The 132,639-nt window shown below is 44.8% G+C and overlaps 3 protein-coding genes across 8 annotated transcripts; 2 read left to right on the top strand and 1 right to left on the bottom strand.

Annotated features, from left to right (window-relative positions):
• Positions 1 to 31,924: 31,924 nt before the first annotated feature.
• On the bottom strand, positions 31,925 to 41,560 carry CHCHD7 (coiled-coil-helix-coiled-coil-helix domain containing 7). Its single transcript, XM_007667283.3, has 4 exons — positions 41,472 to 41,560; positions 35,091 to 35,166; positions 33,527 to 33,625; positions 31,925 to 32,361 (listed from the first exon to the last, which is right to left on the bottom strand). The coding sequence occupies exons 2-4, from the start codon at positions 35,142 to 35,144 to the stop codon at positions 32,257 to 32,259; spliced, it is 258 nt and encodes an 85-aa protein (XP_007665473.1). The 5' UTR covers positions 35,145 to 35,166; positions 41,472 to 41,560; the 3' UTR covers positions 31,925 to 32,256.
• A 364-nt stretch (positions 41,561 to 41,924) lies between these two features.
• On the top strand, positions 41,925 to 88,399 carry PLAG1 (PLAG1 zinc finger). Of its 6 annotated transcripts, none has more exons than XM_029069189.2 (4): positions 41,925 to 42,116; positions 75,773 to 75,871; positions 81,411 to 81,769; positions 82,295 to 88,399. In XM_029069189.2, exons 3-4 carry the CDS (start codon positions 81,528 to 81,530, stop codon positions 83,556 to 83,558), a joined length of 1,506 nt encoding a protein of 501 aa, XP_028925022.1. In that variant the 5' UTR covers positions 41,925 to 42,116; positions 75,773 to 75,871; positions 81,411 to 81,527; the 3' UTR covers positions 83,559 to 88,399. The 6 variants fall into 6 exon arrangements, with proteins under 6 accessions (XP_028925022.1, XP_028925013.1, XP_007665464.1 ...); XM_029069180.2 differs by lacking the exon at positions 41,925 to 42,116 and adding an exon at positions 60,117 to 60,261; XM_007667274.4 differs by lacking the exon at positions 41,925 to 42,116 and adding an exon at positions 60,117 to 60,261 and having other exon boundaries at positions 81,411 to 81,560.
• A 20,919-nt stretch (positions 88,400 to 109,318) lies between these two features.
• MOS (MOS proto-oncogene, serine/threonine kinase) lies at positions 109,319 to 110,722 on the top strand. The gene has a single exon (XM_007667258.3). It carries the CDS (start codon positions 109,504 to 109,506, stop codon positions 110,554 to 110,556), a length of 1,053 nt encoding a protein of 350 aa, XP_007665448.3. The 5' UTR covers positions 109,319 to 109,503; the 3' UTR covers positions 110,557 to 110,722.
• Positions 110,723 to 132,639: the final 21,917 nt, after the last annotated feature.

Here is a 132,639-nt window from a genome sequence, read left to right on the forward strand (position 1 = left end):
GTGGAGGCAACTGGCCTGCTCTAATGGGTGGAGTCGTCCTTCCCACCAGCTCTAATAATTGGAAATAAGTCCCTTACCACGGTTGAGCAAGCTCAATAACATCTCTTGTTAAATAGCCTCGGTTTCCTGCTGTTTAAATGGTGTTTACGGCTTGCAGAGTGTGGGAGCTTGTGCAGAAACGAACAGCAACTCTGCCCGTTCCCAAAAAGCAATTCTACTAGAAGCAAAAAGCTTGTGGGCTAATAAAGTGGGGGAGGGGGAGAGAAGAAAGGGCTGCATCTGGAGCCCAGCTTGAAAGACTTGTTGCCAGAGCCCGGGGACTCTGAGTCCCAAGGAGCACCCAAGAAATGCTCGACAAGGGTGATCTGGTTGCCATGAAGGGAGATTTGGGGCCCTTGTGTCAGCCTCCACCCCCAATCTAAGGAGCCCAGTGCCCAGAACAGGAATTAGCCCCAGTCAGAGACTTCCGCATCAATAGGAAGGGAGTCCTGCATCCTAAGGGCATCCCCCAGTCTCCTGACAGGGAGACTCACTTGAGCTACAGCCTCTTGGGACGAAGAAGGGGGTCAAGTGTCATGGCTACCCTGTGCTTGGGCACACTCAGCCTAGTGTGCCGCTGCTCCTGTGTAGTCCCGCTTGGCTGGAGGACCAGGGCTGCCTTTGACGTGGGGCCTGGGACCCTCACAATCCCATGAGGAGGGGCGGCGGGGCAGCAGTGCCAGTCAGGGAGGTGGAGAGCGGGGAGCCAAGGGGAGATATTTAAGAGCAGAGCTTCCACTTAGAACTCAGGCGCCCCTGATCCCCCCGCAGGAGGTCTCTCACTGCCTACCCATCCCGCTCGCCTAGGGGCACAGGGGGGGTCAGAGGGATTCATTCATTCAATAGTATTTATTGAGCGCTTACTATGTGCAGAGCACTGTACTAAGCGCTTGGGATGAACAAGTCGGCAACAGATAGAGACGGTCCCTGCCGTTTGACGGGCTTACGGTCTAATCCGGGTCCGGGAGGCGAGGGTGGACATTGAAACGCAAGCCATCTGCTCTGTAATCTTGAAAATTTCACTCTACCCTTCCCTATTCATTCAATAGTATTTACTGAGCGCTTACTATGTGCAGAGCACTGTACCAAGCGCTTGGAATGGACAAATCGGCAACAGAGACAGTCCCTGCCCTTTGACGGGCTTACGGTCTAATCGGGGGAGACGGGCAGAGGAGAACAATGGCAATAAATAGAGTCAAGTAGAGTAGAGTTCCCTACTCCAACCCACTAACCACTTAACCTGAATATTTTCAGGAAGAGGCTTTCTTAGGGACGGTCAGTTTCCAGTTTTTAATTCTAATTTACCGTACAAGCAGTTTAAAGGCGGTGTCGGAAGGTAACGCAAAGACCCCCGATGAAGATGTACGAGGAGGTTAAAAGGCTTTGAACGAACGGAGTTCTGCCGGCAGCCGAAACCAGATCTAGCATCTGCTTAATGCAGCTTTGCAGTCTGGTTTTATTTCAAAAATTTTAACTCGTTACAAATATGAGTTTGTGCAAAAAAATTCTGACTTGTAACTTCATTTCTATTTCATGTCTTTCCCTGGAAGAATCGCTAAAAATGTAATACAGCCATCCGATTATTATGTATCCATTGCGGCTCTTCCGTTTCTTCCCAGTCTCATCCAGACCAGGACACAGTGTACCTCTGAGTTTTCCAGTTCTCACCTTCATTCGCTGCTAAATGGACCTTCCGATGAAAAGCCGCAAACTTTTTTTTACCCCAGAGAGGATCAACTGATGCAGGAAATAGCCAAGGGTGTGTCTGAGCAAGGAAGCAGAATGACCCAGTGAAACGAGTCGGAGGACCTGTGTTCTAAACCCACCTCTGCTACTTTGCTGGATGATCTTGGGTAAGTCGCAACTTCTCTGGGCCTCAGTTTCCTCCTCTATAAAATGGGGATTCAATATCCATTCTCCTTCTCCCTTAGACTATGACCCCTGTGTGATATCTGATCTGCCTTCTGATCTGCCTCTCTTGCATCGACCCCTGCACTTAGAACAATGCCTGGCACGTAGAAAGTGCTTAACAAGTTATTAAAATTGGTTTTGTTATGATTATTATGAATAACAATGATAATAATAATAATGGGATTAAATACCCGATTCCCCACCCCCCTTGGACTTTGAGCACCGTGTAGGGAGGGACTGTGTCCGATATGATTATCTTTTCTCTACTTCAGTGCGTGACACAGCCAGGTCTTAGCAAATACCACATTTTTTTTTAATGGTGCCTGTTAACCATTTACTATCTGTCAGCCACTATACTAAGCACTAGAGTAGATCAAAGATAAGCGGGTTAGACGTAGTCACTGTCCTAGATGGGTCTCACAGTATAAGTAGGAGGATTAATTTAATCCCCGTTTTACAGATGAAATAACAGAGACTCAGAGAAGTTAAGTGTTTTGCCCAAGGTCACGCAGCAGACAAGTGGCGGAGCCGGAATTGGTACCCAGGTCTTCCGACTCTCGGGCCCAAGCTCTTTCCTCTAGGCCACGCAGCTTCTCTATTATTCACAATTAACCATTGGATGTGTGGATGAACTGGGCCGTGGGGAGGGGAGTGTATTACTTCTCTGATCCCGAAGGATCTTCTTGACTCCCCACGAACAACTTCTGGTTTCCTTTGCTACCTGAATTGATCAAGGCGACCATTGTAACCCTAATGAGATGAGAAAACAACAAATTAACTTGCTCTGCTTATGAAAGATCTCTGTCTGGGCTTAACATTATAGTTTAGCAGAGAAGTATGGCTGAGATGACCTACCCACTCTGCTGGGATAATTTTATTTCGTAGTAAACATCTGTAACCCACTCTTCAATAAATGAAATCCACATTCCTCTATCCACTGAAAAAGCTAAAATTGTTCATAATTTCCCCTTGTTTGCTTCTCTCTATGACCTCTTCAATGATTATACCGCTGTTGAAGTGCAGTGAAATTTCCCAGTTCACGTTCATAAGCTCGAGAGTGTTCTTCAACACAGTTGCTTGGCTGGAAGAACGTAGTTTTAAGCACTGCTCCAAAGTTTGTTCGAATACTCGTGCGGCATCCTGAGCTGTTATAACCAGTATTGCATCAGTGTACTTTATTTAAAGCAGGAAAGATGCCGACTGGACAGCGGAAACTTCCAGGCGCCCAGCGGGAGTTCCTGACCAATCAGCATCTTCATCAGGGGTTAATACAATAATAGTAATGGCGTTGGTTAAGCGCTTACTCTGTGCAAAGCACTGTTCTAAGCACTGGGGAGGATACGAGGTGCTCAGGTTGTCCCCCTGTGGGGCTCACAGTCTTAATGCCCATTTTACAGATGAGGGAACCGAGGCCCAGAGAAGTGAAGTGACTTACCCAAAGTCACACAGCTGACATGCGGCCGAGCGGGGATTTGAACCCACGACCTCTGCCTCCCCAGCCCGTGCTCTTTCCACTGAGCCACACTGGCCAATCAACCTCAAACGAGGATTTTCACGACCAGCAGGCGGACACCTGACCCTAACCAGACTACTCCAATCTGTCCCATTGCCATTTTATTAGGAGGAAATGAAGGCTGGTAGACCGTAAGCTCCCTTTAGACTGAAAGCTCACTGTGGGCAGGGGACGTGCCTACTCTCCCAAGCGCTTAGTACAGTGGTCTGCACGCAGTACGTGTTCAATAAATACGACTGACTGACGGAAGGAACTCTCTTTCCCTTTCCCCCCACACTCTGATTAGTTGCCACGTCCTTCCAATCACCTCTCCCTCTCTTCTTTCAGCGAATCAATCAGTGGTATTTATTGAGCCCTTTCCGTGCGCAGAGCACTGTTCTAAGGGCTTGGGGAAGTACAGTGAAATAGAGTTGGTAGATGTGAATTCTGTCCAGAAGGAGTTTACAATCTCTCCCCTTTTTTCATTTCTGAGGTTTATTTACAGCCCTATTAGATGAATCCCTGAAGTGTTTCTCCCACTGGAAGGATTTATCTTTTTCTCTCTGCTGAGATCCTTATTCTCTAGCCTTAGACTTTTCTTCTAGGATACATTTTTTATGGTATTTGTTAAACATTTACTACGTTCCAGGCACCGTTCTAAGCACTTGGGTAGATAGAAGCTAAGCGGGTTGCCACAGTCCGTGTCTCACATGGGGCTCACAGTCTAAATCCTCAATTTACGACGAAGCAGCATGGCGAAATGGGTAGAGCGGGGGTCTCGGAGGCAGAAGATCAGGGGTTCTAATTCTGCTTTGCCACTTGTCTGCCATGTGACCTGGGGCAAGTCACTTAACTTCTCTGTACCTGTTACCTCATCTGTAAAATGGGGAGCAAAACTGTGAGCCCCCCGTGGGACAAGGACTGTGTCCCACCCAATTTGCTTGTATCCACCCCAGCCCAGAGTAAGCACTTAACAAATCCGTATTTTTTTATTATTATTATTAGATAAGGTAGCTGAGGCACAGAGAAATTAAGTGGCTTGCCTCGGGTCACACAGCAGACACGTGGCAGAGGCGGGATTAGTACCCAAGACCTTTGACTCCCAGGTCTGTGCTCTACCCACTAGGGCACACTGCTTCTCATCTGTCTCACCTGTCCTTCCAAGAGTCTTTCCAAGGGTGGTCATTTACCCCGTTTCACACCCGACAGTCCAGCTCCTCGATCCCTTGCCTGATATGGACTACTTTGTTTCCGATATTTTTATTTTAAGCTCCCCATCTGTATCCACCTGAGTTCCTATCTCAGAGTCCTGCCGCTCAGCAGCAGTGCCTGGGGTCGTAAGGGCCCGAGACAGATAGGAAAAGGTTCTGGAGTGACGAGATGGGGGGGTAGGGAGTCCCTGGAGAAAATGCTCTAGGTTCAGGCAGGCTCTCCGCAGAGCGTTCCTTAAGACGTCATTACATTTTGCTGCATGCCCAGGGTAATACACGTAATGTCTCCGGCGTCTGCGTGTGTGAGATCAGCCGATGCCGTCATTGGCTAATCTAAGTTAAGTGACTTGCCCAAGGTCACACCGCAGGCATCCCTGGGAACCTCAACTTTTCTTCCCCGGCCTTCTCCACCTGTTTTCTCCCCTTGACTGTCACCAGGTTCTTCTTCTGTTTCCCATTTTTGTTTCTCTCCCTCGGCTTCCTTCTACGCTGTCGGGCCTGTCCTGCCTCATTTTATCTCCCCTTTGTATGTCCCGCCTCGGACTCTCTCCTCCTCAAGGGAGTATCTTCCTTACCTGCCGCTTCTGTTTCCTTTCTTCCTTGGGTGTCGATCTCTCCCCACCTACCCACACAGTCTGTTCCTTTACCCCAGGTTCTGCTTTTGGGTTTCAGGTCTGATGTTGCTTGCTTCGACTCTGGTGCATCCTACCGTCCCCGTCACCTCTTGCCCTTTTCCTGCGGCCTCTGTCTCCACCCCGCATCTTCCTTCTCCGGGGCTCTTGGTGATCCACGCCTGCGCAGAGCATGCGGGACAGGCTCCCGGCCGCCATTAGCATTATACTGGACACATTCCATTCTTTTAGAACCAAGAATCTTAGAAGCGGAAGGACCAGCTCATCTAGTCTGACCTCGTAATTGGGGCTTGAAAATCATGCCCAGGTTGCCGCTTGCCCACACGCCAAGGGAGAAACCAAGCAGAAGCGGCAGAGCGGGTTCGAGGGGAATGATGGATTGGAGTGATGGCACCGAGGTTTTCAATCTTCGGTCCCTCCAGCCCCAGAGGTGGCAGAGCCAAAGCGAGCGGCGCACCAGGAGCTCCTCCTCTTCGGGAAACAGCGTGGTCTGGTGGATAGAGCACGGGCCTGGGAGTCAGAGGACTTGGGTTCTAATCCCGGCTCTGATCTTTACCTGCCACGTGACCCTGGGCAAGTCACTTCACTTCTCTGTGCCTCGGTTACTTCATCTGTAAAATGAGGATTGAGCCTGCGAGCCCCATGTGGGACATGGACTGTGTCCAACCTGACTAGCTTGTATCTACCCCAGCGTTTAGAACGGTGCTTGGCACGTAGTAAGCGCTTAACAAATACCACAATTATTATTATTGTTCCACTCAAGAAGCTGCTAAATGTGCCTCTGGGATTGAGACCCCCTCAGCCAGCCCCTGCTAGATTAATCATCTAGTCTATCCCCAGGCCCACAGTATCTAACCCTAACCCATCCCATACAAGTGGGTGTCTAATCTATCCTGTTATTAAGATCCCCGGGAAGGAAACCCCACACCCTTCTTGCAAACCTGTTCCATTTAGCTCTTCTGTTCTGAGGAGGACATTTTAAATTGAGTTCTCAAGGGCAGGGTGGGTGTACGCGTATTAAATCACTCCATTTCGTAGGAGGTGCCGGACGGCTAACCGAGCGCCTTCCCCGGTGACACGCAATGTAAATATTTCCTGATGATCGTGACATCGACGATGGCAAATTCATTCATCTTCTCCGAAAAGCCTGGATCTCCCTGACAGAACCTTCCCCCCCTATATAAACACAAGAGCGAGTTTGTAGAGGCATGTAGAGTGTGGGTGAGTATTTTGGGTGTGTGCTCTCTCCTGCCAAGACTACTGTTGTTTAATATTGTGAAACCCGCTTTGGAGAAGAGGTATTCCGACCTCCCCAGGCAATCATTTAAATACAGATTTAAGCCAATCGGCCCCCTGGTTTTAAAGAGAACAAAGACTCCTCTTTAAGTAATGGAGCCCGGAACAGAAAACCTTTGTTTCAGACTTAGGCACCAAAAAGCAACTCGAAGAACGTAAAAGACACACTGGTTTCTAATGGGGGTGGAGAACGTGGTAGTGTGGGGGAGAGAAGGCGGTGGGTGGTGAGGGGACAGAGCTAGGACGTTTAAACTTTGATGCCCGAATGATAGCTGATATTTATCATTTAAAAGTTTCTCAAGCAAAGCTGTAAAAGAGGGGAACTAAATAGGGAGAAAATGTGATTATTTTTTTTTCTTCACATTGGGCCAGAAGCAGAATTGTTTTAACCGTTGCTCATGGGTCTCGTGAGGGTTGTTAGAGAGGTGACACCTTGGGTATCTTTAACCTGGAGGACAGGATTGTCCTACTGTGTATTTCAATCAGTGGTATCCAGCGAGCACTTACTATCTGCAGAGCACTGTTCTAAGCATTCGTGAGAATACATACTGCGTGACTGCCTTGGGCCCTAGTGTATAGAACAGAAGCCTGGAAGTCAGAAAGACCTGGGTTCTAATTCCGGCTGAGCCACTTGTCTGCTGTGTGACCTCGGGCAAATCAAGTGCCTCAGTTACCTCATCTGTAAAATGGGGATTAAGACTGCGAGGCCCATGTGGGACAGGGACTGTGTCCAACCTAATTCTCTTGTAGCTACCCCAGCGCGCTTAGAACAGTGCTTGACAAATGGTGGGCGCTTAGCGCAAACCATCATTATTCCGGGGAACTGCTCAGAGAGGGGTGATCCCCAGCAAGTCCCAGGGCCGGGGAGAGTGATTTTTCTCTTCAGCGGCTACCGTGTCGAGTGCCTTCTCTGAGGGGAAAAGCCTTGCTCCTATTCAAATGAAAATCACCCTTCCGCAACCACTCCAACCACAGAAAGAGTTCCAGGCTCCAGAAGATGGGTTCCCCGGGATTCTGGCTGGAGTGGGGGATGCTTGGGAAGGGCACAGGTTGTCCCGCCTCCCTTCAGCAATTTTGTCCCGTGAAAGAGCGAAGGAGGCCCAGTGAAAGTCACTGGATATGTCAGACATATCCAGAATTAACGTGTTCAAATTCTAAGTTGGACAGGTGAGTCAGATCTACAGTGGGGAAAAGCAGACATGGCCTGGAGAAAGGCCAAGCTTACTCCTAGTCGATCCCTAACTTCAAAAAGGAGGCTTGTCAAGAGATATTTGGCTGCCGTGAGGCAAGGAAAAAAATGCCACCTACCCCCCGGGGCCCCAGTATTTGGGAGGTGTGCACTGTGCTAGGCCCAGCGCACGGACCTAGGAATGGAAGCCCACCCAAATCCCTGCACTTAAAGCACTCGTCCAAGGGAAAGGGGGCGGAGAAGGGAGTCAAACCCCTCCCGTGCTACAGAGCAGAGGTGCCCCCTTCCAATCGTGGGGATGGAGGCTGAGCCTTTTCGAATTTTCAACCACCTCCATCGGCTCATTTTGGGCAGGCAACGTGCCTGCTGATTCTGTTGTACTGTGCTCTCCCAAGCACTTAGTAGAGTGCTCTGCACATAGTAAGTACTCAATAAATACAATCGATTGATTGATCGATCATCTCTAATGGCATGTTGACCCGGAAACTTGCTCCAGCTATTCCCAGGCCAGTGTACTTTGGTGAAGTCATTACTCTCTGTGCATCCCTTAACCGGGAAGATAGAAGGAACAATAATAGTAATAATGGTAATAATAATAATAATAATACTGAGCTCACTTCTATTTGGAAAGATGCTAAAATTCAAATTCAGTGAGTTGTATGGAGCAAGGGGTGTCTAGACCAAAATATCTACTTAGATTACTTTTGCTCCATGAAGTGTCACCAAGTTGAATTTACCTTCCAAAATGGAGGATGATTTCACTCATTATTCCTTACATTTTAAAATCACCTTTCTCTAAAGTGCTCAAAACATGTTGCAGAAACAATGCTGGCATTAGCCCAACTGCCCTTACTCACCTCCCCCCGCACCCAAATCTGGATTAACTGAACACTTTTTATTGACATATTTCACATCTTCTTTTCACATGCTAAAGACCGGATCACAAATCTAATGAACAACCAGGTCAAGAAAATGACTCCAAGAGCCCTGAAGTGAATTTTGGTCTTGTGTAAATTCACCACTATAAGTGTTTTTCGAATGAGTAGTCAAAAGAGCTCTGTGAGGAGGGATTATCCTTGTTTTCTAACTGGGAAGTTGAGGCATGGGAGTTACCTAAAGTTAAAGTATCCCATGACTTGGATTGAGGCCATCTTCATTGAGTAGATCAAAGAAATTGGAAGCAAATGAAACAGAGAGGTAGAATGTCTTGCCCAAGGTCACACAGGAAGGGAATGGCACAGCCTTGCTTAAAATGAATTAGTTTCCGATCATTGAGCTTTCTGGCAAACATTTTTCCCTCGGTCCTTTGGGTTCCATGCCAATTTAAAAGGGATGTGCAATTTACTTTTTGCTCAATTGATTTGAATCAACAAGATGTTAAATATTTAAGTGAGTTTTAGTGCCTTGATTTTTTTCCCCTAAGAAGTCACAATACCACTAATGAATGAACTGCCACCGTGGGGCTCACATTTTCAGGTATTTGAAACCATTTTGACATTTTTTGTGTCTGACATTCAGCTTTTAGACTCGGAGCAAGAGAAAGGTCTCCCCTTTTGTTCCGGCCCTTCCACAGTTCACAACTGGCGATCCAAACCCATTGGGCTAACTGAGAAGCAGTGCGGTCTAGTGGATAGATCACAGGCCTGGGACTCAGAAGGACCTGGGTTCTAATTCGGTTCTGGCACTTGTCTGCTGTGTGACCTTGGGCAAGTCACTTCTCAGTGCCTCAGTTACCTCATCTGTAAAATGGGGATTAAGATTGGGAAGCCCCGTGTGGGACGGGGACTGTGCCCAAGCTGATTATCTTGCATCTACTCCAGTGCTTAGTACAGTGCCTGACACGTAGAGCTTAACAAATACCATAATTATTATTATGATTAGTATTATTAATTGTTAGGGGTCTGACACTGGCTGTTTGGGGATTCCACCATGATCTCCAAGACTGATCTAATTCCACCAAAGACAGCCCCAGGGGAGGGTCAGCAGGCAAGATGGCCCAGGGTTGAAGGCAGCAAGGATGGACTCACTGGTGGGGACCCTCTGGAGGTGAAGAGTCGGCACAAGAAAGGGCAAAGGGGTTACCCCCGCCCCCGACAAGTATCTCACCTGCCCAACTGCCCTCTTTCCTACCCAATTTCTCCACTTCAGGCACAAGTTGAAGGAAGAAAAAAAAGGATTTACTTCAAGAATATGTTGGGAATTAGGAGGGAAGACTTGAAACTAACCATACCTTCATTCCTCTTCCGGGAATCTGGAGTTTATCGATTAAAGCTCACCCGCCTACTCATAAGCGCTTCTGTGCTACCAGAGCTCCCACCCTCATAACCATTTCTGGTGCCGCCGCTGATTGAAGGGAAGTGAGGTGTGGGGATTCTGAGGCGGGGAAGGTGAACGACAGGAAGGAGCATGCCTGGGATGGGTTTGGAGTGAAATGCTACTTCACCACAATCCTGAGTCTAGGATAACGGTGCTCACCAAGTGATGAAATGCAAATTAGTTCCTCCAGGAACTCAACTTCCTGGAAGACAGCTACGTCCTCTGAGTCCCGACGGACGGATTATATACCTGTGGGGCCAGGGAGGTTCGGAACTGCAGGTTCGTGCATGGTCTCCTCACTCTGTGACCACCCGCCTCGTTGCCACCCGAATGTGGTTCACTGGGAATGTAGAGAAATTTCCAATCCCAGTTAGAAAAAAACTGGCTGGCAAAACAACAGCTATAAAGGCTAGAACTGATCTGGATGATTTACTTCAGGTCTGTCTCCTCTCTAGATTGTAAGCTTGCTGTGGGCAGGGAACGTGTCTGCCGACCCTGTTGTATTCTCCAAGGGCTTCGTACAGTGCTCTGCAAACAGTGAGTGCTCAATAAATACCACTGCTTGATTGGAAGGGGTGGGGGTGTTGTCCTACTACAGCGTCACTGCAGCCATTGATCCCAGACCCACTACTTCTCTCACTTCTCTCCTCCAACCCAGCCCTCACACTTCGCTCCTCTAGTCCTAACCTTCTCACTGTGCCTCCATCTCGCCTGTCTCATCACCGACCCCTAACTCTCATCCTGCCTCTAACCTGGAACGCCCTCCCTCCTCTAATCCGACAGACTCTCCCCTTCCATTCATTCATTCATTCAATAGTATTTATTGAGTGCTTACTATGTGCAGAGCACTGTACTAAGCGCTTGGAATATACAATTCAGCAGCAGATAGAGACAATCCCTGCCCAATGATGGGCTTTTTGAAGGCACAGCTCCTCCAAGAGGCCTTCCCGGACTAAGCCCCATTTTTCCTCATCTCCCACTCCCTTCTGCGTCGCCCTGACTTGCTCCCTTTCCTCTTCCCCCCCTCCCGGCCCCAGGGCACTTATGTACATATCTGTCATTTTATTTATTTGAATTGATATCTGTCTGTCTCACTTTAGACTGTAAACCCATTGCGGGCAGGGAATGTGACTGTTTATTGTTGTGGTGTACTCTCCCAAGTGCTTAGTAGAGTGTTCTGCACACAGTAAGCGCTCAATAAATACGATTGAATGAATGAATACTAAATTTCAGCGGCAAGTTTTACAGCAAAGAATAAATGGGCAACTTGCAGTGTCCCTTTCTGTGGTGCTGGTCTACCTCAATGTCGAAGGCAGGGAGAGAGGAGCTACCTAGGAATTCTCCCTCCGCCCCTCCAGCAAAACTGGCAGCCAAAGTCTCATTCTTCTGCAGGAAAAAGGTTCTCCTCATCTTGAAGGAACATGGCTTTTCCCCTCTGAGAAAAAAAAAGGTCATAAACTAATACTGTCCCAAGATTTGTCCAGTGAGAATCAGGCGTCTATTCAACCGCAAAAGCTAAAATGGCACCATTGGTAATTTCCCGCCTGTGACTCAAGAGACAGACACACCAGGATCTAGAATGTATTCACACTGTTAAAGAACATTTCTTCAAGGAGCCTCATGCTCTTTACAAACATTAATTGATCATCTGAACAAACTAGCCCTTTTCCTTTGAAGTTCCTAATAAGAACAACATTGATGCAATCTGTCATGGATTTAAAAACTCTGGTTTCGTCGCCCTGAATCCATTCATTGTTTAATGGGCCAAGAGAGGGCGGGTGAGGGAGAGCACAAATCTACATAATGTCCCCAAATGCTATATTTTAAGTTTGGCTCTAGCATCTAGCCAGCAGATGTGAAAAGCCCACTCATTCAAACATCTCCCTGGAGATGATACATATGTAGACTCCGAAAACAACAAGTTATTCCAGCTATGGCCGGTATTAATTTTGCTCCAAATTTTCCCTCCCGATCTGCATTTTTATGATGATATGACATGGCATGGTATCATAGTTTTGATCACACCCTCTTTTTTGGAGGCTTATCCTATCCTAATACGGATGACACGTGAATCAGATTTAATTGAAAACAAGCACGTCCAGAAGGGACTGTTTTTTTTAGTAATTACACAATTACTTTTTAGTTGAAGGAAATTCACAGTGGAAAAAACACCCATAGGTGCTCAGGGGATGCTTGATGACTGATTGATCTAAGCAGCAGGAGTGTGGCCTTGTCCTTTTTTTTATTTTCTTAGTGGTATTTGTTAAGCACTTACTATGTATCAGGCACTGTATTAATAATGTTGGTATTTGTTAAGCGCTTACTATGTGCAGAGCACTGTTCTAAGCGCTGGGGGAGACATGGGGGAATCAGGTTGTCCCACATGGGGCTCACAATCTTAATCCCCATTTTACAGATGAGGTAACTGAGGCCCAGAGAAGTTAAGTGACTTGCCCACAGTCACACAGCTGACAAGTGGCAGAGCTGGGATTCGAACTCATGACCTCTGACTCCAAAGCCCATGCTCTTTCCACTGAGCCACGTGTAGATGAGCACTATCAGCACTATATGAGAAACAGTGTGGTGTAGTGGATAGAGCACGGGCCTGGGAGTCAAAAGGTGGTGGGGCCTAATTCCAGCTCTGCCACTTTTCTGCTGTGTGACTTTGAGCAAGTCACTTCACCCCTCTGTGCCTCAGTTACCTCATCTGTAAAATGGGGATTGAGACTGAGGGCCCCACGCGGGACAGGGACTGAGTCCAACCCGATTTGCTCGTATCCACCCCGATGCTTAGTACAGTGCCTGGCACATAATAAGCACTTAACGGATACCATAATTTTTACTATCAACCAATCAATCAATAAAAGTTATTGAGCACTCACTGTTGGCAGAGCTTACTAAGCACTTGGCAGATTACAATAAAGCGGAGTTGGGAGACACGTTCCCTGTCCACAACAAGCAGGGGAAGACAGTAATATAAATACTATTACTGTGATTCTTAATGATAATAATCTTAATCATAATAATACAAGATGATCCGGTTTGTCTCTGTCCCACATAGGGCTCACAGTCTTAATCTTCATTTTACAGATGAGATGACTGAGGTATAGAGAAGAAAAGTGACTTACCCACAGTCACACAGCAGACAAGCGGCAGAGCTGGGATGAGAACGCAGGTCCTCCGACTCCCAGGCCCGTGCTCTTTCCACTAGGCCACGCTGCTTCCCTTGGTCAAATCTCCCTCCCGCCCTCCCTCCCTCAGTGACCAGTGGGAGAAAATATACACATTGGAAGAATTCCATCCCACATCCCTAGCCTGATGCCCAGTGCTTTTTAATAATAATAACACTAATTGTGGTATTTGCTAAGCACTTACTATGTGCCAAGCAGTGTTCTAAGCCCTGGGGTAGATACAAGGTAATCGGGTTGTCCCATGTGGGGCTCACAGTCTTAATCGCCATTTTACAGATGAGGCAACTGAGGCACAAAGAAGTTAAGTGGCTTGCCCGAGGTCACACGGCGGACAAGTGGGGGAGCTGGGATTAGAACCCACATCCTCTGACTCCCAAGCCCGGGCTCTTTCCACTAAGCCACACTGCTTCTCTCATGCTTCTGCTCACAGTAAACATTCATTCCATCATATTTCTTGAGCGCTTTCTGTGAGCAAAGCACTGTACTAAACGCTTGGGAGAGTACAATATAACAATAAACGGACACATCCCCTGCCCACAACAAGCTTGCATTTTAACAAATCTCACCGTGATTATTACCATCAGGGGTATTGATTGAGTGCTTACTGTGGGCAGAACATTGAATCAAGGGCTTGGGCGGGTACAATACAACAGAGTCGGTAGGTATGTTCCCTGCCCCCCGTCAGCTTAAGCCTCCAGGAGTATTAGTTGTGCAGAGAACAGCTGTATTTTTTTGTGGTTGCCGTTCTCTGTCGATTCTTTGCCAAAAAGTGCAAAAGAATCCCCCAACCTTTGCTCGACCACCGTATCACACTCAGCAGTGGCTTAAGGAACGGATAGAGTGCCGCCGTCTGTGGTCAATCAGTCAGTGGTATTTATTGAGTGCTTACTGTGTGCAGAGCAGTGCTCCGAACACTGTACTAAGCGCTTGGGGGAGCACCATACCTCAGAGATCATCTGTTTTGTGACCACAGGCTGCCCCGGGTGTTTTAAGCAGCGTGGCTCAGTGGAAAAGGGTCCGGGCTTGGGAGTCAGAGGTCATGGGTTCGAAGGCCGGCTCTGCCACTTGTCAGCTGTGGGACCGTGGGCAAGTCACTTAACTTCTCTGTGCCTCAGTTACCTCATCTGTAAAATGGGGATTAACCGTGAGCCTCACGTGGGACAACCTGATTACCCTGTATCTACCCCAGCGCTTAGAACAGTGCTCTGCACATAGTAAGCGCTTAACAAATACCAACGTTATTATTAACTCGCCATCTCTCACGGAATGCTACTGGGCAGAGGAGGACTGGGCAAGAATGCAGATGGTTCAGAGCCAACCATCACAGTTCCTGCACAAGCAACTCAAATGCACGTCCTCCTGGCTCTGGGACCCACCTTCCCTCTCTTAACCCGAAAAGAGAAGCAGCGCGGCTCAGTGGCAAGAACGCTGGCCTGGGAGTCAGAGGACGTGGGTTCTAATCCCGGCTCCACCACTTGTCAGCTGTGTGACTTTAGGCAAGTCCCTTCACTTCTCTGTGCCTCAGTTCTCTCATCTTTAAAAGGGGGATTAAGACAGTGAGCCCCACGTGGGACAACCTGATTACCTTGTATTTACCCCAGCGCTTAGAACGGTGCTTGGCGCATAGTAAGCACTGAACAAATACCATAATTATTATTAACCAGAGTGAGCAATGCTCGGTAAGAAGCCAGAAAAGGTCGCCTAGTGTATTTTCATAGATGCAGCCGTGTGCAAGTGAGCAAGATATTCTTAATGTGACAGTCACTCCTTAGGCCATAATCTCACCATCCATATCTAGGACCGGGGCACTGTCAACTAAAGTATAGGATGTGTTCCCTGCCTACCAGAAGCTCACCCTCTATTGGAGAATAGAGACATAAGAATACTTGCAAATAGTGAACTCCGAAAAAACAAAGTAGATATAATTGACTGCACATTTATACACCAGGGCAGAGGAGGAATATAAAAAAAATACATAAGTGCTAGAGGTTCGGGTATTGCTGCTACCAAAAAAACAAGTCGAATGAGCAGAAACGGCCTTATTCTCATAGGATAGCAAACACCTTTGGGGAAGGAATGTGTCTCAGGCTCTAACCTCCTTGTTCGGGGCTAATAATAATGTTGGTATTTGTTAAGCGCTTACTATGTGCCGAGCACTGTTCTAAGCGCTGGGGTAGACATAGGGGAATCAGGTTGTCCCACATGGGGGCTCACAGTCTTAATCCCCATTTTACAGATGAGGTAACTGAGGCCCAGAGAAGTTAAGTGACTTGCCCACAGTCACACAGCTGACAAGTGGCCGAGCCGGGATTTGAACTCATGACCTCTGACTCCAAAGCCCGCGCTCTTTCCACTGAGCCACGCTAATAATGATGATGGTATTTGTTAAGCACTTACTATGGGCCGGGTATTACGCTAAGCACCGCAGCAGATAATCTACAGTCGGATCAGCCACAGTCCCTGTTCCATGTGGGCTCAGAGTCTAAGGTAGAGCGAAAACAGGGCTGTAATCCCCATTTTTTAAAGATGAAGAAATTGAGATACAGAGAAGTTCAGTGACTTGTCCAAGGTCACACAGCAGGCAAGTGGCTGCGGCAGGACCTGAACTCAGATCTCCAGACTCCCAGTCCTACGCTCTGGCCACGAGGCCATACTAGTACTTGTAGGAAACGTATGCAGTATTTGTTGACTGTCTGACTTTTCCCCATCACCAATTCCGTGCTAATTTACTCTGTTATTCTCCCAACAGCTCCTAGAACAATAGTCCAAGTATACTGAACATTACCTATGCAACCTCAAATTGTATTTTTTTTTTTAAATCCCTCCTTAGCCTTTTTTTCCACCAGTAAGAGCCTGCCTACAGTATACTGGGAAAATTGTTTTGGTTTAAAATCTAGCACTACAAGTGTACTTCTAAAATAATTGATTTTCAAAATGTCAACACACCTACTTTACGTTGGTCATGTTTGTACAAACGTACAAGCAGAGAGGGATGTGGTTGGCTGCATTTCCACCTTCGGTGTAGAAAATTTGCCAAGATATTCATCTTGGGGAGGTGGGGAAGGGCTCAACCGGAAGCAGTACATTAAAAAAGTCATTGGAAATGGCACATATTTATCCTTTTAAAACACAGTGCCTATGCATTTGCAGCTGGAGCTTTTCAAAGACTCCTGTAAGGAATTTTACCAGGCGCACATAGTATTGGAAGGGGGCCAAAATACATATTAACATGATAAACCACAATGGATTTAAGTGTTTAAGGGCAGAAATACACGTTTTAAAATAAGTACTTAACTTGGCCAATTGAGCAAATAATACCTGGATCCCGAATCAGATGTGTTCAGCTTAGGCCACAGAGTAAACTCCATTTTTAAAGATATTTTGCTCTGAAGCAGAGAACAGCAGGAGGGAAGAAAGCATAACTCCATCATCCTTTCCCTCACAATAAGGAGCGACTGCCACTGGAAGCCTACTTAGATGACTCTAAAAATGCAAAGATCTGAATCTGAAATAAGTCCTCGGATCTTGGATCCTACATTTGAATAGATGACCTTTGAGCATTTGATATCCACCCCATCCTTAACCCCACAGCACTTGTGTCCTGTAAGCACTCCATCACCTTGCCCCCTCCTACCTCACCTCTCTGACTGCCTACCAAACCAAGCCCGCACATTTTGCTCCTCTAATGCCAATCTACTCTCTGTACCTCAATCTCGTCTATCTCGCCCCCCGACCTCTCTCCCACGTCCTGCCTCTGGCGTGGAAGGCCCTCCTTCTTCATATCCAAAAGACGATGATTCTCCCCATCTTCAAAGCCTTATTAAAAGCACATCTCCTCCAAGAGGCCTTCCCTGACTAAGCCCTCATTTCCTCTTCTTCCAATCCCTTCTGTATCGTCTTTGCTCTTGGATTTGCACCCTTTGTTCTCTCCTCCTTCGTCCCCACGACACTTACGTACGTATCTGTAATTTATTTATATTCATATCTGCCTCCCCCTCTAGACTATAAGTTTGTTATGGGCAGGGAACATGTCTATCAACTCTGTAATACTGTACTCTCCCAAGTGCTTCATTCAGTGCTCTGCACATAGTAAATGCTCCGTAAATACGTTTAGACTGTGAGCCCGTCATTGGGCAGAGATTGTCTCTATCTGTTGCCGAATTGTACATTGCAAGCGCTTAGTACAATGCTCCGCACATAGTAATCTCTCAATAAATACCTCTGAATGGATTGATGGATCGATTGACCATTCTCCCTCCCTCTTAACTGTGAACTCAGTATGGGGCAGGGGTTGTGTCTAATCTGATCATTTGGTACCTAACTCAGTGCTTAGAACAGTGCTTGGAAGTGATAAGCACTTAATCCTAATAATAATAATAATAATTGAGAGTGGCCTACAGATTTTTCCTCACTTGCGCTCTCTTGCTCACCATTCCTGGCTTCGGTTTCCTCCCTAATCTAACCTCTCTAATTTTCCTTTTTCTTTAGTTTCCCCTCTTTCTTTTTCCCCCATGGTCCATTCTTCCCTAATTTGCTATTTTACTGTTGCAAGAAATACAATCAGCTGGAGAAGCAGTGTGGCCTACTTGAAAGAATACAAACCTCGAAGTCAGAGGACCTGGGTTCTAATCCTGAGTCTACCACTTCTCAGCTGTGTGCTAAACTCTTGGGAAAGCACAATGCAACAGCGAACAGTGGCATTCCCTGCCCATAACGAGTTTACCTTCTTGGGGTCGGGGGGGAGAGGAGACAGACATCAATACCAATTCAATTATACATCAATACCAATTCAATTATCGATCGATCGCTACCCCGGATGGGTCTCTCAGTAAACAGGTCTCTTGGCTTGTGTGGTGTATCTTCACTGAGACCCAACAAGTCATGCAGACTGATCAAAAGAAATAATTCGAAGGATTAAACTTCTATCGGCTATGATATAACCGGATTCATTACCTGAGGATGAGATGGCAGAATTGGAGATCACAATTACCACGGCGCTGCCGTGAATGGTTGTAATTTGATAGAGCTCAGCCAGGAATGCCTTTTCAAAGCAGTTCCAGGGCTGTGTGGAAATCCTGTTATCGGTCCTCCTTTAGCATTGCAAAGAGAACCAACTGCAAACATTTAAGATGCTTTGTTTACTAGAAACGAATGTTAAGCGGTGCAAATAATAGCCACTGATAAATTGAAGTTAAGTGTCAGAGAAGCAAGGGAAGTTAAATATTTCACTTCAAGTTGAAACAAGCATCGATAAGTCTCATAAGCCTTTTTCATCTTCTACAACCTTTTTGATTTTCACCAAGTGTGATTGAAGCCATGGATCATTTCAGTTGTTAAAGCTAACGTTCTCCTGACGCCTGATTTCCCTCTAAAATAATGGTTCAGGTAATATGATTTTGAGTTAACCCAGGGCTTTGCAGGAATGCAACTACTGTGTTGCAGGAGAAATGCTTCTGCGAATGAATGAATCCATGCCCAGCTCTGCTCTTCTACCTCTGTCGTTTTTTTAAGGTATTTGTTACTCTGTGCCCCGCACTGTTCTGAGCGTGGGGTAAATACAAGGTAATCAGGTTGGACCCAATCCCTGTCCCACATACGGGGCTCACGGTCTTAATTCTCATTTTACAAATGAGTAACTGAGGCCCAGAGAAATGAAGTGACTTGCCCAAGGTCACACAGCAGACAGGTGGCAGACTCCCAGCCTTCTGCTCAGGTCATGTTCAAGTCCTTCCTGATTCCCCTAGACCATTCCTCTCCTGAGCGTATTCTATTCCCACATACGATATGCTTGTAAATAGATATGGGATTTACCATGCCACACAATTTCCTAAAACCAACCTAGGCTTCCAGAAGGGAGAGTCCATACTTCTTCCTTCACAGAAATGGTTACTCTTCCCTGTCTGGATAGTCAAATGGTCTGTCCTAGCTGTTACTACATCAAAGTAAGCATAAGAGGAATAAATAATAATAATAATAATGTTGGTATTTGTTAAGCGCTTACTAGGTGCAGAGCACTGTTCTAAGCGCTGGGGGAGATACAGGGTCATCAGGTTGTCCCATGTGAGGCTCACAGTTAACCCCCATTTTACAGATGAGGTAACTGAGGCACAGAGAAGTTGTGACTTGCCCACAGTCCCACAGCTGACAAGTGGCAGAGCCAGAATTTGAACCCATGACCTCTGATTCCCAAGCCCGGGCTCTTTCCACTGAGCCACGCTGCTTCTCAGCGTGTGTTCAGTTAGCTGGGTGTTTGCTGAGTGAACACAGAGCACGGCACCAATCAGTGGTATTTATTGAGTGCTTTATGTGTGCAGAGCACTGTACTAAGCACTAGGAAGAGTCCAATTCAATAGAGTTGCAAGACAAGAACACTGCTCTTTAAGGAGCTGTGTGACTGTGGGCGAGTCACTTCACTTCTCTGTGCCTCAGTTCCCTCATCTGTAAAATGGGGATTAACTGTGAGCCTCACGGGGGACAACCTGATTACCCTGAATCTCCCCCGCCCAGTGCTTAGAACAGTGCTCTGCACATAGTAAGCACTTAACAAATACCAACATTACCAGTTGGGGATAACGTGGGACAGAAACTGTGTTAAATCTGGTTTGCTCGTATCCACGTGGTACAGTGCCTGGCGCACAGTAAGAGCTTAAGAAATACCACAGTTATTAGAATAAATTATGGATAGAGGAAGCAGAAGAGTATAAAAATATGTACATAAGTGCTGTGGGGATGGGGTATCATTGTGCACCCAGGGTACAGATTCAAGTATGTAAGCGATGCAGAGGAAGGGAGAGGAACGTGGGTAGATGAGAGGTTAGTCAGGGAGGACTATCTAAAGAAGACTTAATTTTAGTAGGATGTTGAAGATGAGGAGAGTGGTGGCCTGCCATTCTTGAATGTTATGATTTGCAGGGCTCAGACCAGCAAACCCAATCCGTCCCTTACGAGTGACACACAAATCCAGAAGGTGAGCGAGCGACCGTAACACTTTCATCTTTTCCAAGTTCTCCACGTCAAGGAAAGGTCATAGTCATTGGTTGCGGAGAAGAGGTGCCCTAACTAACTGGGCATTTATGAAGAAATGATGATGTGCTTGGCACTCTGCAAAACACTAGGGTAAGTGCAAAATAATCAGATCAGGCATCAGCCCAATTCCACGAGGGGCTCCTAACCCAAGATGGAGGCCAGAGAGGTATTTTATTCTCATTTTAAAGCTGAGGAAACTGAGGCACAGAGAAGTTAAATGACTTGCCCAAGGTCAAACACCCGGCAAGTAAAGAGTCGGGTCTAGAACCCAGGCCTCCAGACACCCAGTTCCATGCTCTTTTCACTAGGTCACATGATACTTCTTGCTTAATGAGCTTACTTCTGCTCCATGGAAGAAGCAGGCTTCGCAGGGAAATTCTTAGGTGTGAGGGGTGCAGCCTGTCACACAGACATAAGAAGTCAATATTGGGGAAGGGCTGGAGGCCGACCGAGAAGGAGCGAAAGTCCTCGGAGGGTGAGCAACTTAGCCTGACGGTAAAGGAACTAACCGTTGCTCTTTTTTTTCCTGTTCGGTTTTGTTTTGCCAAAAGGTAGAGCACAGGGGTTTATTAGGAGTGTTAAAGACATCCGTCCAAAGTAGAAATCAAACCCAGAAGCTGTCAAAGGATTGGAATGACGTTCTGCAAGGTGACGGATAAGTTTGAAATGCCAGTGGCATGGAGACGGGACAAAGCTCAGGCTGTGAAGAATGCACTGAAAATGAAAAGCAATTCAATCTGGCAGAAGAGCCAGGCAGTCCTCCAGATCACAAAGAGGATTCAGTCAACTCAATTATCCACCGGCAAGTGATCCATTTGGGGGAATGTCAGGTCCTTAGCTTCCCCCCGGCCTGTAACCCAGCACTGACCAATTTCATTACTCACAACCATCCCGTCTGCCCTCGTTTCCCCTACTCTCTCTCCCTCCGCCATCACCTACGCACTTCATTCATTCAGTCCTATCTACTGAGCCTTGATTGTGTGCAGAGCACGGTACTAAGCACTTAGGAGAGTACAATACCAATGAGGATTAAGACTGTGAGCCCCGCGTGGGACAACCTGATTCCCCTGTGTCTACCCCAGCGCTTAGAACAGTGCTCGGCACAAAGTAAGCTCTTAACAAATACCAACATTATTATTATTATTATTAAACAGATGCATTCCCTCTTTCTCCCAAGTGCTTAGTTTAGTGCTCTGCACACAGTAAGCACTCAATATCAAGGAGTGCTGGATTGACTACGGGTTGAGGAGGAGAAATTCAAATCGGCTAATCGGTTTTATATAGCATTCACAGCACCTAGTTAATTAGGCGAGGGAGGAGATCGACACTAACTCATCAGTCCAGAATTCTTATGAAATACTTGAGGGCAGATAGAGATTGCTTCAGGAAGAAATGATACAGTCGCAGCCCTTGGGCAGTAAACAATCTCATGAGAGAATCGGGATTTGCACAATTATTTTACACTCACTAAAAACGAAGGAAAGAAGCAAAGAAATAACTTCAGCCATTTCCCTACTGGGTGATTCTGGGCAGGTCTCTTAACTTCTCTATGCCTAAATGTCCCCATCTGTAAAAGGGGGATAAAATATCTGTTCTCCCTCCCCTCAGCCCGTGAGCCCCGTGCGGGACAGGGACAGTGTCTGTTCTGCTTAGCCTTTCTCTACCCCAGGGTTTAGCCGAGTGCTAGGCATTTTGTAAGCACTCAACAAACATCATGGTTACTGTTGTTATGGTCACACTGAGAGGTCACCTCCTCCAGGAGGCCTTCCCAGACTGAGCCCCCCCTTTCCCTCTGTTCCTCCTCCCCTCCCCATTCCTCCCTCTCCCACCCTCTGCTCTTCTCCCTTCCCCTCAGAACTGGGCATATTTGTATATATTATTTATTACCCTATTTATTTTGATAATGATGTGTAGATCTCCGTGATTCTATTTATCTTGATGATGTCTGCGCTAGACTGCTTGTTTCGTTTTGTTCTGGTTTGCTTTGCTGTCTCCCCCGTTTAGACTGTGAGCCCATCCTTGGGCAGGGATTGTCTCTATCTGTGGCCCAATTGTACACTCCAAGCGCTTAGTACAGTGCTCTGCACATAGTAAGCGCTCAACAGAGAAGCAGCGTGGCTCAGTGGAAAGAGCCCGGGCTTGGGAGTCAGAGTTCATGGGTTCGAATCCCGGCTCTGCCACTTGTCAGCTGTGTGACTATGGGTAAGTCACTTCACTTCTCTGTGCCTCAGTTCCCTCATCTGTAAAATGGGGGTCAACTTTGAGTCTCACCTGATTACCCTGTATCTACCCCAGGCCTTAGAACAGTGCTCTGCACATAGTAAGCGTTTAACAAATACCAACATTATTATTATCATTAATAAATACTACTGAATGAATGAATATATAAGCTAAGTAATGTGGGGAATGGGAAGGGTGCAGATTAAGGGGAGACAGGTAAGTGAGGAGAAGTGGAGCTCAGTGGAGCGCGCATGGAAAAATTTCTGGATAACTGAATCTTGAGCAGAGGTCTTAGTGGGATGGGGAGCTTTGGGAAAATGGTAGCAGACGTGAAAACGAGAACGGCGCCCGTTCTCCATTCAGACCAGCACTCTGCCTGCGACAGTAGCCATTGGCTGTATGGAGGAACTTTGTGCTGGTTGCCCTTTTGGACAGCCATCTTCACATTCAGATACAGAAGAGCTAACTTCTCTACTCTTTCTTTCTGCAGCCCTAACTTCACTATTTCTCGAAGTGAAGTGAAGCTCACCCATGAGTTTATCCAAATCCTTCTTGAACCTACTGATCTTCCTGCCTAATCAACTTCTCGCAGGGCTGAATTCCATAGGGTTCGCACCTGCAGTACAAGAGCAGAGGAAAGGAGGTGAAATTCAAAATCGACCAGTTTTACTTCTTTTGAGAACCTTGGGTAGAGATGAGGTGTTTAGATAATCTGCAGGGGAAGCTGCAGGGCCTAGTGGATAGAGCCCGGGCCTGGGTTCTCATCACTTGTCTGCTTGGGTGACCTTGGGCCAGTCACTTCGCTTCTCTGGGCCTCAGTGACCTCATCTGTAAAATGGGGATTAAGACTGTGAGCCCTTGTGGGACAGGAACTGTGTCCAACCTGCTTAGCTTGTACTTACCCCAACGCTTAGTACAGCGCCTGGCACAAAGTAAGCATTTTACAATTACCACAACTATTATTATTACTAATTACAGTTACTAGTATTAATTATTATTATTCCCAGATCCAGGGGACGGGGCATCTTGTGATCCTCCCTCTTTTACTAATAGGTGATGAGGAGGTTAGGGAATCTGTTTTGAGGACACAAGCCAAGGAGACACACGTGGAGCTAGGTAGCTTTAATTTTCCGGTGTTGCTTCTGCATCCGCCCTGTCACAACTGAATGCCAGATGGACAATTACTGAGATACTTGTGTTACTCTCTATTATATCCTTGTAGAACATAAACTCCTGGAGGGCAGGGATGGTGTCTACCGACTCTGTTGTACACAACAGTGACCTGTACACAGTAAACACAGGGAAATAGACATTGAAATATTGACAAACAGAGAAACCGGAGGGAGTAATTGAATGTATAATCGAATAGGAGCTGTACAGAAGTGTTCAGTATGGGTATAAATTACTGCCTAAATGCTGGAGATGGCTGGTGAGTTTGTGTGACTGGGGGTACTTTTAGCTCAACCATTACCTGAGAAAGAGAAAGGGAGAAGAACAATACTCACAATTTTTTTTTACTGGCCTGGCCTGATACATCTTTCACCGTTTTTCTTGTTTCCATTCTCTTGCTACAGTCCCTCCTTTGATCCACGTTCAGATCATTTTAAAGTCTTGTTATTCTTTTTTCAGGATTTCCAAAATCACATCTCTTCCAGGTGGCCTTCCTTGATTAACCTCTCATCTCCCCACCCTATTTCCTCCCTCCTCCATACCACTCCAGCACTTCCGTGTCACTTAAGCACTTGGGGTTCTCACTCACTTCTCAACACCCCTGGCAGCGCTTATGCCCATATATCTTTAAACTCTGTTGTTTTCCCTTACTTTGAATCTGTTTTAGTATCTGTCCCTTCTGTTAGATTGTAAGCTCCTTGTGGGCAATCTTCTATCCTACTCCCCAAAGTGCTTAGTACAGTGCTCTGCAGGGCACAAGGGTAAGCACTCAAATATCACTGATCGACTGATCAAAGTCTGTAGCTGAGCCTAAGTGAGGAGTCCTACAAGAATTTGGCTGCAGACCCGTGCTTCTGCCCGCTTACCCTAGTGCACAGGGAAGCAATAGAAGGGAGAGGGTTGGAGTAGAAAGGATTAGATGGGGCTGATGAAAATATCTGCAGGCTGGTGGATTTGGGGGGAATTCATCTCCAAGATTACTCTAGAGCACTACAGGTATACTAGGCAGACTGTAACATTCAGCTGCTGTGCAATAGCACCATCCAGTTGTCAAACCCAAAAGTGTAAACCGCACAGAAAGAGACGTAACTGGGCTCTGAAAACTCCGAGGGAAAAGCTTGCCTTGCTTGAGCCGTAAATTGACGGCCACTGGATATTTCTGAACAGCCATGAAGAGCAGTTTCAAAAACGGATTTGGTCTTAATGGAAATAGAGTATTTGCATTTTTTAAAAAGTAGCAAATGGCTAACAACCCTCTCTTTCTCAGACCACAACGTTAGAAATGAATGAAAAAGCAGCCATTTCCTCCTCTTTCCCCTCCAGGATAAGACAAAATGCATAGAGGAAATGAAATAGTCTTCCTTCAGAAATAGCTTACTTAAAGGTTTTTCAGATTCCCCCATAACAAAAAAAAAATATCCCAAACTGTATTTCAGCAGATGAAAACCTTGGAAGCTGAAAAACAATACTTGGGAAGGATAGAGTGAACTTAAAACCCAAATATAGCTTCAAAATTTTGGTTGATTGCTCATAAGTCATTACGGGCAGGGAACGTGTCTGCTAATTCTGTTGCACCGTACTTTGCCAAGCGCTCAGTACAGTGCTCTGCACATAATAAGTGCTCAATAAATATGAATGATTGATAACTGTGTTTCAGAGTAAATCAATCCATCCTTTCAGAAAAATAGCTAATAGGTCTATGGAATAAATCACTAGAGTCCCCCCGCTCACACAAATTAGGTTAGAACTCCTCCCCTCCCCCATTAGATTGTAAGGAACTTGTGGGCAGGGACAGTGTCCAACTCTTGTTCTCGCCCCAGCGCTTAGCACGGGGCTCTGCAGGCAGTAGGCTTTGACTGAATCAGACAGCATCTCCAATCTCTGACTACAGCCTGAAAGCAAACTGTAGTTTGACCATATTCAAATTGAGGCGAGAAGTTCTCAGACACTAAAAATACGTTGACAAAATGCTAGGTATAGTATTTATTAGCTGTTTACTATGAGCAGAGCACTAAGCCAACTCCTGGGGGTAAATGCCAAAAAGCAGATTGGGTATAGTCCCTGCCTACAAGGAGCTCACAGTCAAAGAGGTAGAGAGAAACAATCTTAACCCCTTTGAAAAAATGAGGACACTGAGGCCCAGAGCGGTGAACTGATTGATCAAGGTCACCCAACAGGCCAGAGGCGGGGCTGGGATTAGAACTCGGGTCTCTGACTGGGCCATGCGGTCTTTCAGCAGTGACTTTTTTTTTGGTGGTTTAACAAAAGGAACATTTCTGATCAAGTCCCAAACCATTCATCTTCATTTTTCCCAAGGGCTCAGCGCACAGTAAGCGCTCGATAAATACCTTAGTTGATTTTGCAGTGTACGTCCAGATACCTTATTTCAGAAACCATCTACGCTCGCTGTTTGAAAAAGAGTTGGCAGCCCGAATTATTTAGATCTTAACAGCGGAATTGAAACACGAATACCTGTACAATTAATATTATATTAACCCACTCGGGTGGATCAGACGATTCCCTTCGGTTGAGATGGTCAGAATTTTCAAGGAGCTCATTCTCACAGGAAAGCACTATTTTATGTAAAAAAGCATTTATAACTTCTGAGGAAAGTAACTGCGAGGGGCAAATATGCACATATGGAAGAAATAAGGGAAACAACCATACAGTTCAGTTCCATGTGGATTTTTTTCCTTCCTTTTCACTCACTATGGCAGGGTCGGTAAGAAAAGCCAAATAAAATAAAACCTTGGAGCTGCTGGTGCGCAAACAGCCAATTTACTCCCCGCCTGCACGTGGCATGTGACGTCATTATGTCATACTGCATATTATGCATCTGATGATGTCATCGTGCCTCGCGGCTGTTTCATAGCAACGGCTGTTGCCGCCAACAGGCTTAGGCGGGGGAGAGGATGGGATAAGGAGAAGAGGAATGGAAAAGAGGAAGTGAAAGGGAGGAAGAAGCAGAGAGTCGGTGTCAAGAAGTCCACTGGGGGACCTCTGCCAAGGGAGGGTGGGCACTGCCCCCCAAAGAAGCCACGAGCCACCCCCTCTGGCTCTGGAGCTTCTCAGCCAACTCCGGTCCCCCGCCCTCTGCCCCACTCCTCCCGTCCACAGCCCCCCTAGCCCTTCCATCCCCCCCAACTCCGAAGAGCTGCAGCACCAGGAGGGAAGGAGGCAGGCTAGGGGCTGGGGAGAGGGGGTAGGGAAGGGGCATGTTCCCCCACACCTCCTCCAGTCCAGCCCATGGACCCAATTTGGGAAAACCTCCGTTTGCCTTAGCGCCAGCAGGGGAAGCTGGGTGAGATGAGAAGCAGCGTGACCTAGTGGATAGAGCACGGGCCTGTGAGTTAGGAGGATCTTTTCTTTTTTGGTATCTGTTAAGTGCTTCTTATGTGCCAGGCACTGTACTGAGCGCTGGGGTAGATGCAAGCTATTCGGGTAGGACACATTCCGTGTCCCACATAAATCAGTCAATCAATGGTATTTATTGAGTGCTTACTATGTGCAGAGCACTGTACTAAGCATTTGGGAGAATGCTATACAATAGAATTAGCAGACGCATTCCCTGACCATGATGAACTTACAGGCCAGAAGGGAAATTATGGGGCTCACACTCTTAATCCCCCTTTTACAGATGAGGTAGTTGAGATTCAGAGAGGTTAAGTGACGTGTCCAAGGTCACACAGCAGAAAAAAGGTGGAGCCAGGATTAGAACCCATGTCCTTCTGACTCCCAGGCCCAGGCTCTATCCACTAGGCCACGCTGCCATTCTCTGCTGTGTGACCTTAGGCAAGGCATTTCTCTGTACCTCGGTTATCTCATCTGTAAAAAGGGGAGTAAGACTTTGAGTCCTATGTGGGACAGGGACTGTGTTCAACCTGATTATCTTGAATCTACCCCAGCACCTAGTACAGTGCTTGACACATAATAAAGTGCTTATTACCATAAAATATTTGGTAAGGCCGCTTTTGTCTTACACGGCTAACTAGAGGAGAGAATGGGTGAGAAGGGGAGCAAAGGAGAGACAATAGAGAACTGAATCTGGGAGGAACTTGGTGTCAGAAGAGAGGAGACAGATTAGCAGGTGAAGGAGAGAACCGATGAAGTGCCTTAAAAGCCAACGATTAAAAGTTCTCGATGGATGCGAAGATGAATGGGTGAAACCACTGGAGTTTTTGAAAAGTGTTGAGCACCTCTACAACATTAAATGTGGGTCTACAACGGACTGATAAATCACTCCAGCAATGCTGTGATCTCTAGTCCAGTAGGGGAGAACCTAGAGCTTCTTGTGCCTGTGTAAAAGCCTCCTCATTCAGCCGCTCATCCGACTCTTAACTTCTCTCCTCTCCTCTAAAATGCAGTGCTTTTTCAAAAAGAGAAGGGCCAGAGAGGATGAGGAAAAGGGAAGGAGGGAAAAAAGAATCAAGTAATCGATGGTAATTATCGAGCACTTACAGTGTGCAGAGCACTGTACTAAGTATTTGGGAGAGTGCAATAGAGTCGGTAGACATGTTCCCTGTCCACGAGAAGCTTACAGTTTAGAGGAAAAGGGGAGAGGAAGAGAAAAAAGGAGTCTGATAGTTCCAAGGTCACTCACTGCCTCTCGCTCTCATTATAACCCCCAACTGCCTTATCCTTCCTTTCTTCCCTGGAGTTACAGCTAAAGGGACAGTGCTTGGCACATAGTAAGCACTTAACAGATACCATAATTATTATTATTAGATAGTAAGGATAACACCAAGACTGGACCCGCCCCCCCCCCCCCAAAAGGGCATGCATCCATATAACTATAACCACATAGCACACTTTCCACATTTCTGGGGAAGCTCTGTCTATAAAAACCTCTTCCTAAGCATTAATAGGCTATTTAAAGCACTGACAGGAAACACCCAAACAATAATAAAGAGTCTACCTCGATGCTGACCCCTTGCCCAAGTCCTCCTTCTGGCCTGGAACTCCCTCCCCCCTCCACAAACGACAGACCACCACTCTTCCCCCGGCTCAGTGGAAAGAGCACGGGCTTGGGAGTCAGAGGACGTGGGTTCTAATCCTAGCTCTGTTACTTGTCCGTGATCTTGGGCAAGCCACTTCACTTCTCTGTGCCTCAGTTACCTTATCTGAAAAATGGGGAATAAGACTATGAGCCCCACATGGGACAACCCGATTATTCTGTGTCTATCCCCTGTGCTTAGAACAGTGCTAGGCACAAAGTAAGGGCTTAACAAACACCATAATAATTAATATTATCGAAGTCTTCTTAAAATCACATCTCTTCAAAGCCCTTCCCCTACTTAATCTCTCTTTTCTTATTCCTTAACCCCGTGCATCACCGATGCACTTGGATCTGTAACACAAGCACCTGATATTCACTCCGACCTTGACCCCACAGAATTCACGTACATATCTGTAATTTATTTCTATTAATATCTGTCTCTCCCTTTAGACTGTATGTTCCTTGTGAGTAGGGAATGTCAACCAACTCTTTTGTATTGTACTCTCCCAAAAATAGTGTTCTGCCCACAGTTAGTGCTCAAAAGACCACTGATTGATATTAAACTAATCCGAGCACTTGGGGGAAGTTGGTTTGTAATTTTACCTTGATTTTCTAACCCGGTCTAAAGACCAGGGCATGTTCTTCAAAAAAGAACAGCAATAAAGCAACAGGGATGCACAGTGTTGCGTGTTCAGGACAGCTTCCCTCTAGTTACTTAAAGGTAATTCAGAAACCTACCCAAAATCCAGTTCACTGAGATTAAAACTCTGGTGGGGAGGGGAAGGGGAGGTGGGACGGAGGAACCATCAGATTCACTTTGACTACGAAGTGAGAAATAGCAAATTATCTGGGAGGAAATACAAAGGTCAGGTGAGGTGCTTGGAGGTAAGAGCTACCAAGAGGAATTCCTGCTTTTGCTCTCTTCTCACTGAGTGCTGCAAGGAAACAATGGGGGAGAGTGGGTGGTTGTTGACTGGGGGAAACCAAAATCTTAATTATTGCTCGAGGCCAATGTCCCAGGCCTGAGGAAAACCATCGGCAGTGATTTTGGGGTGCATAACCCGTAACACATTAACCCATGAATTATATTTTATTAGGTTCTTACTCTGTGCCAAACACTGTAATAATATTCCTAATAATAATTATGGTATTTGTTAAGCCAAGCACTGTTCTAAGCACTGGACCTCCAGGGGAGGTATAAAATAACCAGATTAAACGCAGTCCCTGAATCATAAAGGCCTCACAGTGTAAGAGGTAGGAAGAGCAGCTACCTTAATCTCCATTTTACAGATGAGGAAACTGAGGCCCAGAGAGGCTACGTGACTTGCCCAAGGTCACACGGCAGGCCAGTGGCGGAGTTGGGATTAGAACCTGGGTCCGAATCCTGGCCCCACACCGTCCATGAGGCTCCCCTGCTGGTTTCTAAGTCATTAGAGGAGTCACTAAAATGGTATAAAATTTTATTTCCAGGTATTTCACTTCCCATCGCCTTTAAAATTTACCGACCACCCTGATGACACACAGAATCTGTTGCTGGAAAGGAGGCTATGATTAAAAGTCTCTAGATTTTCTTTCACAGAGAAAGAAAATACCCCCATTCTTGCACGATAGAATGGGGGATAGAAAATGTTAGATCTCTTAACCCCGTACAGACATTAAACTTACCAGCTCACTACCCTTACAGCCTCAAATGTCTAAATCAAACCTGTGGCCTAGATTTTAGTTTTTAGCCTTCAGACGGTTGAAACGGGCTTTTCCCCTGCTAGTCAGTTAAGGACCCTTTGAGTTAACTTCAAACAAGTCTCCCTTTTAAAAGCCTAGACTTCGGCAGACTGGATATCCTGAGGGCAAGGACATATCTAGCCCAACACTCATTATTACATTGTCTGAGTTTGAGTAATCAGCTGGGATTAGATTGCTAAAATTTCTCTCTCCCCACTTCAACTCATTAGGGGTATCAGAGCCTAATCTCTATTATCTGTTGCTGAGCTAATTGGCCAGGAGGCAGCAATCTACGTTTTCCCTAAATACCACATCACTACGTTCAAGTTGAAATTGCACCCTCCCTACTCTGAGGCTCTAACCCCTTTGGGAATCTTCTCACATCCAGGACATCACCTTTAACTGCTATTCACCAAGTGAGTTTGGGTTGTTTTTTTTTCTTAAATGGTATTTGTTAAGCAATCTGTGCCAGGCACTGTTCTAAGAGTTGGGGTAGATATGACGCAGTCCCTGTCCTACATGGTGTTCAGTCTTGACTTTCCATTTTACAGATGAGGTCACTGAGGCCCGAAGCATCAAGTAGCTTGCCCAGTCACGCAGCAGATTAGTGGCAGAGCTGGAACTAAAACCCAGGTTCTTCTGACTCCTGGGCACGTGCTCTACCCATTAGGGCACACTGCTTCACCTCTACTAGCAGTAGTTCCTTCCATTTAAATGCTGTTAATCTCTTTTGTGACATCTGCTCAGTGTTCAGCCTATTTCAATACTAGATAGGCTCACTAAATCATACTTTTCACATAATATCTTCCCTTAAACACATCTCCCCAAAAGTTAAGAATCCCAACCCCTTGTTTCCCTTAGTTATTGTTAGGAAGGGAGCAGGTATTTCCAGTGTCTGGCTGTCTTCCTCCTCCAGTCAAACTTTAACTTTAAATAGGTTGCCACATTTCCCCTTCCCTCTCATTTTCATATTTATCAAGCATTTACTAGGCGCCTGGCCCACCGTAGCAAGCACTGTGACAGATACAAGCTAATCAGGTTGGACACAGTCCAAGTCCCACATGGGGCTTAATCTCAACCCCCATTCTACAGATGAGGTAGCTGATGCACAGAGAAGTTGTGACTTGTCCCCCTGTTCCTAAGAACCCAATGTGTTGTTCACAATCATTGTGAAGTTTCACGGTTATCTCCATTCTGTAGTAATTGGGAGCCTACACTGAGACATCTGCTGTGATTTTGGCAAAAAGTCACTTAGAGGAAATATGTTCTTGCTAATAACTCCACTACTGAAAAGCTTACTTCAGATGAACATGAATTCCTGACATCCTTCTCAGAACCCATTTGGAATTTAGAGAAGGAGAGATGTACCTGCTTTCCTCTATGGGATGGTTTCACCCAAGTTTGGGTAGGCAAGTTCTGTTGTACTTCAGTATCACCTTGAGAGAAGAAAGTCACTCTTCAAAAAGGGAATATGAGCTGTGGCTATAATCAAAAAAGGCACTAGATATTCTCATTGGCAAATTAAAGTTGGTGAAGTATTTTATTCATTTGCTTTGCTAGATCAAGGTTTGGTCACACGGGGAAGAAAGCCCCTTAATAGAAAAGTTATTAGAGGTAAGAACCGGCTTTCTGAATGTACATGCGTCCTATGCCTATTTTTAAGCCTCTTAGGATGTGTGTTTGAATTCATTTAAACAAAGGTCACGCCAAATAAAAATCAGTGTTTACAGGAACTTGGAAATGAAAATAACTAATAGTTTTAGAATTTGTCTAAGATGTTCACGCAATTCCTCAGTTTAAAAGTCCTCATGTTATACATAGAAACAGTTTAAGTGAAGTCAGTCCTCAATAGGGTCTCTCTCCCATAGCTCTCAACATTTCTTCTCTTTCTGCTGCGGTGGGCAGAGGAGGATGAACTCCGTTTCGTCGTCTTTGTGCCATAACAGAATTCTGGATATTGGTGTATTGACATGGAAGCAAAATGAGAACGGTCAGCAAACACAGTCTTGCACGTCTCTTAATCTACCCTTGTTGATGGAAGTTTTTGACCCTTAGCAGTCATTTTGGTAGACCAAATGATGACAGCTCTAAAGTTCCCCAAAGATACGGTAACCTTTTTTTTGGGGGGGGGAGGGAATCTTAAGTTAAAATTAAAAAAACCCTCAAATCTTAAGACTCCGGATCACTTTAAGTACAATATGAGAGCAAGATTTAACTATGGTAATTTAATCCTGAGTCTTAACTGGACAAGAGCCAGAATCCACTCCCCCATACATACACCCACCAAAAAAGGAGGCTGCTGAATCCACTCAGTCTTTCCTCCGGTGATTGATAACCCAAACAAGACTAAGACACTGGAGAAAACCCTCTCTGCACTCAGGGACCCTGAAATTGGAGGCGTGGGCAGGGGAGGCCTCCATCCACAGCTTGTACATTGTTTAGCAACAGGGGAGAGGCAACTGGGGGTGGGGAGTAGGGACTTATTTATTTTGAGGCCGTAAACGAATGAAGACAGGGCTGATGAAAACAGCGTAAACTGAAATGGGGGAAAAGGTATTCAGCGGAAGTCTCTTAAATCTCCTTCACGGTCATCTCACCAGTGAATAAAATTTTCCTGTGAAGTAAACAAAGTGATCTACAGGGGGTGAGGGGGTTAACCGTTGAAGAGATGATTACAAGTGGGCAGCACGCAGATAGTGGAGACTGGAGAGTTGGGGGTGGGAAGGGGCAAGGGAAGGCATGACCCAACTAAACCCCAGATGACAATTCCACTGTTTCTCCTGGAGCATCCAAGGACCTAAATATAGTACTTAAAGGGAGTGGAATTGCCTGAATAGGTAGAACACTTATCCTGGGCATTTAAGTTTCCCTCCCTCCTCCATGGTTAGGGGGTCATTCGTGCTTGATACCACAAATATAGGACTACTCCAATTCAGAGCAGAAATAAAACCCACATCTACACAGGCTTCCCAGCTACCTGGCTATCTGGGCGAGAAGTGAGGTTGGGACACCTGAAAACAGCACCACCAGCAGCAGGCTGCTGTCTCCCACCTCCCACCCACCCCCCATTACCAGACTAGACGCGGTCTTAAAGCTCCTGCTCGATTCTACTTACCCAAAACCGCTTGCAATTTTTGTACTTCAGAAAGTGGACGACGCACCTGTCCCTGTCATAGTTATGGTCATTCATGCATCTGTTAGAGGCATCCGATTCCTTTAACATGAAAGACAGGCGACACTTAGATGTTCAAAGGGCAACCAGATCCTTCAAAAAGCAAGGGCAGATTTAAACGTGTTACGACAACCTTTATTTCGTTCTGTTTCCGGGATGAAAATAAATCATCTGATTTCCCTCCAAACTGTTCAGTCTTGGCTCCCTAGCTCAGAGGAAAGCAGGGTGATGGGGGAACACAGAAAGTCTCACGAGTACGAAGTCCGAAAGGGCAGTGACTTCATTAAGGCCAACGGAACGCTCCACAGGGACCGCGTCTACCAAACTCGATTGAATCTGTGTTCTTTCCAAGCGCTTAGTACAGCGCTCTGCACATAGTAAGTACCACTGATTGATTCCCCTAGAGGTCCGGATCTGTGGGCCCAGAAGCTGCAGGCCTGGTACCACCAAGCAGACCAAGAACCGATTTAGGGGATTTGCTCCAGGTAGTCTTCCTTATCAGAGGGGAAAGATGGGCAATTTTGCATGAGAAATCGTTATGGGTACACCTCAAAATCCCAGTGACAAACAAGTGTGAATTCAAGGGGAGGCAGCTGACAAATTAAGCTGCCAATTGTCTAAACAGGATGTAGATTTAGCTCATTCTAGGCATCAAAGTGAGACTATGTGGTTAAGGCAGTTATCTAAATCCAACCTTCAACTAGTTAGTAACCACCTACTTTCATAAGTCTAAGAACGCTGATCCTTCCAAAGACAGCCTTGCAGAATTAGAGCGAGACGATTAAAGATTCTTTTAAGTGTACGAAATGAATTTACTGTTTACCGGCCAAGAAACTTTTAACGAACGTACATTGAGAGAATGCAGACAGATGATCTGAGTGATAGAGTTTTCATTGGCATGAGTTTCGGATGACCACATTACTCACGGGTGGCAGAGTCGGGAGTTTAAATGTCCGACCAAACCAATGCCAATAAAAACCCTGTACTACAGCATCACATTTTGTTTATGCCGTACCTTTAAAAAAATCCTTAAAGCTTTAAAAACACCTATTAGCTACGTTACAGCGAGCCCACCGCTGATACAGCAGGAAGCTAGAAAAACCCTTAACTAATGTCGGGGTTTAAGGATCATGCTTTCCAACTTTCCATGGTTAGAAATTCTTAACAAAAACCAACACATTTAAAGTCAAGATTTTATTGATGCTTATGTATGCAAGTATGAATGACATTGACTGATCATAAAGTGGTGGGATGCATAAGGGTAGAAAAATTGCACGGGGGAGTTTTACCAGTCCTGGGAGGTATTCTAGAAAAGTGGGGCAGAGAATAATAAATTGGAGGGCATTTCTCCAAATGGTAGTATTATTCAAAACAGATCGATAGCTATAATATAGAAACTCAGACCACAAGATGAGTGAAAGAAGTATTCTCTCTCATCCCTTCTGAACTCCTCTCATTTGGCATTTGTGCAAGCAGTGTACGGAGTTACTGTAACGAACAATCCTACCGCCAAACAAGGATTTACATCGGGATCTTTAAGTTTCCGTACAACTACAGGCATCCTAGTCGACTTCTTCCTGTAGCTAAAAGACAGAAAAAAACGTTAGTCATTAACTAAAATTTCAACCTGTGGTATTTACGGAGCACTTGCTGTCTGCAGGGCATTGTATTAAGTTGCTTGGGAGGGGAGGATACTAAAAAGTAGGAAGAGGGGACCCCTGTCTACAAGTTTACAGGCTAGAAATTTACATTTAAATGTAAAATGAGTGTAAATTGTCTTCTCAAATCAGTTTACTGGTAAAGAGCAGATTCTTGGTTAATTGTTCTTAGTGATATGACTTTAGATCTAAAAATACTAGGCCAGGGAATTGATTAGTTATGGATGAGAAATGCTACATGAGTTCAAGCAAATTTATTAAAAATGGAGTACGGACACTTAAACCGCAGTGTGTTAAAAGTTGGATAACCCAACACTAATTTGGATTCATGTCAAAGCTTTCCTGGGCCAGGTATCTCTGAGCAAGCGAATGCTACTTTGTATACACGACGGGCTTTATTATTCGCCTTTCAAGAAATGCATCCCTTAGCCATTATCCGTTTTCTCCACACAACTTGTGCTTCACTCAGCAGAAGCGGTAAGATGGTATTATTTTATGTTAAAAAAAAAATACCCCGGGCAATAAAACCTTCCGATCAGTTGCAGAATCAAGCAGAAGCCACAGCACTACTCCAGTTAACTGCAACATCTTCTGCCCCTCTCTAACTCCCACTGTTTGCCAGAGTTTTGTTTTACCGTTTACCGTACCTATAAACTGTAGACATAAGAAATACCAATACTCATCAGTCCTGCTCTGTATTCTCTCAAACGGTATCAGGATGCGTGGATGCGGTGACGACTGCTGCCTTTGACTGTCCCCTCCATTAGGTAAGCACTAAGTCTCTAAGGACCCCATCCTTAAAAGGACACGTTTATCTTTCGATGCTGGATTTGCTTCAGATGTTGAACTAAAATCATCGTCAAAAGTTTAAAAGATAGCAAATGTTCCTCTGAACCAGGGAATCGGCCCATGAGTTTAACATCCTCCAGGAATACTCGTATTTAGGAAAGGCCAGCCGATCTCTGCAAACTGGAGATTCCCGAGGTACCTGCAGGCCATCATCTGGAGTAAGTCTTGCTGGTTTTCTTAACTGGCAATACTCATTTGACTGTGAGCCTGTTATTGGGCAGGGATTGTCTCTATCTGTTGCAGAGCTGTACATTCCAAGCGCTTAGTAAAGTGCTCTGCATATAGTAAGCGCTCAATTAATACTATTGAATGAATTGAATGAACGGTAAATCTAGCACTAAAGGAAACTCAAGTTTGAATGGGTCCCAGCTCTGCCACTTGTCGGCTGTGTGACTGTGGGCGAGTCACTTAACTTCTCTGTGCCTCAGTTCCCTCATCTGTAAAATGGGGATTAAGACTGTGAGCCCCGCGTGGGACAACCCGATTCCCCTGTGTCTACCCCAGCGCTTAGAACAGTGCTCGGCACATAGTAAGCGCTTAACAAATACTAACATTATTATTAGAGCACGGGCCTGGGAGTCAGAAGGTCATGGGTTCTGACCCGGGCTCCACTCCTTCTTTGCTGTGTGACCTTGGGCAAGTCACTTCACTTCTCTGTGCCTCAGTTGGCTCATCTGCAAAATGGGGACCGAGACTGTGAACCCCACATGGGACAGGGACTGTGTCCAACCCCATTTACTTGTTATCCACCTCAGCACCTTAGTACAGTGCCTGGCCCAAGTAAACACTCAACCAATATCACTATTATGTATATGAATCATCACTGCTGTTTAGAAAGTGAAGGAAGGGCACGGAGACTTTGGCATGTTATATAAATGTATTTTAGGGAAATCGTTAGCTCCCTGAAACTTATCCCAGAACCCTGAGATGGTTTACAACCCTTTCTGAAGTTGTTACAGTATCCTGAGACTCATACATGAGAAACGGTGACTGCCAAATAACCCAGTTGCAAAGGATTAGAGCTGGCACTCCAAATCCTATCTGTGGATATTTGTTAGTTATGTTAACACCTCTACACCCTAGGCCTTCACTGGACCTTGTGTGGATCTGGACACATGGATGCCAAGTTTTCTGTGGACAGGTAGCAAAGTTGGGAAGGTGCTAAAATGAACAGCCCTCTCTGGTTTAGTCTGGTGCAGGTTGGATTAGGGATACCCCTACCTGTGGCATCTGTCATCTGAACACCTAGACGACCTGAATTCTAGACCCACATCTGAGCTGTTGGCTTAAGCACGAATCCTAGATTCCCAAGGCTTAGGTTTTGTGTTTTTTTGGGGGGGTGGGGAGAACTGTGGTGTTTGCTAGCAATGTTTTCTTTGCTTTTCGATCACAAGGATCCTGTGGTAAATTAAATCCAGGAGTGTACGCTTGGAGCATCTTGAGAATTTGAATCGGTTACAATACTCTTGTCATCCTTTTGCAGGTGGTGTAGTCTCAATGTTTTGAGATGCTCACAGACCTGCTGCACTAAAAATCATTTGCAAATAGACTTTAGATTTTTAGAGAATCTCATCCTGGGGCTGTGGGGTGGTGGGAGGCGAAGGCTGTGTTTGGGGAGGAGTATTTATGGCAGAGAATGAGCAGAAGCTGAAGATGGCTTGCCACGTTGCTAGAGTGGTCACGACCAAAGACGCTCATTTTTTTGAAGGTGTATCGGTTTAACTTTTCTTAGGTCACCCATGACAGCACGTAACATAGTGCTCTCCATGTCATGTCGTGACATCCTTCACGCATGCAGCTTTATTCGTAACTCTGTAACATTTCCAAGTATTATGAACACTTAGTTTCAGGTCTTCTCAAGTTCGGCCTCTGTAATCTTGTTAACGCGTTAGCATTATGCCAAGACCTTAATTTAGCAAAAGAGAGACACTGTAGGGGGGGTGGGGGGGGGGGAGAAGAGGTGAAGAGCACATATACACACCAGTGTTTGGATTTGAACGTGTTTTATTATCAGGATGTGATCCACTCCTTTGACATGTGTGCTTGACTTTAGTACACTGGTATTAATTGCTGTAATTCTGACTATAAAATCAGAAGTCAGCCTAGAGATTGAAGTCCAAGGGGGGTGGCGTGGGGGGAGAAAGTGAGAAAGAAACCTTGAAAATACCAGGTTTCCTGCCCCCCCCCCAGCCCCCGGGAAGGTTTTTAGCTTGCTCCTCTGTTGGTGAGCAGCCGAGAAAATGGGTGTGAGACCCACGTGAGACACACGCACACTCAGAGACAGAATCTGTGAAGGAGAAAAGACAGGGTGATGCTGGCCCAAACCCGGGCACTGGGCACGGGACCCGGACTTCAGTCCCGCTTTCGGAAGGCGGCCAGAGGGACGACTAAGACAGTCCCTCCCGCCTTACCTTGATGGGAGGGAGGGCGGGGAGAAGGAGGGGTCGTATGTTCGGACAGCAGGGGAAAAGGGAGGGAGGGAGAAGAGGAAGGGCAGGGACGGGCCTTGGTTCATTCATACGAAGCAGCATGGCTCAGTGGAAGGAGCCCGGCCTCACACGGTCTCACTCGCAAGGAGTGGAAGGATTCGTGGGTTCGAATCCCAGCTCTGCCGCTTGGCAGCTGTGTGACTTGGGGCAAGTCACTTGGCTTCTCTGGGCCTCAGTGCACTCCTTGTCAAATGGGGATGAAGACTGAGCCCCACGGGGGGCGACCCGATCACCTTATATCCCCCCAACGCTGAGAAGAGTGCTCGGCACATAGTAAGCGCTTAACCAATACCATCATTCTTATTCATACCAACAGGCGGCCGGGCGGGGGCTGGGTCAGGGCGGCCCCAGCACCCGCACCTCTGGGGACCGGCCCCACTAAGGAGACGATATCGCCCGCTGAAAGACACAGATAATAATAATAATGACGATGGCATGTGTTAAGCGCTTACTATGTGCCAAGCACCGTTCTAAGCACTGGGGTAGATACAAGATCATCAGGTTGTCCCAAGTGGGGCTTCCAGTCTTCATCCCCATTTGACAGAGGAGATCACTGAGGCGCTGAGAAGTGAAGTGACTGGCCCAAAGTCACCCAGCTGACAGGTGGCCGGCGCGGGATTAGAACCCATGACCTCTGACTCCTAAGCCTGGGGTCTCTGCACAGAGGCACGGGCTGCTTCTCTCCCAGATGACAGGAGAACTGAGACAACTGAGAGACACATGGTGGGGTTGGGGGGTGGGGGAAGAGGCGGTCCTGGGGGCTCTCATCAGGGGGTGGGGGGCTGGGCCTCGGGAAGGTCAAAGGGCACAGGTCAGGCGGGTGCAGGGTGGCAGGCGACCCACGGGCGGGAGCCTCAGAGGAGCCCTGTCCTCCACCTCCTGCTGCTCGCTGAAAGCCCTGTTGAGAGCTCACCTCCTCCAGGAGGCCTTCCCAGACTGAGCCCCCCCCTTTCCCTCTGCACTGTGCTCAAATTGTATATATTAATTACCCTATTTTATTTTCTTAATGAGGTGTCCATCCCCTTGATTCTATTTATCGTGATGATGTCTTGTTTTTGTTTTGTTCTCTTTTGCTTTGCCATCTGTCTCCCCCGGTTAGACTGTGAGCCCATCATTGGGCAGGGATGGTCTCTATGTGGTGCCCAAGCGCTTAGTACAGTGCTCTGCACATAGTCAGCGCTCAGTAAATACTACTGAATGAATGAATGTGTTGTATTTTGTTAATGGGGGTGGATATCTCCTTGACTTTATTTATCTTGATGTTGTTTTGTTTTGCTTTCTGCCTCCCCCGTTCGGACCTTGAGCCCATCGCTGGGCCAGGACTGTCTATCTGCTGCCTAACTGTACGTTCCAAGTGCTTAGTCCAGTGCTCTGCACATAGTCAGCGCTCAATAAATACTATTGAATGTGTTGTATTTTGTTAATGAGGTGTATAACTCCTTGATTCTATTTATGTTGATGATGTTGTCTTGTTCTTGTTATGTTTTCTGTCTCCCCCGATTAGCCCGTGAGCCCTTCACTGGGCCGGGGACGGTCTCTTTCTGAGGCCCAACTGTCCATTCCAAGCGCTTAGTCCAGTGCTCTGCACAGAGTCAGCGCTCAATAAATACTACTGAATGAATGTGTTGCATTTTGTTAATGGAGGTGTATATCTCCTTAATTCTATTTATCTTGATGATGATGTTTTGTTTTGCTTTCTGTCTCCCCCGATTAGACCGTGAGCCCGTCACCGGGGCCGGGACGGTCTCTAGCTGGGGCCAAAGAGTACGTTCCAAGCGCTTAGGACAGTGCATTGCACAGAGTCAGTGCTCAATAAATACTATTGAATGAATGGGTTGCATTTTGTTAATTAGGTGTATATCTCCTTAATTCTATTTATCTTGATGATGTTGTTTTGCTGTTTCCCCCGTTTAGACCATGAGCCCCTCATTGGGCCGGGACGGTCTCTAGCTGGGGCCGAAGAGTACGTTCCAAGCGCTTAGGACAGCGCTTTGCACAGAGTCAGCGCTCAATAAATACTATTGATTGAATGGGTTGCATTTTGTTAATGGAAGTGTATATCTCCTTAATTCTATTTATCTTGATGATGTTGTTTTGCTGTTTCCCCCGTTTAGACCATGAGCCCCTCATTGGGCCGGGACGGTCTCTAGCTGGGGCCGAAGAGTACGTTCCAAGCGCTTAGGACAGCGCTTTGCACAGAGTCAGCGCTCAATAAATACTATTGATTGAATGGGTTGCATTTTGTTAATGGAAGTGTATATCTCCTTAATTCTATTTATCTTGATGATGTTGTTTTGTTGTTTCCCCCGTTTAGCCCGTGAGCCCATCATTGGGCCAGGATGGCCTCTAACTGGGGCCGAATAGTACATTCCAAGCGCTTAGTACAGTGCTCTGCACATAACGCTCAATAAATACTACTGAACGGATGAATGTGTTGCATTTTTTAATGGAAGTGTGTATCTCCTTAATTCTATTTATCTTGATGATGATGTTTTGCTTTGCTTTCTGTCTCCCCGGATTAGACCGTGGGCCCGTCCTTGGGCCGGGCCGGTCTCTAACTGGGGCCCAACTGTCCGTTCCAAACGCTTAGTCCAGTGCTGTGCACAGAGTCAGCGCTCAGTAAATACTACTGAATGATTGAATGCGTTGCATTTTGTGAATGGGGGTGGAGAGCTCCTTAGTTTTATTTATTTTGATGATGTTATTTTGCTGTCTCCCCCGTTTAGACCCTGAGCCCGTCATTGGGCCGGGACGGTCCCGAGCTGGGGCCTAATTGTCTGTTCCAAGCACTTAGGACAGTGCTCTGCACAGAGTAAGCGCTCAGTAAATAATAAGGAATGAAAAAGGGAAGGCGAGGGGAGCAGGGAAGAGGGGGGGAAAAAAACAACTCACCTCTCGCCGCCGCCGGTGCAGCGCCCGCTCCGGCTCCCGCTTCCAACACGTCAATGGCTCCCGCAGCGGCGCCTTATATAGCGCGCAACCCACCCTGCTGCCCGCCCCCCCCCGCTCCTCTCCACCAATGGCCCGCCTCCCCCGCTTGATTGACAGCCAGGCCGACGACTCCGCGGGCCCGGCCGGGGCTCGGCCCCGCCCCCTGGGCGTCGGGAGGGAAGCCTGACCGAGGCGGCGGGGAGGGGGGAGCGCGCGCGCGTGTCTCTGTGGGCGCGCGTGCGTGTATATATATGTGGGGGGGAGGAGCCCGTCCTCCCCGGATGATTGGCGGCCGCGGGGACCAATGGGAGGCCGCGCGCCGGGGCCTCCGTCCAATGGGAGGGCCCGGCGGCGGGGATGGGGGCGGGACGGGGGGGAGGAGGAGGCGGTGGGCGCGACGGCGGCGGCTGTGGCGGCGGCTGTGGCGGCGGCAAGTTGGGCTGCAGGGGCAGCGCATACACTACAATGGCTGCTGGAAAGAGGCGAAAGGAAACAATTTCCAGGCCCGCCGCGTCCAGCCCGAAATCCGAGAAAAAAAACAGGAGAAATTCGGCGGGCGGCGGAAAGGCGGCGGACGGGCCGGAGGGAGGATGTTGAAGCCCCGCGGTGAGTTCTGCCGGGGGCGGCCGGGGCGGCAGGACCAGCCGTTGGGGGGGGAGGGGAGGGGAGGGGACGGGAGGGGACGGGAGGGGGGGGCGGGGGGGGAGGCTCGGGCTTCTTTAAATTATGGGACCGGCCCCGGGGGCCGCACCACGACGACGAGGAGGAGGACGGAAAAAAGAAAAATTGAAAACGGGGGGCTCCTCGCCGCCCCTCCTCGGGACCCCGCCGAAGAGGGGGACCCCGACGGAAGGGGGGTGGGGGGCGAAAAACAAATTCAGAAAAGAAAAGGAAAAAAAAAATCATTGCCAAAGCGTAGGGCACAGCCCCAGCCCCGCACCTCCCGGGGACCGAAAGGTGAAGGCGGTGGGAAAAAATAAAGAAGACACACAGTCCCAGACGGAGAAACTTTTTTTATTTCTCCCCCCCCCCCTCCCCTTTGGGTTTGGAAAGTTTGAAAAGTTTCTCTTTTTTTTTTTTTGCTCTTTTCCCTCCCTCCCTCTGGTGCTGCGAATATTGTGACAGCGGCGAGAGCGGAAGACATTAGAGCCCCGGGGAGGAGGAAAAAAAAAATCAGAGAAAAATTAATATAAATTCAGGGTTGGGAGGAAAAGGTCCGGATTTTTCCCCAAAACGTCCCCCCGGGGGTCCCCTTCCCGGGGGGCCCGTTGGGGAGCGGCGGGGTCCCCGATTTGGGGGGCTCCCGGAGGAACTCGGACCCCTTTGCGGCGGAGACTTTTTCTTTTCGGGGCAACGATTTGGGGTGGGTTTTGGGGGGTGGGTTTTGGGGGTGGTTTTTCCCTCCCGCTCAGGTGGGAGAGGCGGACTTGGGGAGCCCGAGTCGGGGGGAGGTGGGCGACCCCCCCTGGAAGGGAGGCTGCTTTTGGGGGGGCCGTGGGGGGAGGGGGGTGTTAAATGAAAGCAGCAGATCTGCAGAGAGCAGGGACAGCTTGTTGTCAGTATCATAAACAACCAAAATGGAGGGAGAACTCAGGCATATAACCCAATAAAAAATTCTAAAAAATCACCAAAAATACCCACAGCCTCGGGACGGCCCCCCTTTTCTCCCCCGAGGTGCAAGTAGCAAAGGCCCAGTCCTGCCCCCCCCCCTCGCCTCGGGTCCTTTTGGACTTGGTGGGGACCGGGGGGGGGGGGGGTTTGACATTTATTTCCTTTTTTCGAAAACTTTCGAAGGGCAAAAGGCTTTTAGAACTCGCAACCGACAATGAGAAAAGGCGAAAATACGACGGGAGGGGGGTGCCGGTGCAGAAACGGCTCGACTTATTGCTAATGCGGAGCCGGCCGAGATAAGATAAATGTTGCAATTGCTGTTTTACAACTACCTTTTAATGATCTCTGCGTGGAGTTTTTGGGGGGGGGGCTGTTGTTTTTTTGGGGGGGTCGGGGAGGGGGGAAAAAAAAAAGATGCCTTTGCCATGACACCGTCTTAATACAGTTAATGTGGGTGAATCAGAGAAGAAACCTTTCCGGCTATAAATTGTATTTTCGTTGCCTTTACATTTCAGGTTTTTGTTAGAGGCTCCGTCCTTTATTGAAACGGAACTTTATGGGAGTCCCAGGGTAGAGATGATATCGCAGAGAGGGAGTGCAGGCTGAGAGCAGCTCCTGGGGGAGGGTTGGGGGGGCTTGGGGGGGCCTCTCCCCTCCCGGCCCGTTTGTTTCACCTGTTCGCCGTCAAGGCAGACAATCATCGGAGGTTTTTCTTCCTCCGTCGGTGGCTAGAAAGGATGATGTGTCTTGCATCACATTGAAGTTAATGCGAAAGTGCTGCTGATGTTGGTTCCACGTGGGATCCAGGGACAGAGCAGGGGCATTTTAAAGAGACAGCTTCTTTTTTCTGGGGGTTTGCCTCACCTTTTGCAGAAAATCTCCGACTCGGGACCAAGAGCCCCAGGGCTTGGAGTGGGGGGCCGGAGGGAAGCCTTTCCCAAGTCCCTGTCCCATGTCCGGTCGACTTTGGGAAGGATGGAGAGAGAGAGAGAGGAAGAGTGGAGCTGCAGCAGAGGAATAAGTGTTAGCATTGGTTCAGACTCAACTGTTCCTTTTGTATGGCAAGCCCACTCCTCTTCCCTCCCCTTTCAACCACCCCCCTCCCACCCCCAGAACTTGGGGTGTGAAAAGGCTCTGCTTTGGAAACTGATGTGGGAAAGGATTGGAAGTGGTTGAAGGTGTTTGGTGTAAGTGGATGTAACATTTGGGGGGGGGGGGGTGAGGACCAGTTCTGAATTTCACGCATGGAGATCAGAGGGCTGGATTGGGGGAATAATGTGGATTTTGCTGCCATTTTGTAAAAGCTTTTAAACGCATCACATGCATTAAGGGGTTAAGGGATATCAAGGACTTCTGGAATATGTTTGTTCAAAACTGCAAACGGCGTTTTGGGAGGGGGGACTTTCCCTATCTTCTTTTCAAAGTTATTCTGCTTAAGTGGCTGCAGTCTAAAGAGCATTGAGCTTTAAAATCCAAAGGACACCCCCAGATCTTCTTTCGAGTTTCTCAGTATTACCTGGTAAATGTTGAGGCGTAGCAAGAACTAGCCCATCCTCTAGTATCTGCTCCCTACCTGTTGTAGTTTTCAGGAAAAGCTACAAACCTTCAGGGTATCCCAAGTGTTGACAGTAATCTGTTAACGAAAGAAAGGGGTCAATCTTTAATAGCAGAGAAGTACACTGAGGTTTCTCCAGGTGTATTTGTTCCTTGGGGAAAAACTTATTTTTCCTTTGGTTTGTAGTGCTAAATGAAAGTAAATTCAACAGGAGTGTTCTACTTTCGTAGATAAGAGGACAGCTTGGTTTTAGGCTTTCTGTGTAAATCACATTTTCTGGTGTACAAATAAATGTTCATTTTAGCAGTCTGTTGAGTGCTTTACATTGTTCACTGCCTAGCTGCCTTTCTCTGTAAATCTGACAAAAACACTGTCAGAGTGGAGTAGTAGTGAGTTAGAATGATCTTGTGGTTTCTGATTTTTGGAAGAAATCTCACATGGTTTTCTAGTGATTCATTAAAAAAAAAAAAAAAAAAAGGAAATCACACCACCCATTCTTAAACTAGAAATAAAAGCTAATTAAGAAAGGAATAAATCTACAAATACGAAGAAGTGAAGCTGTATTTACCAGATCCTGCCCTTTTGTTTGAGAGGTCTAAGAATGCCACAAGTGTTTATACGCAAGTGTCTCCCGCTTCCTATATCTTTTCTTGTGTGCAGGTCAAAAGTTGCATTGACTTTTGATAGGTAATAATGTCATATGTTTTTGAGAAATGAGATGAGAGTTCTTGTATTAAAGTGATGTGCTAATGAACCAGGTGCCAGGATTAAGAAATCAGATTTCTTTAAGGAGAACCTTTGGATGTAGTCTGTTTACGAGTGCAGAACACTTTCTCTTGCACAGAAGTTAGGTCACTGCATTATTCGTATCATTTTGGATAGTTGGAGTTGTCATGAGTGTTGGTCCTTCCTTATCAAGTGTTAGTAGTGTTTTTTGTCTGAGTGGTATGAGATCTTCAGGGTGGTTTTATTTTGTACGACTTATTCCTTGTCTGAAGTGCAAAAATGCACCCAGTGTGTACAGCTATGGAATCAGTAAATCTTGAGGGAATTTTCTTCTGATAAAGCACAACCACAGTCTCTCATCTGAATCGGTTGGTCTTCATTAAGCTTTTTTTGAAATATTAGAAATATTACCTGCTGGCCATCCTTTTAAGGGGATACTGTACCGAGTAGGCAGCCCCAGAATTTTTCTTCTAGTGTATGGAGACAAAACACTTGATTTTATTTTATTTTTTACGAGTTAAGGATGAAGAGGCTTCTACAGGTTCAGCACTCATTTTCAAGTATGACTATTTCTTATCCCACGAATAATACAATTAAGAGGAACTCTGAAAAACTAATTCATCATAAAAATTGAGAAGTCAAACATTTCAGAACTGATAATGTCAGATTTCTCTTTTGCATAAGAACAGAGTATTTTAACTTTAGTCAGATTTCCTCCAGGCGAGACACAAAATTAATATACTGTTTAACTAAAACGAGTATTCAATATAATTGAAAGAATTTAAAGATCATCAGTATGGAAATAGAAGTGTCTTGAATTTCTTTTGAATTTGTTCACTAACAAGCAGACGTTTTGGTTCGTACATTTGCTGGAGAAATGGAGCTTCCTTTTTAAGGATTCAATATTAGTGGATTGAATGAAAATAAACTAAATTGAATTAAAATGAGATTTTTAAAGCCAGCAAATAGTTTGCCCTAGAAGGTCTGTTTAAAAGTTACGTATCCCCCTGTCGATGCACTTGTGTTGGTAACCTACTTGGAATGCCTAATATCTTTGATTTAGATTCATTTTTATACAGTGTAATGAAGATATTTAAAAATGAGCAGGTTAACAAAGTGCATGGTTGTGTTGGTTGCCTTTTCCTTCAGGATATGCTTTTTTTTTTTTTTTTTAATATTTGGCTTCTATGTGGGTTGTCTCTGGTGTACCTCAAACTAGCCTGTTTCTTCAGTACTGATTTTAGATTCGTAAGTTAAATTTGAGTAAAGGAAGACTTAAGAGAAATCTTGAACAAATGAATTTGTTCATTAAAGCCTGAGAGGGGACCAAGTTAAATGCATCAGAGCTGTGTACCATCCCTTGAAATTTTTTTTGTCTAGAGAAACCATTCTGTTTGCTGTTTTTTTTTTTTTAATGTTTTGGACTCCTTTGCCAGGTTGTTTTATCAGCTTATATTCAGAACTGGGAAAAAATCAACATTAAATGCCTTGATTTTTAATAGATGCTTATATTAGAGTGTGATCGTGTATTTAACCAATTACTAAATCTTTAGTTAGCTCTGAAAGTGTTATTTGCCAATAAGTTAAATATGAAAGTGAGGTAACATTTTGGAGGCATCATATGTAAAGTCCCGTTTCTGCATTCCTGTTGTGAGACTTCATGAAAAAGAATTTGTATTTTTTTGCATTTAAGCTTCTGTATAGCATAAACTTTCAGGTCCTTGATGTAAATTGAGCAAACATGAATGTATTGACATTTTTCACTTACAGTGTTAGGTTATCTTCCAGTATGTGTTTCAAAATTAAATTTCCCATTAAATTGAATTCTTGAATTGAATTTGAAAAATGTAGTGGGTAAATCTAATTTTGAAAACTTGGGACGTTTTTGTTTCATTGTGAGGTTTGGGTCGAGAGAAACACACACGTATGAAACTGAACTAGTGGAATTTGTTAGAACCGTTTAAAAAATTTTACTTCTAGATATCTTGGCCTGCTGCCCAGCATTTCTACCTACAACGTACACCTGTCACTGCCTCATCCTGTTGGGGGTACTATGGGCAGGAATGCAATGGTATGGAACAGCAGGGATACTCTGGAATTTATTTCTTGTGGGTGATCCTTTAATTTTGTCAGGAGATGATGCTGCATCTCAGGTGGGATAAATTTTGCTCTATTATGAAACACTGAAGGTGGTATGTGCTGTTCCCAGAGATGGAGCTCTTTAGAGAATACATTAAAATTGTTAAGGTGGAAATAGTCCCTGGATCGATAGCGTGTAAACACAGTTACTGCAGAATCATGGTATTAAAATCACCACAGTGTGTAAGTGGCGAATTTGAGATGACTACCTAAGAAATGTGTAAGGGTTACTTGTACGCTGAGTGGGATTGTGGAGGTGTGCCCTAAGTTAATAGGACACTTAATTTGGTTTGACCTGATTGCCCTATATCTTTTATAACTTTCTCTAGTACAGTCTATTCTCCATCTGGAAATATGTGTATTTCTAAAAATGTGAGGGAGTGAGAAAACAAACTAAGCCACAGTCTTTAATAGTGAAAAATACAAAGACCTGGGAAGTGATTGCTAGAGTGTACAGTGACGAAAAAAGCCCCAAACCCCAAAATTCCAGTATCGACACTGGAAAAAATTAGGGGATATTTTGGGATGGATAGCAAAAAGAATTGCTAAGAGGGAGTCTGCTTAAGAAGTAAGGGGAAGAATAATTGAAAAGAGGTAAATTGAAGTGGAGTGGTCTGCTTTTTAGACTGGACCATTTTCAGAGAACATTCTTTAAGAGTCTGGTAAGTGAGGTCCCAAATCATTAGGACTACCGTGAGTGCTAGTGTGAAATGTAGAAACGTACTTTTGATCTTTTTTTAAAAGATCATTTTAAGATTGCCTCGAAAATATGCATCTGAGGAAAGAGACCGATGGATCATTGAAGCTTTACTGCTTTCAACGTAAGACAGCACGAAGAGTTAGTAACGTAGCTTGTTGGTCATTGTAGTCATAGGTCACCTAAAAGGCTGGACAAATTGTAGACGAGATCTGTAGAGAAAAGGGCTTTTCTTCTAAACTTTCATTTGTTCGGTGGCTGTCTGGGACATCTTTAATCTTTTCCAACAGACCTGGTGAGATTTTGAAGGTTGATTTTTCCACACACAAAATGAGTAGTGGCTTTTTGTTCCCCAGGATTTTGATATGTAGCATGTATGTCCGTGACTGTGCTGCTGATTAAATTATTCCCACATGTTAATGAGATATTTTTGTCAGTGAAAGAGGATTACATTTTACCAGTGATTCTTTTAGTACTAGACATTTTGGGCGGTGAAGAGTAGAGAGATATCCTTTTTAAGGAACTGGGACTCTGAATACTGATGTCAGTCAAAATTAAATCTGTTAACTTCGTTCTGAAATTAGGTTTTGGAGGAAATGATTATCTTAGCCATTTAATTTGATAAATACTTTTGCATTCTTTGGAAAGTTGTGCAGATGCTGCCTATTTTTAATACTATTTCTAACGGCCCAATTTTCATAGGTGTGTCTATGTAGAAATTTTAATTCTCAAGTCAAGACGTCTTTTGGATTAAAGAATGTCCTAGGAACTTTATACACGTAGTCACATTGTAAGAAAAATACCAGCAATTGATGGACACTGTTTATCAGGTATTTATCAAAGGCATTTTAGCCCATTCCCCTCTATTGGAAGAAAACTAAATGTGAAGCTAAAGAAAATTTTTGTTGTTGAAAAACTTTGGAATTTCGCCACCGTGGCTGAAAGCCAGGTAGAGATACTCACTATAGCTGATTTTACTCACTGGAAGAGGTTGTTCTAATGCAGACCTAATTGGTTTTACCCAGACACTTTCAGGAAACTGTGAACCTTGCAGCGTTAAAGAACAACTCAGACCTGGCTGCTTGCAATGGGCATTGGTTTAAATTCATTCTGTTGGAATTTTTCGTGACCTGATGAGTTCCTTCAGTGACTTCATACTGAGCTCTCGTATAGATTAAACCACTTCTAAGCATACCCTTTCCTAAAGGTAGGGCTGCTGAGTTACTTTAGAAAAATTTCAGGCGAGAAAATGTTTCCAGAAATAAGATGCTTTCCTGTAATGTTTTGAAGCATGAAAAGGGGGATAATTCCTCATCTCCCGTTGCAAATAGTTAAGCATTTCTAAGCCATGAAAACCGTTCTAAACTTGGGGACAACGAGTGGGTTGTCAGTTTAGAAACTTAGTTGGTTAAACAACGTAGACCTTTGGCCCACCTCTCTTAAGGAAAGCCACAAATGAAAATTATAAGCGTGCTATGATTTTGAGAGGGCCTCCAAGCTTATCTTTAAAAAGTTCACAAGTTATTCCCCAAGGTAAAATGTTTTAACTTGGGCGCAAAGGGTTTTGACATTAATACTGTAAGGGATGCACTCCAAATGTTAAATAAGGACTCAACGTAAAACCGCCCAGGAGGTTCAATGAGTTTTATTGTTAGTATTCACAGATTAAAATTAGATTATAAAATGGTAAAAGGCAAATTTATTGCACCGGCATGATGGGAGCTGTCCCAGCAGTTCTAAGTTGGAAAGGAATAAAAAGAAGCATCTGAGAGAAGGAGCTTGCCAGTCCATAGTGCTGGAGCCCCCCTCCTGCTAAGGCTGTTTGCTGCAGAGCAAATTCACTGCCATCTCTCGAGTGGGGCAGGATATTCGCTTCAACCCTGGACCCACATTTGTTTAGGTTTAAAGGGCTTTCTCTAGATGCCTCTTGCAGGTCAGATTGAATTCACTTTGGTCGACTGACTCATTTACTTTTAAGAAAATAGTCATTAACAGACTCTTTTTCCGGAGAGTTAGCCATCAAAGAGGGACTGAATGGGCTAGTACATTGTATCCACTGGGAGCACAGTGAAAATAGTTTAAAAAAAAAAAAAGAGAATGATTAATCAATAGACTTTGAATTCTTCAACTGGGAAATCTGGTGGTTCAAGATGTTCCCCCTCCCAAATGGATTTTTCTTTGAGGTTGTTCACATGGGCCACCTGTACATTTTCTGTTCACGTGGAAAAGTGAAGAACGAATGCTTAAAGCTATGATTTTTGCAGGAGTTTCAAAGCTTCTGAGATTTGTTAGCCGATCAGACTGTTTATCCCATCTCATAAATTAGCTTGAAGTTTGAGATGCAGCCAGATTAATCCAGCATAGAGGTGACAAGCGGATGGGGACTTCTTTGAGTTATGAATTGATGGGCAATATTCCGTGTTCAGCAGGTTACATGTACTTTAAGCGTCACTATGCATTCGAGGACAGGGACCGTGATATTACCTCGATTTGGCTCTGGCCCCTCAACACTTGAGTACAGAGCCTTTCACGAACTAACAGAACTATTGTTGTTTTGAGGGTAGTCGGCTGTAGAGGTCGAGCATAAAGGAAACACTGTCGTGTATCTCTGAGAACCAGAGTAGTTATTTAAATGATGAGGGATTGGTTGAAAAACAGTGAGTTTAAAAAAAATAACCGTGCTTCTTTGGACCCAAAATAACTCCCTTAGGCAGCCGGGTACAAGAGGTTAGTGCCTTGTGAGTTTTAATCAAAATGTTGATGTAAAAAAACTAAGAGTTTGGTTTATCTGAATAATGACAGTGTAATTATTGGCGGCAGGTAAGCACCTGTTGAAGTATTTGCATTTAATCACATTCAGTTCCCTTCCTTTCCCGGTCAAGCAGGTGTAGGTGAAGGAAGGCAGGGCTTAGTTCATTCGTGAATCAGTCCTAAAAGATGCTAATTAGATATCCAGCTACTTTTGTTGCAAAAAAAAAAAAAAGAAAGAAAGAAAAAAGGTGTGTTAGGACAGACCTGCAATTAGAGCACTTGCAGAAAGTGACTCACCAAAGTCCTGCCGAAACCCAGGACTCTGCCCGAATTTAAAGGAACGGTTGAATTGGCCACAAATATCTGTGCTCCTGAAAAGTTTTTACATCTTCACAGATTTGTCCATTTTCATGCTGTAATTTGTGTCATTCCAAGCATTTTGGCTGCGCTTGCCTGTGGTTGTTCTACTCTGTGCTGCCACCCTGTGTATGGCAATGCTTCTCCAGGCTGCTCGAGTCCCTTTTCAGCACTCCCAAGACTCTGGTGTTCAACCTTCCTCCTTTCCCTAACTGCTGCCTGAAAGGAAATGAACATATTTTACAACGATCTGAAAAGATACGAAGGTCTTCCCCAGTTTTGACTTGTGAAGGCCGTGCCTAAATCTAGACGAGAAACAGTTGCAGCAGTTAAAACGGAGCTGGACATCAAGAAAATAAGCATTTTTCAGCTCTCTCTTTCACTAAATTCAGATTTTACTTGAACTCCCCCCAAATTCAATTTTGAAGTCGATTTAGTGAAGAGGTCAGAAAAGTATGCATACTCTCTGAGGGCAGCGAAGGGTTTTAGGGTCTTGATTTTTTTTTTTTTCCTGAAGTTTAGTTGATCTCTGTGTTATTTCTAGTAAAGGCTGGTTTTTTGTTTACAAGAGCTTCTGGATTCGCTCCCCTCTGATTAGTGTCCTATTAAAAAAATTCCAAGCTGGTTATTGAATCATAATTTTGTCATGATTCAAAAATGTTTTTGAAGAAGGAGAGTGGTGCGCTTCATAAGCATCCTGTGACTGGCTACCTGTCTCAGTAAGTGAAGATTTTGAATTTGGGAATGTCACTCCATATTTGTGACCTGCTATTGTAAACTTGGGGTAGTAGTCACCGTAACAAATAGTGGCAAAATACTGATGATTCTGAATCAGTTTGTTAGCCCACTACGGGACCTCACCAGAAGTCTAGAGGTGGTGGTGGTGGAGGCAGAGAAACAGAGGGTTTGGAGAGTTGTGGGAAGCCCATCTCAACCGACCACTCTCTGATTCCCCCTGGCTAGGGCTCTCTCTCTCTCTCTCTCTCTCTTTCTCTCTCTCTGCGTCTCTTCCCTGCTACTCCTCCCACAAAACTCTGGACTTCTCTGCCAGGCAGAGCGACAGGTGTTCATTAGGCACCAACTCTAGATGCATAGGCAGGAATTTCTGAAAACCCAAATCCTGCTAGTCACCATTAGTAAAGATTTGTATTGCATACCAAGATTTAATGTCCAAGTAAAATCTTAGTTACGAAAGAAGTGTCGAACACATCAGATGCGTTGAACTAAACAAGGCTTTTAAAGGATGGGGTTGAAAAATGGATAATAAAATAAAGATGGAACCTTCTCCCTAGGTAGACACACCTTGGCCTGATATACTTCTGCCACTCTAAAAGTTTGGGGTGCAATTCTTCCAGAGCCTAAAGTTACTCCTCGGTGGTGAGTTGGTACTTTGGGAGCAGCAGAAACTCTTTCAGACCTCTGGCGGACCATTCACTTGGACAGTCCCTAGACCTTAAAAGGGTTACTGCCACGTTCCTACGAACGAGTAACTTTCAGCAGTGAGTGACTCGAGCTCAACCCTAGTTCTTTATCTCCGAAGGTATGAGAGCGCCCAAGAAATTTCTACGATTTAGTAGAAATTTAACTACCGACAACTAGATCGCCGTCCTAAGTTTAGAGTCATTGACCTCCAAGAAGCACCAGATTGGGTAAGGAATGGTGATTCAGTACTTAGTACCGTATTTTTCTGTCTGAGTCAGTATTGAAGTATTATAAAATTGAACATTTATATGCCACTTCATGTTTGTCCTGTACTTTGCCATATTTTATTAGCTGTTCCTCACAGTAATCCTGTGAGGAAGTTTTACAGTCTCGTCTGTAAACCTCTTTACAGATGAAGGAATGAGACAGACTGAGGGGGTGGAGAGGAGTCGTGTCTGTGGTCACAGTGAATTGAGTGGCTGGACGAAGAACTCCAAGCCCCAAATTCTACTCCGTGGCTTAGTCTGCAGAACGACATTGCTTTTATTACTCGTGTTCAGGGGACCTGGTGTGGATTCCTCCTTTAAATGAGACTGACGTGTAGCCGGTTGAGAAGCAACCTGATGTAGTGGCTAGAACACAGGCCTGGGAGTCAGAAAGAAGGTCACGAGTTCTAATCCTGGCTCCGCCACTTATCTGATGGGTGCGTGCGACTCTAGGCGAGTCACTTCACTTCCTCACTTACCTCATCTGTAAAATGGGGATTGAGACTGTGAAGCCCCATGTGGGACAGGGACTGTGTCCCAGCTGATTTGCTTTCATCTATCCCAGTGCTTTGTACAGTGACTGGCACATAGTAAGCGCTTAACAAATACCATCGTCGTTTTTATTATTAGTCACATTGGGTAAAATGTAGGAAGGTATCTCTCTCCCCTCCCCTTTGCCATCCTTCTTCCCAGGATAAACCCCTTGACGTCAGCACAATCAAACAGCTGCCACAGTCAGGGGTACCATCTCTCAGTTATAAAGTATTTCCAGAAATGCAGGAGGCATTAGCTGAAGATGTAATGCAGCAGATTCCAATTTAGATTTCTTTTCTTTGTTTCAGTTGTTGAATAATAATAATAGTACTAATAATGGTATTTGTGAAGCCACTTAAAATATTTAAGCACCGGAATAGGTACAGAATGGTCAAATTGCTCCCACTTTCTGTCTTACGTGGGGCTCGCAATTAAAGAGAGGGAGAGATGATATCTTATCCCATTTTACAGTTGAGGACACTGAGACCCAGAGAGGGTAAGTGACTTGCCTGAGGTCAGTAGCTGAATTGGGATTAGAAACCCGGGACACCCGAATCTCAGTCTCTTTCCACACTGCCTCTCATTCATCCTGTTCAATACCTTTCTTTGAAACCTGGTCCTGCTGAGCAACAGGTGTCCTTTCACTCCCAGTTCATTACTGTGGTTTTTATGCCAAGTACCCTCCTGTTATATCTCCCCTCCCCCATTGATCAATCCCTTTTCCAGTATTTCCTTTGTCAGCCCCAACATTACCATCACCGGTATTTATTGACCACCTCCCGTGTACAGAGCACTGGACTAGACACTTCTGAGCTGACAGTATAAGTAGACAAAGTCTCTGCCCTTGAGGAGTTTACAGTCTGTCACAGCTGCCGATGTTGGAAAGCAGGCATCCCCTCCCTGTAACCTTTAGAATGTAAACATAGCTATTCTCCCTTTTCTTCTCCTTCCCTCCAGTCCTCTCAGGGGGAAAAAAAAAATAAAACCCTTGAGATCCACATAATTACGTAGCGGCCACAATCAACTGTAATCTGGGCGATCCAGCGCCAAACTGTGTTGTGGACATACTTTTCCTGCATTCTGTCAGAGATGACCCCGCCGATGGACAGTTCTTTCAGAACAGTCCTCCTTTCCTGGAAACCCTTTCCTAGTAGTTTACCTTTCTCAGAACATCCTTTTTAGGACACTACTCCCGGAACCTCCTTCAGTTTATCCGCCTCACTCCTTTCTCTCTAGGAGGGCAGACTCTTCCCCTGACCACTGCCTAATAAACTACCCTTCGGTTGCCTCCATGGGCCGCCTTTACTCAGGTTCGAAGGCAGTTGAGCAAGTCATCTATTAAACAGGTGACTACTGTTCACAAATTAGCTTGGAGCATATAATAAACGGAGGATGCTTTCTGTTCCTCTCTTTTCTTTAGGTTTTACATTGCATGCATCAATCCATCAATCAATGGTATTCCTCCCCCCAACTCTCTGCTCTTCCCCCTTCCCCTCCCCTCAGCACTGTGCTCATTTGTATATATTATTTATTATCCTATTTACTTTAACGAGGTGTATAGGTCTTTGATTCTATTTATCTTGATGATGTTGTCTTGTTTTGTTCTGTTTTGCCTTGCTGTCCGTCTCCCCTGTTTAGACTGTGAGCCCTTTATTGGGCCGGGATGGTCTCTATCTGTTGCCGAATTGTACATTCCAAGCGCTTAGTACAGTGCTCTGCACATAGTTAACGCTCAATAAATACTACTGAATGAATGGTATTTATTGAGTGCTTACTGTGTGCAGAGCACCATTCCGAGTGCTTGGGAGAGTACCGTACGAGTCGGTACACACGTTCCCTACCCAAAGTGAACATACAGTCCAAAGCGCCCTGCTATCCTGAGGTAAATTCTGTAAAATCTTCCCTCAACTAATCATAAACATTTCCCTCCTTTCTGAGTAAATCTTTCATTAATAGGAAAAGGTCACCAGGCCTTTGCTTCTCTTTCCCACCCCCAACTCCTGCCTCCTGTCATTCTTGAAATTTTCTAACCACCGCTTCAGGTTTGAGAAGCGGAAGGGAGAAGCATAGAAATGTGTCTATATGTGTGTGTGGCAGAGGGAACAGATAAAGAATTTAAATCATGCAGGCCTGAAAGATGAAGGGACAGGTGAATTGTTGGGCTAGGTAATATCTGCTGAAGAATTGCGGTCGGGACATTAGTGGAAAGAATAAAGGGGACAAGGAAAGGGAGGAAGGAAGAAATAAAGAAGTTTCTTTTTGGCTTTGCACAGCAAATGTAGTTTCTTGGGTTTGTTTTTGTTCTTCCCCCTCCAGGCTTGGAAAAAAGGGTGTGTGTCATGGGATGGCTTCTTCTGGTTTAAGCATAGGCAGTATATGGTAATCCTATTTAGGCAGCCATAATTTAATTAATCCTGCATGTGTTTGTGTGTAGAACTGTGATTGTAAGTAAGAGTCTGCGTTTGTAAGTGGCCAAATCTGTCAGACCTCAAAAAGGAACTACCAAATACCCTTCTGAGGACTTTAATTGCTAAAACTTCTTTCGATCCATATGCAGGGAAAAGGGATTAGAATATATCTAAAAATGAGAAAGTGTACCACAGTGTCCCTGGAAGCCAGGGAAAATTATTAAAACAATAATCATTTAAAAAAAATCTCTCTAGAGCAGATGAATCTGAATTTCCTGCAGTGTTCTTTGCTTAATGATTGTTTAATATTTTGACGGGATGATAATATAAAATCCAACTATGTCCTTATCTACCAGTGATCAGCCCTCAATTTCAGAAATTCATTTCAATTTGTAGTTTCTTCTTTGCTAAATCACCACCTATCATTTAATTCTACCTTTCAGCATACTGCCGTCAATCTGAATATTCATATTTCCATCATGTGTTTACGCAAATAAAGTAAATGAAATAGTTTTAATGTATAGTTTTCTTGTAGGGGAAAAACATACCGATAAACCTTCCATATAAATCTCTGATGTGGAATCGTTTTTATTTTTAAATGTGTATATTCTAAAAGTTAAGTAGCCTAAATTGTCATCTCACAGAGTATCTGCCTCCTATGATGTATATTAGGTTGGGGTTTTTTTCCCCCCTTAGAACTGTTCTGCTTCCTCAGCACAGTTATAGATTCACAGATCCTTAAGATCAGGAAGTGTGATATGCAACACTATAAAGCAGCAGGTGAATCAGTCTGACTTCCTCAATGTTCAACAGCTGAGAATGTGGCTTAGAAAACTTCTATATATAAGATACGTATCTTTAGTGCTTGGCACATAGTAAGCACTTAACAAATACCATAATTATTATTAATTATTATTATTTAGTAAACCTTAAATGAGACTCCTAAATCTAAGTCACTGTTCCCATTGTCGTCTTTTACTTAAGAAAGATACATTGGCCATTTTTAGTGTCAGCATCACAAAGGTAAGAGAGAATGCTAAATGCCTCTAATCTCAAAGCTTTATTATTCTTCAGCCCTCTTTTTCTAAATTTGTTGTTTTATTCAGTTTTAGTTACTCTTTTGATGCATCACTATTTGATTTTTTTCCTCAAATAAAACAGTAATTTATGACACCTTAATTTATATAGGAAAATCATTCATTTGGTTTTACATTGACTTCAAAAGTACCTTTACTTCTGACTGATTTTCCCTCAAACCCTCAGTAATGTTTGCCCCTCCCAAACCTGAGGAATTTGATTATCTTACTAAAGATGCTTAAAGTTTTAAACACCAAACTTTGCCATTTGGCCTTCTTTAGCTATACTTTTTTCATTTGAAAAAGTATTTTCTGGTTGAGTCTGGTTTTGAATCTCTCTGTTAGAACATTTTGGTTTTAAGCACGACATCAATTATCCTGAAAGCCCAGTGCTCTACCTGTTGCATAGAAAAATATACCTTATAGGTTTCTCTCATTGGCTCCGACCTCCCATATCATTTCCAGGAATAATAATGATAGTAATAATAATAATTATGGTATTTGTTAAGCACTTACTGTGTGTCAGGCACTGTACTAAGCGCTGAATATAAATGTCTTTAGATGATTAACCTCTCATTCCGCAATTGTGCCACTCTGGGTTGAGTATTTATTCAGCTCCTTGATCACATCTTTCTAACCGGTCCTCATGGCCAGAGAGAGAAAAGAAACTTTCCTAGAAAGGTTAGGGGCCCCACCTCCTCCTCCAGCACAGAGGATTGTTTCCAAACGGACCATCGGGATGCTTACTAATGTTCAAAAATAGCTGCCACACTTTAAATGTTGTTTCAGGTGTACTAGTACCAAAAAATGGGTACCTGTGTCAGAGAAAGGACACAGTGCTAAATTTCTATGTGGGTGGTTACTTTTTTGAAATTATTACAATGCCAAGAATAATGGTGGGAACGGGAACGGAATTAAGCACTTTGTGCCGATCATTTTGTCGGGTGCTGGGTTAGAAGATAATCAGATCAGAAACAGTCACTGCCCCACTAGGGGTTCATAGTCTAAAAGGTAGAGAGAGCTGTGTTTTATTCTCATTTTACAGGGGTGGAATCTGCAGCATCTGAGAGATCAAATGATTTGTCCCAGTTCACACAGTAGTGGGTGAGATTGCTGTGATTCAGAACTTAGGTCTGTGGACTCCCCCCTCCTGTGCTCTTTCCATTAGGCCATGATGCCATCTCCGTAATGATGCTTTTCTGAGAGTCATAATAAAATCATGTTCTTGCATTTCTGGGATTCATTTTGTTTCCCCCTTACATCCTATGTTTGTAGTATGTAGTACTAGGGAGGAGGGATCTTGGATTAACCTGGTTAGTAAAAAACTGCAGTTATCTCAAAAAAAAGCCTCATTGTAAATATGACTGTCCTTTCTAACAAATACTTTGTTACCTGAATTGCTAAGTAGTGGCAGCCATTGACTGTTTTCAACTTTACTTCCCTTTGCTGCTGTGTACTGTGATGGAGGGGCTAACAGGCCATTAAACAGTTAACCAGGCAGCAGGAGATACCAAAAGGAAAAACAAGTGACTTGTAATTAGATCCCTTCATTTCATCTTTATTGATTCTCTCCTGATTATAATTTACAGAGTGAATATTTATAAACCTTTACCCAAATGCATCTCTTCTGTAGACTGAGAATCTTTGTGTGTTAAGATTCAGAGGGCTGTTACAGAAGTGATGACTGAGAAGCATTTTGCAAATGTAGAACGTTTTGGTGCGAACAGTATATTTTCCTGTGTTGGGGCCTTATTCGAGATTAGAATGCTGACACAACTTTTCTGACTAGCTAGCTGCAGTACTGAGTGGGGATCCTAGTACCTTTCTCAGTCGGAGAAACATGATTGAAAGCATACAGCTGTAGCTCTAGTTGACTGTTGGATTCAAACGATCAGGGCTGTCTGAGTGCTTACTGTGTACTGAGCATGATTCTAATCACTTGGCAGAGTACAACTTGGCAGAGTACAACACAGTAGAATAAGTCCTTCTTCATTGTTAAAGATGCCATAAACGGTGAAATTTACCCTGCACACAGTCAGCGTTTGATTGATTGGTTATAGGGTGAAAGAGGCCAGTGGAGGATCAGTAGTCCCATCCACAACTTGGACACACAAAGTTTGCCCCTTATCCTGCTGCGCCCTCATTTCCTCTTCTCTCATTTCCTTCTGCACCTCCTTTGCCCTTAGATTTGCACCCCTTATTCACCTCTTCCTCAGCCTCACAGCGCTATATGTATATCTGTAATTTATATTACTCTCTGTCTCCCCCTCTAAACTGTAAGCTCATTGTGGGCAGGGAGCGTGTCTACCAACTCTGCTATGTTGTACTCTTGCAAGCGCTTAAGTCAGTGTCCTGCACACTGTAAGTGCTCCGTAAATACAGTTGATCGATGGCTTGATGGCTGTCTGCTGACTCTGATGCCCTTTTTGCTTTTGCCTCTTTAAGGCCGTGCTTTATTCTGTCCTTAAAACATTTCCTCGGTCATCCTTGCTTTCAGGCCACGATACAGTTGGCCACAAAGGAACTGTTTGGTCACCTATTCTCCTTATATGTTCAGTCCAGTGGGACTGTGTTGAGGTGAGCAGGTCTTCAATTTCTAAGACTTCATTTGAGGACTTTAGTGGCTTGTGATCCTGACTTGGCAGTTGATGTTATTTATATTAATGTTTGTCTCCCCCTCTTGTTGAAAGCTTGTTGTGGGCAGGGAATATGTCTGCTTATTATTACATTGTAGTCTCCCAAGTGCTTAGTACAGTGCTGGGCACCCAGTAAGTGCTCAATAAATACATTTGACTGACAGTGTGGTTGCCAGTGACACCGTTGGGCCTGTTAAATGAGTGGGCTGTGGCTTTGGTGGCAAATCGAGCTCTCACAATATAGAAGGGTGGATAGCGCTACAACCCGGTAGACCGTCAGCTTGGTCTGAAGTTGGATTCTATATTGTCACCACTCTTCAACACCTCTCCCGAAGGATATGTTAGCCTTCTTGATTCAGTCCTCAATTTGCCTATCATTGTGTCATCGACAAAATGCTGCCTAGGTAACGGAATTTTATGGGAGCATTAAGTTCCAAGGTGCCAGTAATCTGTGCGTGTGTGATTTCTCTGATGGAAGCTGACCGAATTGCCTTGGTGTTCTTGAGATTTGTCTTCGGTCTATGGCTCTGGACTGACTCTGCGTAGTGCTTTAGAATCATCGACATCTCTTAGGTGCGTGCTTCTGGGGTCCTGTATCTGCTCATAGCAAATCTTCATGATTGTCTCTAGGACTTGCCCTAATGCGCCGAGCCATTTGAGGTGGAAGAATTTCCCAGAGGATGAGAACATTATTCTGGTGTCAACACCCAAGTCCTTGGTTGCATCCTCCAGCAGCTCCGTAGAACAGATTGAACAGTGGTTGATCTACCCACAGCCATGGTCCATGGGAAACCAATCAGGTAGGGCATCCCTGTTTCTGAAACTGCCTGCAGAGCCGTCATGGGGCACTCTCAGAATCATGATAAGCTTTTCAGGGCACCCAAATGTACTAAGAGCACGGATCCGGGAGCCAGAGGACTTGGGTTCTAATCCCGGCTCTGCCGCTCGCCCTGCTGCGTGATCCGGGACAAGTCACGTAACTTATCCGTGTCTCTGTTTCCTCATCTGTAAAATTGGGATTGAAGATTTTTTTCCTCCCTCCAACTTACACCGTGAATGCCACGTGGGACACGGGCTGTGTCCAATCTGCATTTAATCTGTCTACCCCAGTGCTCAGTACAGTATCTGGCACATAGTAACCATTTAATAATTGTGGTATTTGTTATTATTCGGAAGTCACCGTAGCCCAACCTGCTAATGGTGTCAAGTGCTTTTGTAAAATCTGTTTCTCTTTTTACCCATTTTTCTTTGGCTGCTTTTAGTGGAAACTCATTCTTCTAAATTTATCTCCGTTTAATTTTCACTCTGCCCAGTTTGGTTGAAGAATTCCCATGCAGAAAGTTCTTACTGCAGCCATTTGTTAGTCCCTTCCCTTCCCTCTTCTCTTTTAGAACTTTACTCGCGCGCACACACACACACGTGCTATACACATATGTATAGAAATTGTATCATCAGTCGAAGGAATTTACTAAGCATTTTGGAGAGTGCGACACGGTCGTAGGCGCAATCCCTGCTGTCAAGGATCTTACAGTCTAGCCGGGGGAGACAGACAAAATCAGGTAAGGGAAGCAACTGAGCATAAGGATTTGTACCTGAGATCTGTGAGGGAGGGACAGGATGATAAGGGCTGAGGGGTTAAGACTGAGTGCATGGGTGAGGCAGCAGGGAGGGAAAAGAGAGTGACCCGGATGAGAGCAAAAACTGGCTCGGCTTCCTGGAGGAGATAGGATTCCATCAATCGGTCGCACGTATTGAGCACTTAGTGTGCAGAGCACTGTGCTGTAAGCGCTTGGGAGAGTATGGTATAATAATGTTGGTATTTGTTAAGCGCTTACTATGTGCAGAGCACTGTTCTAAGCTAGACAGATCCCTACCCACAGCTAGCATACAGTCTAGAGGGGAAGACAGACATTAATATAAATAACCAGCCTCCTACTTTTAATAGGCATGGTTTTATGAGCTTGCTAATTTCCTGGGTCCCCCTAATATGGGTTTGGTTTTTTTTTTTCCTCTTCCAAATATTGCTTTATTGAGACCAAGAGCCCCGAGGGCCTCTGGAGAGATTTCTTCTCCTGGGGCAGGTTGGGAGGGGATAAGATCCTCCTCCTGCTCCAGATCCACAGTGACAGCATCTTCTCATGAAAGCTTTCCTCTTGGCACTTGGTCCTACCATCTAGAACTAGCCTGGGCAGGGAAGAGAATAAGACCGGAAAAGAAAAGAGGACTAGAAAGGCAGGGAAGAGGCAGAAATTAACAGAAACATAGGGGAGTGAAAACCACGAGAAAGGCAGCTTCCCTGGCAGGCCCAGTGGCAGGTGGTGAAGTCACAAGAGAAGGGAGAGCGGTGGTGGACGACGGCAGTGGTGTGGGGGGGAGTGAGGCAGACATTTCTCATCTCCGTCCTTCATTCACCCCTACTTCCTCACGCGCATCCCCCGTCGGAACTACTCTACCCGCTTTTCCCATCCGGACCTGGCTTTGTTTACTTTTCTGACTCCATCGGGCCACCACTTGGATCCAACCCCTCCCAACCCCACTGCCGGCTCCTGACTTTCCAGATGTGTATTTGTCGTATGCCGTCCATTTATTGTTGTATCGTACTCTCCCAAGCGCTTAGTACAGTGCTCTGCACACAGCACTCAATACGTTTGGCTGACTGAATGAATTTGACTTGGATCCCATTTCCCCCTCTCTGGGCCTAGTAATATTAATGATTGGGGCATTTGTTAAGTGCCGACTCTGCGCTGAGCACTGTACTAAGTGCCGAGTTAGAAATTAATCGGGTGGAACACAGTCCGTGTCTCATATAGGGCGCACAGTCTGAGTAGATGGCCGACCCGGCATCGAATCCCCGTTTTGCAGATGAGGAAAGTGAGGTCAGAGAAGTTAAGCGACTTGCCCAGGGTCACCCAGCAGGGAAGCGGCAAAGCCAGGATTAGAACTCAGGTCCTCTGAGTCGCAGGCCCATGTTCTTTCCACTAGGCCACTCTGCTTACACCAGATGACTGATTGCATAATGGGAGACGATCTCGCATGTTGAACTCTCGCATGTTCTGTCTGCTCCAGATTCCCAAACCTGCCACCGAGCTCTGGCTCCATCCATCTCACTTAGCCCTGACTTCCCGGGCCGGCCCTGTCCACCGCGAGCCACCCCTACAGCCCCTAGGCCCTCAGAGCCCCAAGGAGCCCACCCGGCTCCTTCTGCTTTCCTCCTCACAACACATCTGGCTCTCCTGCAACTCCTCGTATTGTTTTTATGCTCTTTTTTCTTCTCCTTCTCCCAGTCTCGTGCTCTTCTCACTGTAGCAGTGAAAGTGGGAAGGGAAGTGATGGTACAACTTGGAGAAGAGGAACGGGCTGGTCTTTGTGGAAGGAGTATGAGGAGCGGGAGTTGGGAGACTGGGGTTCTAGTCCAGGCAAGACACCCAACTTCTCTGGGCCTCAGTTTCCTCATCTGAAAATGGGAATAAAATCAATCAGTCAGGTTTAGTGAACCTGTATTGTGTGCAGAACACTTTTAAGTGCTTGGGAAAGCACAGTACAACGGAGTTGGTAGTCACAGTCCCTGCCCACAGTGAGTTTACAGTCTACAGGGAGAGACAGACATTAAAATAGATTAGGATTAGGGGAGATTAGTAGCGAATAAGAATATTTACATAGTTCTGTTGGGCTGGGGTATCAAATAGAGTGAGCCTTGTGTGGGACAGAGACGGGGTCCAATCTACCGACCTCTTCCCGACAAAAAAACACAATATATATCGTCAGACCAAGGTATGGAGTTTTAAATCTTCCTTCTAGACTGTAACTTCATTTTGGGCAGGGATTAAGCCCTCTCCCAAGTGCTTAATACAGTGCTCTGCAAACAGGAAGCGCTCGATAAATACAATTGAATGAATGATGTCTTTCAAATTACAAATAACAGAAATAACTGGACAGTTTATGGAGAGAGACGCAGATCCTGCTATAGCTGGAGTCAGCCACGTGCCGTGGGTTGATTGCGGTGTAAATCTGTATAGGCTTTTATGTGGGAGGTGGATTTTAATAAAGCTCTGAAGAATCAGTCCATCAGTAGAGTACAACAGAACTGGTAGACACGTTCCCTGCACACAGACCTACACAGTATCTAGAAGGAAGAAGGGAAGAGATGTGTTTTAGTATAGAAAGGATGGGAGAGTTCAGGTTGAGGGGAGGGAAGGAGTAATAGTTTGAAAGTGTGCATCCGTTAAATAGATGCGCTTGAGTGAAAGCAGAGAACACCAGCTGGAAGGGATTGGAGGTGTGTGTCTAGGGGAGTAGGGGAGAGAGAGAGGGGCAGTTGGGCAAAGAACGAGGCCGATGGGGGAAGACCTCGGTTCATACAGCATTGGAGAGCGCGGTAGCTTCATGAAGTGTAGGTCCCAGACTGAGCCCCCCTTTTCTTCTCCTCCTCCTCCCCTCCCCATCGCCCTGACTTGCTCCCTCTGCTCAACCGCCCTCCCTGCCCCAGAGGACTTGTGTGTATATGTACATATTTATTCTATGTATTTTATTAATGATGTGTTTATATAATTGTGTTTATATTGATGCCTGTCTACTTGTTCTGTTTTGTTGTCTGTCTCCCGCATTCTAGACTGCGAGCCCATTGTTGGGCAAGGATTGTCTCTATTTGTAGCCGAATTGTACTTTCCAAGCACTTAGTACAGTGCTCTGCACACAGTTAGCACTCAATAGATAACGATTGAATGAATGAATGAATGAATGAGCTAGTGACATCATCATATTGATGCCCGAGAAAAACGAGCCCTTTTTTAGTAATCCTGAGATTATACTTTTAAGAAACTGGAGATTCTACACTGGTATTTTCCTCAGAGAACACCTGGCTTCCTCTCCTACACATTGTCAATGCTGTGTTGGGAAACAAATGTTGTTAATCCGAGTTGCACAAAAGTGGCGTTTTACTACCATATGGTGATTTTTATCTGGGGCTTTCCCACAAATCATAATGAACCACTCGCTTTGGTAGTTTCGACATCATTTCTGGTTTTATTCGTGGTGCTGTGAATAAAATCCAGATAACTACTTTGGGAGATTTAGGGACTTAGGGGGATCAAAATGAATTATTGTTTAATATACTGTATATCTAGAAATCCATAGCCTTTCCTGTAGAGTTGTGATTATGTAACTCTCAGGTGATGACCAAATATCATTCTCTTCAAACTTACCCAGGCAATTCCAATTTTTTTGTGGTAGCTTCTCCATTCCGAGGGAGGATGAATAGAACGTAGCTACTAGGCTCCCAGTGGGAGTGGTTGTCACAGGGTAGCCACACTCCCACCCACACTGGGATTTCCAAGCTACTGCTCCCAAGGCTCGCATTCCCGTGCCAGGTGCTTCAAGCCATCTGCAGTCCAGGTGGAGGAGAGGATGGACAGAATAGATGCCCAGGAACCTGTGCTGGCAGGTGGGGACTTAGGAACAATGATACCAGCCCATGCAGAACCTGGAAATGGTGGCAGCAGATGTGAAAGTGAGATACGGTGCCCAACACGGGCATTACCGCCCAACCTCTGTCAAAGGGGAACCGTGTTAAAGCGAAACTTCCTTTTTCGAATGACTGGAACCATCCCGTAGTCTCTTACAGCTTTCAAAAATGATTTGGGATGCGACTGTCAGGGGGTTGGTAGGTTTGAGACCAGCAAAGCCTGGAAATGTGAGGCCCAAACTTGCCGGTTTCTGTGCCCGGCCTGGTACCGGCCCAGGATTGGCCACTGGCTCAGAACTGGAAATAAATACAGGCCAGGCCAAGAGTGGAAGGAACCTCACTTTTGGGGCTCAGGCAGGTTGTTCCATGGGCTGCTATTCCCAGCAGCCGTTGGTCACTCTCACGTGTTGTGGCATAACATACAAAGTGAGATTCCAGTTTGCCCTGCTTGAAGGCCCCTAACAATAATAATTGTGGCATTTAAGTGCTTACTATGTCCCAAGCAGTTACTAAGCCTTGGGGTAGATAGAAGGAGTCAGGTCAGACACAATCCAGTTACTAAGCCCTGGGGTAGATACTGAGTCAGGTCAGACACAATCCGTGTCCCGGGTTGGACTCACGGTCTAAGGGGGAGGGAGAAGAGGCATTTCGTTCCCTTTTTGTAGCTGAGGAAACAGGCGCAGAGGAGTTCCGTGACTTGCCCAAGGTCACCCAGGAGGCAGATGGCTGAACTGGGAGGAGAACCCAGGTCCTCTAACTCCCAAGCCCTTTTCCAATCAGTCACTCAGTGGTATTTATTGAGCACTGCGTACAGAACATTGTACTAAGTGCTCAGGAGAGCACAATATAACAAAGTTGATAGACATATTCCCTGCCCACAATGAGCTTACAAGGCCATGCTGCTTCTAAGCAGCCCTTGCATGAGGAAGAAGGGTTGGAGGAACTGGGACTTGTCCAAGCCCGGCAAAGTTTGGATCTGTGCTGCCTGGCTCAGGGCCTCAGATCCCCTGGGCCCTGGGCTTTCTCGAACCCATGCGGAGCTCGGCAGCAGGTGTGCCCAGCCTGGTTGAACTGTGGTGGTCCTTTCAGGGGCCATGACTAGACCATGGTAAATCCAATTTCACGGTACTCTGAACAGCGTAATAGGGGACTTGCACTGTAATCTTGGATGGTTGAACCGTCCGAGATAACCAAACCCTGTATTTTGATTGAGTTAACCCAACCTTTAGTTATCTGAACTAGCCCGGTCCCAGTTCGTTTGGATAAATAGGCATTTACTGAGAACCTGTTGCCCACCTGGAATTTTATAACTAATAATTCCATTTCCTTGTCATTCACGGATTCTTCAGCTTCTACTTTGCGTTACCTTCTTCGTTTCATTGCTCTATGCACTTTCTAAGACTCGCTTGGAGGGGGGTAAAAAAATAAGTGAAATGGAATCAAAAATTACTCATCAGTTGTCCCACCGAATAAGTTCAGGGAAGATTTCTGTATTCAAAACTGACAATTTTCCTCACCTTTTTAGGGTGATCCGTGATGCTTCATTGGCTCTGCCGTGGCACCCCAGAATACATCATTCTGTGATGTCACGGGTCCTAAGAATGTCCTGCTGGGATTTGGAGCTGGCCCTCAACGCTCAGGTGGGTGGCTTTTGTCATTATATGGCCCGGTTTTCAAAGTGGTGGAGTTTATTTCATTCCATACTCTGAAGGACATAAAACGTTAAGAGGAGACCTTTGAAAAGCGCGCCACATAATAAACACGCCACTTACTACTCTAGGGCCTTTACAGCCTACACCATGTTTCAGCAGGACATCTTTACTGTTCACGGCATAGTGGAAGAGCCAGTGTAACATCAAGGAGCTCTAAAGAGATGTGAATAAATTTTTGTTCAGTCAGTCAATCAACAGTACTTATTGAGTGCTTACTGTGTGCACAGCATTATACTAAGCACTTGGGAAAGTACAACTGGTAGATAAATTCCCTGTCCATGAGGAGTTTACATTCTAGAGTGGGAGACAGACATTAATATAAATAAATTTTAAGTGCTAGGGTGGGGTGTATTTGCAATAAATGTGCTTCAGGTGGAAAGTAGCAAGGTGGTACCTCTGGGAAAATGGAATATTTCCTTTGAAAACCCTGTGTGCAGGTGGATAATATGTTGTTTACAGGGACATGTGATTATGCTATTTTCCTGAATGAAATTTTGAAAAGTATTGCTCCCCTGAAAATTTTATTTTGAAAATACTTAGTTTTTATGTTTAAGATTAACCAGTAAATTGATGAAACAAAGTACATCTGAATTCCCTATATTTTTCAGTTGTTCTTGTCTCTTGCAAACTCATCAGGCAGCAGGCATTCGGTAAAACCCCTGGCGGTACAGTAAGTCCTCCGATAATGCGGAAGAAAAACTCAGGTTATATCGTATGCACACCCTGACTCGAACAACACTGATTCTTCCGACCTCACATCACATTCTATCTAGATAGTTGTGTGGTGTCGGAAGAACGTGCTCTAATTCCTTATCAGCATTGGATCCAAAATGGGTAATGAAACCACTGACCGTGGAAGAACCTAGCATATCCGAAAGACAAAGATAATCGTATCTTGAATGGAGTGCAAACCAAAAATGTGTGAGATTAGAGCACCGCTGATATTGGCAAGAGAAGGTAGGCAGATATAAGCCGATGAAAACTATGAAGTGAGAGGGGTAGAAAAAGTAGGGGGAAATGACAGTTTTCTCATTCCCGCAGTGACCGTTTTATCATCAGGGTTCAGCAATCCAAGCCACCTAAGCGTTCATTAGAAAGAATGGATTTCACTTGCTGATATTTTATTAGAGACTGAAATACCGAGTAGCAGGAAATGTAGCTGCATTCTGTCTGGTGTACCCTGATTCTCTCTGTGTCTAAATTTACTCCCCGGAGGCAATGGAGGCAGGTGGGGAGGAGCGTTAACTCTTCAGCCCTCTAGCTGGGCAGCTCGTAAGCCTGTCAGAGGGCAGGGACTGTCTCTGTTACCGATTTGTACATTCCAAGCGCTTAGTACAGTGCTCTGCACATAGTAAGCGCTCAGTAAATACTATTGAATGCATGAGTGAATGCTGCAGTCGGTGTTTCAGTGTGCAGATAGTTCTTCTAAGTGGCCCGAATGTTTATGCTCCTCCCAAAGTAGCTAGCTGGTAGTCAGTTTAGTCTCAGGGAGAATTGGGCTGGCCGAATAAACACCTGCCTGACAATTGGGTTGCCTTTGAAACCGTACTTCCTCTTTCGGGCTACTAGGGTGTCAGTAATTACTGCTTCAACTCACTTAATGGATTAAACATCTCCTCCTAAATGTGTTAACGTAATTTCCGAAGGAGTCTAACAGTCCCAGAAAACCACTTTTTCCTGGTTCATCAATAGAAACTAGTTCATTATGTGTTTTTGGCTCTTGCCCTTGTCTCCAATTGTTTCCTTCCCCTTCTCGCCACCCTCAGATCCTTTCTGTTCATTCTTAAATAAAATGTGTGTACATAGTTGAAGAGCCTTATGGTAAGGGTAAGAAAATGGTTAGGTATGACTTTGCCATTAGTGCTTTATTCTGCAGCTAAATGTGTAAATGTGAAGTTCTCCTTCCAGTAGGTAAGTAACATCTTCAAAGTTTTTCAATATAAAATTTTAATAATGGGCAAATGTGTGCAGTAATACTTCTCTGGCTTTTGTGCACTAAAACTTTGACTGGTAATAAGTTTTATTTTTGCTTTTATGTTTCTATTTTATTCAGGGTCTCTTGGCACGGTTAAATGTAAAAGTTGTTGCCGTTTTAAGGGCCAAGAAAGTGTCAGTTTAAATATAGATATTTAAAACACTTTGTGTTTTCATAAGTAAATGCATTTATGCATATTTGCATATTATGTTTTCACATTGAAAAGTCTGTACTCTTATTTCAAAAACAACAACAAAAAAAACCTAACCAAAAGACAAACTATGTGATTTTGGTCCCCAAGTGTAAGAGCTTGATTTTTGTTTTTGAAAGTCAAAGTTAACTGATTTTGGAAATAGCCTCAAGTTTTGAATTTACACCTAGGACTCAGTATGTTTAAAATTGTGTGTTTAATGTCATTTGGTCATTTTTTAAAGCAATTTGCGATTTGTTATGGGACATTTGGATAGGAAAGAAAACTTCAAATAGCCATGGAAGAGTTCAGTTTTCTTACCTGCAACTTGAGAGGAAGTGTCCGTGTACACTCACATTTTGTTCTTTAAAGTCACCAGAGTGGGAAATTCAGGACTTGAGGACTTGAGGTTGGAATTCGATTGGTTAATGAAAATTCAGTATTTTCCTCCAGGAAGGGCAACATCCTGATTCAAGGAGATGCATGCCTTAATTACATAGAATGAAATCTACCCTGAAATTTTCTGGGCTTTCCAGTTGGCCTTAAAAAAAAAAAATTAAAAAAGAAAGGCAACTCAAGTAGTCTAGTCTGTTATTAGGATTTGTCATCTAGTCAACGCTTTCTTGGCTTCCATGATTGGGATCAGTAAATCTCTGACATCTTTGTAAGTAAAAATTGCCAGAAGTCCAACTCACGTGAATTGTGATCCGTCACGATCATTTCTACTTAAAGCGTATTGTGCCTATCTCTGACGTGCCAATACTCTGCAATTTTTAGAAAATAATTTTCATAAGGCATCCCTACACTGGACCCCAGGGCCAGCTGCTGGGCTCCGCTCCCCTACCCCTCCCACTCCACTCTCTTCTCCTCCTTTGTATGATTGGTCTGTGCTGAGACATTCCTGTCCCTCATGGGCAGTATTCCACCTGTCTAGAGCAAGGCCAAAGAGCACAGATGTTCCTCCTATATTACACATCCACCACTGCAGTCTCCACTCAATGATTTGGGTTCTCCAGAGGCAGGAATTGCCCCTTGGGGCTCCTAAAAGAGATTCTTCTGGCCTCTAAATTGACCTTAAATTCTGTGGGTCTGGCAGATGCATCCCTGCAGGTCAGGTAAAGTACAGGGAGATTAAAACTTCCTCCAAGATTCAGGCAAGTCACTGGTGGACCTAAGAATGGAAATCTCGTCTTCTGACTCCAAGTGGAACGTTAAATATCTGCTCACACTGCTCTTCTGTGGATGATACTTTGCTAAAACTAACAAAAGCTACAACCCTAGAATTGCATGTTGAGTGAAAGCAAAGGAACCATCAAAAATGAAAATGTTGTATATAGAGGGGAAAGATATTGTTACTGTGAGAGCAGTTTTATTTGCAACCTCATTGTAACAAACATATGACAGCCATCTTTGGGGACAGTCTGTCAGGGCATTTCTTATTTTGATCCACTGAGTGATCCCCTACAGCAAGAGAAAGTGTCACCAGATTTGGCGGAGAGGGAAGGGGGGGAAAGCAATGGTGTGAAAACAAAACAAGGGTTCGAGGGGCTTACCGTGCTGATTGAGGTCCACAGAAATGGGCCTCCAGGATGTTTGTTGAAATTGAATATCCTAGAAAAATCAGTGAACTCCATTCTAGGTGGTTATCGAGTGAAGGTAATACTTCAATGAACATACAGTGAACATTTTTCAGATTTTTGGAGGCCTCTCTCTAACAAAGTATCATCCCTTCCGAATTTGATTCCTACTCTGGGGTCCTTCCGTACGATTACATATGTAAGCTCTGGGTTCTTCCATGGGGAGCTGGGAAGTCGTTGCCATCATGCTGATTTTTAAATCATTCTAGGCCACTAGATGTTTTCCACAGGGGTTGCCCTTCTCCTATGTGATTGGTGGATTTTATAGAGTTGGGATTAAATTGAGTCCTCTGTTTCGGGAATGGGTACCTAGGACACATGAAGCATATCCTCCAAATGGTTTCCTATTTGTCTTCCAAATCTAGTTGTGTATTTTTTACTTTATTTTTCACGAATTTTTGAACAGGTGGGCAGTGAAAGAACTGGCAGCTTAAAGAAGCTTGGTGTTTAGTGGCAAGAAAGTGGGTGAGCTCTCCTCACCATGAGCCTGATCCAGGAAAAGTTTATTCTTCCTAATCAAGCAGGTCTCAATGACAGATGATACTCGTTCTATAGCAGTTTGGCCTATTCACGGGAAAGTAAGTGTGCTATAGGATGCAGAAGAGATTTGGGGGGAGGGGTCTCTGTTTCTAGAAAAAGGGAAGGGTAAATGGATAATTTGCTGGGGTGTTTTTTTTTTGAAGTGTAAAAAGATGATTAAATATGTTTTGCAAGTTTGTTCTAAGACCTGTATGTTGCACCTTTACTTACATTCTGCTGCCTGCTTCAAAATTGCCCTTCTTTAGTGGTGTTCCTGCCCTTTGGTACTCTTAACAATCTCTTCCACACCCTTCAAATCTCTTATGCTGCCTCTGCAGCAGGCATGTAAATTGAAATGTACTAAATGTTGGTAAGTTTCATTTTGCAACCCACCTTTCCAGTTGCACAAAAGAAGCAAATGAAGCTGCCAGGCTGATACCTGCTCAACTAGTACTAAATGAATGTCATAAGCAAAAATTGCAATTTTTCCTAAATTATGTCTTATTACGGTGTTTGGTGATTAACATAAATCAGGATTAAGCTGAGAGCAACAATCTCGTTTACCTTCCTGAGGTTAGCAGAGTCAGCGTATTCCATTAATTTCAAGTTTGAAGAATCTATGAATGCAGGTAAATTGTGGAGAACTACATCAGGTAGATAATTGAATCCAAACAGATCTGGGAAATTCAAAAAAGAAAACTGAATTATAAATTGCTATTATTGGTTGGTAATAATAATAATGTTGGTATTTGTTAAGCGCTCACTATGTGCAGAGCACTGTTCTAAGCGCTGGGGTAGATACAGGGTCATCAGGTTGTCCCACGTGGGGTTCAAAATTTTAATCCCCATTTTACAATGAGGGAACTGAGGCACAGAGAAGTTGTGACTTGCCCACAGTCATACAGCTGACAAGTGGCAGAGCTTGGGATTCGAACTCATGACCTCTGACTCCCAAGCCCGGGCTCTTTCCACTGAGCCACGCTGCTTCTCTAGACCCTCAGGTTTTTTTTTTGGACCTTTCAGTGTATGTACGATTCTTCATTGGTTGATTGCATAACTCACTTCAAAATATAACCAAAAGCCAAGATGATGAACTTTCAGTTTTTATGAACTATTTATTTTTTTTCAACTGTTACCTTCGAAGGCCATGCTTGTGGGACAGAGGGACTGTCAGAATATTTTGCAAAAGCCAGAGCACATTCTAAAGTTCTGGTCCTTCACGGTAGCAGTTTGAAATGGTGCATCAAATATGCACATACATTTTCAGTCTTGCAACGGTTCTTCATTTTTTTCTGGTGAAGACAAAGAAAAACTTCCATCAGTTGAAAAATGTGGTAAACTCTGATAATTTAAGGGAAATTGGTAGTGGTTGTGGTGCGAAATTCTCAGAAAAGCATTTCCATACTGCCACAGAAGTTCTTCAAAATATACCACAAGATAGAGTATGGAGATTCAACCCTAAAATTTTAGTTAAGGATGTGTAAATACAGCCCACACATTTTTTCCATATTTATTGTATCAGACCGAAGACTAATTAAGTATAACCAGTTCTTGTTGCTTTTAGTATATAATTAGCCGCCCTTCAAGGTATTTGGTAACAGCCTAAGGTCCGAAGATTTAAAATGGATTTAAGTAATTTGGAACATTGAAAACCTACAATAATTTTGGATTATGGTCTCATTAAAAATACTAGATCACAAATTGCATGGGCATATTTTGCATTCATTTCATTTTCGAAAGTTAAAAAGAATCCAAACTAGATTATATTTGGTTTCCCTCTATATTTTTAAATAAGAACATTCCGTATTACTCAGACTATTTAAGATGAAACACAGATTAATTTCTAGTCTACCAAATCTATTGTACGCTCGTAGTACAGTGCTCTGCCACAAAAAGTGCTCAACACTTACCATTGATGATGAAGTAAAACGAGCCGTCGGCCAGTAATTTGAAACTTTGTAGCTGAGTTGATATATTTAATAAGGGAAAAACTGATAATTCACTCATTGATGGTGTGAGCTGCGGATGGGAATTTGAAAGGTAGTCAGAGACTGTGTATTACACATTTTCCCATTTTCTTTGGTGTCAGTTCACTTTTTTCTCCCAGAAACCTAAACAACCCTTAAAGCTGTACTAATCCTTTTTTAAGTACCCTCAGTGTTTTTGTTGTGTTTTTTTTCTTGGTATTTGTTAAGCACTTATGTGTCAAGCACTGTTCTAAACAGTGGGGTAGATACAAGTTAATCAAGTTGGACACAGTCCCTGTTCCATATGGAGCTCCCTGTCTGAGGGAGAACAGGTATTGAATCCCCATTTTAAAGTTGAGGTCACTGAGGCACAGAGAAGTGAAGTGCCTTGCCCAGGGTCACACAGCAGACAGATAGAGCTGGGGTTAAAATCCAGGTCCTGTGACTCCCAGGCCGGAATTCTTTCCACTGGACCAACCTGCTTCTTCCTTAAAACATGCTCTTGCTAGGTGTTTTAGAGAGAACACCATTTGGAAATTAGAGATAGAGGAAGAAACATTTGGGTGTCCAAGTGGCCAAGAACCCCTTACAGTAATGCGACTTTTCCTTAATGCAGGATTCCTCAAGAGGTAACTCCCAGTTTTATAGGAAAACCGAGTTTATTAATCTGTTCCACTTGTTTCTGAAGAGATTTTCTCAGAGCTAGATTAGGCTGTCTGTATCTTAAGTTTATGTCCACTGTAAATTCCTTTTGGTAGAAATGAAGAAAATTGGCTTAATGTGTATATTTCTGTCTGCTCGTAAGTTACCCAAATTTCATCATTAGCCTACCCCGTCCACAGTAGCCTCTGGGTCGTGATGTAAATGAAATCATTATTCTTTATTAGTCCCCTGACACAAATCATAATTTGTAAAGGGGAGCCTCTTTGCACTCAGGCCTCACTCTTTTGCCCTGTAGGAAAAAAAGGAGGCTTAAATCTTTACTTTTTTTTTTTAATGACTATTCCCAAATCGTATCACAACTTTTTTGTTTCTTCCAAAGCATGTGAGAACTGTGCATCCAGTTGTGCCGATTGCTCTTACTAGGCCCATATACTATGCTTAGGAAATGTCCTCTATTTCATAACCGCTTATGCAGTTCAGAAGAATATGGGGTGTGCGTGAGAGTGGGGGAAGAGATTTTTTGGGTTTGGTTGAGCTGTTCAATAAAAGATTTTGGTTTCATTGATCTTTGTGGCCCAGTCCTCTTCCCGATTTTAGCTCGTGGTCATTTAATGGTATATTGCCATTTTCCTTTTTCGATTTCATTCTTAATATCAGTGTCAAAATAGTACATTTCTTCTTTACGCACTTCATGCATCAAAACCACTGCAGATTTTAATTGACTTTGCTTATCCTTCTATTCCTCTTACATCCTTTGTGCCATCCAGAAATATTAGTGAACGCGAACACTTCATTTTTTTTTTTACTCCTGTTCTCACACTGATAGCTGAAATGACTTCCAGCGACGCTCATCCCCCCCCCCCCCCCATAAACGTATGTCTAACTTCTTGGAATTCTGTTTTATATTTTTAATGCACTCTCTTTTCGGAGGGGAGAGGGGAGAAGCAGAGTTCTTTATCTCTCGTGAATCCTTATAGCAGCCTGAGAGTTAAAGAGGCACTTACCATTATGGTATCGCATATTAGACATCTGAGGTACAGAGAATTTACCATCCTCCGATAAATCCAGAGGCAGAGCAGGACATAACGTGGGCCTGCAGATTGATCGGTCAAGAGCTCTTGGAAGAACAGCACTGTCCTTAGGATAGGGTCTTTCAGGTATTGCCAGTTATCCCCTGACTCATTTTTGTTGATTTTTGTTTCCCCCCCAGTCTGTACTCCAGGACTGTTCCCAGTAGCCCATCACTCATTCAGCTTTCTTCCCCACTCCCTAATCTAGCTCACAAATTGAGTGTTCACTGGGTCTTTTTCTTCCTTAAATATTGGTACTCTTACTACTGTAACTACCCATATAAAATAAATCCTTTTTTTCGCCTCCCCCAAGGAAGTGGTGAAGCAATAAGTAGCAATTTACTTTATAATCTAATACTGCAGTTATTCTTCTGGACTGAAGCCAGACATATATCTCTATTCTGTAGCTTGACTAAAGAGTTACAGAGATGTTCCCCAGTGACAAAACAAAAATCTGTATTTTTAAAGTGATTTTTGATTCTGCGAATTTGCAAGCCATAAACTGCCCCCTCCCCCTCGAGCCCCTCCCATCCCCTTTCTGAGCAAGAGAACGGAAATAATAGGGCTAGATTATTTTCTCTTTTTCATTTTTAAACTACCAGTTCTGGTTTGGAGTTTGAATTATTTCAACCTTCCTAAATTTGCAACTATCTTAGTAATTTTCTTGCTTTCTCTTTTACGTGTAACTGCTACATGCCATTGTTTTGACATGTAAATATACCTAGAACTAATTGAAGTATACAAACGGTATTCATTAATGCATGCATAATCAGCCAGGTATTAAATCTAAGCATGAGCTGCTTAATCATGTTTCCTTACCCTTCATATTTGTTGTCATAATCACAAGTTTCATGAGCATCTAGACCATTCTTGTTTATTTTGTTTTACAGATCACTCAAAATGGAAAGTACTGGATTTTACTCCTCTCCAAGAAGAGTCCGTGGGACTGGTTAAGGTCAAAATCTAAGGATTTTACCAGCTGTCATCAGGTGTGCATTGAACAAATGCTACTGAAATTGTTTTTCAATACTTTATGCTTTCTTATAAACTACAATTTAAAGTGCATATATGGTAGTTAATAATGCTAGATATTGGGGTATCAGCCTTGTTATTCATCCTGCGGGGGGAACCACCAAAGAGAATAATAATGTGAATTGGTAATTATTAAACTACAAATAGGCATTATTAATCATAAAAGTTTTTCAGCTGGTCTTGGAATAGTGTAATATTTGAGCACTAGGGCATAATATCTTTCTTCATTGCTCAGTATGTACAAGCAAAGTCATAGCATTCCATTAATTTCGCATTGGACTTAATATAGACATTTCAGAATTCATTTTTAGTTCAATTATATGTCCTAGGATAAATGCAAATCACTGTCTTTTCAAGGCAAGTTAATGTATAATTTATAGTTATCTTTGCCTTGTTTTCAGTATAGTGCCTAAGGCCTGTAACTTAAATTGTCCTGCTGTGTTTTTTTCTCCCCCACACCCAATCTCCATTTCATTTTTTCTTTTGGTGCCTGTTTACAGCAGTTTGTTTTCATACTGTCGTGATTTTTTTTTCAAATTATCCATTTAAATGTTGGATCATCTGAAAGACCAAATGGCTAGTTAAATCTTCAGAGAGTTTGGACTGGGAGTTGTTCAACATTTAGGGAAATTATATGTATGTTTCTTGCTTTTGAAATTTTTAAAAAATTCTTTTTTTTTTCCCACAATTCACTTTTGCCAAATAGTATGTAGGGGCATAAAACATTTAAATCATTCATAGGAAAGATTACTAAAACAAATATTAGACTTATTTTATTTCTTACTTTGGGCTGGCAGGAATCCAGTATTCCGTCCTGCAATCGTATTTTGGCTCTCTAAAAGGCAGTATTAGGGCAGTTGGTGGTCTTTGGGGTAGAGGAGTTAACACCAGCCAGGGGAGAGTAAAGGAGGGACACCTGGAGGTCCTTGTGGGTCAGATAACGTAGGGAGAGGAAGGAAGTGAATGCAACAGAAGTATGAAATCAATAACTTCATTTGAAGATGACTCCTTTAATGTTGCTCTTTAGTCTATAAGGAAAACTTTTTAACAGAAATCTAACATGACTGAAAGATACTGCTGAGACCCCACGTACTAGAGGAACCCATATTGGTCACTGGCTGTCCAGATCAGCTGCTGTAGCTCTGGATTTTCTTTCTCAAACTCCCTACCTCCCCCCAACCCCCTTTCTCTGAACGCCCCACCCCTCTTCTCCCCCCCCCCCACACCCACTGGCCCCCGCCACCTCACTCCCAGTCAACCCCTCCACACCCCTTGCACCATCCCCATCCCCCCCGCACCTTCCCCATAGCCGCAGCCAAGTGTGGCCTGTGGAGCTCCCATTCCATCATGGGGGCAAGCTTCCCTTCATCATTGACCTATTCCTGATCCAGTCACTGCTCCTCGTCACCATCACTGAAAGTTGGCTCTCCTTACATGACAGTCTTCCCTACCACTCTGTTGGAGGGTGGTGGGGGTGAATCATCTTCTCCCACTCCCCAAGACTCAATGGAAAAGGGGTGGAGTCGGTTTCCTTCTCGCTCCCCAAAGCCACTTTCGTACCATCTCACCTCCCCCTTCCCTCTCTTTTCCCTTCCTTTGAGGCCCATATCATCTACCTCTCTCACCCACCCCAGTTACTAGTCACAGTCATCTCCCGGTCCCTCCAACTTTCTGAACCATTTTGACCCCTTTCTCATATTCCTTTGCTCATTTTCCATCCCTCCATTGATCCTTGGGGACTTCAGAATCCACGCGGAGGTTCCCAATGATCCTTTTACTGTCCACTTGGTCTGATAATCTCTAGTCACTGTACAGTCTCTTCCCTCACCAATTCTGAACTTCTATCAGACCACAGCCTCCTCATCTGCTCTCTTCCCCAGATATCCACTCTCTGCAAATCTGTCCTGTTCCCCACACAGAGACTTGGATCTTTTGAACCCCCCCCCCCCCTCCAGTATTCGAGAGCCATCTTACCCCATTTGGTCACCAAACCCAAACTACCTTTTCAAGATGCACACATTGATACCGTAAGTGTTACCCTCTCCATCGAATTCAACTCCCTTTCTCCCCATCCCTCTGCCGATCTTGTACCACTAATCCAGAACCCTGGATCACCTCCATGGTACGCTTCCTCCTCTCTTATTCCCAAGCTTCAGAGCACCATTGGTGGGAACCCAGGCATCTGTCTGATCTTGTCCACCTTAAATTCATTCTTACCTGCTTCAATTCAGCCCTCTACTCTGCTCGACAATAATGCTTCTCCTTCCGGATTCACTCACATACCCACTGCCCCCTACAGCTGTTCCAAGGATTTAACTTCCTCTTTAAACCTCCTGTCTCCGCCACTTTTCTCCTAATGACCTGGCCACACAACTTCATTAACAAAATTGAAACCCTCAGGCATGATCTCCTTAAAATCTCCCCTGCTCCTCTCTAATCCTCCCCCCTTTGACTCTCCCTTTATTTCTTGCAGTATCTCTAGAAGAGATCTCTCACCTCCTCTCAAAATCTACCCTTCTCCCCTTGTGCTTCTGACCCCCCATACTTTCATACCTTATTAAAATATTTGCCCATTCCCTTCTTCCCTACTTGACTGCCATCTTCAACCATTCACTGTCCAACAGCCTTTTTCCCCACTGTTTTCAAGCATGCTTATACATCCCCTATCCTCAGAAAACCACCCCTGACTCCATGGCTCCTTCCAGTTATCACTCCATCTCCCTCTTACCATCCTCTCACTTTCCTCTCCTCCAGTTCTCTCCTAAATCCCATCCAGTCTGGTTTCCGCCCCCTTTACTCCACAGAGCCCCTTGTTGAAGCAATGTGGCCTAATGGTTAGAGCATGGGCCTTGGAGTCAGAAGGACCTAGGTTCTAATCCAAGCTCTGCCACTTGCCTTCTGTGTGACCTTGGGCAAGTCAGTTAACTTTTCCAGGCCTCCATTACCTCATCTGTATAATGGGGATTGAGACAGTGAGCCCCATATGGGACAGGGTCTGTGTCCAACCCGATTTGCTTGTTTCCAGTCCAGCGCTTAATACAGTGCCTGGCGCATAGTACATTTAGCAAATACCACAGTTATTATTATTACAGGAGTCGTTTCCTAAAAAAAAGGTTCAGTCCTCCCCTCACTCCTCAAAAACCTCAAATAGTTACCCATTCACCTCTGCATCAGAAACTCCTTATCACTGGCTTTAAAGCACTCAATCAGCTCTCCCCCTCCTACCTTATCTCAGTGATCTATTCTAGCCCCTCCCTCCTCTAACACCAGTTTACTCACTCTGCCTCGATTAATCAGTCAATCAAACATTTATTGAGCACTGCAGAGCACTAAACTAAGCGCTTGGGAGAGTACAATAAAACAGAGTTGGTTATTTCTCATCTGTTTTGCCACTGACTCCTTTCCCACATTCTCCTCCTCCCCCTTCCTCTTATTTCATTTACTCCAGTCCACCACTCTACCCTCCTTCAAAGCCTTATTAAGGTCACATCTCCTCCTAGAAGCCTTATCCAGTTAAGCTGTCTTTTCCCTGGCTTGCTCTCCCTTCTGTGTCATCTTGCACTTGGATCTGTGACCCGGGGACATTTATTAATATTAATAATATTGATGATAACTTTATTTGATATCTGCCCCACCCTCAACCCCAGAGCACTCAAGTGCATATCTATGAATTATAGAGTATAAATTACTTCTAATGGTGGCTAGCTCCCCCTCTAAACTGTAAACCTGTGGGCACGGAAGTGTCTACCAACTCGGTTATTGTACTCTCCCAAAGCACTTAGTACAGTGCTCTTTACTCAGTAAGACTCCATGAATACCACTGATGATGCAGAGGCAATAAAGGGAAGAGTTAAGCTAATTATCTGCGTAAAAAGCCCACTTCTGTTCAGGAAACCTTTTTGGCCTGGAAACTACTCATGAGTCCATTTTACTTATCATATCCATGGCCCAGTGGTTAATTTTAACTTCTTATGAAGTGCAGTTGTGTTTTTCCCCTAGTTTTTAAATAGGATAAAAATTCATTCAATAATGTCAAACATCACAGTACTTAGACAAGTTCACTTTTCAATTTGAAAATGTAAGACTCAGCCTTTTACTAAATATGCTGGGTAGATGAAAGAAATTCTTTTGGAACTAATAAATCAAGGAGGCTTGGGATTCAGAAGTCCTGAATTTGGCTTTGCCCATATTTACTGGATAACTGACATTGGGCTAAACTCTGTAGCATTTCCATTTATCTTATTTTTCCAGTCCAAATCATGAGTGTGAAAGTAGTCTTGAATCCCACATGGGTTAATGTTTGTGAAAGTCTTTGAGGTCATTGAATTAAAGAACCTCCTTTTGCCAAAACTGTTATAAATTCAGATTTCTTAAAAAAAACAAACGGGTTCATAGCAGTTTGACCCACCTCTTTCAGAGAGTTTATATGGTTTTATATTATAACTCAGGTATTGTGCATAGATATACCCCAGGCAGAGTTGTTGATCTAAAATACTGACAGCTTTCACAAGCCTTCCCTGGTCTTAAATTTCGCATGTTTTTACCATTTCAAATTGCCTACTCTTTTTTTGAAGACCAGATATTTGCAGTCAGAAGCTCAGAAAAGAGCATACCAGGTCTGATGCTACTGGTAAAAACGGAGTAATTCTCCTAAACTCTTTCATGCCTCTCTAGTCATTTAGTAAGTTATCTCTAGTATTAGTAATAGTAGCTGTAATTATAGGGTGATATTTGAGTGCCCACGTGGTGCAGTAGACTGTAGTGGTCACTCAGGAAGTACATAATAAAGAAGTGACACTTTCCTGCCTACAAGGAATGTAGACTCTAAAAAAGACAGACATAATTAAAGGTATTTCCTACACACACACACACAAGTGCTGAGGGTGGGCGTTAATAAATTCGTAAATTCTAGACTTGGCTAATGGATTATACAATCTAGGGTGCAGGGAAATCAGAGAAGACTTGTTGGAGAAGATGGGATTTTTAGGAGAATTTTGAATGAGGGGCTCTCTGCAGTATAAACGGCAGCCTCAGTACTTCAAAGGGCTTCCTTTCAGGGTAGCAATTTGGATTGATCTCGAAGCTTTAGGGAAATGATTTGAGGCATTGCAATTTGAGGCATGTCTGGGAAGCACGTTCTCTGTGTGGTTGTGTGTACATATCTATACTTCCAGTCCCTTGTAAAAATTGACAGCTGCCATAATTGCAATGCTTGGAGTTAATTGTTGTGTGTACCTTCCTCAGATAGGTTTACTGTCACTAAAAGGCAAGGCAGTAGGTTCAGTTTCACGGCCCATCTTTTTCATTCCGTTCATTCTGAGCAATGTTTTTATATAAAGGTTTTTACAAAAACGAAGCCTCCAGATATTACATTAGACCAGCTGAATCGAAGTTTACGTGTCTTTTCTAATTCAGAAGCATCACATAGCAAATTAAACTTTTTTTAAAAAAGTTAAGTTTAGTTACAAACTAGTTGTTTCTTATTTTTTTTTCCAGTCCCCTTTTGCTTTCTTTTTCGACCACATGAAACTTGAGAAGCCATCTAAAGCTAAATCATTTAGTGGAGTTGAGCAATTCCCAAGTGTCCAACAAGAAGGCCTGGTTTAGGCTGCGATGGCCACTGTCATTCCTGGTGATTTGTCAGAAGTAAGAGATACCCAGAAAGTCCCTTCAGGGAAACGTAAGCGTGGTGAAACCAAACCAAGAAAAAACTTTCCTTGCCAACTGTGTGACAAGGCCTTTAACAGTGTTGAGAAATTAAAGGTTCATTCATACTCTCACACAGGAGAGAGGCCCTACAAGTGCACGCAACAAGACTGCACCAAGGCCTTTGTTTCTAAGTACAAATTACTAAGGTATTAAACTCTATTTATCTTTCAGATTGTATTTTCTATTTTATGTTGGCCACTTTTAGCACTGTATAAGTATTTATTTGTGTAAATACTTCACCTGACTTGCAGAGAGGAAATGTTAAGTAGTCGTTGACTTGTTTTTAGAATTCTAAATGACATAAGTATGTGTGTTTACTGTTTTTGGGTTTTGGTTTAAAAAATGTTTACGAGACTAGCTTTTTCCTCTGCATAAGGCATTTCCACAAGAGAAGTGTTTGGACTGAGAATTTGTTGGTTTGTGGACATAGACGTGAGTATGTTCAGGAATGCCCATGTGCCCGTATTATTTTAGCTCAGAACTAACAACTTAAAAACTTAGCTTGAGTTTTGTTATAGTTAGGCATGTCCAGCTGTCCCTAGTGTCGTAATGTCAGCTAAAGAGGTTCTTTTGTGAAGAAAATTGAGCGTAGAATGTAGCTTCCATTAAAAAGTGAGCGAGTGTAATCTGTGATCAAAATAACTACTTACAGAATATATCTGTGTTTAAAGGCATATGGCTACTCATTCTCCTGAGAAAACCCACAAGTGTAATTATTGTGAGAAAATGTTTCACCGAAAAGATCACCTAAAGAATCACCTCCATACACACAACCCCAACAAAGAGGCCTTTAAGTGTGAAGAATGTGGCAAGAACTACAATACCAAGCTGGGGTTTAAACGTCACCTGGCCTTGCACGCTGCAACAAGCGGTGACCTCACCTGCAAGGTATGTTTGCAGACTTTTGAAAGCACAGGGGTGCTCCTGGAGCACCTAAAAACTCATGCCGGCAAGTCGTCGGGTGGGGTGAAGGAGAAGAAGCACCAGTGTGAACATTGTGACCGTCGGTTCTACACCCGCAAGGACGTCCGCAGACATATGGTAGTGCATACTGGAAGAAAGGACTTCCTCTGTCAGTACTGTGCACAGAGATTTGGACGGAAGGATCACTTAACTCGTCACATGAAAAAGAGTCACAACCAAGAACTTCTGAAGGTCAAAACCGAACCCATGGACCTTCTAGATCCCTTTACCTGCAATGTCTCTGTGCCTATAAAGGATGAGCTGCTCCCGGGGTTGTCTTTGCCTTCCAGCGAACTGACATCAAAGCCATTTACAAACACTTTGCAGTTGAACCTCTACAGTTCTCAGATTCAGTCGATGCAGGGTTCCGGCCCCGCGCATCCAATGGTCAGCACATCACTACCCTTGGGGATGACGTGTCCGTTAGATATGGACTCCGTCCATCCCGCCCACCAGCTGTCTTTGAAATACCCACTCAGTTCTACCTCATACGCAGTTTCTATGCCTGAAAAAGAACAGCCGCTGAAGGGGGAAATCGAGAGTTACCTAATGGAGTTGCAAGGCGGTATGCCGTCTTCGTCGCAGGATACTCAAGCGTCCTCCTCGAAATTAGGGTTGGATCCTCAAGTAGGGCCACTAGATGATGGATCTGGGGAAGGGCCCCTGTCCAAAGGCTCTGTTCCCATTAGCGAACCTCTAAGCGCACCGTCTCTGGACTTCTGTCAGTTGTTCAATTTCATACCGGTCAATGGCCCGCCCTATAATCCCTCTGTATCGGTGGGAAGCCTGGGAATGAGCTACTCACAAGAGGAGGCACATTCTTCGCTGGCTCAGCTTCCACCACCGACACAGGATCCTCAAGATCCTGGGAACAGTATAGGCCTTGGGTCTCTGCACTCGCTGTCAGCAGCTTTCACCAGTAGTCTAAGCACAGCCACCACCCTGCCCCGTTTCCATCAGGCTTTCCAGTAGGATACGGAAGCTGACCTAATGCAAGATGTATTTGTAGAAATGCCTTAGGTGAATGACCGTTTTGCATTTAGTGCCTGCTATAAATCGTGAAATCCGCTTTTGTCGCATCCCGGTCTCATTAAGCCAGTAAGAAGTGGAAACTAACTTTTTAAGTGAGCTTCGGAACCATCTGTTCTCGAATGTTTACCTTGCTTTAAGTCTCAAAAGAGTCGTGTCTTCTTTTCACTGCCGTTTGACATACCTTTTGAAAAAACGGAGAAAGGAAAGCCATCACTGCAAAATTCCGTAAACCATTATTCCGGGTTAAAACGTCTTTAAAGATCGGCCTCTCGTATTTTTTTTTTTTTCCCGTCAGATGACAGCTCTGCCTTTCACTCTTTTGAACAGTTAAAACCATTTGTAGACGAACGTTGGTTTTCCAAAAGGAATTCACACTATTGCCTAAAGATTGCTTCAGGAGTCGAGTAGGATCTGATTCGATGCCTAATCCGATTAATAATTTCAAGTGAATTAAAACTCCTAAATTGAAAAAATTTAGCCTGCTCTTTCAGGTCAGTGTGTTTTGAAGATTGGCTCTTGTCTCTGGCTGACATGGTTGCAGTCTGTATTAAGGTCACACGAGCAGCTACTTAAACGCAAAGCAACGCTATTTGGAGGGGAGAGAAAAGAGCCTTTTTGTAGATAGTAAATACACCAGTTTTAACGCAGAAACGACAGTATGTTTTCATGGCACAATTTGGGGGAGAATAGACGTCGTCGATGTCTGACTCGGAAAAACGTAAAAACAGCATACGTCAGTAATGCAGAATATTCCCTGGCACGGGTTTGGTTGTTTTTTGTTTCTTGGTTTGGTTTTTGGCTTTTAACGCGCTGTCTTTCATTGTAGTAGTGTAGAAAGTGTGTGGCGTAAGTGTCTTCAGAGTCGATAGTCACATACGTAGGCATCAATCCTTCCCAGCTGTCACTGCCAAAGGGTGGGTCAGGGCCAGCCAGAAGTCTGCTATTGATTGTCAGTCCAATGTTAGCCAGCAGTCAGCCAGCTAGTGTAAATTTGCAAGTGTTAGGTGTGTTTGAACTGGAGCGGATCTTCTCAGCTTATATGGTGTGATATCCTCCTAAGCAATAAAATAGACATTAATCACACCTACTACACCTGGGTACTTGGTTAGGGATGATTTTCCCCGTTGCCAAGGTTTAAAAAAGGACTCTTAGGAGTGAAGTAAAAGCATATTGCTTACACCACTTTTTACCTATTTACAATATTACAATTTCTTCCCCAGCCTAAAGAGCCAAAAGCGGAAAAAAAAGAGATATATATATGTATGTATAGTCTGTGAAAGCAAGCTGTAGGTTTGCTTCTACTCAGTGTTAATTCATCTTTCCTTGCCTTTTTTCGGACAGGGAATTTTAAGTGACATGCATTGCCAACGTCTAAGGATTCATGCAAGGTTTGAAGTGGCTAAATTATATATATATATATGTGTGTGTATATATATATATATTTGTACTTCACAGAAACAAAGTTGCTCCCATTTAAGGAGCTTTTGCTCCCGTTATTTTATCATACGCTCCTGTCTTTTTATCTTAGGAGCAATAGACTGGTGGAGTTTTATACTTGTGTATTTAAATTTTATTACTGAAAAATAATTTTTATAAAAATATTTTGTGTTCCAAAGGCATTAAAATGAAATGTACGAATAAGGAAAATACCTTTTCAAAATCAACGAACTACTCCTAAATATTTGGTTTGGGAGAATATTTGCTCAAAAAGTGGACTTTTAGCTCTGCTTCATTACTGCTTCCTTTAGTTTCTATGAAACAGATTGCTTACCTAAAACTTTAGTTGAATGATTAGTGTTCAATATTGCTTTTTTCACCATATTATAGAGGTTAAAGAAAAATAAAACTCCAGTGACAGAGCACAAATGAATAGAAAGTATATTTTAAAATAGCAATCATACGTGAAATAGCCAGGGAGAAACATTGCTTTATTTTTAGACCTTTTTTGAAATCGCAGAAGTTGAAGATTAATGAGTTAATTGAGACATTGGCCTCTGTGGGCTGTATTTTGTTGCTTAATAAAGGGAGGGCCGGGATGAACGGATTATAGCCTTCTGGAAGTGAGGTGCTTGGCAATACACGAATGCAGTAGTGAGTTGAAAATCGATCTGTGCCTATCAGGACTGCCTGGCACTGTGAACCCTGTTTCGGTAAGAACGCTTAAGAGCCCGTGGCGGGGAAGCTTATCTCAAGGGCCACAAGTGTCCCAACTTGGGCCCGCCGTTTCCAGTAGCGGCGTCTTGCGTTCTAGAAAGCGGAGGACTTTCTGTTCATGTTTGATGCCCATTAGACCTGATTAAAGCCCAGGTTCTGTGCCGGACCCCATCTTGAATCAGTCGTAGCCAGAACCGTAATACTTAATGCTCAACACTTCTGGTAGTGCCTTAGTTTGGTTCAGAAAGGGATTAACATTAGAGGAGATCGAAACGTAGACCTCAGACAAGATATTGAACCTCATTCATTTAGGATTTTTGCTCGCGACCGCCTCGTACGGTAACACGCCCGTGTGAATATTTGGAAGCAGATTGACCCTGTCGGCATTATTAAGAGATTACAGTTATTGGCCTCTCAGAATTTCCATTTGTAACCCCAGTGTGACCCAGTTCCGTTTTTTTCCAACAACTTTGTTTGGCCTGGCTGACCGATCGTGCACCACTCTTTGTGCAACTTTTTTCATTTTAGGTAAGGTTGGTTTTTTTTCAAAAGTATATATTTTTGTCTCCTTGTTGCTTGTGCTTTATTATTTTAGTAGTAAATTGTGAAATAAAGTGATTTATTGTGTTAATTTTTGACAGTAGAGGTTTTTTTAAAAAAACCATATACTGACTGAAACATGAGCCAGAGCTGATTGCTTTATTAAGCTAATATTGAATGTTAAAGAGTACATATTTTCAGGATCATTTGTCTAGTGAGCTATACATGTATTCTAGGCCAATATTTTTTAAGAAATAAAGCTTGGTCAACCTCTATGTTACACATATTACAAGATATAGCACTTTCAGAAAGAAAACCTAAACCTTTTAAGAAACTCTCTTATAGGTTATGCTTTTTATTATAAAACCTTTTATTATCATTTGTTTCAAGTGCCATTAGATTACGTATATGTAGGCCTTTGGTATAATGCTTTGTGTACAAGATGGTAGACATTGTAATTTTAAACAGGTACAGTTTTACAGTGTTTTCTTATCAATTTGCTATATTGCACAGAACCAGTGTGTCTTTCTTAAGGTTTTACAATGGTTTCTCCTAGGTTTACATGTTTCAAAACACACTGTCTTCCCCAGTACGTTTTAACTACCCACCCACTAAAGTTCCTTCAGCCCAGTTGAAACTCATGTGAGGTAGTGACTTCAGAAGAGATGTCAAAAAATAGCAAATCTGCATATGCATCATTAGCTGTGCTAGAATATTATCAATCTACGCCAGGTGGCTGCTTTAGAGTATTTTAGTTGTCTCATTTTTTTTTTTTCCTATGCCGTTTTGGCAGTTCTGTACATAAACCTATCCAGTAAGAGTCTTATTAATTTTCCCTCCCTGGACTTAAAAGTATGTAATCCTGGGTAAGCTCCTCTACCCGGGATGATCTTTCAGTTCTTCTTTTCTCTCTCTCTTTTTTTTTTTTTTGGTCGGTGTACATCCAAACAGAATAAAGCAATAGCAGTGTAGCGAGAGTTGTCTCGGAGACCTCGGACAATAAAGTCGTCGTCGTAGTTTGTTGGAAGGCAGTGTCTTTTGATAACAGTTATCTAGTCCTAGAAATGACACAGAACTATTGCTAATCATATATAAACACTTCGCAGTATAAGCTTCAGTGGTACAGTTGAACCAGAATGAATGTTTATCTTCTCAGAAACACTCCTGCAATATTGTTATATTGGATCATGCTGCTAATGTAACTTGGGATACAACTCCTCATGGTGCTACAAACTCCCTGTCTCATTCAGATGTATTTTTACCATAGAAAAAGGACTATATTTGACCTAATAGGTGTATGATATATTTTTATACTGTGACTTAATTTGTCATTAATGAACTTTTTACAACACCACAATGTATTCATATGCACTTGCAAAAGGAAAATCTTGGACATGCAAACTTTACCAGAACAAGCCCAGCTTTTGTTCACAAGGTGACTGTTAATTAAAATGAAAAATGGGCTGTTTTTATATGGTGTGGAGTGAAGAACATACTGTATGTTGCTAAGAGCCCTTTGAATTTCTGAAAAACTGGGAAAATGGATCATGACATACCTGAACATGAGTTGGATTGCTGAAATTGTATTTTTAGCTAGTTGAAAAAAAAAATGTGTGAACTCGTGAGCTAAAATGTTTCAATGATAAAGATTTTGAGTCAAAATAGAAAAAAAAGATGCATTCCAGGCCGAATTTGTATATGTTTCTTTGCATTTAAAGTTGCTATCCTGTGATATGGGAAATTGAGTTGCTTATCATGTATATGTACTTAAAATGTATTCACAAACTACTGTTGTATTTGTATAAAATATAGACAAAAAGATTGCATATATATTTTTGTGTATAAGCTCTGTAAAATAGCAATCACATTATGAAGCTGCAGCAGTACTTCATTTTAAACATTCACATCCAAAGAAACAGACTATTTATTGTCCAGATACCCCGATTATAAAATATAACTTGCTGCTATGAAACAATAGTGCTGCAGCTTCTCGTGGCCTACAGTGTTATGTTTGCTGTACAAAAAAAAAAATATGTGAACTCCACAAAATATATCAATAAAATTACAGAATGGTTTTAGTTAATGTATTCTATCTGGCTGGAAGTTCTTTGACATAGGGTATTCAATTTAGTTTCTCTTCACCACCAGTGACGACCCTTCTCGCTTGAGGGGGAGGACTCTCTTTCTTTCTGGACTTTGTAAAACTTGAATGGCACGATAGGGGCCGAGTGAAAAATCAGGAGCAGACCGTTTTTCACCTAAAAATTACGGGGACAGCATGGTTTTCGAGTGAGGAGTGAAGAATGAGGCATGAGATTTCAGTGCGATTGCCAGTCGAGTTGGGGGTGTGAACATGGGAAATGATTGTGTATTAATTGCTCCCCTGAGATGCACAAGCAAGTACGTTGACTTTATACTGTGTATTTCTGAGTATTCTAAATTCTACCAAACCCCCCCCACCCCTTATGGTCAGTTCCCTGAAATTTTGCTAGAAAAACATCTTCCCTGTCAGCTCACTTGTGCCGAAGCAGTACACACATGAGTCATTTCATCTAACAGTTCTCACTGTAATCAGGTGGGGACTCAGTTTCCCAGGATGTGAAAATGCTAATTCTGTGAATTTGGTCAAATTATCAATCTAGTAACAAATTAAAGGAGTAATGTTTTTCATACTGCCCAGATCAAGAAATGTTTCTTTATATCTCCTCTTTGGGCCCATCGACTTCTGCTTGTGCCAGTTATTTAAGCTTCTGCTCCCAGGGGCTTGGAAGAAAACAAAAACTCTTGATTCCACTAAGGGAGGGGACTCATTTAACCAAACTTAGCCTCACTGTTTCAGGCATTTATGAATATCTCCTTGCCTTTTATCCTTTGACGCTAAATGAGAGAAGTGCGGGAGTGTGGCCTTTTTAACCCTCCATTTAATCCAGCGCTTACTCTGTGCCGAGTACTGCACTAAGGATGTGGGAGAGCATAATCGTTAGTAGACACAGTCCCTGCCCGGATTGGGAAAGAGAAGTCTCTCTCTGATGTCTGTGAGACCTCCACAAAATCCTAGGAAGACTGGTGGCTCCTGTAGCAGTTGCTGTGGCTATGGATGTGCTTTGAGCTCTAGGCCAGAGGAGCCTGAAATTCTTCTCTAGCCACGGGACTGATCTTGTGTTATCCTATATATTTGTGGTGTTTTATGGTTTCATCATTCCTGACGCGTCTGTCTCCCCCCACGAGGGTCAGGCACCAACTCTGATTCCCTTCCTGCGTATTGTCCCAGGGCTCAGCACAATGGCCTCCACGTCGCAAGTACTTGAGAACTACTGTTACTGACTAGTAAATAATAAATACTAATACTATTACAAACACTTATCCCATCTCACCTGGATTACTGTCAGCCTCCTTGCTGACTGTCCTGCCTGTCCCCACTTCAGTCCATGCTTCACTCTGCTGCCCAGGTGATTTTTCTCCAAAACCGTTCAGTCCACATTTCCCCAGAGCCTCAAGAACCTCCAGTGGTTGCCCGTCCACCTCCACAGCAAACAGAAACTCCTTCCCATCGGCTTTTAAACAGTCACCTTGCCCCCTCCTACCTCACCTCGCTCCTCTCCTACACACTTCACTCCTCTAATGCCAACCTACTCAATCTCATCTATCTTGCCACCGACCTCTCACCCACATCCTGCCTCTGACCTGGAATGTCCTCCCTCTTCTTAGCCGACAGTTTCTCTCCTCACCTTCAAAGCCTTAATTGAAGGCACGTCTCCTCCAAGAGGCCGTCCCTGACTTAGCCTTCATTTCCTCTTCTCCCGGTCCCTTCTGCGTCGCCCTGATCAGCTCCCTTTCCTCGCCCTTCCGTCAGCCCCACGGCACCTACGTTCCTATCCGTAATTTATTTATATCGATGTCTCCCTCTCTGGACTGTAAGCTCGTTGGGGGCGGGGAATTTATTCAATCGTAAGGGAATACGTCTACCGACTCTATTACGTTGTGCTCTCCCAAATGATTAGTACAGTGCTCTGCACACAGTAAGTGCTCAATTAATGCAATTGATTGATCACCTACCATCGCCTCTTTTCTTTTTTTTAATGGTATTTGTTCAGCGCTTACAGTGTGGTACGGACTGTACTAAGGCGCTAGGGTAGATACAAGCTCATCAGTCCTTGTCCCACATGGGGCTCACAGTCTTAATCCCCGTTTTACAAATGACGTCACTGAGATACGGAGAATGAAGCGACTTGGCCAAGGTCACACTGCATCCAAGTGGCAGAGCTGGGATTAGAACCCAGTTCCTTCTGACTCTCGGGCCCGGGCTCTATCCGTTAGGCCACGCTGCTCCTCTGCACACCTTACCCCGTTCTCAAGTCCAGGAAGTACAAAGGAGAGGAAGCACGGAAACAGGGATATGAGCTCTCGGGGAAGCAAAAAGCTCTCGGCTCCCGATCTCTCCCACTCCCACCGAAATCAAAATCGTCCACGCTGCCCTCGCCGTCGAGTGTCTCAGATGAGATGTGCCCTCTGAGTAAGCGTGTGAAGCCCTGAAATGATGTCCATTCTGCCACAGGATGGCGGGGGGAGCGGGAAGGCATTCCTGAGTCACCACGGGGTAATATCCTACTTGCCCCAGCCCCGTAGTTAAGCGCAAAGTTGGATATTTCCAATTGACAATTTGGGAAAATAAATTTCACTCTGGTCCCGGGGATAAAGCGCTCTGCTCGGCCATCGTCTTTGCGGCCGCTCCTGCTGCCGCCACGGTTTTATCCTGACCGAATGCTGAAGTCGGAGGCAGCTCCTTGGCTGAGAGCCACGAGTGTCCATAGGGTAGCGGTGGTTGGGGGAGAGGGAGGAAAAAGGCGTTGTAGTTAGTTGAACCTGAGCGTACACACAGACTCATTGTCCTCCACCAGAAGGGAATCCCTAGCTCCCATTTTTGGTGATGGCGTTTCCTGCTCTGGTGTTAATATAACTATAGGACAAGCGTGTCTCCTACCATCGCTTTATAATAAGTGACAGTTCATCCATTCGGTCGTATTTATTGAGCGCCTACACTGTGCAGGGCACTGTATTATGCGCTTGGAAAGGACAGTTCGGCGACAGATAGGATCCCTACCCAACAACGGGCTCACAGTCTAGAAGGGGGAGACAGACACCAAAAACAAAACAAGTAGACAGGCATCAATACCATCAAAATAGATAAATAGGATTATAGATATAACCACATCATTAACCAAATAGAGTACTATGTACAAATAGGCACAAATGCTGTGGGGCGGGGAGGGGGTAGGCAGAGGGAGGGAGTCGGGGTGATGGGGAGGGAAGGAGGAGCAGAGGGAAAGGGAGGGTTCTGTCTGGGAAGGCCTCCTGGAGGAGGTGAGCTCTCAGTAGGGCTTTGAAGAGGGGAAGGGAGTTTGGCGGATGTGCGGAGGGAGGGCATTCTTTTCAGCCTTTTTAAAAGCATAGTTCCTGATGATTCTCGCCTGAAGTACCTTCTCATCAAGGCCATCCCGGCTCGTTTGGGCGGCAGAATGCTCCCCACGGTGAGGGCGGAAGGAGCGCGGCAGAAAAGGCGGCAGCCGGAGCAGATGAGAAGAGGAACGGCTGCGGCGGCCGCACTCCCCGGGTTCGTGCTTCTTACCGGGAGGTCGGTCCTATTTATTGAGTGCTTACTCCGCGCAGAGCACTGTACTGAGTGCTTGGGAGAGTACAGTATCCCAGTAAACGGACACGTACCCCGCCGCCGACGAACTTACTGTCTAGAGGGGGTGGTGGATGTTCAGTAAATTACGGATATGTACTTGAGTGCTGTGGGGCTGGGAAGGGGGTTGAATAAAGGGAGCAAGTCAGGGTGAGGAAGAAGGGAGTGGGAGAAGAGGAAAGGAGAGTTTAGTCAGGGAAGGCCTCTTGGAGGAGATGGGCCTTCAATAACACAATCACTCCCTGTCGGATATGAGGAGGGGAGGGCGTTCGGGCCAGAGGCGGGACGTAGCCGAGATTTTCTCCCCACGGAGGCCAAAAAGCTCTGGGACTTTTCAGCAGTGGCTGTATTCATTCAGTGGTATTTATTGAGAGCTTTCTACGTGCAGAGCACTGTACTGAGCGCTTCGGGAGAGTAAATTGACAGATCACATATATGACATCCACTTCTAGTCCATGAACCGAGAACACACTAAGCGGAGGTGTGTCAGCACTCGGGAAGACAGAAATCAAGTGCAAAGGCGGAGCCGATGAGAAGAAGGGTCTCCATCAGCCCGATGAAATTCAGTAGGAAAAAATACAAGATAGAATAGGTCCATCCTTCAGTTGGAAGTCCACAGTGCTAAATAGGGGTGACTGCATCCGGGAACACGAATGCCTTTGAGAGAGAATCGCTTGGATGATTTTATCTACCGGCGTACAGTAGTGGAACTTCATTGCTCCTTACTACCCAGGATGAGCACTGACCAGACACCAGTGGTTTGGAGGGGAAAGGTCGGCACGGAAAACATAGAATATGGGAAAAATGACAGAACCCAAATACTGTAGAAGAAGATAGGGGATTATGCGGCGTTGACCAGAAGCTAAATCCCAAGGCCATGGGGTAACATTGTATTTAAAAAGTCAACACTGTGCTGTTCTGGGCCTTTTAAATTGATTTTTAAAATGCTAGAGCTGGGACGCACCATGCGCTGGCCTGCACTCATCGTGCCCTTCTAGAGAACATTGGCTCCTGTTTCAGTCCAGCCTTTTTAAAAGAACGTAGAGAAGGGGCAGCACAACGATTAAAGGGTCGAGCATTAAGCCGAAGGGGAAAAGGTTAAAGGAAAATAGTTCGTAGAGGCTGCAGAGGAAAGTAATAAAGGACCATGGCAACTCTGTTCTCTTGTACTCTCCCACGCGCTTAGTACAGCGCTCTACACACAGTAAGCACTCAATAAATATGCCTGATGGTTCGTTCTCTCCCTTGAAAGCCGCACACAACTCAGTACAGCGCTCTGACCGTAGTAAATGCTGGGTATGTTTGAGGGAGGAGTCAAGCCATACAAATGGGCTGCTGATTTCTGTGGTATCTTTAAAACGCCACTGCCCCATAGTCAGCCCCCAGAGATGAACTTTCCTTAGACATCAAAATATAGGAGAATCAAGCCCATTGAGAATATCAAGCTGTGGGGATCACAGCCAGTTTCCCCATGCTGATTGAGGCCTCAAAGAGTGTTTCACACTGCATGCCGGACTCCTCCCCGAGGAGCACTCTCTCCTGCTCCTGTGCACCCTGTCAGCAGTCCAGGCCCAAAGGTTTCTGGGCTCTCCCTCTTCCCCGTACGAGCTCATTTGGTTTGGGTTTCCCCATTCAGGGACCCTTGGCTCTGCCGGGCTGGGGTGGAGACAGAGAGAAAGCTGTACTCCACGACCCAGAACAAGGCAGGGGCCACCGTGGGGCTTGTCTGTGCCCTGTCCAGAAACGAGACTGCCCACGCCCGAGTTTCCGCGAGACTCGGGGTTTAGGACCAGTTGTGACAGGAATAGAGTCTCACACCTTTCCCTATTTTTCAAATCACTGCTGAGTCTATACCAATGGTGAAGCGAAAGGGATGTTGTCTTTCTGGGGAGGTTTATTTTGGACTCGGAATGCCTTCGAGCGATAAGGGATATGAATCATGATTTTTCCTCCTCAGATTCCCTTTCACCGAAGACTAATGGGACCTGTGAAAATACCCGACGTGAGACCATAAATTGCCTTATTAGGGGCTGGCTGCAATTTTTACAGTTGGTTGACATTTCAGTTATTAAATGTGAAGTTCTCTGGCAACTTTTCCACTTCCGTTTTCAGGTCTAATTTTTGCTCTATTTCAGGCCCGCAGGATGAATTCACAGCTTAGTGCCTTTAGCCCGATGGGGCAGGTGGTCCGGCGGAAGCCACGTCTGCTGTCCCGAGTGGAGCGGGGATGGGGAGGTCTTTCAAAATGTACTGTATCCTCAGTAGGGTTATCATCACTGCCAAAATTCTCTGAAGCCAAATGGGATCGCCATTTGAGACACCTGAACTCTCTAAGAAAATGACTCAGTGTTCTAGAGAATTATGCGGTTTATGAATCTCTGAAAGAACTTTCCAGAAGAGTTCTTTTCATGAGAGGGGATGAAGGAGGCTATAACAATCCCTGGAGGTGGCACCAAGGGAAGTAATACAATTGACTTCCCTATACATAATAATTACAGTATTTGTTAAGCGCTGACTATGAGCCAAGCACTGTTCTAAGCACTGGGGTAGATACAAGGGTAATGAGGTTGTCCCACATGGGGCTCACAGTCAATCCCATTTTACAGATGAGGGAACTGAGGCACAGAGAAGTGGCTTGCCCAAAGTCACACAGCAGACAAGTGGAGGGGCCAGGATTAGACATCTCTTTGGGCAGGGCTGGCAGTCATCCCTAGTCCACCCTACGCCATCCCAAGGAGCAGGAAAACAGCCCCAAGGTTTTGTTTAGTTTTTCCAATGGAACACGTTAACTGCTAAAACAAGCACTGGGGTAGATACGACAATCAGGTTGGACACAGTCCCCGTCCCACATCCATGGAGCTCACAGTCTAGTAAGGGGAGTGAGATTTAATCTTTACAGATGAGATAACTGAGGCAGCGAGAAGTTAAGTGACTTACCCAAGGTCACAGAGCAGATAAAGGGCAGAGCTGGGAACTCAGAACTCAGATCCTCTGATTCCCAGGCCCGTGTTCTTTCCATTAGGCCAAACTGCTTCCCGAGCCAAGTGGAGCCAAGAGGGTGGCAATGTCTCTTCCTCCTCCTCTCCTCCCTCCCAGCGCCCCTCACCCTCTAACCCTTACCAGCAGGAGAAGACGAATATTCTCCCCACCGCTGCTCTCACTGCCGATTTTTCTCCTCCTTAATGTGTTTTGGGATTGAATGTGAGCAGTTGCTCCTGCTTCCCTCCCCAAAGTTCTGTGAGGAAAAGCCAGATGGCTTTTCACTCCTGCCTGGTCTGTGCGGGCAAGCGGGGGATCCTCTGGGCACAGGATAGGGATCAGATCTCCGGAGCCACGCAAGCCCCACAGGCCCGCACAATCCTCGCCCTTTCTTCTTGGCCGGCATCGGTAGCCGCGGCGGTGGAACCGGGTTGCTCACTCCACGGCCCTGACCGGGGGATCCTGATTGAGAGACGGCAACACGGATGTGCAGCTCCGGAGTTCCAGTTGCCCGTCCCTTCCCTGGTGGATGGCCCAGGCTGCCTGGGCAGACGGAGATGAGATTAGACAGATCAGTGACTCCTCCTCACGGAGTTTTGGGATTAAGAGCTGGAGAAACCACACTCGCACTCAGCCACGGAGCCAGAAAGGAAGAGACAGGCAGCGACGGGGATTAATGACGGACGTCCCCCTTCTCCTGTCAACCGGGGGCGAGAGGTCGGGCCGCCACCTTGACTTGACTTCCAGTCCTCTTCTGGTTTCGAGAGATGGGGTTGGAGCGGTTCAGTTACGGCCGCCTGCTCTACCCCAGAGCTTCCATGGCGAAGTTAATGCTCTCGCCTCCGCTTAGGATTTGGACTCCTTTGGCTTCACATCTGATGAAATCGCATTTTGCACAGTTGCAGAACTTGCTGAGGTTCTTTCTAAGGGTGTAATGTGGGAGTCATTTTCCCTGCCTCCCTCTTGAACTTCCTCTTGTCTATGAAAAAGCCAAGCAAAATTTACAGTATTAGTCTATCGAATGTTAACTCCATATTGCGTATTGTTCTAAACTGAGCAGACAACAAAAATCGCCTTTTCATTCAAACCAGCAGGTTGTGGCGATAGTATTGTTTGAAAAGGAAAGCGTAATTGAAGTTAGGAAGATAAACATTTCACATAGCTGCTTACTTTGAAGGATTTAGAAGGAACAGAAAGCCTTTGCAGTGCAATCTAACGGGGTAAGAGATCACCTATAATTGGGATATTAATTGAGGGAGATCTTTTCTTTCAAAGCTACCAAGGTTATGCTGAATATCTTGGATGTAAATCTTGGAACTGATGAAAGGCAAGGCTTATTTTAAAAATTAAGATGAAATAAAATTGCCAAAGATTCTAAAGGCAGAAATGGGGCTCCTGGGTTGTCTGGGTGTCGGAGGAGACCGATCCAGGCACGGCGCAGTAGCGATCGTGGAACTCCTGGACTTAAAGGCGTTACAGGACCGCGTGGATCTCAGGGCCATTAGGGAAGCAGCGTGGCTTAGTGGAAAGAGCGCGGGCTTGGGAGTCAGAGGACATGGGTTCTAATCCCGGCTCCTCCACTCGTCTGCTGTGTAACCTTGGGCAAGCCACTTAACTTCTCTGAACCTCGGTTACCTCGTCTGTAAAGTGGGGATTAAGACTGTGAGCCCCGTGGGACGACCTGGTTACCTTGAATCTGACCTCAGCTCTTAGAACGGTGCTTGGCACATAGTAAGCGCTTACCGAATACCGTAATTATTATTATTTTTATCTGGGCTTGAATTTGGGGTGTTGAACCCCAGCGTCCATCTAAAATCCTACCCCGTATTTGGAGGTGAGGGCTGTCCACTGCAGCCTGAAGACTGATGACGGTCACACGAGAATCCTCAGAAATCACGATTCATTCATTCGATCGTATTTATTGAGCACTTACTGTGCGCAGAGCACTGCCTAAGCGCTTGGAATGTACAATTCATGGGTGCCACTTGCCATCCGGGGGAACTCAATTATGCAGAACTGACAGTTCGTGACCCTGAGCCAACAACCACAGCAGAGGGAGGGGCTGAAGGTGGAGGGAAAGTGCAGGCCTTAAAGAGCCACAGAGATTTCTGCTCTTTGAAACCTCTATCACTTGTTAGAATCGACTTTAAAAATTAGTCCACAATTACCATGGGTCCCACCCCCTCTCCCTCATTACATCTGCTTTCTCTCTAAACATCCTTCCTCTGTGTATTTATGAATTTTGACCTCAAGAAATATTTATTTAAATATCTTCTTACAAGTGCGGGGTCCCTGGAATGCTTCTGACTTCAGTGAAGCTCTTGGAAAATTTCAAGCGCTTTATATTTAGCCATTTGTAAAGAAACTCAATTATTAAAGTGTATTTTAAAGTAATTCCATATATTTTTCTAATCAAATCAAAACAAACATGTAGAACGGAAATGTGCTTGGAAAGCAGAGAAGTTTTCTCCATTTATTCTACCCCTTTGCTGGGAGTTGGGTTGGGCGAGGGCATGGGGCCGAGCAGTTCTACGTCCCCGGGGCGGTCGGGCAGAGGCAACCGGAATGCCCATCACCCTTGGGATCCAAATGAAGTTGGCATCCCATCTGGGCTGTGATGACCCAGGATTAATTGATTGATTGATTGGCAGTGACTTGTGACCACGTAACAGCAAGGGGGTCAGACAATCAATCGTATGTATTGAGCACTTACTGTGTGTAGAGCACAATACTAAGTGCCTGGGAGAGTACACTATAACAATATAATAATAATTATGGTATTTATTCAGCGCTTACTATGTGCCAAACACTGTACTAAGCACTGGGGTGGATACAAGAAAATCGGATTGGACACAGTCCCTGTCCCATGTGGGTCTCCCAGTCTCAATCCCCATTTTCCAGATGCTGTAACTGAGGCCCAGAGAAGTGAAGTGACTTCCCCAAGGTCACACAGCAGACAGGTGGCAGAGCCGGGATTAGAACCTATGACCTTCTGACACCCAGGCCCGTGTCCTATCCACTAACATTCCCTGACCACAACGAGCTTACAGTCTAGAGGGAGAGACAGACATTAATATAAATAAATTATAGATATGTACATATTTACGTGTACCGATACGTCCAGACGGGGTTGGCCGGGGAGGTGTAAGTGTCCAGGATCCACCCACCACCGCTCCAGTTCCCCGCCCCTCTGCCAGGGTGGCAGATCTGGATGGTCCCAGATATATACGTAAGTGCTGTGGGGCTGGGAGGAGAGATAAATAAAGGCAACAAGTCAGGGTGACGCAGAAGGGAGTGGGAGAAGAGGAAAGGAGAGGCTTAGTCAGGGAAGGCCTCTTGGAGGAGATGGGCCTTCAGTAAAGGCATTGAAGCCGGAGGAGAGCAATTGTCAGAAATGAGGAGGGAGGGTATTCCAGGACAGAGGCAGGACATTCATTCATTCATTCGTTCAGTCGTATTTATTGAGTGCTTACTGTGTGCCGAGCACTGTATTAAGTGCTTGGAAAGAACAATTCAGCAACATGGGCAAGAGGTCAGCGACGAAATAGATGAGACGAGTGAAGTGTGCGAGCTGGGTCGTAGTAAGAGAATAATGAGGTGAGGTAGGAGGGGGCAAGCTGACTGCGGGCTTGAAAGACGATGGATCTGGTGTGGATTGGGATGCCCCTGCCCCCTCTAGGGTCCACGGACATTGACCTCCCAAAGGCGAGGAGGGAGGGAGGGCCATGAGGGTAAGCGTGGCCAGGGACAGAGTGACCACATGATCGCTGAGCCGGGAAAACCCTAGCCTGCTCTGAGGCTATAGGTTAGCTGCCCACCCCTGAAGGGACACCATCCCTGGCCCAAACAGGCCCTGGCTCCGGGGCTCCGGGGGTTGACGTCCTTCGGTGGGTCGGGGCAGTGTGTAGCTCCATCCTGATGGGCTGGGCAATTGGAGGGAAGATGCAACCTGTCTCTCCTTCCCATTTCCCAATCGCTGAACAAGGTAACAATTTCAGTAGAAGGCCCGAGGGGACAACGGATATAGAAAGACCTCGGAACGCACTGGGAGAAGGCCCTTTGATGCCCAAGGACAATGCGCTGCCCTTTCTAATCTCAGAAACCACATGCAATAAATACTCTGGAAAAAAAACACTTGGCAATTCAGGATCCCGTGGCTTCCATTGCTGCCTTTGACCATACCTTGCCGAGGGTCCTCGGATAAATCCCGGGGTCTCCGTGCTCCCATTTCCGGACAAAGTGGGCCCTCGCCCATAGTATTGTTATGCAATTTCACAGCATTGTTACGCAAAGTGGGGAATAAAAATCAGTTATAAAGTGGCTCCCAAAGTAGAACGTGTCCTCATCGATTCAGGTGCATAAGCCGGAAGAATACCTCTTGCCCTTTGTTCTGGGTACAACTGTTCAGGGATTAGAACCTGTTCTTTTTGGTTCCGCAATCACGTGTTCTTCATTCCTTGAAGATTAAGCCTGGAAGAGTAGAAAGCATTGCGTTTTCAACCATCCACTGACTTTTTTCTTTCAATTTGAACGACAGCGGACACTGTGCTAAACCCGTTGTCCTCGGCAAACCGCCGAGTGCCGTGTTTTCAAATATACTTGCTCATTTTAGCAATAGTTTTGATTTAAAAAGGAATTCTGATGAATCGTTGGGTTTTAGTTACAAGAGCTGAGTCGTCCAGAATTTGCAGTCTTCAGCCTGGGTTTGTATCATCCAAGGAAAGCGGTGACATCTCGAAGCTTTAAACATTTTTCTTCCACCTGTTCCTGAGCTTCGTATAGTTTAACTAAAAGCACCATCCTTCTTACTGTTCGCATAAGCGGTATCCCACTTTCATCGGCATCCCTAGGAGTTGAGGTGTGATATTAAATGCTGAGAAAATCCGTTCCCAGAATTGGATGTTTTTCAGGTGAAAATTAACTCCAGGCAAAAGGAAAATCAAAGGAGGAAAACAGCCGGGTAAACCCAAGTCCCTAAATAAGTTTCCATTTAGTCTCACGGTTGCCCGATGACAAATTGTTGAAAAGTGTCCAAGCCCGAAAGAGTAATGCCAAAATCCAAAGTTCAATTGTCAACAAGATCGGTCGGACAGACCGGATCAGCTTCCTTCCTCCAAAGCCCGCTGGGTCCGGGATGGGGGCTGGAGAATTGGTCCGTGCGACTTTTAACGTGGAGCTGGCTTTTTGGAGCAGTTTGATCTTTTTCCGCAGACCTGTCGTCACCTGTCATCTCTCCCTTTAGAACGTGAGCTCCTTGACCATTGAAGTGCTGATGCTGATTTTTTGTACCTATTCTGGTATGTTCCCTGCACTTCGCATGGTATTCAGCCCAAAGTGCTTAATAAGTCATCGCGACGGTCGTAGGTGTAACGGTCCTCGTCATCATACCTGGAATTCCTCCAGTGGTTCATCTTTTACAGGATGCTTCCCCATGAATGAGTCCATTCGATCGTCTCATTCCATCAGTCGGTCTGGAGTCATGATCCTGTGCTAGCATCCCTTCCCTCTCAAAGTCATTTGTCCACAAGCCAGCCAGGGCACCAGGGTCGGGAGGGATGTCCTTCCGCCGCACTTAGCGACCCCGTGACGTGGACACGTGCTGGATGCTCCGGGCTGTGCCGCTGGGAAAGGGGACTGAGCTGGCTTCTTCTGCACGTCCCTGTTCTACAGACCGGCTTTCACCTCGTGCCCGGACCCAGGTTGCAGAACGATAATAGTAATAATAAAGATAATAATAATGGTATTTGTTAAGCACTTACTGTGCTCCAAGCACTCTTCTGTCCTCTGGGGTAAATACAAGGGTATCATGTTGGATGCAGTCCCTGTCCCACGTGGCGCTCGCAGTCTTATTTTACAGATGAGGGAACTGAGGCCCAGAGAAGTGAAGCGACTTGTCCAAGGTCACACAGCAGACAAATGGCGGAGCCAGGATTCAAACCCAGGTCCTTCTGGCTCCCGGGCCCGTGCTCTGTCCACCAGGCCACTCATCTTCTCAGGTGCTGCTTTCTCCTGTAGGCTTGCTCCAGCCCAGGCCTGTCCCACCACGGATTGGTTCGCTGGCAGCCCTGCCGGTGGGAATCATTCCCACCAAAGTCATTTCCATTCGGCTTTCTGGATCTGTGGCTTCTGTTTCATTTCAAAAGGCTTGTCAGCTGCCGCCCCGCTGCCGCTGGCCTCCGCCCTTCTCCCTCCTCCCCCCCAGCCCCACGCCGGGGCGGACCAGTCTCGGTAACTGCCCCCTTTTGCTTCTTTTTTTAAACTCGGTTAATTTCTACTTGGTGTCCCCACGAGTCAAGCCCACCGTGACTGCCGCTTCACCCCTAACAGAAATACCACCAATGAAGCTACTGATACTAACGACGATGGTGTTTGCTGAGTGCTTATTATGTGCTAAGCACAGTGCTAAGGGCTGTGGTTGATACGCTGCAATCAGATCCCACACTGACCCCGTCTCCTTTCCTTTTCCCTGGATTGTTGCCCTCCCTCCCAGTCCTGGCCCAAACCGAGGTCGCGGGACTAGGACTGGGACAGGGTGAGGGAGGTGGGGGAGGAGCGGAGGGGGGCCCAGGGGGAAAGGAAAGCCACATCAAGATTTGGGCAGGGAAGGAGGGGTGGGGAGGGGCAGGGAGAGGGGTTTATGATGATGATGATGGTATTCGTTAAGCGCTTACTATGTGCCAAGCACCGTTCTAAGCACTGAAGGGGATACAAGGTGATCAGGTTGTCCCACTTGGGGCTCACGGTACTCATCCCCATTTTACAGAAGAGGGAACTGAGGCACAGAGAAGTGAAGTGACTCGCCCACAGTCACACAGCTGACAAGTGGCGGAACCGGGATTAGAACCCACGACCTCTGACTCCAAGCCCGGGCTCTTGCCACTAAGCCACGCTGCTACCATAGTCCATTCTTGCATTCGTTCATTCATTCAGAAGCAGCATGGCTCAGTGGAAAGAGCCCAGGCTTCGGAGTCAGAGGTCGAAATCCGGCTCTGCCACTTGTCAGCTGCGTGACTGTGGGCGAGTCACTTCACTTCTCTGTGCCTCAGTGACCTCATCTGTAAAATGGGAAACATGGGACAACCTGATTACCCTGTATCTCCCCCAGCACTTAGAACAGTGCTCTGCACATAGTAAGCGCTTAACAAATACCAACGTTATTATTGAGCGCTTACTATGTGCAGACCACTGTACTAAGCGCTTGGAATGTACAATTTGGCACCAGATAGAGACAATCCCTGCCCAATTCATTCAATAGTATTTCATTCAGTGGTATATATTGAGTGCTCACTATGCTCAACGACGGGCTCACAGTCTAATCGGGGGAGACAGACGGCAGAGCAAATCAGAATGAAACAAAAACAAGACAACATTCACATTCTAACCGTACTGTGCTAAAGATTTTCCCTTCTCCGATCCGTGGTGCATGTCATTTCCATGGATGGAACTCCCTCCCCACTCAAATTCACAAAACCACATCCCTCCCCATGTTCTAAGCCTTCCTTAAAAGCCACTTCCTCTGAGAGAAATTCTTTATTTCCTTCCCTAGTTATCATAGTATCCCCAAACCTTAGCATTTATCTATGTATTAGTTATTATGATATTTCTTAAAAACCTACCTTGTGCTAAGTGCTGGGGTAGAGCAGCGTGGCTTAGTGGAAAGAGCATGGGCTTGGGACTCAGAAGACGTGGGTTCTAATCTCCCTTGTGGGTTCTCACCCACTTGTCTGCTGTGCGACCTTGGGTGAGCCACTTAGCTTCTCTGTGCCTCAGTTACCTCATCTGAAAAGTGGGGATTGAAACGGTGAGCTCCATGTGGGACAATCTGATTACCTTGTACCTACTCCAGCGCTCAGAACAGTGCTTGGCACACAGTAAGTGCTTAAAAAATACCGTCATTATTATTATTATTATTATTATTAGCATAACCCGGGTCCACGTGGCAGCCTCCACTGCCAGACAGCTGGAACAGCAGCGCACTGCAACCCGCTGCTGCCATCCCCGTGGCACAGGAATCCATAACAGAGGAGCAGCGTGCCCTAGTAGGAAAAATAGGGGCCTGGGAGTCAGAGGACCTGGGTTCTAATCCTGACTCCACCACGTGCCTGCTGTGTGACCTGGGGCCAACTTCTCTGTGCTTCCGTTACCTCGTCCGTGAAACGGGGGTTCAATACCTATTCTCCCTCCTACTTAGACTGTGCGGGAACAGGGACTGTGTCTGACCTGATTCTCTTAGGTCTTCCCCAGCGCTTAGCACGGTATTTGACATATACTAAGTGCTCAACAAATATCACTATTATTATCATTGATGCTATTAATAAACTCCGGAGCCACACATGATTCGCAAGCCTCGGTTTGGCCATCCCTGACACGAACAGTTCTGTTTCTCTCGCTGCTCCCTCAGACCGTGGATGCTCGTTAGCCATACCGAAACCAGCTCAGGTCTCTACCTGCCGGTTACGGTCACTTAGTGGCTATGACCTTCCTGGAAATACAGCCTCCATTCCAATCTGCTCTTCTCCATTCCCCCCGCCCCCATCCCCATCTCCCTGTGCTTTAGTGTCGATCTGAAATGAAAACATACCAGCAGCAGCATCCGCAGATTCCTGAATAAATTTGATGATGTCAGTGTCATTTACTTGGGCGGGGAGAGTCTTATTAATACTCTATACGACATTGGAGAGAAGTGTCCAAAAAACTCAACTGAGAGTTGCTAATGCACTCTGCCTTTGGGGATGGTGTGGGGAGCTTGGATAAGTGCAAAGGGCCTGTGGGAACTTGGCCAGGAAATTCTAATGGGGATCAGGAGCTGCCTCAGGTCCTTCGGAGTGATGACTTGCTCTAATTTTCCAGAACAGTTTCATTTTGTTAAAAAAAAAACGAACACATTTACGACAGGCACACACCAGACACCGGCTCTTACAGTATCCGGACGCCCACGCTTATTCTCAGACTACCTAAAGAGGATTGGAAATCAGTCGACAGAGGTCCCGTCTAGAAAACATCTTCATTCATTCATTCATTCATTCATTCATTCATTCGTATTTATTGAGCGCTTACTATGTGCAGAGCACTGTACTAAGCGTTTGGAATGTACAAATCGGTAACAGATACAGACAGTCCCTGCCCTTTGACTGGCTTACAGTCTAATCGGGGGAGACGGACAGACAAGAGCAATAGCAATAAATAGAATCAATAAATAGATCCGTTCAGCTGATCACTGGTTAGTCATTCTTTTCACAGTTTAAGCACATCCTAAGACTAGGAGCTTCCTAAAAGTAAGTAGCATAAAACTCCTTGTACCCTGTATCAAGTAGATACTCAGTAAACACCAGAATTGCTACTATCGTGAAGGTGTCTTTTCCACTCTGGAGAATGTCTAAGAGATGGTCTGAAAATAAAGTAAATTCACTAGAGAACATAATTAGGAAGAGCTTCATGAAGAAGGCTATATCTAGCACAGTATTTAGGTCCCGGGGCTTGTTAAACATAGTTTATTAAGAAGAGGATTAAGAGTGAGTTGTCCATGAACGTTTGGAAATCAAAAACTACCCAAAGAGAAGACTGGCAGAAGATTTAAAAACAGTGTTTCCGGGTAACCGATATTTTTGAGACAGAAAAAAACATAGGAAGCTCATTCGTTCTTTTATGTAATCAACAAATGTTAAGGTTATTATAAGATTACGTTTCATTCAAGTCTATTTTTCGTTTCACATTCTCCTGTACACAGTTTGAATTGTATGAATGTTTTATTACTTGATGTTTCTTTTCCTGATTATACAGACTGTGTTTTACAGTCAATTTTGACATAAAATAAAGAGCCTGGGGAACAATGATGGTAACTCAAAGAAGACCCATTCAAGCTAATGTGAAACAATTGATCGAGCCGTTTACTCGGTCTTTAGAAGTTTTTTAAAAAGTAGCCTTGAGAGTGGCAGCTGAAACTGTAGAAAATCCTCTGTAATGAATGGATTCTGCAAGATGGATCTGTGAAATTTTCATCAGTGATTTCTCCTCCCTTTCAGTTACATACATACCAGAAAAGAAAAAAAAAAGAACATTTCCATGTCGAGAAAAAATATTCCAAACGAAAAAGGTATATTTTTTTTTTAGATTGCACGTGAGTTTCACGCTTAAGAGCCAAAATGATTTTTCTGGGGAAGAGTGTTGGAATGTGAAGTTGCTACATGAGAGTCACAGAGGAAGGGAAGATTGTTTGGAAAACTGAATTTCCACTTTCCTGACTTTCTTTTCTTCCTGTTCCATTGTGCTCTGGGGAGACCCACCGGATCGCTGCAAACTCAGTAACCCTTCCATTGTCTCACCTGATGATCAAGTACTGCCTCTTTACAGTAAATTCCTCCACACACACACACACACACACAAAAATGATGTTTATACGCCCTACCTCTCAAACAGCCGGCTAGTTCTGTGTTTATCCTGAGGACCATTTCAACTCTGGGAAGGGCAAGGGACGCTTTTTCTCTTAACTAATGTTCCTCAACTAAAGCACCCTTGAAAGAACAACTTCCAGAGAGAAGACATATCTAAACAGGCATATTTTAAATAGACATATTTAAATAGAAAAGCCATTTCATTATCAAGTTCTCCAGCGAGACTGTTAACAAGGGTACCATCTAGTGGTAATTATGACTCTGGTTTTTGTGATGTGAGGGCGCGAATCGTAGTCTTGATGTTGAAATGAGTTTCCATATACAATTTCTGCACAGACAATGAAAGTTAACTCTCAAAATCTCCAGTCTGTAGCTTCCTGCTGCGGTAGATACACTGATTATCTTTATGGGGGAGAGTTTTTTTGTATCAATCCTCTTCTCTTCCTGCGAGCGAGTGTAAGAGAAAATTATTTTCTGGGTACTTTCATTTTCAACTTTTGAAACTCAATTAAGAAATATTCCTCATAATAAACAGAGTGAATTAAATATGTGCATTTAATTTAATGTGGGTGGCAAAACCTAGACATATCCTGGTTTGAGCAAATATCTCAACTGTCTTTGATAAACCCAAAATGTACTCTCTCCCAAGAAAACTCCCCCCCACCCCACCCCTGCCAAATGTTCAAAAATTGGTTATTTAGGACTTGTGCCATACTGGCTTTGATTAGTTTATATATCCATCGTAAAAACAATTGGTATTTAGGAATGATTTGATACGCCTTTAAATCCCGAACAAGCATTTAATGCCCGAAAGAAAACTCAAATCCAATAGATTTGAATATGATTTGACATGGCCAGCTCGTGAATCTTGAGGATTTTACGTTTGATTTCTCCCACCAAGTGGAAAACATTTCGAGGCGAACTCACTGGCCACATTTTCTTTTTCCTCATGACATATACCCAATCCCATTGTTTTCTCACAGATGGTTCGTTGATCTCATTCCCTTACCACATCTCCTAAGTGAATTCCTAAATCTTATAAAATGTAGATTTCCTATGCTACAGATGCTTCGGAATCAGAGCTCAAAGACGACCGATGAAAGTCAGGTCAGGAGAGAGGGAGGGCTAGACAGACAGAGAAATATATCATACTCAGTCTCGACATCAAGGTTAAAGCTCTGTCACGGATTATCACGATCCCTTGGGACTGTCTTTGAATTTGAATTATGTCAAGGAAAAGAGGGTTTCACAAGTTGCCGTGCGTTCAAATAACTTAAAATCGGAACCATTTTGAAAAGCCAAACTTTTTTGTGTGTGTGCGGTACTAGCTTCCTATGTGCCAACCATTGCACTAAGTGCTGGGGTAGATATAAGATAACCAGGTCAGACACATGGAGCTCACAGTCTGGGAGGAAATAGGATTTAATCCCTATTTTACAGATGAGGAAAGTGAGGCACAGAGAAGTTACGTGACTTGCCCGAGGTCACACAGCAGAAAAGTGGTGAGTTCATACATAGATTTATTTCTCAGCACAAACAAGCAAGAACAAAGTCGTTACTGTTTATTTCTATTTACACCCTTCTGACAAAAGGCCGTGTCTCCCCTCTGTCACACTGTTAGTGAAGTAAATTCAACCTGAAGACAGTAGGGTTACTACATAACTTGACAAGTCCTCGGTCTTCTGCACCCACATCAAATGCTTCTGCTCTGGAGAACCTCCATTTTAACCAATTGGCCCACTTCCCGAAGAACAATTTTCCTTCTAAATTTAGCAGTGTCAGTCAATGAATCGATAGTATTTATTGAGTGCTCACTATGTGCCGAGCACTGTACTAAACACTTGGGAGAGCACAAGGGAATTAGCAGACACATTCTCTGACCATAACGAGCTTACAGTCCAGAGGGACTGTAGCCAGGTGAATGTGTTTCCACTCCTGCTTCAGGCTTCACCAGCATTGTAGCCCAGTGAGTTTCTGAGAGTAAAGTGTTGGATAAATACTCAAATGCCAAATGGTGAATACCCTAAAGAATTCCTGCCGGTACGCCACACACATCATCAGAATTGCTTACAGAGTATAATCAGCGCTCCAAACTTTAAAACCTTCCGTTATGGCAGGGGATGTATCTGCCAATTCTGTTGTATTGGGCTCACCCAGGTGCTCAGAACAGCGCCCTGCACACAGTGAGCACTCAACGTATACCTCTGATTGACTGCCTTTGGTTTGGTCCATGTTCCTACCCGTTGCACTCAGTAAATCACCTATTGCTAAGAGACTGTTTTGTATGTTAGGACAACCCAAGTGGCCTAAGGACTTTCCAGACAATAACTTCGTGACACACCTGAGAGTCAAGTAGCCATGTTGAATTTCTATCACCATTATTAAAGGTGAAGAGACTGAAGTTCACAGAGGTGAAATGACTTCACTCCATGATCGCATAACCAGATAGAGGGAGAGTCAACTTTCTGTTTATCTTTGTTAAGCATTTATTATATCTCAAGCACTCTTCTCCCTACTGGCATATATACAGATCTATCAGGTTGAACACAGTCCCTGTACCACATGGGGCTCGCCGCCTAAATTGGAAGGAGGAGGATTTAATCCCCATTTTACAGATGAGGTCATGGAGGCACAGAGAAGTTAAAGTGACTTGCCTAAAGTCACACCGCAAGCAGTTGACAGGGCCAGGACCAGAACTCGGGTTCTCTTGACTCCCAAGTCTGTGCTCTTTCCCCTAGGTCACATTGCTTCTCACTGGAGTCCCCCCACCCAGCGGGCCATGGACTCCAAATGGTTCAGACGGGAGGAGGGGTGATAGAGCAATCACTCTCCAACTAATCCACTTCCGAAGCAGGAAAGGTGAAATGGAACTTTTCCATCAAAACCTGTGGGTGCAGGAAACCTTTGCCCCAGTAGAGAAATGGATGCTAGGGCCTTTGATTGCTAATCCTGGCCCTCACACTTAGCATCTACGAGTTTCAAGTTCCTCTCCCATAAAAGCAGATAAATACTAACCTCTCTCATAAAGATAGTGTGAAGATTAACTAATTATTTGCTCTAAGTAGAAAAAACCCTAGCCATCCCAGTGACTTATCACACCCCAAGTTTCATTTCCCGTGTTTGTTTTTCCATATTATAGATTGGAGTCGTTAGGGGTGGGTATACCTACAAATGCACTTTTCCTCTACAAATATGCGGTGAACATGAGGCAACAACCCTGGGCTAAAGATCTTCTTTTTTTTCCCCTTCTGTTTCCAGTTCAGCTACGAAACTTCTGCCGCTCATTTGCTTCAGTGTCTAGAATCTCTCTCTTCCAATGAGCTGACTGGGTGGGCTGGATTGTTATGGGAGGGTTAGAAAGATTGTTAGGAATTCTATATGTCACTAAGAAGTATTACTAATTTCCTATATATGCTGACTAGAATGTCACAGATTCTGTTCTCTTTCTGGTGTGTGTGTGTATCCTGACTGGAGTATACCAGTGATTTTGTTTGGATCAATTATATTTAGGTTGCCATTTTTTACAAGCTGAATGTTACACCTAATTATTCCCTTAATAGGTTAAACAAATGTCTGCTGTCTGTGTTTCAGCTCTTTCTGCCAGTAACTGCTGGAAGTTATTTAATGCAGCTGGAGGCTTACATTGACAGTCATTATGGCCTGCAAAGTGTGAAATGTTTCATTTTACTGCTGTGATCCCTGTAGTCTAAGGACTGATAACATTCAACGGAAGAGATTTGAAAGTGCATTTTACTATAATTAGAACAATGGTGTAATAGGCACATTATGAGGTGTACCGGGATACCCGGTTTATGCCCGAAACCTAAGAGCTTGTTTTTATAAAAATTCACTTTTAGTGTGTGAGGAAAATCTTTTCAGCTGCAAATGATTGGCCTTTCGTGTGGAGATTATTCCCCCCACCCACCCAAGTCTTTCTGATAAATCTTCACACACACACACACACACCCCCCCTCAAAGCAGCCACAGTTGTAGCTCTTTTGGAGAAAATGAAGCAAGGAAATAAAGGAACAATGGAGGGCGAGCAGGCTGTAGTGTTTCAGGACTCGCTCAGCTAGCTGGTGGGGGTAGGGAGGTGGGGAAGAGAATAGTGGCTCCACTTCCCGTGTGGGGCTCCATGCCTTCTCCCATCCCCCTGACTCGCTTCCTTCCCCGAGAGTTTTCCCCCTCCGTGGACTCGCGGCCATGCAGCAGCCCCTTGGAGCGGCCTGGCCGAGCCGGGGCCCTCTCCCTGGGTGGGACGCCTTTCCCCAGGGCCCGCCGGTTACCCCCGCGGCTGGCCTGGTGTTCCATCGACTGGGAAGGGGTGTGCTTCCTTCAGAGGCTGGGGGCCGGGGGGTTTGGCTCCGTCTACAAGGCCACCTACCACGGGGTCACGGTGGCCGTCAAGCAGGTGAAGAAGTGCAGCAAGAACCGGCTGGCGTCCAGGCAGAGCTTCTGGGCCGAGCTGAACGTGGCCCGGCTCCGCCACGCCAACGTCGTGCGGGTCGTGGCTGCCAGCACGTGCGCCCCCGCTGACCATGACAGCCTGGGGACCATCATCATGGAGTACACGGGCAGCACCACCCTGCATCACGTCATCTACGGGGCCAGCTCTTGCCAAGAGGAGGGCGGAGGCGTGGGCAGAGGGTGCTTAAACCTGGTCACCTGTCTGAAGTACTCTCTGGATGTCGCAAGCGGATTGCTCTTTCTTCACTCCCAAGGCGTCGTTCACTTGGACCTGAAGCCAGCCAACATCTTGATTACTGAGCGGGACACCTGCAAAATCGGTGACTTCGGGTGCTCTCAGAGACTAGAAGATCCGGTGGGCTCCGGCCCCCAGCACTGCCACCTGGGAGGCACCTACACCCATCGAGCCCCCGAGCTCCTGAAGGGAGAGACGGTCACCCCCAAAGCAGACATTTACTCTTTCGCTATCACGCTCTGGCAGATGGCCACCAAGGAGGTACCTTATTCGGGGGACCGCCACTATGTGGTCTACGCCGTGGTGGCCTATAACCTGCGCCCTTCCCTCTCGGCTGCCATCTTCTCCGAATCTCCCCCCGGCCAAAGGCTGCAGGGCATCATCGACCGCTGCTGGGCATCCAGCACCCTGCATCGACCCACCGCGGAACTCCTCCTCTGTGACCTCGGCTCTTTGAGCGCTGATTTGGGCCGGCTCTACTCCTGAAACCTGCACCCAAAACAGATGAGCCCTCTTTGTGTTTTACCTGTCTTGTTCTTGTTCCTGGTTTTCTCGTTCTTTCGGTTCCAGAAGATGGCCAGGTAGAGGGAGGAAAATATGCTGTGGAATGGAAGTTAAACTCTTATAAAAAATAAAGTGACTTTAAAAGACAGTTTGTTAGCCCTAGTTGAATCGCTTGACTAGGAAAACCCTGGCCCAGTTTTTAATCGGTAGTACTGGAGTGCTTACTCTGTGCAGAGCACTGTTCTAAGCACTAGGGATAGTACAAAAAAAGAAGATAAGATCCCTGTGTCCTTGAGAAGCATGGTCTACTAACTCCCCTCAAAGCCTCTCTGAACCTGCTCCATTTTAACCGATCCACACTGTTAAACCTATGCCAATGTGCAACCTTATAAATGAGGGATTTGCTCAAATGAACTTAGTTGAAATTAAAAGGAGTCCAAAGACTTCAGAGCCATTTCTAGAAGCCTAGGCAATGCTTTATCTCACTACTAGGTTAACTGTTCCCAATTCCAAAGAATTTAAACCAGCAGCTGATGATCAAATTAGATATATCTATAAATACAATTATTTTAAAGCCCTTCTAAATCCTTTCTAATTCTTAAACCTCTGCATATGATGAGTTACTAAGGAGAACCCAGGATTGCAAAATTTGTGCCTGCCTTATCACACCCCCTCAGTACTGAAAAATTAAATCAAGCGACTGTATTCCTGCTAATACTAAGCTGGCATCTAGCTAATTTGGTTTTCAGGGTTAAAAAAAAATGGGAAAATGAGCAACTTTGAAGTTTGAAATAATGAGGGCTTGAAGCTCTGAGAAGCTTTGCATCTTTGCTTCCTTAAGGTATCGTGAAAAAGATATCATAAATGACACATGATTTCATGCTCTTAAGCAGTTATAGGATGGAGGGAATAACTGTAAAAACTGCTGAGTGAGTTCTCTGCTACTACCAAAAAAAAAACCACCCCAAAACCTCCAAATGACTAAAATTGAAAGCAGAAACCAAATCCAGGAAGTTCATAATTAATGTTAATAGTCAACCGTTGACTCACCTTTTAGGGAAATGAAAAACTGTGTAAATAAAGGATTCAGGCTTCAACTATGCATTTCCTCCATTTTTTACATCAAAAACAAAGTAATGTTTGGATGACTCTTTTTCCAGAGCTACTTTTAAAATATACAAACTACCTTGACAATAATCCCAAGTGAGTTTTCAATCTGTTGCTCTTTTTAAAAATGCGGGATCTGACTCAAATTCATTTCAATAAGAAACGTTGCCGTGATTATGGATTGTTCAGATTAAGCAGCTACTTCGTAAACAGGGTGTATGAAGGTGAGCCAATGTTCCCTGTTGCTTCACTACGGGATTACTGGTAATAATATGATTCAGGTCTTAAAGGAGCATCCAGAGGTTGCCTGTTCCAGTCTGCAGCCTGGAGTAAGGTCAGTGATTACAACCATTAAAGATATATAATGATCTATTCTTTATTTTAAAGATCTCCCAGGAAGGAAAAGGCATAAGTTTCTTCAGTAGTAGTAATAATTGTCAAATTATTAAGCACTTACTATGTGCCAGATGCTGCACTAAGCGCTGTGGTAAATACAAGCAAATCAGGTTGGACACAGTCCCTGTCCCACATAGAGCTCACAGTCTTAATCCTCATTTTACAGATGAGATAACTGAGCCACAGAGAAGTGACTTGCCCAAGGTCACACAAGTCATGTGGCGGATGCAGGATTCGAACCCAGGTCCTTCTGAGTCCTAGGCTCGAGCTCTTATTCCACTCGGCCACGCTGCTTCTTTAATCTGCTTCAGTAAGCTGTTCTGGCATTTCATCACTGTGGTGGCTTGAAAACAAAACAGACTTCCTGTGTCCAATGAAATCTTACGGTATTTTCCTCTCGTTTCCTCTGTCTGAACTTGTTGTCCATAGGCGTTAACTCTTAAGAGTGAGAGCGGCGGTAACCCACGAATCCATCTCTCCCCTTCCTTCCCCCCCACTCCGCCCACACCACCAATCCCGTGGGCACAAAGATGCCAGTTTTTGAGTTGAACGGGGAAGCATTCTTCTCACGGGTGCTGTCGGAGGTACCGACACAGATATCCCGATGTGACAGAGTTGTCGTTTTCCCTACCCCAAAGATTTTGGGTTGGATTTCCAGCCTTGCTCATCCCCAGCTTTGAATAAGACCAGAGAGTTCCTAAACCGAGTTGAAAGAAACTAGTAGCTCTGGAGGTGACCTGAAAATTCAGGTCTGTCGAAGTCTGCTTCTCTTCCCAAACTCCAACCTGGATTCCCCCGACCCGAAGCTTCATCCACTCGATGATCCAGAATTTAAAATTAAAAGTTGTCACCTATGGACGCTGTATTCCAATAGAATTTGGCCACTGGAGTGAATGGTAGGATAGTTTCTTGGCTTTAGATTCAGCCCAGTACATTATTGGCTTTTTGAAACGAGGCACCCTATCGCCAGCTCATATTTAGACTGTTGACTATTATGTCCAGTTATTCTTCTGCAGAAATGTTTCCCGATCTGTCATTTCGTTTCTTCAGCCCTACTCTTTCCAACCTCCAAAATGAGAGGAAAAGGATGTAAGGGTCAAACTGATCCTGAACCTAGTCTAAATGGGTTCAGTCATTAGCTTCAAGGTTCAAGGGGGCAGGTAGCCCCCTCTTATTCCTCTATACCAAAGCATGATCTTCTTCCGCAGCGAACATTCTAGCCGTACAGTGCTTAAGATTTTCCTTCTCCAATCCAGGGTGCATGTCATTTCCATGCATGGAACTCCCTCCCCATTCAAATTCACAAAACCACATCCCTCCCCATGTTCTAAGCCCTCCTTAAAAGCCACTTCCTCTGAGAGAAATTATTTCCTTCCCTAGTTATGGTATCCCCAAACCTTAGCATTTATCTATGTATTAGTTACTATGATATTTAACTCTTACTTTATGCTAAGTGCTGGGGTGGAACAGCGTGGCTTAGTGGAAAGAGCCCGGGTTTGGGAGTCAGAGGTTGTGGGTTCTAATCCCGGCTCTGCCACTTGTCAGCTGCGTGACTTTGGGCGAGCCACTTAACTTCTCTGTGCCTCAGTTACCTCATCTGTAAAATGGGGATTAAGACTATGGGACAACCTGCTTACCTTGTGTCTATCCCAGAGCTTAGAACAGTGCTTGGCACATAGTAAGCGCTTAACGAATGCCATCATTATACAAGGATATGAGGTCAGACTTAGTCCCTGTCTCACCCGGGGCTCTTAATCTACGTAGTTAATTCAATCTGCTTCATCCTCATTTCGTAATTGAGACGATGGAGACCCAGAAAAATTAAATGATTTCCCTTAGGCAGAACTAAGGCATACATACACGAAAATGCTACGGAGAGAAAGATCTGAGGTGCTAAATCGATCCGCTTTGATTCTGCTCTTGTAGTTTGCTGCGAAGTGTCATATACTCAATGATGGCCCCCACAGAAAGGGTGAGGGCAGAATGGTTTCTGCTGCTGTTGAGGTCTTGGGGATTCTGGGTTCACGACTGTAAGCTCACTGCGGGCAGGGAACCTGCCAACCAACTTTGTTATATTGTGTTCTCTCAAGCGCATAGTACAACGCTCTGCACACAGTAAGCCCTCAGTATGACTGATTGAACCCCGATCTCCTGACTCCCAGGTCTTTCCACTAGGCCAACTTTGTTTTTATCATTTTTATCTAAACTCTTACTCTTTCTATTATGTATTTTGCCATTTGTGTTCTGGTCTTCCCCATTAAAGTATAAACTCCCCAAGGGCAGAAACCAAGTCTTTTACTTTTGTTGGGTGTTTCCAAGTGTCTATGACCTTGTTCTGCAAACGGTAGGTGCTCAATAAATTCTGGGGATAATGAAAAACTTTTGCTTTCCTTCTACAAAGGCTGTGTCTTTATCAGTAGTGATTTAGATTGCTCTGGAATAATTTGATTTCCCTAAACCTTCTTTAGTCACTTCCTAGTGTATGCTGCTCTCTAGGTTACTGCAAATTGTCTGTTTGAGTTATTCTAGTATCTTCTCAAATATCCTTGTTAAACTGGCCAGCCTATAATTGCCCAACAATAACTGAGCCTTCATTTGCAAAAACTCTGCAAAGAGTTTATAAAGAAATCCTTTTTCCTATCCTTAGATGTGTCTTCTGCCCCCGCTCCCCTCCACACGCACCAATTTTCAAAAATAACTTATAGTTTTGCAATAACAGCCACCACTTCCTTAACTACTTTAGGATATATGTCATCAGGTCCTGCTGATTTGAATACATCTGGTTTCCTTGGCATTCTTTAAAGACAGCATTTCTTTCCCTATTCTAGTTTCTTTGTTCTAGCTTGGCTTTTCAAATCTATTATCCAAACCTCATTCTCTAAATACAGATCATAGAATAGACGGATTTAATCGATTTTAAACTGTTCCCCATGAGAAGTACCTCAGAGAAACAGTCCGGAAAGAAAAATGCCTGGGTTCACTTCTTCCTTTTTTGATATGTTTTGACTTACGTTCAACTCGAGAACACTTGTCTTCCTTGGATAATTTTTTTTTTTAAGTGCTTCGGTTGAATTTCTTTTTGTGGCTTTTTAGAAGGGGTGTCTACAAACCAAAGACTCACACTGCCAGGGCTGCAACCCAATGCGAGTTATAAATTGGCTAGAAAATGTAGTAAAGGTAAGAGGATTGTTTATAGGGGGTGCAAAAAGCTAGTCTTTCATTTATCACCAATAATCGTATTTCTCTTGCGAGCAAGGCACTGCCAAGTACAGCCAAAGCGAGAAGGATTTCTGAAAACTCGTTGCGGGTGGGGCAGGTGTCTATGAACATTGTTGTAAGAGAAGCAGCGTGGCTTAGTGGAAGGAGCACGGGCTTGGGAGTCAGAGGTCGTGAGTTCTAATCCCGGCTCTGCCACTTAGCTGCGTGACTTTGGGCAAGTCACGTAACTTCTCTGTGCCTCAGTTACCTCATCTGTAAAATGGGGATTATGACTGTGAGCCTCACGTGGGACACCCTGATTACCTTGTATCTTCCCCGGCGCTTAGAACAGGGCTTCGCACATAGTAAGCGCTTAAATACCACCACTATTATTATTATTGTACTCTCCCAAGGGCTTAGTACAGTGCTCTGCACACAGTAAGCACTCAACAAATACCAGGATTTATTGATTTGGACCCTGGATATGTGAGGTAAACACAGTCCTTTGAATTCTTTCTCAGTTCTACTGTTTGCTTTCCAGGAGCTTGAAGGGGGGGGTTTTTGTGGCTTTTTTTTTTTTAATTTTTTCAAGCCCACCTCCCCACACTTCTACATCTTATGATAATTGGTTTAATTAGGCAAGTACCTCAGTAGACAGTGGGTAGATACTACTTGGATTTTGCCACATGGGACATGTAAATGCCGGATGCTTGTTTCTCTGGTGACATCGCACTTGCTTTTTGACCTAGATGTGCTGCAAGGCATGTCCAGGGAGATGCAAATACTATGGTGGAATTTTAGATGCAGTGCACAGAAGTAGTGATTTCCCTGGGTTTGCTAATCGGGCAGCATTAGGCTTCAGGGGCAGCTTTTCTGCGGTAGTCCCAGGCTGGCCACCATGGCAGCAGAGCTAGGGACCCGGGGATTGAAGCCAGCTGTAGGAGAGAAAAACCTAGGTTGGGAGGAAGGTGTCGGCAATGGGTTGGAAGAGGACAGTCGAAAGCAAAGTCTGCCAAGAGACTGGCTTGTTAGAACAATAATTATGCCCTTCACAACACTACTAATTTTGTGGGATGTTGCCCTCCCTTTCGCTATCTCCTCCAATTCCAGGTTTAGTAAATAACGACCTACCCTGGCACTGATATTGAATCTACAAATCCTTCCTCACCCCGGTGCGATCCTCCCATTATTGCGTGTCACTGCAATTTGGGCTCGTTATCACAAGATACAATGTTGTGGCCGAAGGAGGCTGATTCCCCGAAATGGCATCTAATCCACCGCATCTGTGGAAACAAGGAGAACTGTGTCAGGTTCTTGGAATGCCTTGGCCCTGGGAGGGGCCCTTCGATCCACCTTTCATCATTTGTTCGTGGCATGTTACTGCCGGGGGGCCACACGGCCAATAGAACACCTCTCCCGATGCTGGGATGTGGTTCGTTCATTCATTCAATTGTATTTATTGAGGGCTTACTGTGTGCAGAGCACTGTACTAAGCACTTGAGAGAGTACAAAAACACAACAAACAGACACATTCCCTGCGTCTCTGTGCTGCCAGGGAAGAGGGGAGAGGATCGGATTGAAGCTAGGGGCATCGTAATAATGATGATTGTGGTATTTAAGTGCTTAGTATGTGCCCCGCACTGGGGTAGATGTAAGCGGATCAGGTTGGTCACAGTCCCTGTCCCATGTGGAGCTCATGGTCTCGATCCCCATTTTACAGATGAAGGAACTGAGGCGCAGAGAAGGGAAGTGACTTGCCCAAGGACTCCCAGAAGACAAGTGGTGGAGCCGGAATAAGAACCCCTAACTTTCTGACTGCCAGGCCCCTGCCCTATCAGCTATGCTATATTGCCATTCATTCACTCTCCAGCAGACCTGGGGGGTAAAGAGGGGAAGCAGCGTGGCTCAGTGGAAAGAGCCTGGGCTTCGGAGTCAGAAGTCATGGGTTCGAATCCCTGCTCTGCCACTTGTCAGCTGTGTGACTGGGCAAGTCACTTAACTTCTCTGTGCCTCAGTTTCCTCATCTGTAAAATGGGGATTAACTGTGAGCCTCATGTGGGACAACCTGATTACCCCGTATCTCCCCCAGCGCTTAGAACAGTGCTGTGCACGTAGTAAGTGCTTAACAAATACCAACATTATTATTATTAAAGAGCCATCTTCAGTTGGGAGACCCCTGGGTTCCCGCTCCGATGAGCTCCCGAGGTCAACCGTGGCTCATGGTTTCAGTGCTGGAGCGGGGACTGAGTCCCATCTGCGAGATGATGCAGACTGTGAGCCCGTTGTTGGGCAAGGATTGTCTCTATCTGTTGCCGAACTGTGCATTCCAAGTGCTTAGTACAGTGCTCTGCACACAGTAAGCGCTCAGTAAATACAATTGATTGAATGAATGAATGAGTCACCCGTGAACAGGGACTCAGGCCTCGGTCCTGAGACCTCAGGCCCGAGAGCCTGCACAGACGAATAGGAGCAGCTTGGCTTAGTGGACAGAACACCGGCCTGCGAGTCAGAAGGACCTGGGTTCAAATCCCGGCTCCGCCACTTGTCAGCTGTGTGACCTTAGGCAGGTCACTTCACTTGGAGAAGCAACGTGGCTTAGTGGTAAGAGCACAGGCTTGGGAGTCAGAGGTCATGGGTTCTAATCCCACCTCTGCCACTCGTCAGCCGTGTGGCTTTGGGAAAGTCACTTAACTTCTCTGTGCCTGATACCTCATCTGTAAAATGTGGATGAAGCCTGTGAGCCCCACGTGGGACAACCTGATTGCCTTGTATCTACCCCAGTGCTTAGAACAGTGCTTGACACGTAGAAAACACTTAACAGATATCATCATTATTGTTGTTGTTGTTCTCTGGGCCTCAGTTCCCTCATCTGTAAAATGGAGATTAAGACCGAGTCCCATCTGGATCAGGGACTGTGTCCAATCCGGTTACCTTGTATCTACCCCGGCGCTTAGTACGTAGTAAGTGCTTAGCAGATACCACAATTATTATTATGAATAATAATAGATTACGGTGATAGGCTGGTGCCGTACCACTTGCAGTTCTTGGCCCCCGCCCCTCAAGTTCCCGATGGGACACCAAGAGCCCTGAGCAAATAAGCAGACGGGGGTGAGGGGGGGCAGCACGTCACTTTTCCCCCCCGCAGGACCCGACTGTGGCTGATAGTGACCGCAGCATGTGCAACGCTGGGCCGCTGCATCATAAGCCACCGGGCGGTTATCCCGGTCGCCATTCCGATCTTCGCCGCCCACGCTGGTCAGCTCTCCTTCAGGATTCCTGTTGGGCCTGTTCGGAAACTCCTCACGCGGTCCTTCAGTCAGAAGGCTTGGCCGCTGTTGGCGTGGCCGCAGGTATTCCCCAACTTGGGGAGCGGGGAATAAGAACGCAGGTCTCTCGATTCCCAGAGCCGGGTTTTCCGCTGGATCGACGAAAGTCAACCCCGGAGAATCCTCCGGTGAGCGCCTCTTCCCTCAAAAGTACTTGTCAACTCCAGAAGTGCTCAGCGGCAGTCAGACGGCTTCTGTCCTCCCGCTATATTTATCTCAATATAGCTGCTAAAATAAGACCTGGTATATGAGAGCAACTAATTAGCGATATCAAATGTATAGTTACGAGAAAGTATCGCTCTCCAGGAGGGCCAAACAGAATCGCTGAAGATCCGATCCCGGGTGACGGTCCGCCCTGTCGTATGCCAAACTGTAACTCAAGAGTTGTCTCGTGATGCACCTTTTAAAATTAATCTTCCCTAGGGCCAGTTTCAGACATTTGGCCGCCCTGAGTCAGGGAAGAATTTGCCTCCCTGTCCCAGTCCACGTGATGTCACTGTGTTGCTTTGCTCGTGCAGACGGCGTGACGTGATGACGTCGTATGGAAGTCTTTTCCAACCCTAGAAGCTGTAGTGTTCCTTCAGAGGGGGGCACCCTGGCACCCTGGTCAGCCGCACAACCCTTAAGCGCTCGCTGCTCACCCCCAACCTCAGCCCCGTAGCATTTACGTACATATCCATAATTTCTTTAAATGTCCGTCTCCCCCTCTAGACTATAAAGTCCTTTTCTTTTTTAAAATGATATTTAATCAATTACTATATGCCAGACATTGTCCTGAGTGCTGGGGTAGGTCTGTTTTCCCACATGGGACTGTTTTCACCCCCATTTTACAGATAAGATTACTGAGGCGCAGAGAAGTAAAGTGACTTGCCCGGGGTCACACAGCGGAGAGTTGGCAGGGTCGGGACTAGAACCCAGATCCTTCTGACTCCCAGGGCCATGATCTATCCACTAGGCCATGCTGCTTCTGCACTAAAACATCACCTTGTGTTTTGGGAATGTGTCTGTCATCTCTGTTGTACCGTACTCTCCCAGGCTCTTAGTACAGTGCAGAGAAGTGCTCGGTAAGTACCATTGCTTGATTGATTCAAGAAGCAGTGTGGCCTAGTGGAAAGAGCATGGATTCAGGAATCAGAAGAGCTGGGTTCTATTCCCAGCTCTACCATTTGCCTGCTGTGTGACCTTAGGCAAGTCATTCGACTTCTCTGTGCCTTGGTTTCCTCATCTGTAAAATGGGGACTAAATACCTACTTAGACTGTGCGCCTCAGGTGGAACAGGGACTTGTCTGATCTACCTATACTCTACTCCAGTGCTGAAATTGGTGCTTGGCACACAGTAAGCACTTTTCATTCGGTCGATCTTATTGGAGCGCTTACTGTGGCCCGAGCACTGTCTAAGGGCTTGGGAGAGCACAATAAGACAATAAACAGACACGTGCCCGGCCCACAGTGAGCTTACAGACTAGGGGGGGAGACAGACGTTAATATAAATAAACTACAGATATGTACGTAAATGCTGGGAGCCCGTTGTGGGCAGGGAATCGTCTCTATTTGTTGCCAAATTGTACTTCCCAAGGGCTTAGTAGAGTGCTCTGCACACAGTAAGCTCTCAAAAGGATTGAATGAATGAAACGCTGTGGGGCTGGGGTGGGAGGTGAATAAATGCAGCAAGTCAAGGTGACGCAGGAGGGAATGGAAGAAAAGAAGAGGACTTAGGGAAGGCCTCTTGGAGGAGGTGTGCCTTAGGCTTTGAAGGGAGGAAGACTAATAGTTGAATTTGAACCGATACCACTATAAATAATACTATTCCAATAAGCCGGCGCCTTCAAACTAAGCACCCCCGCGCGCTCTGACACTGCACTCTCCCCTCCCCCCGCAAGCAACGTGCCAGGCCGTGCCCCCAGCTTTGATGTGCTACATGAGGTAAGTTGCCTCACTGGCAAAGCATCTGAAGCTAGCCCTGATCTTCCTCCGCTGAACTGGAAAATGTGACACCTGAGAGTGTATTCTTAGATCGGGAGATCTCAAGCCTCAAAATAGTGCCACTTGAAATGTACACACCACGCATAGAAATAGTAGCAGGAAGACTCCAACATCAATAGGACCACGAGTGAGGATAGGAGCAGAGCTCTTCGGGGACAGAAATCAATCGGTGACATTTATTGGGCCCTTACGCTGAGCAGAACGCCGCACCAAGGGCTCAAGAGAGCAAAATACCGTTGGTAGGCACGAGGATTTTACAGCCTAGCGGGAGGTGAGATGATCCCGCTGAATCCGAGAGGCTTGTCGGTCTCAACTGCGAAAATACTTGTAGGTCTCTCCCGCTTCAGGTGTGTTCCGGAAGGATGCCAAAGACGTTGAACTATTTGCAAAAGGTGGTCTCAGCTGACTGACTAGATCCTCGGTGGCTGATAGCTTTATTATTAGGACAGTAGTGTCAGTGCAACGTTATCATCTCTTTGGTTTAGAATTAGCACGGATATCTTATTATACTTGGTAGATATAGCAGGAAAGAGTGTGAGATAAACTAACTCCCTCACTCTTTTTTTGCTGCTAGTTGGCTTAAAGAGATCCCCACCCTCCAGTAACATGGTCTGAGGGGAAGTCAGGATTTAATTAAGAAGTAGATTTTCTTTAAAACCAGCATGACTTAAAGAGACGTACCGACTTTGCCGTGCTACAGTGAGAAACGAAACCCAAGTTCTGTACCACCCCAGTTGGGAGGGCTGAAAGCAGGTCAGGAAGGATTTTTTTTTTAAAGTATCGGCTTGGAGACAGCCCCTTTTCATTCCTGAATTCGCACTCTGGGTATTTCACTGATCCGTTCCTGATCACAGCCTGCTGCATCAGGGGCGAAGGAGGAAGGTTTGGCAATATCTAGGCTAATGTCGGTTGAAATCCCTGATGCGGTGGATTTCTCTTGCTCTCTTTCTAAGGATCATCACCTGTTTTTGTGAATATAGGCGAAAGAACTGACAAACCTGCCCTCGGTCAGCTTGGCTGTGGGAGGGAGATTTGCTTTTTACCATTTAAACCCTGGGAGAGGAGAATGCATTTAACAAGGGTAAATTTATGAGGTTGAAGCCACAATGAAGCATTAAAAGAGCTGGAATGGAGGGAGAATGGATAAGGCGTTGAACACTACAAAGTGACTGGAGTGTGGATGATGAAAAATGAACTCAATGTTCCCTTCTGAGCGATTCTACCCTAAACGGGCACTTTGCCTTCCCTGACGAAAAAGTGGAAGTTCTCAGCAAGTTCTCAGTCAGAGACTTCTTGAGGAAAAGAATCTCAAGTCTTGCAGGTTATTTTCTGCCCTGCATCCTCTACGACTTGCAGAAGGGTGAGGAGTGAAGGGAGGAAAGAAGAGAATTTAGAAGCCAGTCTTAACCAAGCACGTCAAACTCGTTCTGCTAACGGCCCACTTTTGGAGGCTGCAAATTACCGATCCCCTGTAAAATTATCAGCAATCTAACAGATTACTACTAGATAGAATAAAATGAAATAAGATGGGAGAAGAGAATAATTTTAATTTCTCATTAATAATAATAATTGTCTTTTTTAAGCCCTAAACCCTAAGCCCTAGGGTAGCTACAAAAGTAATCAGGTTGGACACAGTCCCTGTCCCATGTGGTGCTCACACTCTAAAAGGGGGGAGAGCGGATATTGGATCTCCATTTTACACACGAGGAAACTGAGGCACTGAGAAGTTAAGTAACTTGCCCAAGGTCTCGCAGCAGGCAAGAGGCAGAGGTGGGATTAGAACCCAGGTCCCCTGATTCCCAGGTCCATAGTCATTCCCCCGACCATCTGCTTCTCGCTGATGCACTGATATGGGCCTGGGAGTCGGAAGGACCTGGGTTCTAAGCCCAGCTCCGTCACTTGTTTGCTGTGTGACCTTAGGCAGGTCAGTTAACTTCTTTGTGCCTCAGTTCCCTCATATGCAAAATGGTGACTCACTACCTGTACTTGCTCCTACTTAGAATGTGAGCCCCATGTAGGACCTGATTATATTTTATCTACCCCAGGGCTTGTTACAGTGCTTGGCACATAGTAAGTCCTTAATAAATTCCACAGTTATCATTATTCAGTGTAGCGAGTAGGGAGGGAGCAACAGTACAAGAAGACAGGAAACGGAGGTGAAACCAGAAAGTCCCCCTCACTTTCACACACCCTCTCGCTCCCTGGCTTTCTCACTCTCACAACTACACTTTTGCACAGTTACTAGCTGCATGTCCTACTAGACAGAGCACGGGCCTGGGAGTCAGAAGGACCCGGGTTCTAATCCCGGCTCTGCCACGTGTCTGCTGCGTGGCCTTGGGCAAGTGACTTCACTTCTCCGTGCCTCATCTGTAAAAGGGGGATGACGACTGTGACCCCCATGTATCTCCTCCAGTGCTTAGTACAGTGGCTGGCACCTAGTAAGCGCTCAACAAATACCATAAGAAAAAAGATCCACTCACACATGCCCCCTTGCTCACTTGATCCTCTCTGCAGAGGACAGTGGCCACTCTGCTGCTCCAGGCTATAGGAGGGACAGCCAGGGGCTGTTCCCTGGGGTTTGATAGCATCCCTCCTCTCTGGGGTTTCTGCCTAGGACCACTGCAAGCCGAGCCCTGTCCCTGCCCCTCCCAGATGCCCGGAGACCAGTCTCTCGGAAGAAGCGATAGCAGGACCGGTCCCTTCAACTCTGTTCATTCGGCAGAGGCGGGGGAGATCTGGGCTCAGCTGAGTCTCCTCCGGCTTCTACGCTCAACAGGAGCGAGACCTGCTGGAAAGAGCAGGAACCTGGGTTCTAATCCCGGCTCCGCCTCTTGTCGGCTGTGCGACCTGGGGCTAGTCACTACACTTCCCTTTGCCTCAGTTTCCTCATCTCTAAAATGGGGATTCAATACCTATGGCCCTCTCCCATAGACCGAGAGCCCCACGTGGGGCAGGGACGGTGTCCAGCCTGTTTATCCAGTGTCTGCCCCGGTTCTTAGTACGGTGCTTTGCACACAGTAGATGCTGAACAAATACTATTTTTTGTATTTACAGTTATTATTCTCTGTTGTGAACTACTGTCAAACACACACCTGCTCTGTGGTTTGCATAGGACTAGTGGCCTGCGATTTTGACACGCTGCTTCTTAACAGGGACTGGAGCTAAATATCACTACCAGTCTTGCAATGCAGTTTACTTTGCATTATCGCGTTCCTTTTCGTGTTCTTTAAACTTTTTAATTTGACTCCATTCACAGAGGAAAAGAGAAAATTGGATATGGTGTTAGGTTAACGTGCATTGGGGGGTGGAGGGAAATAATAGGTAATTTTTAGAGGTCCGCCTTGCGGATAGCCACTAGTCCAGACACATGGGACAAGTAAAATTTATGCTGGGTGAAAAGAGTAGAATTTTTATTTCTTTTACATTGTAGGTAAAAATACACTGGGGAGAGCAGGCTGGTGAAAATGGTTTTTTTTTTTTTGTGTGTGTGTGTGTGTATGTGTTGTTTTTTAATCGACAAGATGAGCAATACAAAATCCTTTTTCAAATGTTCCGTCCTTTCCCTACAATACTGGTGTATGTGTCTTTTCTATTTTGCTTCTCTAGGGGAACAGTAATCAGTTTTCTTATTGGTGGATATTTTATAGAGTTTAACGGACTTCAGTCTCATTGATAGAAACCACACCGCTCTTGATATCACAGACAAGTCAATAATATCTGATGCACTTTACAGAGAAAATTATTGACAGTGTGAAACGTTCACTGCTGGTCAGGAAAACCTTAAAGCGGCTGTGAAAGGAATTAGAGAGTGGACTAGGCGTATGAGAAGGCTGAATCAGAGGGAACCACAACTCCACAGCACTTCTGTAGAGATCTGTAACTTTATTTATTTGTATTGATGTCTGTCTCCCCCCGCCCCACCCCCACCAGACTGTAAGCTCATTTTGGGCAGGGAATGTCACTGTTTATTGTTGCATTTTACTTTCCCAAGAGTTTAGTTAAGTGCCCTGCACACGGTAAGCGCTCAGAAAATACGATTGAATGAATGAATTCGATGGATGAACCAGCATGATTCCTGTGTTCTGGGAAGAAGGCGGTGGAGTCAGCGCTTCAAAAACAGTGATTACTGAATCAAACGAACAGGCTGAGTTTCTCCTTTGAGAACCAGGAATGGTTTCTCTCTCCCCACCCAGATGGATTAGGATTTAAGAAGCGAGCGAGAGCGGAGCCCTAGTACAGCCAGCACGACCCTGAGTTGGTGATTGTGGCGGTTTTAGGGAATGCTGAACTCTCTGAGGCACGATGCCTGAAATCCATAGAAAGGGTGGAGCATCTCTGGTTTTACGAGTTCTTCTCCCTTTCCACTTTTCCTCCCAACCCCCCTTCTCAAGTCTCTTTAGCTCCTCCTCTTGAAATCTCTACTCTCATACTCATATTTAATCACCTCCTTAGGAAAAGGTAATCCTAATTCTTTTGGCAGCTCCCACTCTCTCCAGTTCTCTCCGGGCACCTCGAAACTTCTCTCGCGAAGCTCTTTTCTGCAGAGGAAATCCATTTCATCGACACCTTTTTTCCTACCGGAGTCAAGATGAAATGGCAGCAGAAAATAGATTCATTTACATTCATGTGAATATAACCAGCATCCCTGACTGGCACAGAATTTTAAGAGGTTTTTGAAATTGGGATTCTGAAAAACTTGAAGTGAGGCGTTGCTTGTGCAGAATGATTTCCTCTTTTCTGTGAAACAGTTAGCCCTAGTCTCACTTAGTGTCCAGAAAGATGTGAATTACACACCCACTTGGGGGGGGGGTCCCCCAACCCCCGTTGTGAGAATAAGCCGGAGGGCTGTTTTATCCATTGGGCAAGTGGGGTACTGCTGGGGTACTGCCCATCATCCCGTAGAGCCAATGAGGAATCCCCCCACCAGCTGATTCAACGGTCACCTCTCCTCCATCCACTCTTACCTCCATCAGGCTGCGTGTACAACCCAAAACCATCCTACACGGTGGAGAAAAGGATGCACACACTCAGGGTGCATCTGGCCCCAAGATGGGGAGGCAAAGGGACTTCAATCGTATTTATTGAGTGCTTACTGTGTGTGCAGAGCACCGTACTAAGCGCTTGGCTTCTCACTTAAGGACCCCATTGACTTCTACTACCCAGAACTCATCAGAGTTTTTAACTGCCAGCAGAAGAATCTGTCTTCTCAAGGCCTCACCCCTTCCATTAATGAGCCCCCTCAGAAACTTTCCTCATCAGTTCCATCTCTAAAGTGAGGATATTCTTACGGCAGCAGCCTTGTTATTGATCCAGCTATTCCAATAAAGAAACCATCGGTATAGATAGGACCTTTCAAATTGGGTGTCGGGCTGTGATGTGGCCATCTCGCTCTCTCCCCAGTTGATTCCCCTGTAATCTTCCTTCTGACTAAGGAGATAGTTAAAGCGTATTGCAGCTGTCATCCAAACTACATTGTCTAAAATCCTACAGAGTCTCAGGGCATACTGGGGTTCTGATTTTGTCCTCGGCTCAATTGCCATTTAAGTTTGAGTATATTAGCTTATATTCTCGGGTCTGGCAACATATTCGGTGAGGGTACAGTTTATTTTTTAAAGCTATATTTCATAATTCATCATCTAACAATTGAGATCCTCAAATGAGGGGACTTGGATGGCTATGGAGTATTACTTTTAATCACTGTTATCACACAAACACACGCTTTTCAAGACTGTCTTCTTCCCTGCTAACCTCAAACATAATTTTCAGATTGTTTTGTCTAGCACTTCGCATTGCCCTAACTTGTCATGAATGCCATAGATTTTTCATTCTTTTCTCCTAACAGAACACTTGTAAAACAGAGCCAACTAAGCTAAACCTAATTAAATCACCATAAAGTGCTTAGGAATGTTCAATAAATGGGATCACTGGACTGGCTTTCCTTTCTGGAAAGGTGTAATTTTTTCAAGGACACACACATCCAAACACACACACACACACACACACACACAATTTAATTCTGGTTTTTGGTACTGAGGTGAGGGTAGGTAACATTTGACTTTGCAAATATTTTTCAATCCTTATCTTTTCTTATTAATTCTGTCTAAAGTTTTTTACCTTTTACTTTCAGTGTACTTTCCTTAGAATAGTTTGTCTACGTTTCTGCTTATTGCTCAGACAGCTCACGAGATGGCACTAATGATAAAACAAGCAGGAAGTGGCCGGAAGAACTGAAATACATTTGATTTTGCGGATGTCGGGAAGAGGATTCACACAGCTAATTCACTTCATATAGCATATTTCATCTCCACGTTGTGAATTTCAGCAATATGCTAGGCTCTATATAACTGCTTCTCCACCCGAGCCAAAGCTTAAATTTTTCTTTGAGATTAAAATTGCTGTAAAGACAATGTCTAGAATTAACTCTAAACCCCCATTGTGGATCAAGACTAAATGCAACTTTATCAAATTAATGTATGGGTGAAAATAGGTATAAAGAACTAAGTCCATGCTCCAGAAGTAAGGGAAAGGCAACAGCAAGAAGGGGAAAATTGAGTAATCAACACTTTTAAAAACATTTTAATGGTTTTTCAGAAACTGCCCCTACCTTTCTACCCACGATACATATGGTCCAGAATTGGGGCAAAGCAGGGAGGGAGAGAAAAGAGGAAATGGACATAGAAAAAAAAAGCTTGCTTTCTAGTCGAGTCATATTTGTACTGTACAGAAGAACTGAATATTCCCAAAACCACATTAAATATGTAAACATTATAATGCACTCCAGGAGCTCAACACATTCAAATGAAATGAAGGTAATTGATAACATTCTACAGTACGACCTTACTGTATCCTGTGTTTTAGAAGGCCAATAACCAAGGTGCGAGCTAAGTTATACAATGCCACATAATGGCAACTCTAATAAAAGAGGAGAAGAAAGAGGAGAAGAGCTGACTAAACACAGTAGACTATTTTTTCCCAAGCACATTCAGGACATCCTAATTAGGACTGGACATGGCCCTGTTTCATATGCAGATTGAAAAAAATTGTATTCAGAAATTAGGCATTTCATATATACCCAAATTTCTCACCCCGAGCTTGACCACTGCCATTGAAATTTCTAAAATAAAAAGTGTGGGAAATTGTTTTCTCCCGTCGATGGGGTCAGTAGCTCGTGTGGACTAGAATGATTTTCCTTTTTATGTGAGTTATTTATGAAATGTGTAACTTGATGTGTAATTTGAATCTTCCTTGGAACAATGATCCTACCACCTAAATTTTGCAACATACACACTGTTTTTTTGGCCACTACTGTTTTTCAGCTCTCAGTGTGTTTTAGAGTTGCTTTCAGATAGCCTTCTCTGTTTGTCTCCTTTAATGCTGTCTGTTTTAGCCTGTAATCTCCCAGAGGCCGGGGAACATGTCATGTCTTTTCTCTGGCTTTTAACCTCACTCAGTTCAGCAGTGAGGAGAGTTAACACTATTCGATGGTAATGACGACAGCTTAAAGCTTCGAGTTCCCAAGTGAAATGTAGTTGGGAATGGAGTCAATCACCCCATATGGAGAATTCAAGTGAAAAAAAAAAATATATATATATATATTGCCTGAATTATCCAGACTTCCTACATTATCTGCTTTGCTTTTCCATTAGGGATGCAGCCTAAGGATGTGGCATGGAGCGAAAAGATTTTAGAGTAATTCCAACAGGTGCCAGGGATTCACACTATTGTAATGTGGAGCAAGTTGGTGATTGTCGTCTACCCTGTTCTTCATAAATGCCGGAAGCATGGTCATAAGGCAATCGTTTTTAAGTTATAAAACTAGCCCGAAACTGCTTCGTGTTGTTCTCTTGGGGATCTGAAAAGCAAGCAATGTAAACACTGGTGTATTAAGAAAGTAACTTTTTAAAGGAACATAGTTCCTTTAAAGGAACATAGTAGACATTCACGAGATCTCAGTGAGTTGTTCTAATATGTTATGTAAAATGATCAAGAAACCCGCAAAATCCATACTCTTAAAAATGCTTTTGAAAAAAAAAAGCAACCTTAGGTAACAACTAGGAACATTAAAGTAGAATGGGACAAGGAGGAGCTACAAGAAGAACACTCCGTACACAAATTTAACAAAGGGAGAGGCAGCTGAGAGACTAAAATTAAGCGACAGGGCTTTCTGCATACTGCTGAACGTAGGAATCAAGTTACAAAGAGAGAAAAAAAACTGAAAGGTCTGTGGAAAAGTAGATAACAGCCAGAAGAGATTTAAGGAAGAGGAAGAAAATGACTAGAGAAATGCATGCTATGCCAAAAACATGTTTCCTTGTAGGTGGTTTCAAGTTTTAAAATTTCTCCCAATTTAGACACTACGAGTGTTGGTTTTCCTTTGAAAATGTGGTCGTGCCCTCCGAGGCTATCTTTCAGCGTCTCAAGTAACACATATATGCGCTTTTCAAACTGAAGATCGTTTTTACTGTAAGAAATTTTAAAAGTTCTTCAGATTGTGAGTCTCATGCGGGACAGGGACGCTGTCTGATCTATTATCCTGTAGCTCGTCCAATTATCCTGGATCTGCCCCAGAACTTAAACACATAGAAAGCACTTACTAAATATTATCATTACTACCACAGCTAGTAATAATGTCTGAATGATCTTATTAAACCTTAACGAAAAGGAGAGTACTAGCATGTCAAACTCCAATAAATCTTTCAAATAAACCCTACTTTGACAAGGCAAATTCTCTACACCCATACAAAGCATTAGAGGTTGTTAGAACTCAGTAAAATATAGAAGACTACTGTAACTGGATTGTAGGCTACTGTGAAATGTTTTCTCTAACAAATAGTTAAAGATTGAGCTTTCCTGAAAGAGAGAACATCGAAATAACATTATCTTTCAACTTGATTTAGAATATTTGAACCAATTCTAGTTTTGATTTCTTGATTACTCAGGATCTGATCACTTGGTGAAACATTCATTCAGAGGCATTTTTTTGAGCTCCTCCTGAGAACGTGGGAGTTTGGGAGAATGCAACGGAAGCATAATGCATGCTCCTCTCCTCAACAAGATTACAATCTTATCTTCTTCCTCTTGTTTCCTACCACTTGCGTTCTTGCTATTTGTTTGTAATGTCACCAGAGGCTGAGTCCAATAATTTAAAGGAGGAGATAGTCCAATGAGATATTTTCCCTATTCCTTGAGGGCTGCAGTTAAAACAAAAATGGTGAGGGAGAAATGGAAACTACTAAATTATACAGGTACTTATACATAAGTATAATATGTGTATATTGTAATTATCTGTAGGTGCCATTTATCCATGCAGTCCAGGCTGCAACTGTGGAACTCTGACAGTTTCCTTCATTTGAGAATAAGAAATATGAACATATAGAAAATGCGACTGGGAGTGGATGACTGGGATTTAAAATAAATGATTAATATGTCAAGCAGCTCTAGTAACCTCATTGCATGTGCAACTGATAGGAGTTAACAATAAATGCGGAAGAGAACCACATTTTGGTTGAGGGGGATCAGATAAGAAATCAAGACAAGGGAATGATGAATGAAATTCAGTTAGGCTATGTCCCGAAGATGATTTCCTTCATCCATCAGAGATTTCATTATAAATTAAGTCTGATACATGGGGTACTGTTCAGGTTAGAGGTACTGCCTACCCTGAGATTTGGAAGATCAGTGCAAATACATGAGGGCTGTTTGGGTATGAAATTGTAAAGGAGAGTAAGGGATATTATATGCACATTAGCTATAAATGAATCATGATAGAGAGAAAATGGGTGAAAAATGAAACATGTCAAGAATATAATGTCACAACATATAACCAGTATTGGTTAATCAGGAAATAGAGACCTTGGTGAACAGTGAAAACTGACCTGTCAAACACGTGGTGGGGATTCATAGGCTCTAGCTACTGACTGCTATTCATTTAATCATATTTATTGAGTGCTTACTGTGTGCAAAGCACTTTACTGAGTGCTCATACTGAGTGCTATTCCAACTTGCTATTAATTTCTATACTGAATAGTTCTATAACTTCAACTGTAGCCCTTTCATATTAACCTCATTTTTTTACAAGACCCAGCATACCATGTCAGATTGTCAGATAATATAATTTAAAAGTGCTGAATTTATGACATTATTAGTGGGATTTAACTATGTACTTGATACTTCCAATCTGCCACCCTCTTAATCAAAGGGATTATCAGAAAATGGGGTCAAAATAGTCAAAAGGATTACTATGTTAGCAAAATCAAAATGCTCAGGAGAGGTCCCCTATTCAGTTGGCATTATTAAATTATTGATTCTCAGACATTCGTCAAAGAGATGGTCACCTACAGAGTTATTGGGGAGTGAAATTACAAAAGGGAGCCCACCTACCAAAAAAAATACAAGCTGACCGAGAAGAAGAATAAAAAAAAACAAGACTTTGCAACCCCCCCCCCCCCAAAAAAACCCAACTAGAAACAAGGAAGATGAAGGAGGATATTCCTGTCAGTGCTGGAATCAATATGACAACTGGGGGAACAATGAAAATATTGAAGAGGAAGAAAATAGGGAAGGCAAAGTATGATACAAAGTTATGTAGAATTAGAAGATAGCCTGAAAGGCTAACTGAAAATGTATAAAGCTTTAAAAAATATATCTTCAAGTTAGAGAATAAGCATACATTCATGACAAAGGGGATGTTGTTGGCAAAATATGGCTTTTGAATACAAGAAGTTCTGCAACATTGGGTTGACACAATAAAGCAGGAGTACCTGTGACAGAGGAGTCCGCTAGATGTTCACTGGTAAATAGCCTAATCCTAAAATAAATACATTATTTGTTTCAGAAAAACCATGACTACTTTGCCGCTTACAGAAAGAAAACTAACAATACATTACTGACTGCCAAACTGTGGAATAACGTGCCCCTCGAGCCCTGGTATATCACCAGATGCCCGGCGTTCTTCTCTTTATCGGAATAAAATCACATCTTCCCAGCCAAAGGGAAGTGAAATGGAGGACTGAGGCAATTACCCGGACAATCCCAGCAGAACAAGGCAATTTCCCCATCTGCCATTTCACATTGACCGTGGGGACTTTCTCTTACCTTACAAATAAATACCACAGCTATCTGAAAGAGAAATAGCTATGACGACTCTCAATTTTCCTTCCAGAGCCTTAAATGCCTACGGAAGGGATCTTTTTGAACCACATAATTCGTTATCCTAATGCTTTGCAAATGAAATGTCCAAATGAAACAAGTTCAGTTACATTTCCAAGGATTGTTATTTCACTTTATTGTCTCACTGTCCGGCAGACGGTCTCGAACACATCCTCTCCTTTGTGAGGTTTTTAGAAGAAATCCTGGGAAAAACTGTTATTGCAAGAGGAGACCAGCAGATGGCTGTCAGCTGAATCATATTTAATTTGACCCCTCAAAAAACATGATCAATCAATCAATATTTATTGAGCGCTTACTGTGTGCTGGGCACTGTACTAAACGCCTGGGAGAGCACCTTACAACAGAGTTGGTAAACACATTCCCTGCCCCCAACGAGCTTACGGTCTAGAGCGGGAGACAGAGGTTAATAGAAAATAAATAAATTCCAGATATGTACATAAGTGTTGTGGGGCTGAGGGAGGGGTGAGTAAAGGCAGCACATCAGGGCGACATGGAGGGAGTAGGAAAAGAGGAAAGGAGGACTTAGGGAAGGCCTCTCGGAGGAGATGTGCCTTCAGTAAGGCCTTGAGGGTGGGGAGAGGAATTGTTGGATATGAAGCGGAAAGGCATTTCGGGCCAGAGGCAGGACACGGGCGAGAGGCCAGCGGTGACATATAGTAATAATTATGGTATTTATTAAAGCGCTTACTCTGTGCCGAGCACTTGAGATCGAGGTACAGCGAGTGGGATAGCATTAAAGGAGTGAAGTGTGCAGTGTGTGTTGTCCACAGGGGACAACCTGATTACCTTGTATCTAACCCAGCACTTAGAAGAGTGCTTGGCACATAGTAAGCACTTAACAAAAGCCAAAATTATTATGAATAATATGGTTTTTATTGGCTTTGAG

The sequence above is a fragment of the Ornithorhynchus anatinus genome, chromosome 7, assembly GCF_004115215.2.
Source record: "Ornithorhynchus anatinus isolate Pmale09 chromosome 7, mOrnAna1.pri.v4, whole genome shotgun sequence".
Classification (NCBI taxonomy): Eukaryota; Metazoa; Chordata; class Mammalia; order Monotremata; family Ornithorhynchidae; genus Ornithorhynchus; species Ornithorhynchus anatinus.

What these genes read in the sequence shown, in the direction of transcription:
- PLAG1 (XM_029069189.2), top strand. Translation starts at nt 81,528, where the DNA reads ATGGCCACTGTCATTCCTGGTGATTTGTCAGAAGTAAGAGATACCCAG. An exon ending in TCTAAGTACAAATTACTAAG is followed by an intron (nt 81,770 to 82,294) that starts GTATTAAACTCT and finishes CTGTGTTTAAAG; the next exon opens with GCATATGGCTACTCATTCTC.
- CHCHD7 (XM_007667283.3), bottom strand. Translation starts at nt 35,144, where the DNA reads ATGCCTGTAGTTGTACGGAAACTTAAAGATCCCGATGTAAATCCTTGT. An exon ending in ATGTAAATCCTTGTTTGGCG is followed by an intron (nt 33,626 to 35,090) that starts GTAGGATTGTTC and finishes TTCATGTTAAAG; the next exon opens with GAATCGGATGCCTCTAACAG. An exon ending in AAAATTGCAAGCGGTTTTGG is followed by an intron (nt 32,362 to 33,526) that starts GTAAGTAGAATC and finishes ACCAATATCCAG; the next exon opens with AATTCTGTTATGGCACAAAG.
- MOS (XM_007667258.3), top strand. Translation starts at nt 109,504, where the DNA reads ATGCCTTCTCCCATCCCCCTGACTCGCTTCCTTCCCCGAGAGTTTTCC.